Source organism: Dromaius novaehollandiae, chromosome 2, assembly GCF_036370855.1.
Source record: "Dromaius novaehollandiae isolate bDroNov1 chromosome 2, bDroNov1.hap1, whole genome shotgun sequence".
NCBI lineage: Eukaryota > Metazoa > Chordata > Aves > Casuariiformes > Dromaiidae > Dromaius > Dromaius novaehollandiae.
The window spans coordinates 104,367,411-104,473,887 of NC_088099.1; the positions used below are offsets into that span (position 1 = coordinate 104,367,411).

Sequence of the window (106,477 nt, forward strand, 5' to 3'; positions counted from 1 at the left end):
AGAGCTCCCTGCATTCCAGCTGCTCTCTCACATAAAGGGCAACTACTCCTCCTTGCCGTCCTGGCCTGTCCTTCCTAAAGAGCCTGTAGCCATCCATGGCAGCACTCCAGTCGTGCGAGCCGTACCACCACGTCTCTGTGACATGTTAGGAGCAGGATCCAAAATCTTCCAAAATGAGGTGCATGGCAGATTTGTGGTAAGGCAGAGGAGGTCAGCTCCGTTGTAGAAAAAACCAGATATCCCATTCCCATGGATGTTCAAAATACTCTCACTGCCAGGCCACTCCTGGTAAGAGCCATTCGTTAATGCTAGTGTAAAATGTCACGTTAGCCCTTCTGCATTCCTGAAATTACAGCCTCACATATACAGGTTTGACAGCACTATCTAAAATAGTGTTAAAGTGCTTGAAAGTTGGTATCGGCTCTATCATTACAAACACCACCCCCAATTTCTGCTCGTTTTGTCTGGCTGAACTATGGCAAGATGATTCTTGTGCTTAGAAAGTATCAAAACATAATTCAGCAGGTTGAAACTAGAAATACTTGAAGGGCTTGAAGGTGCTAAGAAAACACAGCAGTACATGTTTTATTGCTATGGTGCAGCAGAGGTGGAGAAAGTACACGGCTCCAAAGGGGGCTGTATTTCCAACAGGTGTTTCCAAAACAAAGAAGTGTTAATAACCTTTTTTCTTTTTTTAACATTCCCACCCCAAGACATCCTGCATTTTGTCCTATTTTAGAGTTGTTCTTGCTCAGTAAAAAAAGACTAGGTGGCTGCAAATGAGAGCTATCCGACACCAGTGCCTCAAAGCCCCTGCCCCTGCCCCTGCCCCTGCCCCTGCCCCTGCCTGCCTGCCTGCCTGCCCGCCCGCCCGCCCGCCGCAGGGGGGCCGCCCGTCGGCGGGGTGTCGGGGCGGCCCCGCTGCCCCCGGCGCGGCCCCCCGCTGCGGGAGACAATGCCGCAGCCCCGCCCCCGCCCCCGCCCGCCCATTGGCTCGGCGCGGGCGCCGAGGCCCCGCCCCCGCCGGCTCCCGCATTACGTCACCGGTGGGGGCGGGGCGGCGGCGCCCCATTTAAGGCGCGGCGCGGGGCGCGGCCGCTGCAGCGGCGAGTGCGGGAGCGCGGCGGGAGCGCGTGGAGGCGGCAGCGGGGTTCGTGGCACCGTGAGACACCGGCACCATGCGTGAGATCGTGCATATCCAGGCCGGCCAGTGCGGCAACCAGATCGGCGCCAAGGTAAAGGGCGCGGCGCCCCCGGTGCGGCGGCGGCCCCCGATGTCCGCCGGTGCGCGGGCAGCGGCTGCACCTGCACGGGCTGCCGCCGCCCTCAGTGAAATCCCGGCGGCTGGGGCAGCCTCCGCTCCAGAGGCGGTACCGCGGCTCCTGCTCCAGTGCCCCCTTCCTCTGGGAGCCACCGCGGCGGAAAGGAGGCCAGTTCGTGCTCTCCTGGGGGGCAGTGTCACGGTGAGGCTGTGTGTCCGTGCGTGCCTGTCCGTCCCGCCCTGCAGCCGCCTTTGCTTCCTTCAGGAGATCGTGACAAATCGAACAGCTGCCGACGCCCTGCAGCCCGGAGCTGCCTTGCCCCTCCGCAGCCCTGTAACGGGCTCTGGAGACAGCAAGGGAGAGCATGGAAAACATCTGCCCAGTGCTCAGAGGTGCTGCTGGCTGCTTCCTTGTAATGATGCTGTTTTGCTGGTGAAACAGCACGCCTTGTTTGGGGGTCTTCAGTCACTGCTAGACAATGAAAGGCTGTCAGTTTGACAGATACATGAGAATTGTCATTCTCTTGTACTTACGTGCTCAGGCTACCTTCCTGCCCTTCTTTATTTAACAGCACTCTTGCTAATTCAGCTGCTACTGCTAGGCAAATTCCTCTTCTGTACTGACTCACTGTGGTGCAGCTTTCCCCAGGCAGCTGCCCTTCCATGCTAGGGAGTGGTCAGGGCTGCTGCACAGATAGACTGCACTAGCAGGCATGAGTGGTGCTGGCCAACTGTAGCTAATAATGGCCCTTTTCCAAAAATTTCTTTCAGTTCTGGGAGGTCATCAGTGATGAGCATGGTATCGACCCCACAGGCAGCTACCATGGAGACAGTGACCTGCAGCTGGAAAGGATCAATGTGTACTACAATGAAGCTGCTGGTAAGTGTGTCTGCTTCCTCTGACTTCCTTAAATATATCTGGCAAAAGTGCCAGTTCACTGTAGCTGGAATAATTCCTGAACAAGAGCTGGTCATCTACCAGTGACTCCTCTAAAAGGGCTTTGTTTTCAGAATGGCTCTGATAACACTAATTGTCTGATCTAGACAGTGTGTCTCCGCACTGAATTATGACAAGCCTGCCAGAAGTGCACTAGCTCTCATGACACTGGCTGCCAACTGCAGGGCTGTAATGCTGGTGCTGGTTCCTCCCACAGGTAACAAGTATGTCCCCCGTGCCATCCTGGTCGACCTGGAACCCGGCACTATGGACTCTGTCCGCTCTGGGCCCTTTGGACAGATCTTTCGACCTGACAACTTTGTCTTTGGTAGGTATTGGTCCCCGAGGGGTCCCCAGCTGTGTGCTCTGTGCACGGGAAAGGCTCACAGTCCGCACGCAAGCAGTGCGGGAGCAGTGGGCGTATGCCGTGGGGTAGGGAGAAGTTGAACTGTCCCTGCTGCTGGGGGCACCAACGTGGCATCTGCTTTGTGCTCTGCCTTCCAGGTCAGAGTGGGGCTGGCAACAACTGGGCAAAGGGCCACTACACAGAAGGAGCTGAGCTAGTGGACTCTGTCCTGGATGTGGTGAGGAAGGAATCGGAAAGCTGCGACTGCCTCCAGGGCTTCCAGTTGACCCACTCCTTGGGTGGTGGCACGGGCTCTGGGATGGGCACCCTGCTCATCAGCAAGATCAGGGAGGAGTACCCCGACCGCATCATGAACACCTTCAGCGTCATGCCCTCTCCCAAGGTGTCGGACACGGTGGTGGAGCCCTACAATGCCACCCTTTCTGTGCACCAGCTGGTGGAGAACACGGACGAGACCTACTGCATTGACAATGAGGCCTTGTATGACATTTGCTTCCGCACCCTGAAGCTCACCACTCCCACGTACGGGGACCTCAACCACCTGGTCTCTGCCACCATGAGCGGTGTGACGACCTGCCTTCGCTTCCCCGGCCAGCTGAACGCCGATCTCCGCAAGCTGGCCGTCAACATGGTGCCTTTCCCCCGGCTGCACTTCTTCATGCCGGGCTTCGCCCCTCTCACGAGCCGCGGCAGCCAGCAGTACCGAGCCCTGACGGTGCCCGAGCTCACGCAGCAGATGTTTGATTCTAAGAACATGATGGCAGCCTGCGACCCCCGCCATGGTCGCTACCTGACGGTGGCTGCCATTTTCCGGGGCCGGATGTCCATGAAGGAGGTGGACGAGCAAATGCTCAATGTGCAGAACAAGAACAGCAGCTACTTTGTGGAGTGGATCCCCAACAACGTGAAGACGGCCGTCTGCGACATCCCCCCGCGTGGGCTCAAGATGTCTGCCACCTTCATTGGGAACAGCACGGCTATTCAGGAGCTGTTCAAGAGGATCTCAGAGCAGTTCACGGCCATGTTCCGGCGCAAGGCTTTCTTGCACTGGTACACCGGCGAGGGCATGGATGAAATGGAGTTCACGGAGGCTGAGAGCAACATGAATGACCTGGTCTCAGAATACCAGCAATACCAGGATGCCACTGCTGATGAGCAGGGTGAATTTGAAGAGGAAGGAGAGGAGGATGAGGCTTAAATACCTTGTTAGCAGATGAACTTTTTAAAGCACGCATGTGTACTGAATGACTTCTGATAGTGGTGGTGATGAAGCATGTTCTTTAGTTGCCATGTACCCAGTTGTCCTCTCAGCACTTGTAACTTTGAAAGATTTCTCAATGTAACAGTTCTGAATACAAGTTATTACAATGTCTTTTTGTCCTTTAATGTTAAGATCACATAAAGGCATGTATTCTAGACAGTGTTTGTCTCTCTCTCTCTCTCTCTCTCTCTCTCTCTCTCTCTCTCTCTCTCTCTCTCTCTCTCTCTCTCTCTCTCTCTCTCTCTCTCTCTCTCTCTCTCTCTCTCTCTTTTTTTTTTTTTTTTTTTTTTTTTTTAAATAAACACCTCAATTGGATCAATAATAGCTATTTGGCTAGTGTGACATGAAACAAGCTTAAACACATGTCAGAAGTTCTGCAGCACAGCAGTGCTGTGATCCACTGAGGCTTTTACTGTCTGTTCTTGTGTTCTTAAATTCTGACTTTATGCATGTAAGGACTATGCTCCATCAACAGTGTTCTCAGTGTACACTTATGCAAACCTCATGTCCCTTCCTACAGGACTCAAACCTATCTAACGAGTCAAAATGAAAAAACAAGTACAATGGCTAAGCAGTAAAAGGAAAAAAACTCTTAACTAGTTTTACAGATCAGATCATACTAGGAAGTCTTCTACGTGTCTGTTGAATTCCTCTGCAAAACGTAGATGTAGATTATGCTTTCCTTCTGGCATCAGAAGCAACCTTAAAAGACAAAAATCAGACTCTCAACATGTGCTACGTTCTGAGCATAGGTAATCAAACTGGTTGCACTTTTTTTCCTTGCTTTTGTGTAACCAAGTACAGAACTGAAGGAGCTCAGTAGTATCCCAGCGTACTTGTTGGATGTTCAGAACTTAGGTTGTGAACTAAAGAACAGTTAAGCAGCAAGCGTGCTACTCCACATTGAGGAGGATAAATTAAGTTTAAAACCTAAATTTATGATCTGTTCTAGACTTGGTTTCTAGAACCTGTTCTGTTGGGCTGCAAAGAAGATAATACTCCAAAATTCAGGTGAGTAGAGTTCAGATGTGAAGTACCTGAGCTGTTTTGCCTCTTTCAGAGAACAGTAGTAGGGCTGGGCAGTGAACACACCAAAGCAATCATTACAAAAATATTGGCTTTGTTGTGTCACTACCCAAAGTAAATTACCATTTGAATTTTGTTTCAACTTGCTCCACAAAAAAAAGACAACCTAAAACTAACACCACCCATTCTTCTATTGAAGAAGAAAGGGAAGCAAGAAGTTCTGCAGCTGAATTGTAACTTAAGCTATAACAAATATTTAGAAGGAATATGTATGAAGAAGTTTAAATCTTTAGACTATTAATACTGATAGGAGTGCAATAAGAATAAAATACAATCTGCCATTGCTTTCTATCTGGGAAAAATTTTATGTGTTGGGTATATACTTCTAACACTTTTTCCTACATGAAGTTGGGAAATTCTTAACATGATTTTATTCTATCAATTACTATATATTTTCAATATATTGAATATATATATTTCAATATATATATATATTTCAGACCATTTTGACTGATACTTCCCTCTGTTGCCTCAGTGTCATCTAATTTCTGCTACAGCAAGTGGGATTTTTTTTTTTAAGAAATCTTTTGAAATTTGAATTAGTGATGATAAAAGCTGCTTTGTCTCAGGAAGAGAAGCTCGTCTTTGTCAACACATCTAGTTCTTCTGGGACGTTTCTCTGAAGTTCATTAAGTTTATTTCTACAAAGACACAGCAGAACATAGATGCACAAACCTGCAGTAATGCAGATGATCCTCACTTGGCTGTTAAGCCACTGTGATAATCAATTATATACATACCATGCAAATACAGAATGATGGCATACTCTTTTACCATGAGAGAAACAAGCAATGTATATCTGTGCTCCAATCAGCAAAACCTTCTTCCAGTTTACTATTAGAAAAAAAAATTAAGGAAAGAAAACCCGATGGTAAAAGCACCTAATCTGTTGTTAAATATATGCTAAATTTAAAGTTTTCTTTCTGCTGCAAAAAGGAGCATCTCAGCTCCAGTACAACAAGAAAAGAAGGGGACCATATGGTTAAGTATTGTTACATATAATTTTCTAGAACATCATTGCTAGTCTGATTTCTTTTCTGATAAATACACATAAGGAGGAAGTACTTCAGCATGAAGACATGAGAAGTACAGCCTTTTTTTTTTTTTTTTTTTCTTTTCTTTGGTATGGCAGCTTCTAACACTGCTTCCTCCTTGGCTTGTCTTTCAAAGAAAAGCTCACTGATCCTCATCTATGCAAGCTTTGTGATGACTTGCCTTAGTCAGTAACTGGAGCACTTCAGAGCTCAATGAACACTAACGAGATGCTAGGTGTCATAAGCAGGAGATGTGGGAGTAACTAACTAGCAGTCGTTAAAAAAACAAACAAACAAACAAAAACTGCCTATGACTGTTAGGAAGGCCTCATGCTTATCTTTCTTGTTGCAGAATGTATTCTTATGGGGGGGGGGGCTGACTTCTTTGAGGTAAATATATCATTCGCATTTCACAGAGATGATACCAATGAAGCAATTTCCTGCACTTTGCACTCACAAAAATTGGTTCTGTTCTCCTTTTCTCCAGTGCTATCCAGTGTGAATGCTTGAATTTGTTTGCAAAGCTATGGAGAAAATTCAGCTAGTGAAGTCCCAACTTTTTATAGGAGGCATTTCTGACATTCTCAAATGAAGCAGATGCTGCTACAAGATTTTTTTTCTTGTTTTTAGAGTCGGGAGGAACATCTCTGAGTGTAGTTGTGTATTTTTTTCTCACATTAGTTTTCCTAAATGCATTAGAAATTTATTGGATAGTTGAAAACTCAGTCTTTGCGGTTATTGTTCACATCAACATGTAAAAGAGATCATCAGTATCCTGTGCTTCTCTCCAATAACTGGGAATGCTGCTTCATTTATAGCCTCTACATTCTGTGCGCTACTAGATGGGACAAAAATTAGCTATCATGTAACAAAAGGAGTGCAATGGCCATAACGGAGAATTTGTTTGCTTGGCTAAACATTAAGGAATGTTTCTGTGGCAAGAGAGGACTCTTACTTGGTTTCTCCTGGAGAACTTGAGGAAGGAGCTTATTAAAGTAGTGATGCTTTTTTTTTTTTTAATCAGAAGAAAGGGCCTATTGTTCTCAACGTAACTTACTAAGGAAGTTTATAATAGTTTTATCTGTGGCAGAAAGAGCTTGTCCAAACAGATTTTTTTTTTTCTTTTTTATATTGAGGGTATCCACTTCCCTTCTTTAATGATGATTTGTAGACAAATGATGCTGTAACTCACCAAGAGCCTTTGATGTTTTCATGAATGTATTCTGCATGAGAGCATGGCAGCAAAGGGTCCTTCCCACTATGAATTATAAATGTGGGACATTTAATGAAAGGCAGCAACTGTTGGCAGATATTACCTAGGGAGAAAATAAATGAAGGTCACACTTCGTTTTTTAAATAGTATGAAAGACTGAAACCGATTCTGCAAAGGACTGTGAACTCCACCATGGTTCAAGCCATTAGCTCTCCTTGTGGATAACATACAGTTATTCTAGAGAAATATGTAACCATGACTGTAACTAACATTTCTTTCCTCAAAACATTATGCCAGTACTTCACTGAAATGTGCTTCATTAATGGATACTAACTCAGCTGGACACAGTGAATGAAGTATTTCTGGCCCACATTTTCCCAAGGTTCACACTGAATGTCTTAAGCAAATACATGCATCTCTTTCCTATCTTTATTCTTTCTGCTCTTAGAGGCTTATATGCTTCATGGTTTATGCTCCACTTTGTTACATTGGTTATCAGGCATCAAGTTATAAGATTTGTTACTTTTCAACAAATTAACTTACTATGATACCTGTTCTACCTTCCAAGTTCTTTGTTGCCTGTAATGAATAACCATTTAATATAAATTATCCAAAAACTATTCAAAAGTTATTCTTTCTGTCTGTTCATTTTACAGAACCTTGAGAATAATTTTATGCTTACTCATCTTTAATCTCAATAGAAGTAATTTTAATGCTTTTCCTTAAAAGCTTTTTACCCCCCCCTTCTTTTTTTTTTTCCTCATCACTTAAGACCCCAGTTTCCATACTCTTTAGCCAACTTTCTATGCTCTCATAAGAGCATTTGCAGGCAAAACAGACCCGATGAGTTTTAAGTTCCATTTTTCCTTGAGCTAGCTTTATGTTCTATTTGTAGTCGTCTCCTCACAGTTACCAATACAGTTGATACTTATATATGCACACTTTTCTTAGCTCTTGAGTCATTCACTGTTTTACAGAGCTTTCCAGTCATTTGGCTATGTGTAATATGTACTGTCCTAGTTTGCAGTGCTGCCCATTAATTGTTTTCATTTTGAACACTTCGTCCACAAACTTCAAAAACCTGCACAAATGTTCATTACATTTCAGAACAAATAACAAGTAGATTTTTTTTACCTAAAGCCATAGTGGGCAGTCAAATAGGAAATAAAGCTGTTTTGTACTATAATGACTAGGTCCTGCTTATTCCAGTAACACAGCCTTGCAAGAAAAGTCTTGAATTTTGCAGCTTTAAGCAGTTTGTTCAGTTTCATTAAATGCTGACATCCTCTTAGTGTTTATTTCTTCGAGCACCTCACACTAAAAGATGCTCCACTTAGGCCAAAAAGTCTATTTCTTAAAAACAATTTGATGTTGTTGGTTTTGACCAACAAAGGCTTTGTTATCTTCCTCTTATCTCTGATTTAGTTTTCTCATCTGATGTTTTTTATTAAACCCTTTTCTTGTATTCACAATTCATAACCTTTTCTGTGGTGTGATTTAAATTCAAAGGAGGTCTGGTTGTATTCTAAATTGCCTTCCCCGAGCTAATCCTGCAAAAAAACTACGGACTGATAGTTGCTAATATTTTTTCAGCAAATATTAGGCATCTCTCAATATCTGACCCAGTTACAGCATCTGGGTAATTCAGCTCCTTGTTAAATTTCTCCAGGTGTCTTCTTTTTCACAAAGTCACTTCATCTCAGAGTATCTGAGGCATATGCAGACAGTAAAAGGATGTGACAGAGTTTCATCAGCTTGGCCTTCGAACCTAAGAATAAACTAGTTTTAAGGAGGTGCTTTCTAGAAAGTATAAAATAAAATCGGATCATAATTTGTTACTTCTCTCTACTGGGAGAAATTCTAGTACCCTGTTGCTGATCCTTCGAAATCTATACAGAAAAATACAAAGAGAAAGAATATTTTTCTTGTAGTCCCTGCTGCCATTTATTAAGTGTCATATCTTGTCTTTCATTGTGACAGCTACAGGAAAATGTATTTAAGAGAATTACAGACTCTTTGGTTTATGTACTATGTATTTCTGCTTTAGGTAAATTAAAAGAATTTTTTTCTCTGAATTAAAACAGAACTGTGGGTTATTATTCGTGGTATCCTTAGTTGCTAAAGTCTATGTAGAGTAATTGCAGAAATCTTCAGAGATAAACATTTAATTATGATTATATTATACAGTTTAGCTCTTCTTTTTTTGGATTTAAAATACCTAAGCTATAGCAACAGCATTTTTTAAAATATGTTTTGTAATTTTGAGTTCCCCAAATTTGGACTTCCTTCTTTTTGTACTCATTAAATGCTATTCATTTTGAAATAGTGCTTCGGCTCCTGTTTGCAGAAACTGGAAGGAACACGCCTCACTTTCTGGATACCTTAACAAGTTACAAAGTAGTTATTCTCTGCCACTGAGAGAGGAGAGGGGAAAGTAAGCTTGAGCAGAATCACCCCTGTTCAGGCTGCATAAAAGTGATGATTTAATAACATAGTCTTGTGGTGGAACAAGGGGGAGACTCACCAGCTAATGCTTCCCATAAATGTTTTTCCTCCTGTACCTTGCTGGTTCCATGAAGCATCTACAGATTAATTGCTTTACTCATGAGTATGAGTCAGACACAGCTTTTAATGGTTTTAATGCCATATGAAGAGTCCTTCCTTTTCTGCCTGCTAGGAGTACTGCTGGAGAGATTTTTATCCAGACCTATCCGCTACTGTAATTTTTTCAGGTTAGTGCTGTAAAAGTCTTACCATCTGATTTTTCAGCAAAGCGAGACATTCCATCTACCCAAGCCTCACAGGTTTTTTCAAAGTATTTATGTCCATATATCTCTTCCAGTGGTTTCCTAACTTTTTCACTCCATTTTGAAACATCTCGAATACCTACATAAAATAACATTGAAATATATTTAAGATCATTCCAGCAACAAGATATGCTTACCCAGTACTGTAAACACTTAATACAATATGAGTAAATTTTCAAACCTAGCTGCAGATGTGTATTTCAAAGTTGAAACTGCATTGAATAGTTTTAAATAAATTCTAAGGAAGCAGATGTAAAAAAAAGTAGTTTTAGTATCTCTGCTAGGTCTTTCTGAGCTGCAAAAGACTATCTTGTTATTATGGTCATGAGGAGCTAAAAATATATCAAAGGCCCAATTCTATGACTTCTGATGTTTCTTTATGGAGGCCTTGTAATAAGAACAGCTCAAGGAGGTACCATGCATATAAAAAAGGACTATTTTTATAACAGTGTGCCAGAACTGGCAATCCTTTTTTATATCCTACAGCCTTTTGCTTTGGCTCATGGATGGAAGTTCTCCCATGGTTCTTACCAGTACTCAGAGGAAGGAAGCTTTTACTAAGGCATTCCAACAGGCTGACATCATGGTACCTTTGCCATAGTCTTCGAGGAAAATAAGCAACTGTACTTAGTAGAGCCCTGTGACTCATGGCATGCTGGCTAAAGCTGTTCAAATAATCTGACATTCTGCTTTATTTATCAGCTTATCTAATTTGCCCCCTCAGACTTTCAGTAATGCTCACAATCCAGATATCCATAAGGGCCACTTTCACTAAACTGTATTTCTCTTGTATGGCCTTGAATCAATAAAGCCCAAAACAACTCTGGAATAGCAGAGAAGGTGAAAGAGACTGAAAAGTACTGAATCAGCAAACTACAATGTATACAACTAGCAAAGTTTTTAATTGGTTTCAAATGGAAAGCAAGGGAAGAGAGGAGTGAGGAATTAATTGGCTTGCGGGAAATAGAACCTGTGCAGCCAAATGAGCAAGGTAGTAGTGAATGAAGGAGTTGTTCTACAGCAATATCTGTTCAGTAACCTCGGGTAAATGAGTTTGATCATTCCAGGCTAGCTTGTTACTGTACAGTTCTTTCCCTTACAGAATCCATCGTTCTATCCTTGCAGCTGGTCTTATTCTAAATAGAAGGGAAAAGGAGAGCCTAAGGTTGAAAGGGCACAGATAGCAAATAAACATCTTTCCTCCATCATAAGCTGAGATGCACTGATGGACCAGTTCTAGTAGGCTTGCACTCCTACTTCGTTGACTGTGTCTACCCAAAAAGAGATGTTGAAAGCATCAGTCTGCTAAGCAGCCAAAAGTCACCATTCTTGCAGGCACTAACTACAGTCCTTGTAAAGTAAGACTTTTTTTTAAAAAAAAAAACCACTTTAGCTTGTTAGCAGAAGGTGACTTATACACATTTCGTAATTATTATGTAATAAAACTTCCATACATATAAAAGCATGTAAAGAAATAATGTAGCACATTTATAGACCTAAAAAGCATTTTGCTTACTGAACTAAAAAATGTAATAATAATAATCACCACCATCATCATAAAAAATGCTATAGTACAGGTGAGGGAACTGCACATGTGCAATATTTACACTTGTAATTTAGCTGAAGCCAGACAGATTCCACAGGTGCTACAAATCAAACTCCAGTCACTTAAATGAAACCATGCTAGGTTACATTTGCTGAGAATCTGTATGATTAACTCTTTTAACTTTTAATTTCAAAAGTAAGTAAGGTTGTTTCTGAGCATCTTAGCAGTTTTTGCTGTTTGCCTTCAGAGTGACAAATGGTCAGATTCTGTTTCACATGAGTGGAATAGGAATCAGGAATTTCATGGTTCTTTTGTAACTATAATAATGAACCTCAAAGGAATGCAAATTAGAAAGGGATCCTGGGATGTTTACCTGAATGATTCATTTGCTTCCTGAGCTCAAATGGTAAGTTATGAGCTTGTTTTCTTACACTGCGTATGATATAGCCCCTAGAGGCAAAAGGAGTTATATATTAGCCCAGTAATTTTCTGTGGACCTTCTCTAAACATTTTGCAACATCTGAGAAAGAAAATCAAGCCTGGGGTCAGTGGCTTTATTTGGAATTTATTTGTTGGAATTTATTACAGCAACACAAATTTTACCCACTAAAAACTACTGATAAGCTATTTATAATTTATCCTTTCAACAGCCGTCGGTAAACCGTTGATAATTTTTTTTAACCCCACTACACTATCTCTGGAGTAATTGTTAGGCAGCTTCTCACTAGAACTTTAATCTATCCCTCTTCTTAGCAACACGGTGAATTTTCTGTTCTGTTACTTCTTTGGTTTGTTATGTCCTCAACTCTTTTTCCACTAAGCCTTAAGATGACTAAGATCCTCAGATCAAGATGAAATGAACAGACTTCTTATGATACGATTTTCTTCTACGCTTAAGTTTGTACATACCATTATAAATTCTCACATCCTCTTGAGTAACACTGGCATTTGCTCCCCAAATAACCAACGTGTGGATAAGAGCTGGATACTTTGCAGCTGCAATCAGTGCTGTAATGCCACCATCACTCCATCCCAGCAAAGAGAACTTCTTAAATTTCAGTGCCTTGATTGGTACAAGAAAGTTATATGCAAATCATCAGCTATTTTTTAATCAACAAATATCAAATATTTCCTGAAAACTATCTGTACAGATTTAAATACAACACTAAAAAGTTGAATTCTAGTTAGCTTTCATAACAAGAAAATATAAATTTTCCTGCTATATGAAAAAGGCTCAGAAAAAGGTCAAACATTCAAAAAATAAATTATATCCTCCCTTCCAATTGGCTATTTACTGAAACAGAAAGTAGTCATATTAGTTGCATTTAAAAAGCCCTATTGAAACTAAGACTTGTTTATTTACAATGGAGAATGAAGACTTTTTTAGAGAACATGATGGTGTGAAGAACTTGATTCTTTTGGTATAAAGTTGGCAAAGACTATTATAGTGTGGGATGGTATGTAATATAAGACTAAGAGGAGCTTAAGAAAAAGAGAAGCTTAAGACTTTAAAAACAAAATATAGTAGTCTAAATTACTGATGCTATTTAGTGAAAACATATCTGCATTGTAATAACCACTGTAATAACCAAAAAAATACTTACACGTTTGCTACGGGATTGTTTCAAATTTTGGTGCCTACTTCACATTTGCTGACGCTTGTTCTCTAGCTTATAACTGTACACTTTAAATGTTACTTCATGGTGAACTCCAGTTTAAAATATTGATACTGAAATATTTCCTTCTCCAAAAGGAAGGCTGTGAGCAAAAAATACGGCAACCAAGACCTTAATTCATTCTCGCTTGTACACTGCTTTCCACTAGAATTTGTTTTCTCTTATACCAAAAGCTCTTGTAGAGGGTGCAGTGACAGGTGAGAGGATTTTGCATGTGTCATGTTCAGTGGGCAGAGGGTGAGGAAGGGAAAGAGATTCAGAGGCAAAAACATCTGAAGATTGCACACAGACAACATTCAGTGGTTAAACAGTTTTTACAGGTTTGCATACAGAAGCCTTGGTTTCTGAATTCTCCAACAAACAACCACAATAAAAGGTTTCAATTATTTTTTTAAAGGCAGAGACTATATTCTTTGAGATGAGATTAAGGGAGATATTGTACTTTTGGAGGAGAAAGAGAAACAGTTAATTGAGTTAGTTGAGTTTGGTCCCTGCTGTTTTATTGTTGGAGTCCAGTCCTGATTTCTTCATTCAGAAAAAGGCAAAAAGACACATGAAATGAGAAACAAAAGAACTGCAGAGAGATAAAAAGAGGTTTCTAATCTAGAAGCTGACTCCTGCTTGTGAACTCGATGCTCAAGTGAGGCACAGCCTAATCAGTCAACTAAAAGCCCGGCAAACTTGTACCATTATCAAGCTTCATTCAGGCTCATTATTTGGCTTCTTCCTTGATACTAGGCTTACTTTAGCGTTGCTCAAAATTAGATTTTACCCAGCTAAGCCATAATTAGCAAATAGAAAAAAAAAAGGTAGAAAAAAGAAAAGGACATGCAAGGACAGAGCTGACAGCAAGAAAGAGAGCCTGGAATTTTAGAAGCTGATCACAGGTTGGCCCTGGCCTGCTGAAAAAGTACTCACCTGCAACCACCTTTTGGTATAATGCTATTGAAGGGTTACTGGTATCTCAGTAAGCTGCAGGAGTTGGCAGCCATGCTTGTAAAACTTGTGTGTTTGCTGTTGCTGCTGCTGCTCTCCTACTGCCAATAGCAATTATGGATCTCAAAGCTGGCTGATGGGTAGAATAGCCTATTAAAATTTTTGTCTATTAAAAACCATCGTAGTTTATTTTCCAGCCCTTCAGCTGAGATCCATTTGCTTCCAGTTCTGTTTCTCTTGTTTGCTAGCTATTATCTCGATGCATCCTTTGGGTTGTCTCAGTATGCCTTTTCAGCTGGAGTAATTTAACTTATTCTCTTTGGCCTTCCAAAAAACAATGAGATGTAACAAACACATTGTATGTGGTGTGCACGCTTATTTGTTTGCTTTAATCTTGAACTGTCTGCAGTATAGGTCTGTACCTAACATTGGCAACAACCTGAGAGCTGATTTCAACTCCTTAACTCTGTGGGCAATTTTGTGCTGGCCCTACCCCGTACATGAACAAAACTGCTTTTGAAATCACCTCCTCCATCCAAGCCTCTGTGAAATGCAATCAAATGATCACATAGGCTGTCACAAAAATAATTTACAACTTTGACCTGCAATACAACAGCACTCTGGGCTTTCATTGGCTCAAAGGAAGTACACCACAAATAATGGTTGCAATCGATCTACAAAAACTTGGAGAAGCAGAAGCCCATCCTTTCAGTGGGATAGTAGCTCTGAGCAATAAGAACATCTTTAATGTCAACACTAATTATCTCTGTAATGACCGTTTTAATGCTATTGGTCTTTGTTAATTTTAGACATTGGGATGGAGTGTGGCAAAGCAGACTTAAACATTTACTTTTTCCAGCTGAATTTGTTATTTGCATTATGCTGCTGTTGTTTCAAGTTGACTCTATCACAGAACACATACAGTGATGCAGAGCACTGGCATCTGTATCAACCTGCTAAATACTCTGCAGAATTTCAGCTTTCATTATTTCACAGAAGCTTCCAGTAGTCACAGCTCCAAAAGAGAGGCCAAAATCTAGAAGAGCCTAAATAAAGGTTCTGAAGGCTCACCTATACAGATGGGTTTAGGGGTGTAGGCTGTGTATATGTAAACCAAAATACTATTATAGTGCCCTCTGCATTAGGAGTTATGACAGTTAAGACATAACTTTGCAGGAATTATGACTTTGTCTTATTCTGGAAATCCTAGATGTAATCATTCTTTAAGTTTTTTGCCTTTATATTTCATGCTAAAATAAAAGCAAGTTACCCATGACTGCAAGCTACCCATGCTTGGAAAGATTTAAGTATTTTTTATTATATGTCTATATTAATAAACATCTTTAAAAAAGACCAATTTTGCTGTCAATAAATCTAGTAATTTGTTCTGGCAACTTTTAACATTGACAGGCTGCTAATGTGCATTCATCAGTATTTGAAGAGGCAGAAAAAGGGTTACAAAACTGACTGAAAGTTTGTCGCCTATCCATGGCAACATCTTTATTTTCTGTATTAACATAGCAGAATAAATTGGAGATTCAGGAGATTATTTCCATGGTTAGAGAGCAAAACAATGTCTTTATCCTGATTCTGCTGTCAGACCTATTTTGTTTTACTATAGAGAATACTCCATGAAGGCTGCTTTTTCAATTTCAAATGGTTCTACAAGGTTACTGCTCATTACAGAAATATAGTTGGATTCACTGTCTGAATCTTGTCTCATATTTTTGGAATTTTAATGTTCTGCCAACTTTCTTAACATGGCCAAAGAAACTGCATAGCTTAACATAATAAAGCAAAATATTAGTTAAAACTAAAACCAGAAAATAGTGTTAGCAACTATATGATGGAATCATTATAAAAATCGGAACAAAGGAACACAGATTTGAACTATAGAATTCTGTAAGATGGAGAAATCATGACAACTTTAGGTCATGTACTTCATAATCACAACAGTTGTTTCAGTTATTAAGATCTGGTATGATTACAGGAATTCTTTGATTCCCTATACAAATTATTTCAGCAATAGGCCTTAAAGTGCAAAGTGTCAGCTTAGTTTTCAGGATCAAATGTTTCAGCCGAAATGGGCTGCTCAAGGCAAAATGCCAAGACTCTATTAACTAGAAATTTTTCTAAGAATGTTTCACTACTGTAATCCCTGCAGTTAAGCCACTTAGCATAGGCTTTGTTTTTTCATACATACTTTAGGTAAACTTTACATGGTTCTTCATTGAAAACCTCTTAGGGCAGAGTATCTTGGAGTCAAAAGGTATTGCTTTATAACTAATTCCCACTGCTGAATCCCTGTATACTGTAAAAGAGATGGAAGAAGAAAATATTTTCCAGAACAGTGTGTATCTGCCCAGTTTTAAGCCCTCATTTGTATGTTCTTCTGTGTAACTTGCTGTCTGCTGGGAGCTATTGTGGCGGACAGATGAATGAATTTTTTGCCTTAAACATTTCTTGGTGCATGGGGTGCAGGCAGGCCATAACCCCGAACAAGCCATCTGTCCCTGGCGGAAACAGGACTGGGCTGCTGCGACCCCCGAGATGGTCTCCCTGCGACCACCCAGAACACACTGAGCCTGCACTGAACGAGACCACAGTCGGGCAGAGACTTTGGGATCCGTTTTTAGCACAACTTCTATAAAACTTGCTTGGCATGAGTGGCTAAATTTGCTGAAGCCTTAGGCCGCACTCCCTAGTTTGGTGAGAAAGGGCCCCAGAGCTGGTGCAGGCGGGAACGATAAGGGAGTTACCAGCAATTTGCATTCCTGTGCACTGCTGAAACAGTGCTAATTGCTGGAGTTACCACCTCTTTGTCAAGACCTTGAGAGATGATGGTGGGACCCGAGGAAGGAAGACACACCTATAGGATGGAAGACACACCTGTCGGCAGAAACTGCAACAGAAAAGATAAGGGAGAAAAGAAACAGCCTGCCTAGGAACAACGATGAGATCCAATAAGGAGCAGGAGACCCCAGACTCAAAAATTACTATTGGTCTGAACTACCACGTGGGGGGGTGGGAAACTTAATTTGAAAAAGCTATAATTGCCCAGGGATCTCTTTGTTCAGGGTCCCTCTTTGGAGGTACCCAACTCGAGCTGTAACCACTGCACGCGTGTCATTCCGAGCTAACCTAGGGTCGGACCCAACTCGAGTTGTAATTACTGCACGCGCACCACCAAAACTTACACCCAGGGTGAAGAGGACCCACCTACCACCAGACGGGAGCCCCCCCACTGCCGAGACTCCCAAAGGAAGAGGACCAACAGGACGCCGCTGGATCCACGGGTGGTGATATCTTTCTCTCTCTCTCTCTCTCTTTCCCCCTCTCTTTTGTTGAATGTTGGTAAGATCTGTTTTTGTCTAGCTAGTTGCAGTATTCGCCATTGAATTATCCTATTTGACCACATGCCTTATCTTTGTGTTAATAAATCTTAAAACCGGTTGGCTGGTGTCGTTTCACCTTAATTCAGTCCAAGGGCATCACGAACTTGGTCGTTTGGCCCCAAGGGGAGGGAGGTCGTCCTGAACGACTCCTTTCGGGCCGCGACAGCTATATACTTAACAGTACTTTTCTCTCCTTCTCAAAGTTTAAAGGAAAACAGATTTTAGAAACACATATATTAATAATAAAATCTCAGAATAGATTTACCTGCATAAGGTCTACAGCGTCTTTTGCATCCCTCTCAAAGAAATCTGGAGGAAAGTCTCGAGATGGAGGGATGGATTGTCCATATCCCGGAGGATCCCAAGCAACAATTATGAAAAGCTGCTTGTTCATAGACTTAAGCTGCGGTCCAAAATCAGTTTGACCACTCCCTGAAACATCATCATTTTTCAATTAAAGTAACCACTCTTATACATATATAGCATACATACTATAAATGGGAAAACTTGTATCAATTCTAAAAAAGACGCTATGTATCAACTGAAATATATTTTATCTTTAACCGTAACTGAGTATTGCAACTCTCAGCCAGGAATTACCATAATAAAAAGCTTTAGAATATCTGTAATACCCTTAAAGCAAACTATTTCTAGAAGGTCTGCAAAGCTTATCAACTATTGTGCTCTACACAAATGCTCTAACACAGAATCAATAACTCAGTTACTTGGAATCAGCCAGGGTATGGATTTATTCTCAACAGTGATAAAGCAGTAGGATGGTCATCACTGTTCATCTGGACAGCACAGATGAAACTTAGCTTAATGGAAAGTTACTCTGCTAGAGTAGAATGATGTTCAACTAGGCCATATTAAAAGTTTTGGCTAGGAAAAGTGCTGAAAGACAGATTTAAACTTGAACTTTTGGTTGAACAATCTAGAACAATTGTATCCTTCCCTGTGAAAAGAGAGGAATATCCTGACTTTAGCTAAGAAATCTGCAGTCTATAGATGAAAAGCACTGTGTGATACAGAGTTTCTTATTGATAAAACACTTTTTAACAAGACTATTGGTGCTTAAATTGAGCCTTAAATGCTTTGTTGACTGAGGAGACTGTGGTGACATGAAAAGACAAAATTCTAACGTCTTATTTTTCTAATATGTAAGTTGCCAAATAGAATTCAAATACAGCAATTTTTTATGATGCAGAACTGTTTCCTTTATTAATGGCTCACACTTTTAAAAGATAAAAAAATGAACTACTCCAATCTAGAAAATGCTATTGCACTAAGCTATCTATGAACAGTAGCATGAAGGTAAGAAGACTACAATTTATTTCTCATTTGGATTATGGTCATGTGTTAACAGTATCTACAATCTGCAAATAAAAACTGTTCAGCTCTAATATATCATATTTGAATGATGCAAATCAAATATCAAAATGGCTATCCATAATATTATATTATAAAGGCTGTTTAAGGGCATTTAGGATTTGTACTTGGAGGAATATGTTCTCAAGTATCTCCTCCTATTTTGTCAATTGGTCCAAATGACAGAAAAGGCAGAAAAGCATGCCATGATGAGCTGACTACAGTCTGATATCAGCTCTTCTCCCTTGCAATACCAATTAACAGCTACAGTCAGAAACAAAATATCAGGTTGTCTGAAAAACAGTGAAGCAGCATGATTAATATTAATCATGTATTTTTAAACAGGCTTTATATGAACCCCACTACCCTGCACATGCTTGTTACACTATATTTTTTGGAACTTAAAAAAAATCCACAAAACTGAAAGCACATCCAGATGCTGTGTTTTCTTGGTTTTCTTAGTACTTTTCCATTTAGAAAGAGAAACATCATTTTATTTTACCATACGTTACTGATAGTCTGGAGACAGATTAATTCTATTTACTTAAAAACACTTACCTTGTTGCCAGCACACTTACTAGTCTGTTAACATTGTAAGTAGTATATACTATTATTGAAAATTTAGTATTGGTACAAAGGGAGAACATATTTGATGGTCATAATTTAATGCTCACCCTTATATCTTACCCAAAAATCTGAGACCATGGTTAATGATGGTAAAGATATTAAGTCCTAACTATTAGTGTTTGTAATAATGCTAACTGAGCAATTGCAATGTACAGATAATAATAGTATTACTTCAGAACTGAAGAAGGACAACATTTCTATTTAAGGAGTTAGCATTGGCAACAGGATTATTAGTTTAAAAAGCTGTTAGAATGAATTGGTTAAAACATATTACTCCTAAAGCACCCCTAGCATTAACTTTTTCCACCCTCCCTCTGAGAAGGACTTGAAATAAAGAATTACTTCATGCAAATTCAAAAATTTTGCTGCCAAAAAGAATGAATGTCTGCTACTCTTCAGTTCTTAACGTTCTATCACCTTGATCCAACAATTCAGTTGAGCATGAGCACAACTTTGAGCTCAGTAATAGTCCTATTGACATCCTGGTATGAACGGCTAGTAAGTTTGAGTGACTGTGTAGTACTGAATGTACTGCAAGAACCCAGAAGAAAACCTTGGGTTAATTTTAAAAGGTTGTTATTAAAAGCAGTGGTCTCATCAGCCAGATATCACGTAGCTAGCAGAAACTGTTCTCTATCCCTAAAAGCCATTGAGAATCTTAATGATGTTCCCATGAATGAGTGAAACATGAAAATACATTTTAAATCAAAAAGCCAGTCTCATCTGTGTCTTTTTCATTAAGAGAGTAAACTGCAAGTGCTGCATTATGACTATTAATTCCACTGGAGTGCACCTAGTCTCTAAAAAGGAATGCCTCATTCAGCCTGTGCAACAAATACTGCTGACCTGTTTGTTTTCAATATTTTGCACCTTGTGTAGCTGTTTTCCACCTGTGCTGGACATCCCCTGTGCACAGTCAAATCCAAAAGGTGCGAGTGACTACGTAAGGCAGCAGAAATTCAGAACCAATATTTTTAGGTATGAGGTGCTTGGTGAGACATATAAAATCTTTAAAAACAGCTTTCTGGTTACAATAACTCTGCCTTAACTTATCTTTCACGTGTAGCAATTCCTTTTAATGATAATGCTTCATAATCAGGTGTTAAACATATTACAAAATAGTTTTGTGTAATCTAGTTTGGGAGCAGACAGGACACAAAAGAGGTAGTTGCTCTGTAAAGATAAGACAAAATCTCCAGACCTAGCATTCCAGCAGCAGAAGAACTGCATGGTTTCCTTCTCCTGTTTGCTGATAATGCAGGTGGACTCCATTCACTTGGATTTTGGCAGATGTTATCGAAGTACTGGGGATGGTAGAAGGGGGAGAGAAAGAAAAACATTCAGAGAATAATTCTCATCACTACATGCTCATTCAAGGAATAAAAGATGATTACTTTTTCTAGATATGAAGGACTATACAGTGAAACTTATATGGGTCACTTGCCCTTTCATGAATGCACAGAAGAAGAAATAAAAACGTGACTGGAGCAAAGAAGTATTCAATATGTCACCACTACGTAACATTTGTACCTAGGTTTCACAAATGCAGTTAAATGGCTTAAGTCAAAGGGAGCGTGGGCGTGTGTCAGGACTGTACAATAAGGTGAACATGAAAGCAGCTTTAAATGGCTACAGAAATGTGTTCAAAGAAATATACTACAGGCTAAACCTCATTCTGTCACAGAATAACTTTCAAAATGGCTGGTGTTCACCTTGTTATTACTACACCGAACCTCACCATCTGCCAAAGAAACCACAATCTATTGTTAGGCTTCCTGATGAAGCAGAGGTCCTACAATGAAAACCATCTTGCACTGAGATGAGGCTGGAGAAGAATGTGGCAGTGATCATTATGTCAATGTAACCTCAGCAGTAGGTAATGCTTAATTGGAAAACATCACGTGACAAAAACACCCCAAAGAAGCATTCTAAATGGAAAAATGTAAACTATCAAGATTACAGAAACTGACAACATCCTCCCTTAAACCTGTAAATTGACCTTGCAATACAAAATAAGACATATTTGTAAATGCAAAGAGTTAACCTGTGATACTATTTATAGATACAAACTCCTAGTGAGAATACAGAAGTAGCATATATTGAGGGATTCTTTTTAACAGTATAATGATTGCATCTGGTCTCCCAATTAAGTTTGTGGCCTAATAGTTGCAGGGGATCTTTTTACCATCCTAACTCATTTTGTTTAAAAGTGGTAATATAATATGAAATTTGCCAATTGATTGCCTAACAGCTAAGCTTTGGTCACTGCACTTCAGTTTACCTAGATTAAATATTCTTGCCCCATTGAATTCATTCAAGTACAGTGAAGTATGGAGTAAGCATAGTCTCACCCATGTAGAGTTCAAAATCAAGGATTTAAGAGTTAAAAAAAAAAAGTCTTTCTGATAAGGCAATTGAAAATGAACAACAGCCTCTGAGCTCAGGTTCCCAGTTCATAACAGTGGCAGATAAATGCCAGGACTTGTTCAACATAAAGCCACTCGGATTTTACATAAAATCCTGGTCTACGTAGCACATCTAATAATGCCACATACTAAATCAGGGCTGTGATTTTGCAGAATAGGATCAGCTCTTTCCAGCTGTGCAGATTCAGTTTGAATATTGGAGTATAAATGCAGATCTGTATTTCAACAATACAGGCCAGACATCAAAGAAAGCCATTATGCCATTAAAACTTCAGTGAGTTTTGTTGAATTGTTATAGCAACACGATTCAAGTGATTAGTCTGGCTGTATTTTTTAACTTATTTTAAGTACATACACCACACCTGATACAGCTATGTATTTCACAGCTTAGCAAATTCTCAATATAGCTTTCAGAATGCTTTCTTAGCCCCCTTTTAAATATCTGATCGTTTTGCTTTTTCTCTCTATAAAAGAAAATACTTTTTTCCCAGTATACCATCTTTTAGTTTGCTCTTCATTTCAACAGGTTATTTTATCATAGTTCTCATCATAGCAATTGAGCAGCTCAGTTTTATTATTTATAGAAATACCCAAGGTTTTTTGCTTCTGATTAATAAATACCAAAAGCATGCCCAGTTCTGAACAAAGCAGAAATAATCACCACTCTGCTACCTTTTTCTAAGAGGTAAACGAAGTGCAGTTTTCATAGACAAAAGAAGTAATTTATATTCTTCTTTCCTGATTCAGATAATGCTAGTTTTTTTTTCTTTTCCCATAGTTCACCCTTTTTTTAGGATTAATTATTAACGTCATGGGTTCAAGAATTTGCTGAGTTTGTGATGCCTTTCTGTTCTTGGATCATGTCTGAGTGTAAAGTCTGAAGAAATAACGGATTTTCACATATAGAGTACTTTCAATACTTTCTACATTAAGAACAAATGAGTTGTTGTTTGTTTATACATGCTGAGAAGCTGTACTGATTGCAGATTTGGTTCCAGCCACACCAAATTTCTGAGTGCAAAACTGCTTCAGTATGATTGCTATCATGATGGCTTTACTTCTGTAAAGTTTTTTTAAAGACTGCATTTTTCACTGGTTGGCATAATCATGTTTGCAGAAATCATATTTTAAAACAACCAGTTGTAACTGAGGTAGTAGTGTTAAGGTTTACAGCTCTTTGAGGAGCAGTGGTACATACTGCCTGTATTCACCAAGACAGTACAGGTGCAGAGTATGCAGGTGCAAAGGGCGATTAAACCTTGTGCTGTGCATTGTTGGAGTCCACACTTCACCTCAGAGTCTGTAAGAGTACAGCTTAACCTGTGAACTACATTTCTGTTCCAGCTGTGTTACAAAAACAACCTAATTTTTATCTGTGTAAAGGTCATTATGCTATACTGTCCGCTTTCCTTAACAGGATCTGCATAATAAGCAATATTACTTGGCTATTAATCTCTCTTCTCCGTGCCAGACTTTCTTTCATACCATTTCTCTTTGCAACCCTGACCATCTCCAGGAAACACCTTATCCACAGGTACTAGAGAAGCAGTGGCATTTAGCAGCATGTCGTGCCTTGCAGGGGGTAAAGGGACTTGCAGAGGGGAGGATCAGAGAGCCTGATGAGAAGGAGCTACGGAGCCTTGCAAAAACACCCTGCACCAGAGGGAAAGCAGCTAAGGAAAAAGCTCTTCCCTCCCCCAGCGAAACAAATCTCCCGGTCAAATGCAAACCCGGCGCCTCCGGGTACTACTAGCGTCCCCCTTCCCAAATTTACAGCGTGCACCCCCTTTGCTAAAACACCTTGCCCAACCCCCCCCCAACGCCCCTTCCGTGACGACCCAAACCCTGCGGGCCCCGCCAGCAAAGCTGGTGGGGCGAGGGAGAAGCAACCAGACTGGCGGAAGGAGGCGGCTGTTTTTTACCCGTAGGAGGCGGCCGGTCCCCGGGGCGTGAGCGGCGCAGCCCGGAGCAGCCCCCGCAGCGCCCTGCCTGCGCTCTGCCGAGCCATTTTGCCAGGCCGGCGGTCGGAGCCCGGCTCCGCCTCCCCGTCGCCCGCTCCGGGAGCTGCCGGGCGGGGAGCCCCCGCCGCCTGGTCCCAGGCCATCGAGCGGACCTGGGCACTATGGACAGCCCCGCCGAGGGTGTGCTCTGGGGTTTTGAGGGGAGCCAGTGGGCTGCGAGGCGTTTTGGGCACCCCAAGCACTAAAAGCCACCTGACACGTTTAGCTGCCTGGACACCAGGCACCCACAGCCCCTGAGTTGTCCTGCCAGCCGCCCTGAGGTTATTCCAGCAAAGGTTATTCCAGCCCAGAAGTCGGGCTGGCCCTGTCCTTCCTCAAGCCTCAGGGAGCATGTGTGAGTGAGCCAGGACAGCACGCTTGCTCCACATGCTTGCCCCCACACCTCCCAAGGAGCCCAGGAATTCAGTTCCTGTCTGTGAAGGGAGCAGAGGCCACCTAGATACACTCTTCTCTTCAGCATGCAGTCTAGGAGGGTGCGCAGAGGCAACAGCAACTGCACAATACTCAGAAATGCTACGGGGCGCTAAGAGCCAAAGGGTGTTTTTCCTGTGTGTGCAGCAGCAGTTCACATCCAGATAATCTGACTTTAGGAGCATCCAACCGTCACAAAGGCAAAGCTCCCCCAGCACTTCACTCATTCCCAGCCATCCTTTGCCAAGGCCGGTAGTGAGGACCAGGCATCATGGGCTGACGAAGGAGCTATGTGGGGTATGAGTCAAGGGGGGTCTCTTGCGGACCTCAGGCTCAGAGGCCCTCTTTGAATGGGAAACACATAATCTTTAAGGTGCACAAACAGGGAGGCAGGGTGACTCTCCCATCCCAGCTGGGGAGTTGTGGAGTCCCCCAGCCTCCCTGGGGGACAGAAAAGCCCCGGCAAGGGGGCAGCCTTGCCCTGATCACCCCCACCCTCATGGCCGTTCAGCGCAGCCCCCTTCCCTCAGCCCACCCTTCCCGCATGCGCAAGGCACCTCCGCGCACAGAACCACAACCCCCAACGGCCGCAGCAGCGTGAGGCGGGAAAGCCACTCCGCTGCAGCGCTCTGATTGGCGACTGCGGTTGTCACTCAGGGCAGGATGACGCTCCGGCGCCCGTTGCTGAGGGCGGGGTGTGGCTGTTCTTTCTTTGCGTCCCGCCCCCTCCCCGGCGGGCGTTAACGGTTGCCGTAGCAGGGCGGCGCCTTGGTGCTTGTGCTCAAATGGAGAGCGCTGAGGGTAGTGATGTCAAGGAACACCTATTGCTCCAGGATAGGGAGATTTGAGGGGTAGAAGAGGGATCCCTCCATTCTCCCCTTCCATCTGTTTTCTCCTCACTCAGAGAAGAGGGGTTTCTATGAGGGCCTTTTCTGTCCCCAATTGTCCTGTTCCTCTCCCAAGGCCAGAGAAGACAGGACACTGCCTGTGAGAGGAGATGAATGGTCTAGGCACTTAGGTAGAGGAATGGCCACTTTAAAGGGCTCTTATGATCCAGAGCTGTGATTGAAGGCCTGGAGATAAGAGGTGCAGCACCTTGACTGTAACAAACCTTTTCTGTGAAGGGATCACTTAGCCTTTCTCACAGAGACAGTAGAGTTAACTGCATCTGGAACCACCCCATATTTTTCTATAGTGGTACATGAATCTCCTCTCTTCTCTCTCTCACCTGGTGAGGGCTTCTCATTTCATCAGCTTATCACTTCTCCCCCCCATCCCCCATATTGTGCAGTGAATCCTTTCTACCATATCCCTCAGTTATTCACCACAAGTCAGGAGAATTTGTTACATCTCCTTCAGCCGCATGAGGAGAAGTGATGTACGAATATAAATCCATACACGTCCTACATATGTAAATATGTAGGAAGTGTAGAGATTGAGAAGCAATTTAACAGGAGTGAAACTGGATTAAAAAGTTTTCAGTTTTTCCCTCTGAAGCTATTAGTGAAACACGAGATAGGAGCCCCTCTAGATATGGCCGAATTGCAGAATTCAGGACAGTTTCAGTTTGTGTAGCAGGAGAGCAAGCTACCTCTTTCGATTAGTCAGCTGTGAGCTCCGGTCATTTTCTGCCAGAATGCAATGTGGACAGTGACCTCACAGCACAGGTGAGCCTCTGAAAGTGGGCTAAGGGCCCAGGACACTGTAGGGGCTTGTAGGTGTCTTTGTGCAAGAGAGAAGGCACCTGGTTCTGATGCTGGATTGCTTGCGATTAGCCATACTAAAGACCTTAGACTTGAGCAGCTTGATCTGCTCAGGGGATAAAATGAACCAGCATGCTCACACAGTTGAGTTAATCTCTTTGTGTGCTGGCAGTTGCTATGCCTGTCATTCCCCTCGCAGATTTGTTGGTCCTGTGCAAACAACTGGCAGTGGAATGGAAGGAGGGCAACTTGTTGATTCTTGGGGCAGTTGTGGAGCTCCCAATGGGTTGAAGTGGGTATGTAAAGGCTGGCCTGTCTTGAGGAAAGGCTTCTCATCCAGGCATAAGACAGGAGATCTTTTCCCTTGATCTGTTTCAAGCCTGGCACCAGCTTTAGAGCCTTCTGCGGACTCCCATGCCACCTTCACAGCCAGAGGGCAGGCTGTGACTCTGGCTGGTTGTTCTCCTTCACACTTGGGACACAGACACCACTGGGAAAGAGATCTGTCTCAGTGGTGCTGTAGGAGTAACCTATGAGGTCCAGCAGAACGCGAGGCCAAGTGCTGTGGGGAACGAAGGCAGTCGGGCCGCTCCAGAGGTGCCTGTCGCCGAGTAATATGGGCACCTGCCAGGCCAAAGCCCTTGGCCTGGAGACTGGAGCTCTTTCTATGAGCAGTCCTGACCAAAAACGTTGGCAAGGCTGAGTTTATGACGCCTGCCAAGGGTCTAAGGTCAGCGTGATGAAGGCACTCCTTACGGGAGCTGCAGTCCCCAGTGGTGCTCTCCCTGTCCCAATTGCCCCAACTGTGCTGGGAGCTTTTCTCCCTGCCCTGGTTAAAGGCAGAGCTGTAGTTACAGATGCCCACCATGGCTGCTGTTGTCTCCCAGTGCAGGGAGCTGCTCTCAGTGCTGGCATCATGGGCAGAGCTGGAGGCATGGGTCACAACCTGATCCTCTGCATGCCACCAGGGCAGGGACCTTCATTCCCTGCTGACATCTTGAGCAGGGCTGGAGGTGCAAGTCTTGACATGAGCCTCTGCCTCCCCAGTGGGCACAGAGGTGCTCACATCGTCTACCTCCTGGATGCAGCTGGAGGTGCAGCTCTTGTGCCCGTCCTCTACATCCCCACAGGGCAGGGAGCTTCTCTCATTGCTGACACCCTGAACTGTGCTGGAGGTGCGGCTGATGACCTGCACTTCTCCATCCTCACAAGGTATCCCATCTCCTGGGGTGGCAGGAAGCAGCAGGCTGGAGGCGCTGTGGTGCGTGGAGGGGAGAACTCCCACCTCCTGCCCTGAGCCGGGAGCAGCACTTTCACTTCCTGCGGTCAGAGGTGTAGCAGGCATGATCTTGGCTCTGGGCTTCTGGTGCACCCATCCACAGGGGAAGCAGCCGCAGATTATCTGCCACCAGCCACCAGCCTTGGCCGGGTGCTGCTTCCCCACAGCTACACCTGGGACCATCACCCTGTGGGCCTGGAAGGCATTTGAACTGTCAACCACAAAACATGTATGTTGAAACAGCAAAGATATGCAGGTAGACAGCAAGCTCGCAGTGCTGTGACTGTCGCAGTGCTCTGTTGCTTTGTTCTTCTGAAACACAGAGAAAGGAGATCTCCAAGTTAAGTAGAGTGGATAGGATCATAGTTGCATGTTTTAAAGATGTCACACCAAGCAACATCTATGCAAACAAGACCGTCTAGTGGGGCACAGAAAGTGGAAAGAGCTTCAAAGTTTTTTCAGAGAGCATGGGGTGACTTAAAAATATCTGACAGGCAGTGCTACAGACAGAAGAAGTTTGCAACACAAGATCAGTTCATGGGTCAGCGTGTGTTAATTTGGGAAGAAGGAGGAAGCAGGCAGTAACTACAGAGGCCACGGGAAGTCTCGTTTAAGGACAAACAAACCCCAAAGCCTCAGTACACGTTTCTGTGGAAGTCACCATGCTGCCAGTGATCCAAACTATGATTTAGACCTACCTGGAGTTCTTTGAAGCCCTCAGCATCAAAGGAAAAACCTGCTCTGAGAGTTTAGGTCTTTTTTCAGCTGCACTGTGTCCACTGAGATGCAGCTCCTCTCCTCTCTCAGGCTCTCTTTCTTCTCCAACTTTCTGTGAGGCATGCCAGGCGAGCCAGACTGCACATGCTGTGCTTCTCTCTTCTCTCACCTGCCCCAGGCACAGGACCTGTGAAATGTGGCCTTATAAGCAGCCCTCAAGGCCTTGCCCAGCAAAGCCCTCCCAGACCATGGAGCGAGTCCCCCAGCATGCACAGAGCAAGGCAGGCAGGCACCATGTTGACACCAAGGGGCAACCCCACACATGCCCTCCCACCTGCCTTGGCCTCTTTTCTGCCTTTGCCTTCCTTGAGCACCGTTCGGCTCAGCAACTGCCCATTTGGGGTTGGACCCCACTACTTCCAAACACAAGCCGCAGCCTCCCAGAACCAGCTGCCCAGACTCTACTCCTGCTCGCAGTCTTTGCCACTCCAGCCAACAGCTCTGCCCAAATCAAGGGGCAAGCCAGCCAAAAGAGCCTCCAGAGGGCTGTGCACCATGGGAGGAAAGGACAGTCTCCACCCCCAGGCACGTGGCAGTGGCAGTAGCTGATCACTGCTTGGCACCTACTTGGATGTCACTCCAGGACAGGATCCTCTTCAGCTGCCCACGCTGGTGCCTGCTCCACAAAAGCTATCCTTGGTGGTACCCTGGGTGAGGCTGCTGCAGGAAGAGAGGGGCACAGGGTGACTCCCACCTCTCAGTTGGACAGGGAAGGGGCAGGGAAGGGGCAGGAAGCTTCATGGTCTCCAGCTGCACAAGCAGCCTCTGACAGGAGTGACCTCCCCACCCCCAGGGCCTTTCCATCCTGCTCCCTTGGCAATCCCTCCCTGCCCCACTGCCTTGGCATGTGCCAGTCCCTCGGGGACACCAGGGAATCCCATGGCTGCAGTCCCCTTCTCTGCCTGGTGCTGGGGTCCCACACTGGCGGGCTGGGGTTGAGCAGAGCTGGGATGCTCTCCTCCTCGTGGCCTGGCCCTGGCATATCACCAGGACAGAGACAGTGCTGGGCCTGGCCAGAGCCCCTCATTGCCCTCCCTCCAGCTCAGGGCATCTCCTCACCTGTGGTGGTCTCGGTGTTCCTCAGCTCTGGGATGCTGATGTTACTGAGTAGATCATCGGCAGAGATGGAGAGTAAGCTCTGGTCCTCGATCTCTGCCTCCTCCAGAGAAGAGCTGTCCAGAGAGGGTGTCTTGCTGCCCAAGGTGGCCACACGGCTGCTGCTGTGACTGACATCCCTGCGCTTCCCTCTCCAGGGGAAGCAGCTGCAGAGCTTCTGCCACCAGCCACGGGCCTCTGAGTCTTCCTGCACCCACAGCTCCAAGCTGGACCATCGCACCATGGGCCCAAATGATGTCTCTTCCTCCAGCGCTGGTGCTCTCTCCTGCCTTGGAGCACAGAATTGGCATTGCTCCCCAGCAGCCTCCACGCCGACCGGTCCTTGCCATGGGGACACCTTTGCAGATGTCATCCGCCTCCTCCGCCTCATCCTCTGCATCCTGCAACAGAGGGAAGCGGTCCTGAGCCTATGTTCAGCGCTGCCTCTCCCTAAAAGCCTCTCTCCTCTCTTGCCCTAGGCACACCAAAGCACCACTTCCCTTTTCTGTCAAAAGCCACCAACCAAAGAAGGGGAACACATCTAGTAACCCATGTGCATCTCCACCTCACACAGGGAAAAGAGATTCTTCCCACCCCTTCTCAGCTTGTGGGACCAGTGCGACTTCTCCCCACCTTCCCTCGGGCCTGTCCTCCTGCAGAAGCATTTCTTGCTGCCGGGCTGTGCCTAGGCTCCCAAGTCAGCCTGCTCCCAAGACTGCAGCCCTACCATGGACTCGCTAAGTAGCTGCCCTCCTCCTCCTGGCCTTTCTCTGTCCCTGGCAGAAGCTTCTTAGAAATGCAAACTCTACCACTCCATTCTTTGGAAAGGTAGAGAGAAATGTCCAAGAACAAAATGCAGTTTTCTTAACAATACTTACATTTCAGCTCCCTTGCCTGATGCTTTCCTGACAAAGGCTATCCTTCGTGGCATCCTGGGGGAGGCTGCTGTGGGAAGAGTGGGGCAGAGGGTGACTGCCACATCTCAGTAGGGCAGGGAAGGAGCAGGAGGCTTTCTGGTCCCCAGCTACACAAGCAGCCCCCACCAAGAGGGACCTCTTCATCCCCAGGACCTCTCCATCATGCTCCCTTAGCAACCCCACCCTGCCCCACTGCTCTGGCACGTGCTGGTCCCATGGGGACACCAGAGGCGCTTGTGGCTGTGGCCCCCTTCTAAACCCAGCGCTAGGGCCCCACGCTGGTGGGCTGGGGCTGAGCCGGGCTGGGACACTCCCCTCCCTGCGACCTGGCCCTGCTATGTCGCTGAAACAGGGACAGCCCTGGCCCCGGCCACAGCCCCTCATTGCCCTCCAGCTCAGGGCATCCCCTCACCTGTGGTGGCCTTGCTGTCCTCCAGCTCCGAGATGTCAAGGTTGCTGGCTGGATCTTCAGCAAAGACGGAGACATTGCTCATCTGCTTGATCTCCAGAGAGCATGGCTCACTGCGGCTGACATCCCTGTGCTGCCCACGGCTGGGGAAGCAGCTGCAGAGCGCCTGCCACCAGCCACGGGCCTTGGATCCGTCCTGTGACTGCAGCCCCATGATGGACGATCCCCGCGAGCAGCCAGATGGTGACACTTCCTTGAGGGCTGGTGCTCCCTGCTGCTTCTCAGCAAGCAACCAGGGTTGCCCCCCCAGCAGCCTCCACACCAACCGGCCCTTGCCGTGGGGACACCTTTGCGGACGTCATCCGCCTCTCCTGCCTCATCCTCTGCATCCTGCAATGGAGGGAAGTTATGTGCATAGGTTTCTGAGCCTGGGCTGAGCATCGCCTCTCCCTAAAAGCCCCTCTCTTCTCTTCCCCCAGGCACACCAGGAGTGCCACCTCCCTTTTCCCTCCAAAGGCACCAAAGAAGGGGAATGTGTCAAGTTACCCACACGCATCCCCACCTCCTGCAGGAAAAAGAGACTCTTCCCATTGCTTTTTAGCTTGTGGGACCAGTGCGACTTCTCCCCATCCTCCCTCAGGCCTGTCCACCTGCAGGAGCTCTTCTCGCTGCCTGGCTGTGCCCAGGCTCCCAGGTCAGCCCAGGCCCATGGCTGCAGCCTGTTCACAAACACCCACTTGCAGTTCCCTGTGCCCTTTTCCAAACCCCAAGTGCAGGACTGACTCCTCATCTCCTCCAAAGTCCCTCTGGCCATCCCATGTCCTTTGGAGCATTCAAGCACCCACCACCCCGACCCTGTCTCCCTGCAGCCCTCTTCGTCAGCATGGGGCAGAGGAGGAATGAAGCTGCTCTTACACCCTCAGGCTAACTGCCTGTCGCTCCTCTCCGGACGCTTGCCCAAAGGACACGGCTCCTGCTTGGCCTCACGCCTGGACACAGGGACTCCTGTGCTGAGGCCCCCGGTGCCAAAGGCCCCGCTGGGAATATCCCGTGAGGGCCGGAGCACTCTGGGCTGGGCCCAGGGTGGGTGCTGCCCGCAGTCCCTTCCTGTGCAGGCTGGAGGTGAGAGCCCCAGTCGTGCCTGCCGAAAAGGCCGGCTCGCTCTCGTGCGCCCGCACTCGCCAAGGACCGGCAGCCCAGTGGAGCCCGGCTGCCACTGCCTGGCATACGCCCGGCCCCTCCTGTTGTGTGCAGGGACTCACCCAACAATAGGGGTCGGGGCCACAGCCACGCCCAGGCCCTCCTCCCCCACTGCCCCAGCCACACCTCCAGCCCCCCAGGGCCCTGCGAGGCCCTTGCAGCAGCCGTCCTCCTTCTTCTGGCTTCACGGGGGGTGTCGTGCCTGCTGGGTCAGCTCAGAGGGGACCCACCAGAGAGTCCCCACGCGCCCTCTGACCCTCATCCCTCCGAACTGCTCCCGACAGGGCTGAGAGACAGGGAAGGGGAAGCAGCTGGGCATCGTGGCAGCTCATCCTCCCCTTCCCACTGCCCCAGCACATCCAGCCCCGCACTGACACAGATGCAGAGGGTCTCAGCCCCCGACAGGTCTTCCCCAGGGCAGGGAAGCCCTCCCAGTTCCTCCGGGCTTCAGGCCTGCACTCCCTCCTGGAGCAAGGTCCCTCAGTCCTGTTGCCCGCAGCTGTGCCGGAGCCTCTCCAGATAGAGGGACTCCCAGAGCCTGGGGCTCACGAACACATGGGCACACAGAGCCCACAGAGGTGGCCAGCACTGTCCTGTCACAGGGTGGCTCTGCTGCCATCCCCCTCTGTCAGGAGCACACCTCCATCCCATCCCAGATGGCCCTCCTCCCTCCTCCAAGGGGGCTGTTGCGATGCCATCGAGTTGGCCCAATCCCATCGCACTCTCCTGCTACAGCTTTCACGCAGCCACCCTTTCCAGCATCGGGTCATGGTGAGGGGGAAGAGCACTTGCAGCCTCTCCCTGCCACCTGGCTCTCTCTCCTCTGCCCATGCTCAGGCACCCCAACCCAAGGATGCGACTCCAGCCTGTGACCGCAACCACCTCCTGGGCTTTCCTCTGCACCGGGGCTCTCTGTTAAGGTGCAAAGAGCCCCACAGGGAAAAACTCGTGTTGGCTGGAGTCACAAGCTGGCTCCTGGGCTCAGTCAGGACTTTGGCAGACCCCTCCTATGTACAAAGACTTGGGCCCCCGTTACTATTGGCAGGATTTGGGTTGGGTTTGGTTTTCTGCCTGGTGGGGTTATAAATTAGTGACCAAAAGGGTGTGTGAACTCACAGTGGACACAGTCTTGTGTCTCTACAGAGTTCACAGGAACTCCCGGTCTTGTCTGTAAAGGAGGTTCGGACATGACGATGGGCAGTTGGGAAAATAGCCATTTCAGCTCAGCCATTTCCCCCAAAGGCTCTCCTCAAAAACTGCTGGCTGCAGGGCTCTAGAAGCTTAATGCTTGCTATCAGATGAAAGCTTGGTTCTGCCAGAAGTTAGTGTCAGTACCTGCACCAAAGGGATGAGGAAACTGCTGAAGAGAAAGGAAGTGATCTACTTCTGGTCACAGAGGCGGAGTGAGAGAGGAGAGGGAACCCCAGCAAGAGAAATGAGGAGTCTGGTCTCTCTGTCTTCTCCTGGACAACACTTCCCCCTGTACAAGGATGACTCCCGACTGTCCACGCATACCCAGTGGTGATCATAACATCCCCTTTCACTTCTTCCCAGTGGCTGCAGTAAGGGTAGAGCGTGAGACCGGTACTACTGCCCCAAGGTGCCCTTTTGTGGTGAGGAACAAATGAGCACCACCTGAGTGACTCCTGATATGCCAGGAGGGAAGGCTGCATGCTGCAAGGAGCACTTTCTGCAGAAGCTATTGAGATGAGGCTGAAGAAGGGATGGGAGGAAAAGAAAAGGCCTGGAGGGCACAAGAATCCAGGAAAGAAAGCCCTCCTAAGTGCCAGGGAGCTCTGAAGTAGCCATTTGTACCAGATGCGCTTTCTTTCTATTCCTGTCTTGAAAAACATCATAAAATATTCTTGTTCATGAGTGGACAAATTCAACCACTGTGTATATTCTTCTAGGAGAGGCCATGAGAAACAGATTTGCTGAGTGTTTTGGCCCTGGCTTGTGCGCCACCCATCTTAGGTCAAAACCTCTGTACAGTTGCTGCCTTACCACCATTTAAGTCCACGAGGCTGGTAACTTGCCAGTTTGATGGGAAATCACTATTCTGTCTCCTCTTCGCTTCTTTCTTTTCCCCCCGAAGGATAGCCAATCCGCACCTATAATAAATCTTTCCTCCTTGCCCCATTATTTTCTTGCATTTGTGATCTGCCATGACTGGCCACTTTTCAAAGATCAACTCCACTGCTGATTTCTTGGGGCAAAATGGGGAACCCCATAAGCTAGTATAAGCTGGTCCCTCTGCCATACTAGTTCTGTAGATTTTAAGGCCAGAGGAGGTTGCTGGCTCATTTCAGTGGACCTCCTCTACACCACCAGCTTTTCCAGTTCATCCAGTTAATCTTGTACTGAGGCCTACAGCCTTGCCTTTCACTGTCTCAGTCTTTTGACTGAATCACTCTGCTACCAGAGAATGATGTCTGTTATGTTTCTCTTGTAGTGAGGATCTAACAAGAAAATCGGGACATTTCTAAGTCCAAGCAGTAAGACAACACAATAACTTCTGAGGAACGCAAAAAAGAAATGTCACTGTGGCAAATACTGAGACACCCCAGGTTCAACAGAAAGAGAAGTATGGGTTTAAGCATGCATTAACATGCATAAACACTCCAGTACCTGGGGGGGGACGACACACCCTTCACACTAATTTCTGCTGAAGGCTCCAATTCTGGATGGCCATTTGTATCAGTGACTTACGCTAAGTAGCTTTAAAGCTAACCCAAATTTGCTGGCATTTGTGATGATCCCACTTTCATTCTGCTTTTATTAATATGGCAGCTGCTCTATCAAACAGCAGAAATCCATTCAGACTACACCATTACTAAACCATTAGCTTTTTGACATCAGCCAGAAGTTAAAGAACACTTACTGCTTGTTCTAGAGCCAAAGGAAGAATGGCCCAAAAGATCTGCTGGTAGTATTTATCAGTTTGACTGAAGTAAGAGGTGTTGTCCTTCATAGGCACAGCTTGGCATAATGATTCTTTGGGCATAAAAACTTACAGCACAGGAATTCTTCCTTTGTAGAATTTGCACACTAAAATTATGTCAATACTTGTAAATCAAGCAGTGGAAGGAACACTCTCGGGGCATTGGGACATGACCACCTATGCTACCGTGTTCCCCAGCACAACTTTGGCACTGTGAAATAGCTCTCTGTCAAATGATTCCTGAGCATGCCATAATGTTTTGGAGCTTTAAAGAATTTGTCCTCCTGGAAGCAGGGTGCTGCATCCCAGGTAATTTAGTTCCCAGGAGCATTCCTAGGTTCATTTAATTTACTGGTGTAAATGCAGCTTAAGACATTTAGCAATTTTTAAGTTCCTAGCCCCAGCACGAGTAAGATATGGAATAAAACACTTCCCCTCCTTCCCCAAGGTTATATATTCCCAAGTTTTTACTAGGGATTGCATAGTGATTGAATTTTCTTTTCACCATTTCATAAAACAGACCAGAGATTTATCATGCCAAATCTTCTCCAATAAGCAATGTCAAATCTAACGCAAGATTAATTGAACAGTATCCTGTGAACGAAAAGTATTTTTGTTAATTATGCCCTTGCTTCCTTAGCCAAAAATCGTTTTTGCTTTTGTTCATACTAATGTTCTGCACAGTTCTAGACCTTTCGAGACTTAATAAACACCGTAAAGAGTTTTTAAAATAATATCCTATCCTACAGCAATCTGGGCTAGTATTCTTGTAAGCATTGGCACTTAGACAAAATTAAGAGTTAATTTTGCTTTCCGCCCAAGGCTTTCAAACAGTGAAGCCTGTCTTTGACATATTCTTATGGCTATGTTAGCTTTGCTGAAATGACAGGCTTTTGTTCAGAACTGAACCGAACAAGGGTACCAGCATGTTTCAAGACAGAAGTCTAAAAATGTTGTATAAAAGAAATACACATTCTCCTTGAATCAGTATTATTATGTCACTATGGAATTGTGTTGTTGTTGTCATCTTAGTACAATCATTTTAATCAACATGAAAATGCCTATTTTCTTTTATCCCCTGGAAGACCTAATTATCTTGACATAAATATTTTGAGTTACTGGAGGTCTTCGCTGAAAACTGCTTGGCAGAAAAATCTGTTCCAAAAAGGAAGAGTCCATGCAAAACGGGGAAGCTCCAGAAAGTCTGTTCAGAATTATTACTTCCTATGGAAAGTCTTCAGGAAAAAATACCCTCCTTTTCCACCAGTTCTCAGTCAACCTGCTCCTCATTCATTTGCATCAGACTAGTAAGGAGATCCAGTCTTCGGCAGCCAAAGAGGGCTTTGGCAAGTTTTCCAACTGTGGCGCCTTTGGAGCCTTCCCTCATTACCCACTTAAGCAGCATTTGGTATACTTTTTCTTTCAGTCCGTCTCGTTCATAGTCATGGTCAATTTCATCAATCTCTGGATCACAAAAGCCCAGTTTACGAGCACAGTGTTTCCACTGTTTAGCCAACTTTTCTCTCACTAGATTCAGATGCTTCTCAGAGAGGACAGTATTATTGTCTGCAAAAAGAAAAAAAAGTGTAAGAAAATAGCATTGTTTAAGATTCCTTCTACTCCCCTCACTATCTCCGTGTTTCTTCCCAAACTATGTATTGGTAATAACGGGAGGCAGAATTTTCGGGATACAATCAAAAGTGGGCAGTGTTACCAAATACTTGCAGAACAGGCACTCATTGTCAGGACACATGTATTTGCAAATCAGGTGCTGATCTTGCTTTTTGATCTGAGACTACCACAGTTTGTCATTTAAACATCTGCAAAATTGAGAAGCTCCTTCAGAGTACTTATAAAGCTTGACTGATGTCTCTATGATGCCTTCTGTGCTCTTGGACACTGTTAATCTGTTTACTTAGGAATACACAGGGATAATTTAACCCAGTCCTGATCAATGAAAGTGTATTAAATTTCAAAATCTTCCAATTTTTACCAAACTGAAATATTAAAACTACAGGTCAGGTGAGGGTCACTGATCCAGACCTTGTTTCCATTGATTTTACTGTCGTTATTGCTCTGGTTCTTGATGCCTATACATCCATACATGCATTTGGTCTCACATGACATCATGAAACTACTGGACAAATGAGGTCCCCAGTTAGTATTATAGAACAGTATTAGCACAAACTATTACTTGCTTTATTCAGGGTTGAGTATTATGCTACACAGTAGAAAAGGACCCAAGCAGTTATTTTTCAGGTATTGGAGGGAGAAAGCTGTTCTGCTTTCACACATTCCAAAATAAATGATTCTCAGAGGTACACTATAAGGGGAGAATACTCCAAAAATAGGCAGATGTGCCTCTTACCAAATATACCCATTCCTTCATAATATGAATAAGATGTTTCTGCGACGACAGAAGAAGTGCTAACGTGCTGATTCTGCTCTTCAATCTTCATGTGATTGTAGGATCCGATTTGAATTCCAGTACTGTTACTTATGTTGTATTTGATAGAATCTTCTGTATAAGGGAAATCAACACAAATTTATCAACAACTGCATATGGTTCCAAATGTCAAGTAACATGTGAAGGGTAAGGAGGAAGGTTCTGTTTATCACAGAAGTGATTAAAAGCTTTTATTGCATTTGAAGTAGAAAAGTCCAGGTTTATGCTTATGATTTCAAAGTTCTGTGAGACTAATGAAAATCATTTTTGGTTGCTCCTAAGTTTTCCATACTCCATGTTCTACTATGGTGTCTTGCCGGCATTGCTTTCTTTCACAAAATATCTCATTCCTGCTATATAGAAATATAGTGCTTGGTTTTATCTATTTGCACAGTAAATCAAGTCTTTGTTTCAACAACCTTTTTGAAGATTTTTTTGCCCACTCTGCTTTTTTGGTTCTAAAGACAAGGCTAGAACATTTTCTAAGATTCCTCACAAAATACACCTGCACATTTATTTGAGGGCCTGTAGCCTCGGCACAACAGAAGTCAACATGTACATGCAACAATGGGTTAACAAATGCACAGCTAAATTGTGTGCACCTTCAGGAGCTTGCACCTGTAGTCCACTTGCAGGTGATTACCTAATCTGGTGTCTTTTGCTTGCGGTTGTCCAGTTTGCACACTGAAGGAAATTAAATGTCTAGAATTTGTCCTGTTAGGTGACATTAGTTTTTTATTCTCTTGATAACGTTTGCCAAACTCTACTTGCAATACTTACAATAATTGTCTGTTAAATGTTCTAATGCTAGTCTAAATGGCAAATATCACAAGGTGTATCTATATTTGAAGTACAGGCACTTCAAATGATAGACCCCGTTCCGTATTTAGTCACACAAAAGGATGGGGTTAGATGCACAAAGACCCCTGTTATGCATTTCATTCCTAAGCCTGTACCCCTGGCTTGCCTGTTACATCTGAGTCATCATTACATGACTGTAAGGGGCATATTGTCAAGAGCACAGAAATCTGCTGTTGCAAGTTTTCTTTGCTTACACTCACAACTGTGAGCACAAACTGGACAATGAAGCCTTGAAAGGGTTAACAAAAGAGTTCAGGGTGGCCCAAGCAACGCAGCTTGACAGGAGCATATCTTAACACCTCCCAGAGGACAGGGCAGAACTTCAGGGGTTTCAGGCAGCTGAACTGTAGAGATCTGTGCCTCAAGGAAGGCTGATCAGCATGAAGGCTGCAGGTAGAAGTTTGTATTACAAGTCCAGAGCAAGAGATGGCCCTTAGGAGGGGTGTCCCACATGCAGGTGTGGTTCAGGAGCTGGGTTTAGTCACCGCAGCTTAACAGTTCTAAGAAAGTGAGCGGGTCCAAGTTCCAGGAGATAGGACAATGCCTTCCTTTTTTTAAAAAGCTACCTTATGTCAGAGAGGATAAAGTTCTTGATCCACCAAACACACATTCAGCTGTGAATACAGGTCCTGCTAGAGATAGAAATTAATTCTAGATACTGGTATTGCTAAATTCTGCTATGCTTAGAGATATGAAGCATTCACATCAAGTATTTCAAGGTCCTGAAGATAATTGCTTTCCTGCTCAAGATGCAATGCATGTCCTGTTGGCTACCAGGACAGATAAGGCTACGGCACTTGCCTGTGTTTATTCTGGGTAACTGAGGTGCATTAGGATAATATGTAAAAGTTCCCCTCGTGAAAGAAGTGGAATCCTTGTTACCTAAATAAAGAGAAAAAACAAAAATGCTGACAGCATTACGGAATAAAAAAAAGCAAACATACTTAAAAGTGACTGCAAATATTCTAATAGTATGAGTATACACTTTCTGCTACTATACGCAAAAAGACAGGAAGCTTTTTAATTAACAGAACTTTAGTTAAAGTAACTACCATCACCATGATTTGGTTAGTGACTAACTGTAAGGTAACCACCTGTGGCCCAGGGAGGAAGATGGTGTTCCACATGGGTGCATGAATACCTGGCCAGTAGATGGCTGCACAGGATCAGAGCATAGCTACGGACTGAGGTGCCCCGTATCAGGTATTCATATTTGAGAATTCCAAACCAAGAAGGCTCCCCAAAAAGCTGCTGCTGCTTCCAGCTGACAGTGATTGTGGTTTATACTAGCACATTAGTCGTGACTTGCTGTAGCTAAGAAATGGGAAACCACTGCACCTTCTGTTCGGGACAGTTGTATCTGGCAGAGATATAACTTTCTCCTCAGGGTAGTAATTTCTTAATATGCCCTCAGACGAGCTCTGGCAATTCACGCTGGGGCAATGAAAGTGGGTAGGTTACAGTCACCCAGCAAGTCAACGGAAGAGCCACTGTGCAGGTCTTCTGAATCTCAAACTGACATCTCCTGTACTATTGTGTGCTGCCTCCCTATAATAACTTCCTTCTTTTTTTCTTTTAATCAAAGGATTTTATTTTATTAGTGATGTTCTAATCCTTTCCTTCTGACATGACAGCTCTCAGATTTACATTGGTAAGTAAACTCACGTAAACAACTAATCACAGCCCCTGCATACATAATTTAACAGAATGGCATCTTTGTGGCATTATGCCTGCTAACAAGCCAGGCATTCTTGATCTCCTTGTGAGAAGCTCTGGAAGGAATGGAATGCCACGCTAAAAATATCCAGTATCTAGGAGAAGCAGACTAACATATCTTATACTACATCCAGTTCCTAAAAGGTACATCATAAATGCCTCTGGTTACTGACCATTTATTTTTACTTTTTGCTAAACTCCCAGTATTCTATTCTTGCTGTGCTTCCGTACGTTTCTATTCCATAGTTCACTAACAAATACTGAGAGAAGCTCCCCAATAGCACTGGACAGAGCTCTCTAGAGAAATCAGTTATGAGCCTTAGCTCCCTGTTGGTCCCCTGAACTCAGGAATCTCTTACTTTCTGTGAGTCAAAAGTACTTCTTTGCTTTCCTAGCATGATTGGTAACAGCTCTTGGTTTTGATGCTCTCACCACAGCTGCTGCGGCTGTTGTCTGCTATTATTAAGTTGGTAGCTAAAGAGTTAGGCATCGGATCTGATGCTCCTCTATTACACTGGTGTTTTAGCAATGATTCATTTGAAGTTAATGGCCCAAGATCAGCAAAAGCAAATATAAGGAAATCAGAACCACAGCATTTTAGAGACCTGAAGTGACACTAAAGAAACAAAGAGAACTTGACAAAATAAATAAGCCCTTGCTGTATCACAGATCAATGTCAGCAATAAGCAGGTTTCATTTTTAAGAGAACAAGTGTGTTTTCAGACAGAGGGTTTGGGGGAGGAAGATTCTTACCTGTATCTGTGTCTGCATTCTTTGGATGCCAATTTACAGTGCTCTTTGACTTCAGGTTTGGGCCAGATTCAGGCACAGGAGGTTTATTTAGACTAAATGAACTGGCTGAACATGATCCATAGCGATCCTCTATGTTTCCTGCTAGGAAACTCATAGGGTTTGGCCCATAAAAGTTATCTAAATTTCCCCATGTTGGTGGTGTTGCAGCTGGCTGTGGCTGAAAATAAGAATTAGCGTTTGAGCCTGAGTTATCACCTCTTGGATAGAGTTCACTCCTTTGCGGAGTAGGAGATGGCTTTGCAAATGGATCATAGGAAACTCTTCGTCTCCTTTCCTCCTCTCTCATTTCAGGGGTGTATACTAGAGGTGGAATTTCTGATTTATCCATCCGGTTGCCAAATACATGGTAGTTGTATTCATGTTGAAGTTTTCTTTCCAGACTCTCAGTGGACGCAAATGAGGTCTCACAGCTCTCTACAGGCTGGTTCCCAGAGGAGGCAGCAAACAAGGCTTCGTTCACCTGGCTGGTCATGGGACCCTGAGAGCTGTGTAGAGAATTAGGCTGATCTGAAAGGGAGGAAAATTAAATATTTGAAATGTATCCTAATGCAAATATGTAACTTGTTGCAATGGCACTGGAACCAATTAATCTATTCTTAATATTACGGTAATTTATAAAATGTGAAAATATAACATCACTTCCAGCATAATCTGTGTTTTATTTTATAATGCCTTTATAGGGAAAGATTACAGACTTACATTTACAAAGCACAGGCTTGTTCAAGCTATCACTGTCAAAATTTCATTCACTCTAGTGGTGTCAGAATTCACTCACACTCCAGTTATATTGATGTCAAGTTCTCAACCACTGAAATGGAAAGTTTCTGGAGGCATATGCCTGGTCTGATTTACTATTGAGTCTCTATTGCAATTAACTGGAGTTTAATGAGTGCAAAATTGGAGTGTAACACAATAATGAACAGCACCCACTGTAACAAGTGTTACTTCATACAGCATAAAAAATTTCTCATTGAAGTCATGTTTTCAAATAATTATGCAAAATATCACTTCTGGGCAGTTCATGAGGCTTGATTAATCCTTTTTATTTTGTCTAGTTTATTCTTCAGAGTCTCAAATCATATGTTTTCACAGGTAACATCTACCAGATAAAATGGAGTTTGTGCAACCTAAATCTTTCAAACTAACTCTCACTATCAAAGAAAGCTCCACTTCAGTCCTGAACTGGATTGTTTTGAGTTCTGACCTAGATCATGCTGCAGCATTTCAGGACTAAAAAAGAATGTAGAAATCTGCTTGTTACTACCTGTTTTCATTTTTTTAAGTGCAGGACTGAAGAGGCTTTCTTAAAGAGTTCTGAAAGCTTCAAAGTTGTCTAGAAAATCCTGTGCATTGTTGAAAGCAAGGGATGCTCACAAACCATTGTAAAAGTGGCATAAAGCTTATGTGTTTTTAATTAGCTCAGATAATGCCAGTGAACTGTTCATCTTCAAATTACATTAATTCAATCCAGATTAGGCAGGACCAAAACTATTTCCTTTTGATGGTTGCATATTAGTACACCTTCAGTGTGACTTGCTCTGTTTCTACTGTTACCACTGCTAGAGGGGGAGTGGGAGGAATAAGTTAATACAGAAACAACTTCATCAAAACTGGCAGCTACTAGCAATTTAGCAATATCATAATGGCATCCATTCTCCAGAGTAAGCTTGAGATATATGAGCAGGTCCTCTGGGATATCTTTCACTACTACTATCTGAGTAATGCCCATTGACTGGAGAAAAAATTGACTTTGATTAACAGGCTGACAAGATAGCATCTTTCTGCAGCACAGATTCGCAATAAAACCTTTCAAATTTGAAGCACAAGAGCATCTGTAATCTGCTGCTGTCATATTTGACTAGTTCTGCTAAAGAAATGTAACTATATTGATTTAAAAACATAGCGGTGGGGCTGCCCTACTAATCCATTAGTTCTCCTGAAGAACAGTTATTGGAAGCCTAGTTTTAGAGAAGATTTAACAGTTGCATGTTACAGTTTAACATCATTCTCTTAATACTATCTTTAAAATGGTGTGAGCAAACTTAGCAGCATTTTACTTCTACTGAATTTTCTAATGCTGCCTGTAAATTAAGTGTTGCAAATAAGATCCTATATGCTTTGTCACTAAGAAACTTTGGTGAAAGAATTCCTGATATGCTACCACAAAACTTTAACTACATCATGACATATTAATGAGAGCTCTGTAAAACTGTGAAACATGCAACTCAAGCAAGTCTTGACAGAAAATATGACAAAAGGAGAGAAGTCTCAGTATTCCTCAGGCAGATTCAATAGAGAGCAAGCTCATAAACAAAGCAGTACTTCCGAATCCTGTGTCCTAACTGTATTCAGAACATTTGTATAAGAGGTTGGAGTGGGAAAAAGTAGAGTCTTCATGGAACTGAAGCCTGCAGAAAACACAAAATTTTGTTGGCACAACTAAAAGAAAGGGAAGAAGGATCAGGTATGAAAAGTAATTATCAAAGTGACCACTGAAAAATCAAATGTAAAAGAGAATTTTCTGCATGGGAGATGAAAGCAGAAGAATGTAAAATAAAAGCGCTGGAAATTCTGAAACAGTGAATACGACTTCTGGGAGTCTAGGAACAAATTCAAGCTTTTCAGTGAATACGATTCTCTCTGAAGTCCTGAATAATTGCATCTGTTCATAAAGACTTAATGGTAAAATTCCTCATAAATTCTGAAGTGGAATGTATGGCATAATGATGTGCTAGTAAGTGACCTGGAACACTTACCTGCTTGACCATTACTGGTATCTTCTGCTACAGCATCTATTTGAAGGGACTGCATCCTGCTCAGCAGTTCATTTGACTCAGGCCACATTTTCTGCACATAATCAAAGAACAAATGATCAAGTTATAGGTGAAGGTTTAACCAAAGGGAGTATCTTTGTGGTAGGAAACAGGGTATCTTTTCAGTGAAGTGACCTCAGTGAACTCCATCCTTTCTCAGAGAGCACAGCCTGGCAGAAAAGAGCCACTGCTTTGCTGCAGATGGAAAAAAAAACATTTTTCAATGAAGGGAGGAAGGACCGCAATGCAAATGCAGCATATGATCCTCTGAGTTGGCCAAATGATACCCTTAACCCACATGAACATGAATTAGCTCCAAATGTAGTGTTTTTGGATGGAAAGGATTAGTCCGTCTCACGCTTAATAGCCAGACTCTTCTGCAAGCAATCCTAGTGAGAGAAGGCTGCTGATATAAAGGTAGCAAATATGTATCCTATTTTGTGGATTTGTATATAGTAAGTATATCCATCTAGGGGATGAGGGGAGGGGGCAGTTTTACATTCAGGTATAGTTAAAATGACTTTTACATAGAGTATCAGGAGTCAATTCTTCAGAAAGATGCAGTACAATTTCCCCTTGGTAAACCCTCATCTTCACCTCACTAGAGTGAAGGCAAATTCCATTCTTATCCTACTGTTTTGATGCCCCCATTATTCATCTTAAAAACAACCAACCTCCCCCCGCACCCCCCCCAAATTCATCAATGACCTGGATGAAGGGACAGAGTGCACCTTCAGCAAGTTTGCTGATGATCCAAAACTGGGAGGAGTGGCTGATACACCACAGGGCTGTGCTGCCATTCAGAGGGACCTCGATTGGCTGGAGAGATGGGCAGGGCAAAACCTCATGAAGTTCAATAAAGCAAAGTGCAGAGTACTGCACCTAGGGAGGAACAACCCCGTGCACCACTACAGGCTGGGAGCAGACCTGCTGGACAGCAGATCTGCAGAGAAGGACCTGGGAGTCCTGGTGGGCAACAAGCAGACCACGAGCCAGCAATGTGCCCTTCTGGCCAAGAAGACCAATGGTATCCTGGGCGGCTTTAGGAAGAACATTGCCAGCAGGCTGAGGAAGGTGATCCTGCCCCTCTACTCAGCTCTGGTGAGGCCGCATCTGGAGTGCTGTGTCCAGTTCTGGGCTCCCCAATACAAGAGAGAGAGGGAGCTTCTGCAGCAAGTCCAGCAAAGGGCTGCTCAGATGATTGAGGGACTGCAGCATCTCTCATTTGAGGAAAGGCTGAGAGATCTGGGATTGTTTAGTCTGAAGAAGAGAAGACTGAGGGGGGATCTTATCAATGGGTATGAGTATCTGAAGGGAAGGTGTCAAGAGGATGGGGCCAGACTCTTCGCAGTGGTGCCCAGTGACAGGACGAGAGGCAATGTGCATGAACACAGGAAGTTCCATTTGAACGTGAGGAAAAACTTTTTTACTGTGAGGGTGACTGAGCACTGGCACAGGTTGCCCAGAGAGGTCATGGAGTCTCCATCCTTGGAGATACTCAAAAGCCATCTGGACAGGGTCCTGGGCAACATGCTTCAGGTGACCCTGCTTGAGAAGGGGTTTGGACTAGATGATCTCTAGAGGTCCCTTCAAACCTCAACTGTTCTGTGATTCTGTGATCCTTTACTAGGATAATGCTTACATACACTGGAATAATAATTAATACTGCACTGGAACTCAAACAAATTTTTACTTGCAAAAATGATTTCTCAATTTCTCCTTGTGCTTCTTGCTTGTAAAATAACTTTTTAGAAGTCATTGCTTATTTTTCTTTTTTTATTAAACCCAGGAAGTACTTTCATAGATTAAAAATCAACAACCACTCATCTCTTCCCACAAATTCACTCTCTTCCCAAAGGAAAAGATGAAGTTCTAAAGCTCATTACAACCTCAGGTCCTTAGATTTTCTTTGAGTAACTGAATAGTAATACATTTCATAATTAGTTAGGCGGCTTTCAGTTAGGAGGCTGTGGACTCTGTCTCCATGATTGCAAGCAAAAAAAATAGCTAGGCCCAAACCCTCTAACACATGAACCTAACAAAGGTGAGCTAGTAGTTCACCTCACTGTCTTGCCTGCATGCTGTGTTCACATTCTGTGCCCCTCACCTGTGTGCCCTGATATGAACAGAGGCTCTCCTTACTGACAAAGTAATAGATTTGTAGCCCATTTTCTAAGTAGTCATTTGGTCCCTGTGACTGAGGAGGAGTATTTGCAAAAAGCTAATGCATCCAGTGTAATTGGTCTCAATCCTGGTCCTGATTTGAGGCTGCTATCATAAAACAGACATTCAAACTTCACATCATGTTCGGCCCAATGAGTCCAGTAAATTTATTATTTGTTTCATCACCTTAATTTTGCAAAACTTCACTGTCTTGATAAACAGCCACTGGTGCTTCACAAAGACTACATGTTTTCCAAAACAGAAACTTTCTTTTCCACAGTTGCAGACTTGATGACAGAAGGAAGCACTTTAAGGAAAATTGTAAAAGAATTGTTTCACAAAGGAAGGTGGGTTTTTTTCTTAATTAAAATAAATGGGTGTCTACTCTTTGGAGCCTCACATTACTGCAAAGATTAAGCCCCTAATGTCAGGAGTTCTCACTGCTATCTGTCAGTACTACTTAAGTGAGTAAATTGATAAAATCTGTAATAAAAAGGTTCCATAACCAGCCAAAACCATTATTCAAGAAGTACTCTGATCATTATTTTCTGTCAGGAAATCATTCTTTTTATCATGACTTGTAAACCCACACCCAGAGAAAGCAGAGGGACTAACTTAAACACTCAGGAAAAATAGTTGTCTTCAAATATCCCATTTTTTAATACTGTTGTGCAGCTTCTTAGTGAGTCCCAGCAGGTTGAGACCATGATGCTGTTCAACATAGGACAAACTTACATGTATTTAAAAAAAAAAACCCATGAATTTATAGGATTTTTCACACTTACTCTAAATCAGATGCTGCCAATTCTGAATCTCTGAGAACAAACATTTTATTTCATGAGTGAGACTTATTGGACCTGTTAGGAGGTTTTACGGGGTCTTGTATTATCACAGAATCATTCTGGCTGGAAGGGACCTCAGCAGGTCTCTAGTCCAACCTCCTGCTCAAAGCAGGGTCAGTTATGGGATCAGACCAGGTTGCTCAGGGCTTTGTCCAGTCAGGTCTTGAAAAACTCCAAGGACGGAGACTGCGCAACATCCCTGGGCAACCTGCTCCATTGCATGTCTGTCCTCGTGGGGAAAGAGTTTTTCCCCTTATTTCCAGTCTGAACTTCTCTTATTTCAATTTATGCCCTCTATCTCTCATCCTCCCACTACGCAGGGCTTCCCTCAATAAATTCCTTGCAGGTACTGAGAGGCTGCTGTTAGGTCTCCCTGAAGCCATCTCATCTCTGAGCCCCAGCCTCTCAGTCTCTCCTCATAGGCAAGTGCTCCAGCCACCTGAAAATCTCAGAGGCCTCTGCTGAACTCACTCCAGGTGGTCAATGCCTTTCTTGTATTAGGGGCCCAACATCAAACACAGCATTCAGCTGAGGACTAATGAGTGCTGAGCAGAGGGGGATAATCACTCCCCTTGACCTGCTGGCTGTGCTGCTGTCGCTACAGCCTGGGATGCTGTCGCCCTGCCTGGCTGCCAGGGCGCACTGTGGGCTCGTGCCCAGCTAGCTTGCTGCCCACCACCACCCCAGTGCCTTCCCAGCAGCACTGCTCCCTGGTTGGCAGCCCCCAGCCTGTTTTCCTCTCCAGGTGCACAATGCTGCACTTGTCCTTTCTGAATTTCATAAGGTTCCTATCAGCCCATTCCTCCAGCCTGCAGCTGGCAGCCCTGCCCTTGAGCGTATTGACTGGTTGCCCAATTTAGTGTCATTTGCAAGCATGATGACAGTGCACTCCACCTCCGCCAGGCCACTGATAAAGGTATCAACCAGGGCAGGTTCCAGTATAGACTTCTGCATTACACCAATTATTACTGGCCTCCAGGTAAAGCAGGACCCCTTAACCACTGCCTTTGGAGCCCCATCATCCAACTAGTTTTTAACTCATCCAGACTGTAACATACTAACTTGGATATAAGAATATTGTGAGAGCCAGTGTCAAAAGCCTTGCTAAAGTTTAGGTAAATGATATCCACTACTCACCCTCACCCACAAATCCAGGCACTTTATCCCAGAAGGCAAACAGGTTGGTAGGCATGATTAGTGTCAGAGTGGCAGAATCTGGCCATATACTAGGGGGAGGGGGAGGGGATGTGGGGAAACAGACATCTTGCAGAACTTAGGAAGCTACTCACTTTTATCTTTTTCAGATCATCTTCAACATTTTTTTCTAATTTTTGATAGTAAAAAGGCTTGTATTTTTGACAAATTTCTGCAAAAAGAAGAGAGCTAGGTGAAAATGGTTTTCAATGGAAAATACAAGTAATTACACTGTTTAACAGTTTTGATGGATAAGGATTGACAGAGTTGTATGAAGTCAGAAACAGCAGCACACACACGTATATTACACCTATGTTTGGAACTTGTATTCACATGGCTGGTTTAGCCTTAATACAGTAACAACAGGATGATTTCTAGGGATTTTTTTTTGTTGTTATTGTTCTTGTCACTTGTTACTTTTCAGGGTAAAAGTGTTCAGTTTATGATCTGTGGCTGATAGCCCCTTTCATTGACTTGACTGGACAAAAAGATTGGGTACCACTGTTTCAAAAAACTAGATACATTCAATTGCATTTAGCTGCTTGATAAACAACTAACTATCTTTACTAAAAATTGAATTATTATTGAAAGAATTTAAAAACATGGTAAATATCAGTATTTTGGAGATGGAAAAATCAGACACTGAAACTACTGTGAAGCATAAACATAATCCATTAGCAGTATATTATGCAGATGAAACACGGAAGTAGTAGATAGGTTTCTGCTGGTATAACTTCCTATCAACATTGAAGTATGTGCCAGCTGCATATTAAGTTCTTGGTGCCCTTATCTAAATCAAAAACTCCATTTCCTGTCACATGTAGTTTTTTCTTTTCTGTCACTATGTATTGAGGCAGAGAGAAAGACAGGAAGAAGAGATCAAGAATATTGGCTTATATTGCTGAATGCTCTTTGTCTCCTTTCCAGACCATTCAGTCTAATGTTAAGAATTTTACTGACTTCAAATGCTTTGGGATCTGACCACACAATTAGCTAGTCTAAGGCTGTTGCATTGCTTATGAAAAGCTAAACAGGGATAGCTTTTGAAGCAAGTTCTACTGGACATTTTCTCAGTCAGACCTAAGATGTACTAAGTCGCCTCACATTAGCCTTTCTGTAAAATTGAGAGGGAAGATTATACTACACTGAAGATGTATCATCAGCAGGTGTAGTGTCTCAGCTCTATCCAGGCAACAGAATTTCTCAGATCTTTAAATGCTTGACCAAATACCATTTTTTGGTCAGAGTACAGGGAGTAGACTACACTGGGTATGTAAATGGATGGTTTTCTTTTAAAGAAAAAAAACTGTATTTTAAGAGGAAAACACTCAAGTTTGTTTTGCTATTACCGATGGACACGTAACAAAAATAATCTCTAATGTCTTACCTGCAAAGGTTGGCCGTTTCTCTGGCTCTTGCTCCCAACATTGTTTCATTAAGTCAATAATTTCTTTTGGACATTTTGTAATAACCTCTTTTATGTCAGGTCTGTTTCCATTAATGATGCCAAAGCAAATCTGAGCTTCATTTATACCATCTGAAAAATAAAATTTCATATCAAATCCTGATCATAGGTTTTGTTATCCCAAAGAGTTACCTCTCTGTAAGTAAAAGACATAGTGAATTAGCTTCCCGCGTCTTTGTGGATATGGTAAATGAAGATTTCAAAGAAAGGTGTTAGAGTTGCATCTATAAATCTCTCGCATCAAAACATTCACTCAGTGAATCTGAATCCAGAGTAAAGGTGACAGATCTGGATCTCTAGAACATGAATCTCTGCACTGGGTAACAACACAGAGATGGCCACATGGACAACTACTAGCCATTTAGTTAGTAAAAATCATTCAAAATGACAAGCACACGTTGCTATTCTGGAATTCCAAGCTCTGCTTCTATTGTGCTATGTGATCACATTAGCGTATTTTGAGAAATCAGCACCACACAGCTGAGAAACAATAGCTGAATGTGTGTAGTCCTGGTGAAAACAAAAAGAAATGTGACTAGCCCACATTAGGAAACAGCATACATCAAGGCTGCCACCCTGGCATGCCCAAGTTTTGTCTAACTTCTGCCAGTGAGGGCAAGTTTACTATGTGGATGTGAATAGATTATGTATTCAAACTTGGGCTTGTGTGTCCACTTCAAATACAATGCAGATGTCCTTGTCTACACTTAAAAGTCAGAAAGGATGAAACTATGCAATCAGCTGCTGAACAGGAGCTTTTCTTTGGCATAGGCAAGTTAATATTTATTTTATAACTTTAAATTATAAATGTTAACCATTTAATGTTAATTTTGGGATGCAGCCTTTTTGCAGCTGACTTACGTTCATACGGCTCTTTGTCAGCAAAAATTGCCCACACCACTATGCCAAAGCTGTAAACGTCTGACTTCTCCACAGGTTTTACGTTAAGAGAACTTAAGTGCTCTGGGGCCATATAGAAAAGAGTCCCAGCATTGGTCTGGGAAGTGCTCTTGATTTGCTTCTGTCGGACAGTTTCTTCTTTGGTCAGCCGACTCCAGTTCTTAAAGGAGGCAACACCAAGATCTGCAATCTGAAAAACAACACACATCATATCTAGTAATGCAATGAATAGGAGATAAACAAGTATTTCATACATTTATAATGAATAGCTGATAATAATTTATCTAAAAATGACACCAGGGCAAAAATGCAACCGCAAGAAAGGAAATTAAACAATTTGCCACTGTATCATTTTTTTTTGCCTAACTCAAATAACACTGCCAAATGAGAACCATTAGTCTGAACCTTCATTAGAAACTTATCCCACTTGGAACAACATCACAATGCAAACAAAACCAGAGTTTCTTTTTGCTCATGTTGACAATCATGTTCGAGACCTGCTTGAAGTGCCTTCTGCTGAAGGCAGAACATAAGATCCACATAGGAAGAAGCCATGATTCAAATTCAGAAGTAATCTATAAGATGGTAATGCCCCTCTTCCTTTTCAATTGGATTCCTTTTAACTAGACTTACTTAGACCTTTCTACAGAAGGGGGGCAGAAGAGGATCTAAGCTGGTGTGATGTATGCTGAAGAAATGTGAAAAAGCATAAAATTAATGGAATAAGTTATGGAATGAAGTAAGTTAAAGCAGGGATATCTGGATATCATGGGCTTGACAAGGTGACTTTATTGAATCCTTACAAGGCCAGTTTTACAGCAACTAGACTAATGGCTGATGCTGAAGGAGGTAATCCTTCCCTCCCTTCCCCATGGCATCCTGCCATGTGCTCCCTCTGCTCCTCCTGTTCCAGCACTGACACTTACTGTACACTGAGAAGACCTGGCACAGGGAGCTTGCTGAACCAAGTGCTACCGAACTGAAGGGTAGCATTGCCAAAAAGGTAGGCTGTAATCTGCTTCTTTGGCTTCCTAAATTATACAAGGGTGGGGTGGTGGTCAGATTAGCACCAGTGCTAATGCAAGGGAACAGGAGGTCAACAGGACAGACAAAATGGAAAAAAAAAAAAGAAAAACAGGCCTGCCTCTGTTGGCCACAGGATGCTTTTAAACTGAGTTAGTTGTGTAACCCAGTCTTACCTCAGATACAACTGGGGTGACACCCTGCCTTACTTCTTAGTCATTTTTCTTGTACATCTCTCTTGTTGCCTCTAGTTACCCTATTGTTCCTTTAGAGTTTCTGAAGCTTTGGGCCAAGCTTAGAGGTGATGTGCTCAGTAGAAGAGGAAAACTTAAGTTACAACCTGCTGAGGAAGCAGCAGTCCAAGCTCACGTCTGCAAGCGAGAGGATGCCTGATAGGATAGAGGAAGACTTGACAAAAACCTTTGACAACTTGCAGTTTCCTAGAACAATTGGTTCCCTTTAAAAATGTTAGCAATGTTAGACACATTCAAGCAGGCAGATCATCCAACAGCTATCTTAAATGGTACTTATCAAGCTGCTCAGGGAAGTCTGATTTGTTTCTGAATTTGATCCTGGGTTCCAGCTCAGTCTGTCATACAGTATAATGATAGGCTAGTTTGGTTCTGTGCATGTAAGCAAGCTGAAAATGAAGAAAAAGTCCAGTTTACATTTAAAGTGGATAAAGAGCTTTTCTTCAAAAAGTAATACAGCTTATATCTCTTATCTACAAAGATGCTCATACGGTGCTATGATCAAATCACTTGTCACTAATTTATGCATGAAAAATATCAAATGACAGAGCTCTCTTCAAAGGAATTCATTCAGTAGTTTCATATTGTAACGGGGTGTCTATTTCAGCAACTCACCTTGACCAGAGACAGGACATTTGATGAGGACTGCTGCAAATTCTACTCAGGTTTACTCAGCAGTAGGCTCTACATGTATGAGTCTTGATCCAAAAGCCCACTGAAGTTAATAGAAGGGCTTTGGAACAGGCTTATAAATCATTCTTTGAAGGAGTCTCCTGCTGCTTTTTTTGTAGCTGCTGGCTGTCATTTAATAATGAGGACTAAGGGAAAAAGAGGGAGACAAAAGAAGAAAAGATAATAGGCGAAAGAAAGAAAGAAAATGAAGAAGGTAAAGGCAGGAGGAGAAATTACAGCAATATAGGACAAAAGACATGATCCATAAGACATTTTATTTTGGTTCAATCACTGTGTGTTAAGGTTTGTTTGTTTGTTTTTGCTGTTTTATTATTTGTAGATCATTAATTCTCAACAGTTTTATTCATTTTCATTCTTTTTTAATACCCCTAGTGATTTTTTTTTCCACGGATGGGGAGAAGAAAGGAAGACAGAGAAGATTATGCAAATCACAGGCTCAGAGGCTGTATAGGTTGCCATACTCCAATGGTCCACTGCTAACACTGCCTTAGCAATAGCTCACCGGACTACAGGAGCTCATCTGTGAATCAGGAATACTAACCAACGTAGCTCAACTTGGCTCTTTAACCCAGGCCACCAGCTTTCTTCATTTACATTCTAAAAAGTACCTTAATGTGGAAGTCTGTGTCCACAAGGATGTTTTCTGGTTTTAGGTCTTTATGTACTAAGCCTTGCTCATGTAGATAAAGCATTCCTTCTGTGATCTCCAGCACAAAACGCCCTTTCACTGATAAAGGCATGGAAAGCTAAAATAAAGAACAAAATATACTGTCCATTAAAAAAAGTGCTGCCATAACCACTACAACCATTAAACAACAGTCTTTCTCTCTTAGTCCCAAATAGTACCTCTGCTCGAACCAAGGTAATAAAAAAGAACAAAGGTCCTTCTTGGATGTAAATTCTTACATCAAAATAAATCCAGGGCCACTCCACACTTACGTCAGTGTTCCTATATCGCAAATTCTCCAAATCTCTCCACAAATACACTCTGTAACTCTGAACTATATAACTCTGGTCTGCTTCACTGTGTTGAACATGAGAGCCATAGCCGTTCTTTGCCTTTACAGTGGGCCATCTCTATAGAAAGCAGGGCTGACACTGGCCCTTTAAAGGAGATAAGGGGGCAGAGATTAAAGGCTCCATCCTTTGGAGACTGAAGTAACATGTTGTCTCCTTCAAGCATCTTATCAACCCTAAGTAGCAGAAGTATCCTGTAATTAATGAATCAGTTTACTGCTCACTTTCTGTAGAGCTTTCATCAAGTTTCCACGGTCCACATACTCCATTACAAGTGAGTAGTTTCCATCTTCCAAAATTATACCTAGTAGTTTCACCACACGGTCATGCTGCAGTTTGTGCATGATCCTGCCTTCTTCAAGGAGGGAAGCATTATATCTGCAAAACAGAATTTATACTGAATATAGGTGTCAGGCTAGAAAGAACACAGGAAGGAAATGCTGTTGATTCATAATGAAAATAACGGTCAAAAATGTCAACATCCTTAGGGCCACTGTAAGATGAACCAGACCTTCAGCTGGTTTTGAACTGGTACAGCTTTGTTTATTTCGGGTTGTATTTTCTCAGTTTCTTCCCAGACACCTTGTACAGAGGATCCCTACAGACTGTCTGCACAGTCTGATGTTAGGGCCTGCTTTTCAGAAGCTGCATAAGCACACATTTCATAAGCACGCTGCTGGTTGTGTATGTCCAAATGCCTGAACCGGGGTGGGATAAGGGACAGGGAGGGCTGAAAGTGCCGTTGGAGAAGCAGGATCAAAAAAACCTCTACTTTTAGACATACTAATTCTTGTACAGGAAAGTACAAAGGTCTCTTTTCCGACGGGCTGGTATTCATGTTCACTTTCGAAACGGATTCATTACAGGGGGATCCACCCATTACACTGGATACCGATAGCCTGTGCTAAGGAGTACTGGTTTAAGATGAATTCAAAGCCTAAGTGGTCACCTAGACCTGTTAAAATAGGGCTGTAGCCATTCTTTTAAATGGAAGAAGGGGTGGTATTCTTATTACTACTATTGCTCTAGTCACAGTGCAAGAGGAAGCAGTAAAATCTCGACTATGTTGCTTACTAATGCTTTCCTACCCTGTGACTTAAAAGGAAACTGCTTTCTCCCACTGTGGCACTAGAGAAGACGGTAGTTGTTTTGTTTGCACTAGGCTCAGTCAGGAGTTTGCTGAAGACTTTTGGTTCAAAGCTTTAAGGAATAACAAACTTAAGAGCTGTGGTAGTGAGACAATAAAAAAACAAAAACAGAACCAAAAAAAAAAATCTGGCAGGCTCGAGGACAGAAAGTGTCCATTTTAAATGCTTTTTGCCCCAGGGCATCAGTGCAGTCTGTGGACTACCAGAGTCTCTTAACTCACTTTCTATTGTTCAAATTAAAACTCAATTGATATCATTTGTGTTTCATAATTCAAACTAGAAGAATGTTAGTCTTCCTCTCTCTCTAATGGATGACTCACGGGAGAGTTTTAGGATTGTTATGGCTGTGAGGTAGTAGAGCTAGAACATGACCTGAATCCACTGAAACAAACAGCTAATTCAAACCTTGAGTTACATAAGTGGGCTTGGCTCACACTCCTATTCAAGGCAGAAAGGATCATATTCTCGGTATTACAGATGTGGGGTTTGAGTTCCCCTAATGGCTTATGTATGTTTAGTTCCTACTGGACATCTGCAGTTGTACAATTGTATTGTAAATTAATCTGCAAGCTTAAAAATATCACGTACCCGCTGAGTTCCTGCATTTCCTTAGGCCTTCAAAAGCTCCCTCAATTCTTAACAAGCCACAACAACAGTGCTCACATTACAAAAGCAAACAAAAACTTCACCATAAGAATGAGGTAAAACTCTACAAAAGTTGACTTGTGAGGGAAAAGAAAAAAAAAAAAAGAAAACTTGCAGGACAGTTGCTAATACTGTATCAGAGTATTCTCCCCATATACAGTATTTCCTTGATCCAGAGATTTTAAATGGTAACACTTTATTAAGATTTATCTCCACTGAATTTAAAGGATTCTTTAGTCTGCCTGAAGGATATAAATCAGAACTAAGATTGCTTTTTTAACTTACTCCGTGCGCTGGGGTCCTGTATACACTGTTTTTAATACCACATATCCATGTTTCTTGTGAAAGCATAAAGAAATTGTTCCGAAACCTCCAGCATCTAATTGCTGCTTTTCAAGCAAGTCCTGGGTGTTGATGTGGATATCTTCCAGTGACATGTTTGCAGTCTTCGTGACTTAGTGATTAAAACAAAATAAAATACCCTAGATGTCCTGGATCTGTAATATAAAGGAGGAAAAGAAAGTGTCATTACCCAGCATTTAGCTGTTCCACTAAATGAATATCTATGCAAGGAGTGGGGTACAAGTGTAAATTCTTGTGATCCTTAAAAACTAGATAGGTGACAAAGAGCCTTTGAAACTGAAGATTCTGTGGATCTCATAGGATCAGACCTAAAGATCACAATGAGTGATTTATCTTGTCAATCCATTAGGGTTATATTAAGCCAATACAAAACCATTTATCTGTGGATCTCAAAGTGTTGTTAATAATTAGTTCTTAACCTAATAATATACAGTAGATCAGCACTGTTTTTACACTCTACACATGCAAAAACTGAAAAACAGAAAAGTCAAGGGCCATGTTTCCAGGGATATATAATACCTCATGATTCTGACAGGTATCTTATGATATTTTCTAAAGTGCCTGAGCATGGACCTGCCAGATGCTGAGGTGCTTATAAAACTCTTTAAACTCCATTTTAGGCATCCTTGCAAATACAGCTTTGAAGAGTTTGTTTGAAGCTAAAGAAAGTGTCTCTGGAGGACAAAGCAAAGAGCCCAGTTTTTATGAAAAACATATTTTCCCAGTTGCCTGAATTTAAGGAAAAGAATGCTGTGAAGGACTGTGGTAGGGACATAAGGCAGCTTCCCCCTCAAAAAGAAGAGGAACAAAGAAAAGATGATGGTTTGTAGTAAATATTGCCAAATGCACTGAAAGACTGAGGGCTCGGGGAAGCCTATGAAATGGGTAGCTAGGTACAGACCAGAATAATTTTAAGCTCTTGAAAAAACTGCGGTGCTCTCTTGCCCAATGTGTCTCTCATGAGGTAAAATCTTAAAAGAAGGCTAGGTGGCCTGCACCTTCTGCACACATTAGCAGGCTGAGCTGCTAGTACAGGTACAAACTATGAGCTCTGTCTCATTTTCACTGCTTTCACCTTAAGCATTTTACATCAGGTAAGGAAAATATTTTCTGAGAGAAGAAAGTCCAAGGAACCATAGAAGGGCTGTTCAGTTTCTATTCCTGTTGGGTGACTATGACACAAACATACAGGGCTGGGAAGAAGGCATCATTTCAAAGTGCCACTATTGGCAACGCTAGATTAGCTCGCTCAGGTAACTAAGACTTCTCAATAGTGTAGAAAAGGGATTCTCAAATTTTTCAGACCAGCAAGCCACTGTTAGCTACTGTGTACCTGCATCATCAAATTTCTAACTGAAAAGACTGTTTGGTATGGTTAAGAACATCAGCTGCAGCCCGATTACTACAGTGTCTTTCTGGAGAGTGGGGACCAAGGAGTTAGGGAAAAGAGCCTGTAAAGAAGTAGGTGTTTGAAGGAAGAGAGAAGAAGGGAAAAGGAAGGGCAGAGGGCATGGCAGCATGCAGGTCTAGAAACTGGCTAGTCATTTCAATACTGACAAGCCAAAATGGGAAAGAGTAAGCTTAATTAAAAAAAGGTTTGCGCCCACAGGAAGAAGGCTTCTTCTAAGTATATATGCTCTATGGGTTGTTGATCTATAGACAGGGAATATCCTCTCTACATCCAGAACAGCATGCCCTCTCTGGAGTCTCCTTGCTTGCCTTTCCTTATTTGAAAGGATGAAGTTTTTGTTTTGCTGGAGTGCTGGCCTGCGTTATGAGCACAGCACTGAGGATACGGCAGCATTTATTTGGTAAGCAGGTGGGGCCTGCCACACCTAGCAGCTGTTGGGGGTGGGTTTTTTTTTTTTTTAATTGCTTTACAGTTAATCGAATAGCTATGCAACAAATGACTCATAGCAGTGCCAAGAACACCCAGTGCTGCCTGCTCTCGTAGGCAAGCTCTGGTCTCCCTTGAGGTTGCTGGTAATGTTCTGGCTTCCTTGGGTGTGATGCTAGTGACTGCTGTAGAGATGAGGCCACCACAAGTACAAAGGCCTAAATTCAGTCATGAGACTTAAACATGACATGGGCTAACACCTTACTTCTGTATCTGGGGGTCTCCCCTTCAAGTATTAGTTCAAAGTCACATATCTACAGTAAATTTTGCATAATAATGGTAATTATGCATCTAGCTAGTAATTACTCAGGCAAGAACTGCATATAAACCAGATACATATTTTTGAAAGCTGAATCTCTAAAGTTACATTAATGCTATCGATAGCTTGGGGCTACCTGACAGTCATTACTATGTAACTTAATGAAAAGCAGCCCTGCCTCAAACTACAGCAATATGGGACATTTTTCCTAGATAAATTGCTAATGCACTTTCCCATCAAGCCATAATTAGTCACCATGACCAGAAGGCTTGGAAGTTCAGAAGAAACAATATATTACCGTTTGAAAACATGAGACGGATGCTGAAATGAACTGGGTAACATTCAACAGAGGAGATTTTCTCATACGGTGGGAGAAAACCCTCATCAGGCATGTTCTACTATTAGGATGTTACTACTTCTCTCTCTCTCTCTCTCTTTTTTTTTTTTTTTTTTTTTTTTAAGTAGAAGGTACTCTGATTATAAGAACTTTGAACCAAAGACTTGCTTCAAACCTGAAGTTTTCCTTAGGATGGATATCACAGGGAAGCAATTTCTTGCAAGGTTTTTAAGGAAAAACTGCTTATATTGGTATATTACTTCACTGATATTACCTGGGAATGTCAGATAATAGAGAAATCAAGGAGGAAAGCTCAAAGGCTCAAGTCCAAGCCAAGCTTACTGCTTTCTATTAAGATACATGATGATTCAAATCTGTCCTTAGGAGCTATTACACATCATTATATACATATCTATGATACATAACAAGTATAATGAGTGGACAGGAATTTCGAAGTTCAGTTCAGCCTAACCTCACACAAGCTAAGCATACTTATAGAGGTTAGTTTGTATTCTACAAGGTCCCCCTTCACCTGTTCACTTGGCTGATCATTAAGCAAATTATTTTTAACATGATGTTCTGAATACCTTTATTAAGGCTGTTTTACTTTTAACAAGCGCCAACATGTACTATAAAAATTCTGAATACTGGCTGCTAGAAGAGGTGGGAGGTTTGCCCAGTAATATGTTTGGGTTTTTCTTAGAGAGATATAGGAGTACAATATATTGGTTTGTGTTTTTTCTCTTTTTAACATCATGGGTTATGCTCCCTCCTCTGCCCCCCACAGGACCCATAAACTCCCAAGATTATGACCTGATCATTAGGTCATTTAGGCCTGATCATCATTCAAAAGTAATTTGCTCTGTTTTAACAATTTGTTATTGATCTGATGCATATCTCAGGTAACTTGCACAGTTAAGGGGGACTGCTGAGGGTATTAGCACAGAAAAAAGATATTATAGTAATAATGGCTGCCCTGGTGATCTAGTTACACTAGCAAAGCAAAACTTCTTGAGAGTTAATACAAGATGTTCTAATACAAGATATTATCAGAAAAAGTGGACAAGTTTGCAGGCACAAAAACTCTTGGCCACTTCAAGGTATCAATTAGGAATAGCAGAGAGTAACAAACACGAGGAAACAAAACCTGTAGCACTAATATGGGTGAAATCCTGCATACTTGGTGAAGATGTTTCAAAAGATGTCAGTGCATCACACTTCTTTCCCTTCCCTTTCCCTTCTGCTAGGACCTTCTCTTCAACTGCTGCACTTTTTGGCTGCACTTTTTGGCTCAGGAATGAACTTTTCTTTTGGAAACCGCAAAGAAAATATTTGCGTCAGATCAACAGCAAGTTACAGCTGGGATTCCACAGGCACAGACGGAGGGACCAAGATAAGGGAAACAAAGATGCCAATTAAAAGGTACCAAGATTCTTTGGTAGAACCAGAATATAGCAGAGGAAGACAGAGACAGCAAAACACAGGGATTGTGCAGAGGTTTGCACCAGTGTATTTTGTAATGACTGGTTCCAACCTAGGACAAAAGTGCTCACAAAAATGCGTGTTCTTGTATGAGAATTAGAGTAGGCCATTTCAGTAGAGGCATTTTATGAGGCATTTTACACTGGTATGACTGTGTGTCAGAAGAGGGCACCAGCTGCTACCAAGCAGCAGTCCTACCAGAAACATGCCCTCAAACTAATTTCCCATCACCCAGATCCCATCAGCATTGACTGCAAAGAAACACTTGAGCAAAACGCTGCCTCCGGATCTTGCTTTGAGGGAGACTCTGGTTTTACTTGTATTTCCTAGTTCAAAAACGTGGCTTTAGCAAGTCTCTTCTGAGCTTGAAAAGTCTTAAAGAGCCTGTCTGGAACGAGGTGGCTGTAACCCAGCACAGATGAGGGAACCACCACGAACCAGAGCCAGGTCCCACGAGGTGCCGAGCTGAGGCCGAGGTGTCACCGCACCAACGGGCAGGGGGAAATGAGGTGCCCGGCTGCGGGGCCAGGCCTCCGCCTCAGACTGACCTTCAGTCCAAGTACTCAAAACTGCAACCAAAGCAGAAACACAGAGCAAACATCCTCCGAGGCGAGCACGAAATAAATGAGTGGCTTCAACAGGAGATGAGATTCCGAGAAACCCCCAGCGGGAACCTTCTCGAGCCTAGTTCCTTGTCGGTCAGCTTGACATCTCCTCCTCCTCGCAGCTTCCTGTAAGCCAGCCCGGCTCAGGCCCCCCTTCGCACACTCCGCTCCCCCCACGGGACGCTTCGCCGGGGCTTTCACCGCCGCACGTTTCCCCGCGCTCCGCTCTGCCCCGCGGGCCCCGAGGGCGAAAAGCCTCTGAGCGGCGCGGCCGCTGCGGCTGCAGCGGGTGGGGGCCCCGCGGGGCCCGGGTTGCTTCGCGGCCCGTCTGCCCGCCGGGGGCAGCAGGGGCCCGCGGCCCGCCGGCAGCCGCCCCCGAGGACGACGCGCTCCCGCGCGGCTCCGGGCCCCACCCGGGGCACAGCGGCGACGCCGCCTTTGCAAGATGGAGCCGGCGCGGGACTTCCCGCTTCCGAGGGAGCCTCCGCGGCGCGGGTTCCGCCGGGCCGGGCCGGGCCGGGTCGGTTCGGACCGGGCTCCCTCCCGCCCCCTGCGGCGGCCTTACCTCACCGTGCCCGCGCGGCCGCTCTGCCTGCTGCCGCCTCCCGAGAGGGCCGAGGGCCCGGGGCGCGCCCGGCGGGCTGCGCGTGTGCGCGGAGTGTGCGCGCCTCCCCGCCCCCGGCGGCACCCCTGGCCCGCGGCCGGCCCCGCGCTCCCCGCCGCGGCCGCAGGAGGCTCCGGCCGCCTCCCCGCCCGCTCCCGCCGACTCGGCGCTTGCCCAGCCCGGCCGCTGCCGGCTGCGCCTGCTCGGAAGCGGAGGGCGCGCCTCGGCCCGCGGAAGGCGCCGCGGGTCAGCCGCTGGCGAAGCGGGTGTGTGCCGAGCGGCTGGCGGCCTTGCGGAATCACTCCCGCAGGTGGAAAGGCAGATCCGCCCCTCCGGGAGACCGGCCGCTGCGGGGCCAGCTGCGAGAGGGTGTGCGGGCACCCCCGCGCCTCTCTGCGCCAGCGACACAATCGGCGCCCGCGGAGAAGCGGGTCCTAGCACGGACCCGAAATACTGCGCTGGGTGCGCTCGTACGCACGGTCACCTGCTATGGAGACATCTGTCCCAGTTACCGCGGCTGGCAGCAGTTTAGGGGCGGGGGGTGCATGGTGGAGCTGCCTTTCCTTGGCGTAGTTTTAGTGCCTACGAGGCAGCTTTTTGTTCAGGAAGACGGAGGCAGGAGCTTCTGTTTGCTAACAGAGTAACCATGATAAATAACAGTCCTGGGTACACAGCGGAGGAAAAGGACTTCCATAAACCACCTAGCACCACTTCCTGCTCTGCAGAGGCATCTAGACCATCTCTGACAAATTTTATCTAGTTTGCCATTATTCTGCCAGTAAAGGAGAGTCCATAACTTTTCAACCTCTTCCACTATTTTCGTTAGGAAAAGTGTTCTAATATAGAAATAATGGCTAATTGTAGCTTCTTTACATAAAACTCATTCTTTTCTCGAACTGTCTTTTCTCCAATGAAACAATCACAAATGATGAATGACCATCTGCTTTGTAATGACTATGCTTTGTAACGGGGAACTGTTAGGCACTTCACAAAGTCTTGTGGATGCTGTGTTGTTCACAGAAACAAACAACACCAAAACAACAGCAGTTTCATGTCAGCAAGCCAACAGCAGCCCACAGCTTGCACGTGAAGAAGCCTTTCTAAAACTGAATGACACGCTTGCCCTGGCTCTTGACCTTCAAAAGAGTGATGAGAGAAAGCGGTCCAGAAATCTGTTTCTGTTTCCTGATGGAAACTGAGGCCCCAGACTCTTGTAGATCCAGAAGAAGTGCAATGACAATGAAGGGTTTTAATTTCATGCTAGGCCCCACAGTGGATTTCATGGATAGGGTTCCTCAACTCTGGAGGACATTCAAGGCCTTGTTTGTACCTGGCCTATGCCTACCACATAAAGCAAACAAAACATTAACAAAAAAGAACCATACTCCATTCAGTCCTTATGAGGCCTTTGAGGTTCACAAGGGTGCATTGGTGTGTAATGCTGGCCTTTTCCAAATGCAGAACTAGTCCTTTGTTTCCCCCTGTGTCAGTCATCAATGTAGTATTGGAATTCCCAAACTACCCATTTATCCTTACCTGCCTTTTTTAGATGAAGGCATGGTCTGATTTGTGCCTTCTGCTAGCCAGCACATTCATCTGCAAGGGGCAGCTTCCAATTTTCTGAAAAGCATCTCTTTTGAAAGACAGATGTAAAACACTTGGCGGGGAGGGAGGGTGCAGCTTTGGAGGGGCAGAACAGCCTTGGAGTTAACATAAGCAGTTTCAGGCTGAAGTTTCCTCCCTGAATCTCAAGGCAATTTTCTACACCTGCAGTACAAACCGAAAAAATGGCTTGTTTCCACTGCACAAAATGCTGCGTGCAGTCATTTCCACTCTAAAAAATTTACGGCAGTGGAACTGGCACGTGTCTAGTGTATCCTTTTGTTTTCAACTGATTCTGGATCAACCCGTGTTGAGTCAGACCAGCTGGCCAATGCTCTGATAGCACCCAGTGCAAGGCCTCATCAGGCTTACTGTAATTAAAAGGCTCAGGACAGCTATGCTGAACTGACAGACGAGGTAATTTGAACACAGACATTTCATGCCCATCCATGTTGCAAAGTATCCTGAGGAAAGTGTTACTAAGCTTGTAGTCCATAGAAGCTGGGACGTTTGCGAACTAAATCTAGTGGTCCCAAGGAGACTGAGGAAAGGAAATGTGGTATCTTGTAACTGTGGGGAAGTCATGCAGTTTTTGTCTTCTGTTGCCATTCAAAATATTACAGAAACCTTTTAGTGCTATTTTGCTTCTGTTCTTTGAGCTTTGCATTAGGTATGTGGCTGAAGAGAGGAAGTAAGATGGCCACATTTATACAGAACTGTGTGGTAAAAACATCTCAGTCATTCAGTGATGATTTACCAACAAGTGCTAGGAAAAAAGACAGAAATGAACATTTGGGGGTCTTTTTTTGTGCTTAGTATTCAGTGTTGCCACTTAGAACATTCCTTCTTGAAATGAACAAGGAAAATAAATTGATCCAAAAATGCAATTTGAAGTCACAGAGAAATCTCTTAATTCTGATAAAGAAGAAAGGAAGAATATCCGGAACTGGAAGATAAGGTCATTACAGTTTTAATGCTTTTCACAATAATACATTTCTGTGAGCAGTTTTCAATTTTAGTACCAATGAAAATAAAATAGCCCCATTAGTTCTATTTTTCCCTTTAACTGATACTTTCACTAATTTTGACCAAACTCTTATTTACTTTGTACCAAAAGTTTTAACCATCTTATCACAATAGAAAAAATGTAAATACATAGAGTTCCAATAGCGCTTTTTTTTTTTTGCATGTAGCTGTTTTTATTGTCAGTTGGATAAAAACTGCCATTGCCAACTACACATGTGAAATTTTCAGGTTCTGTTGCATCACCAAAAAAATTGTAGGGGTTCATAAATCAAACACTATTGAAACGCCACAGTGCTAGAATGAGGCTACCTGGAAAGGTTACCTACTTTATTTATCTTAACCAATTAAATCACAAAAAACTTGTGCCCTAATGGCAAAGTGACTTAACACAGAGATGTTTTCCTGGTATTTAAAGACTACATTACAGTAAGTTTTGCTACAGAGCTTTTACGTTCTCCACTCCTTCATTTCCACTCATAAAGTCCTACTCCAGTTAGCTGCTAGATTTTTGTTTACATTTTTGAATGTAAAAAAGTCTGATTTTTGTTTATATTTTGTTTACAATTTTGCCACCTCCTTGTCTGCCGTGAACTGCAAGCTCTGTGAGGACCTACACTGTGGTGGGAAATGGGTGATGGCACTGTGTCCACAGCTAAAGACACAGCTGAGACCGCAAGGGATGAGTGTGTCCTCGCACAGGAAGTTCCCAGCTCCAGAGATGAGTCAATGCTGAAACGTTAATTCTAGGCTTGGCATCCTACCCAGAGCACTGTAGAATGGGAGGATCACTGGACAAAACCCTAAGCAGATATTTGTCCGTAATCTTTCAGTAATCTACGTTTTAACCTTAAAGCTAAAGCACTAGCTGGCCTGCTTGATCCCGCTACTGTCCAACAGCTGTACAGATGATTTTGCAGGAAGAAGCATGGTTTTAGCTAGTTTTGCCCAACAACACAACAAAACAGCAGCAGTGTGCAACAAACACTGCTGCACATGAGCATGTGGAAAAGGGCCTTATGCCCTTGGGGAGCCTGAGGCTGCACAGAGGACTTAGAAACCACTGTTCTGACAGCCACAATTTTTCATTGTAGCTAAGTTCAGAAGATCATCTGAGGTCTTGCCTTGGCATTGGGGTGCGGCTATCACAACGATGGTTATTTTATGGTTATTTTTTGGCTTTAAAATGTTTATTAACATAATAGGATTTTTTTAGAAAAAGCTTTTATATGAATTATGCATGAAATTTATTCCCTGGCTGTTCTTCTCTTCAGCACAACCTTTTGACAATTCGTATGTTGGAAAGTATACTCCTCTGCAAGCAGGTGGCTAACTTCAATTAGATTGTTCCAGGAATCAAATGTTAAACCAGAGAAAGGACTGTCTACATCTGCCTTTAAATGTTTAGTATTTGAAACTGGGATTAAAAATGCCTTAAGGCAAAAAGTTCATCTTGGTTTCTCTAGGCTATGAGGCTTCTTGATAACATAGATCAGATGGGGAGCTATCTGTTTACTGGTGTTTTTCTGAAGCTGCAAGCATATTTTACCTGCCACTTCAGAATATTTCATCAAACAAATAAAGGAAACTCAGTTATGATTTTTGGAACAAATCTTTGGGTGGAAAGACTAGAGTGCTGTGCTGCCTGAAAGCATGTAGGAGAGGAGGACCAGCACCAACAAAAAACAAAAAAGAGAACAGGAAAGCGCCTTGCCCTTGTACCCTTCTCCCCAGCTTAAAACATAGCTACAAGTTACCAAATTCCAGTTTTATTCTGCTGAAGTCAGTGCTGTCTTGGCAGGACTGCATTTGGCTCATAGTATAAAGTGATTTAGCAGAGCCGTCATTCTTTAGATCAAAATGGTTGTAACATTTCCAAAGTTAGTAAAACACTAATATTGCCACTTCCTTTCTCTCTCCTTATTAACCACAGACCACTATTATTTATTTTCTATGCATTAACATTCTCCCTTGTGTTTTTGAAAGGCATGTGCAAGAACATGCATGCACTGCTGCATAGTGTGCCATGCAGCAGGCACTAAAAGCATGTTAGAACAAGGACACTAACTTTTGGCTCAGCCCTGCTAGTCGCTGTACAGTTGACTGGCTTCCAAAGCATTGCAACAGCTCCCTTCAGCCTGTGCAGTTTAATCTGGTATGTGTCCCAACCCTGAATACGGCATGCAGTTCTGATTAGCTCTTCTCAAAATGCATATAGTACAGGTAGATATGAAATAAAGGAGGGTGACAAGAATTATGGGGCATGTGGAACAGCTTCTGCATGAGGAAAGACTACACAGACAAGGACTGAGATGACTGTGGAGGGTTATGGTTGAATATGGGTTCTTGATCCCCCTCCCTGATACACATCCTCATATAGTGACTTTCAAATTGGAATGATATTCCTGAAGAATTTACTTCTGGAGTAGTCAAGGCATGTGCAGAACAGTGATCTGACTCCTATAGTCTACTTGCATTTACAAGTGGCTTTTGACAAAGTTTCATATCAATTTTTTTTAAGGAAACTAAGCAGGCAAAGGATAGGAAGGAAGGTCATGGCACGGATATATGTTTAAGATAGGACAAAGAGGGCAAGTAAATGCTTGGTTCTCAGAACAGAGGGAGGTTACAAGTGGAGTTCTGCAGGGGTCAGTGCTGCTCTGGAAAAGATGAGCAGTGGGGTTGAGAAAGTTTTCTGATGGTACAGATTACTGAGATGAGTGGATGCAAGGAAGACAGACTGTGAAGAGTTCTGGGAAAATGGCTGAGTGACTGGGCAGGTGAAATTCAGGGTATGTAAAGGGGTGCACATGAGGAAAAAATATCCTAAATTCATGTATAAAAATATGTCCTCTGAGCTGGGACAGGACTCTACAGCCTGGAAAAGAGAGTGTTTAGCGGGGGGGGGGGGGGGGGGGGGAGTGATACATGTCTAGAAGACTCTAAGTACCATGAAGAAGGATGGACAGGATTGATTATTCACTGTTGACTGGGAGGCATCAAATGAAACTAGTAGGAACCAGGTCCATTCCTCCCATCCTTCATGCAATGAAACCAAACCTGCAGAACTTCGCCAAAGAAAGTTGGATGATTAAAGTTGGCAGGAATTCAAAAGGAAACGGAACAAAATACAGAGGAGAAATCTATAAGGGGTTGGTAACTACAAATTAAAAATACATAGCTCAGGAAATCTCCCAAACTAACTAGAGTTGGAGACTGGGAGGGAATTCATTAGAAGTGCTTGCCCTATTCTTATACTTTCCTGGCATCAGCTTATAACCACTGTGGGAAACAGAACTTGGGGTTGGAGGATCCTTGCTCTAACCTAGCACAGCCGTTCTTGCATACTTTGGATTACAAATAACCAGTCTAATACCAACATTTAATACTACAGTGTGTGGGGGGGAGTTGGCACACATGTGCCAAATAGTATCGAGAAGTATATTTTCACCTTGTATGTTGATCTAAGATTCTTCATCTAACAGCTAAACCCACTAAGCACTGCAATTGATCTAATACAGTAACATTTTTTTTGACAACTGCAACTTCTGCTTTTATATCTATTTCTTTCTTTCTTAAGCGTGCAGGTTAACTGAACACATTGAACATAAGGATGATTCCTCTCCTATACAATTTTAATATTTGCATTTGCCCTTCAATCCCTCTTCAGGTAACTTGAAGCTGTTTTATTTTTTTTTAAGTCTTTGAGGCAAGAACGTGCTTTCCCCACACTTTATAACATTTTCCATTTTCTTCATCTACACTTTCTTTTTCATATACAAGAGTTACTGAAACAAGGCCAACTGCTTGCTTGCTTGCATAATCTAAGGACCCTGAGTCATATGCACTGAAGCAGAAAGCTGCAACAGCTTAGGACAGCAGTTCTTCCAGCGGTCTGTGTTGTCTCTGCTAGAGGCAGCCATTCACTTAATACAGTGACAAACAGGACTATGTGTATCTCTCTCTCCTGTTGCAATTCCCAGTCTGACATACTAGTTCACATAGCCCCTCCAGAATCAGGGCTCAGCATGTTTATTATCCAAATGGCCCCAATATAAACATAAGGGTGAGGACGTAACAAGGCTGCTACAAAGAACATATGGCAGGTGCATGCTGTGTATGCAGAAGCCTAAGTATCATTTGACAGTGACTCGGAAGACTGGTGTTTCTTGTTCAAGCTACATTTTTTTTAATACCGAAGTGCAAAACCAGCTGTGACATAATTTGATCAAAGTAAGAAACTGTGAAGCTAAGCAAGAAATCTACCCTTTGCCTTATGCACAGAAAGCATTAACTATTCTCAGGTATCCAAATTATTCCACTGAAGTTCAAGCTAAAATTCCCAGGTATTAAGAACCAGACAGTGTTCCACTAGATAACTGGCCTGTAGGTAGAGAGTGCTCCTGCAGTTTTTTGGGAAGGCAGTCTGCCTTGCCAATAGGCAGTGCTGGACGTCTCTGAGGAGGTGCACCTACGCTGAGGAAGTAGGGTATGCACCAGGCCCTCCAAGCCTGAATAGCAGTACTGACTGGTGGGAAGGGGCAGGGATTAGATTTGATTCCCTTCTATCTCTACTCAAAATAACAGAAATAGGAAATTCTTGATTTTAGAAAGCTACATACTTTACAAATGATTTACAAAGATTTACACTCTATAAAGAAAGGCAATGCATGCACGTACTGCTATGGGATATTTTTATTTGTTCTCTTATCTTCCTGGTAACTGTCACAGCTTTAATATTACTTTAATATAGTTATAAATGTGTGGAAAAGCCTAAGGCTTGTCCACAAGTTTCCAGTTGTCTAAGTCACTGTGCAGCTGTACATCCTGTTGCATTATTAACTATCTGGCTTCATAACTCAAAGGCACAAATGTAAATCTCATTTAAAAGAGCAGGTTGCACCACAACCATGTTGAGTCTGGGCAGTATATTTCCAGGCCAATGAAAAAATTGCAGTTAGTGCAAAAAGTTAAAATAAATTTGGCAGTGCACTTTACCATTTCATAATCAAAAATATAATCTGCAAGTATATACTGCTTGTATTACCAGCCACTAGTAGCCAGGATGTCACTGTATGTATGTTTTAGGATAATTTGTCACAAAGAGTTATGCATCCATCATTGAAGATAGATGGTTTATTGTCAGCTAAACTGCTAGCTATAGTACTCAAGAAAGATATCTGTAATACATTCAAGTTATGAGGTTAGTTATTCATTCAGATATCGAGATAAAGCACCAAAAAGAACAGAAAAAATCTAATTCCACAGTATTGTGCCTGAATATTACTCGAAATACCACTCAGGAGAGCAGTTGATGGGTTCCTCCTTCCAAAGACTTTTTAGACGCTGGGCCCAGGCAAGCAGCATCTCCTTCCTTTTCTCCTCAGAGACATATTCTGGAGCAAAGCAGATGTGAGGAGCAAGGACTTTCACACCACAGTAGTGCATGATGCCATGCTAGACTCAAAGAAAAGAAAGAGATGCCTCAGAAAATAGTTAGCTTCTCAGTTTCAGTTCAAGAATGTGGAAGATTCTGATTTGAAACCCAATATAAGGTGTATTTTCTAAACTGTACATTTGTCAGCAAAGGGAATATCGATTGCAGAAGTTCATTACCTATTTTGGGAGTTAGTACTGAAGGCTAGGCATTATGCAGAATGACATACAATACACTGAAAAGTAAGGCTAACTTCATTTATTCTGCTCTACAGAATTTATTTCTAAGTGCTATTAAACCCACGGAATTGTCCTCTTCAGCTGCCATATGCTATTAAATTTGCATGGATCAGAGACAGCCTAATGCTCATTGTACTGTTTGAATCTCCATGGATTGTTCCAGAACTATAGTATATTTCTCATCTACAAAAAATATTTAACCTTTTGCCTCCAGTTTAGCCACACAATTCTGAATGAGCATTAGTGCCTTTCAAATCATCTCAACTCACTATCTTCCCTCTGTGTATTTCTGAACTTGTAGCTGTGTTTGTAGCTGAACCTGTAGCATTCTTCTTTATGTCCACTTGCACGTTATGCAGCTAGATAGCCTCAGTGCTCTTAAGGGCGCAGAGGGCCTTAGATTTCATCAAGAAGAAGCTGGCACAATGTGCCTTACCATCTAAAGTTTCTCAAAACATGTTTGCTACCTCTGACAAAAGGGTAGCAACAAGAAAAGACGTGCTAACTATTGTATGCTGATCCTTAGCACCAGGATACCGAGTGAATGACCCCAAATTCCTACATGAGTTATAGGGAAAATAAATATTTCATGATAGAGCTAAGGGAAACCCTATAACACGAGAGAAACTCAAAAGCAGACAGTATAGGTTTTCTCCAGATCTCAGTCCTGAGGAAGAGGCACTAAGCAGCTTTAAAAACTCTGACCTTTATAGTTGTCTCAAGATTTTAGGGCCCAACTTATATAAAGTATATAGAAATAATTCAGTTGTCAGTTCCAAGCATCCACAGGTTATAAAATAAATAATAATAACATTGTTCCAAATAATTTGCTTAGTAAAAATTAAGGCAAACAAATAACAAGCAAATATTCATACGTTATACCTGCATGGGCCACAGGAGATAGCGAATATCGCCACTGATACTTCCTTTTGTATACATCTCTTTGCTTCCTCCGGTGGTGAAAGAAAACAGGGCTAGTTTATTCTGGAATTAAGAAAACTGTGCTTAGGATAGGCATGTTTAAAGAAGAGTGACTGAATAGTTCAAGAGATATCAGGGGAACCTGGATAGCATGAATCTCTAGAGGAGGTGTTCTGTCCTCTTTCCTTCTGACCTTACATGTAATGGCAGCTGTGAGATAAAGCTGCAAGACATGCAACTAGACAATGGACTGAGTGTCAGGTCTTTAGACAGAGACAGATTAAAAAAGCAAAGAAATTGCATATACTAACACCAGAGCATGAAGTGGGGCTGACCCTTGCTTTCACCTATGAAATGTTTGGAAAACTATGGCTGGAAAGCACTGTTTACTGAGAATATTTCTATTCTTCTCTTTCTTGAATGCAGAAATTGAATGCTACAGTAATCGCCTTTCAAACTTAGGCTTGCTAGTCACTTGTCAAGGAATAATTTGAATACAATTTGTATTCTTTAGACTTTCTTCATCAGGTGTTCTAAAAGCCCCATGTTTCTTCCGATTCTGTATCCCATAGGCTCAGCATCTATCCTCTGAGTTTTAGCTTCTGTAATTAAAAACACAAATTTTTCCTCCTATGACTCATTGCAGTATCCTAATTCCCTTGAGTCTGCAATCAGCATGCAGCTATAAAGGTTGTGGGAATACTGCTATTCATCTCAGTGAGAAAGCCATTTCTGAAATTTAAACAAACTGAAATGTTTGGAATTGTTACAAAGATCAGAAATTAAATAGATTCATATGCAGCTAACATAAATGTGCAGTTAATATTGGTTATTTCTGGATGCAGCAGCTGTTACCAAGTAAGATCCATTAGGCAGTGGGCCCAAATTCTCTAGTTATTGACTAGCTTGGTTATGCCTAATGCCATGGAGAATTACGAAGTTATGAACTGGCATCTAGAGATACTGGTCTTGCCTGACTTAGAAGCTACAGAGAAGAAAAGGCTCAAAGGAGATAGCTGAAATAGAGTCCGAGAACCACATGCACTGAGCATTTCAGGTTTCTACTTAAGTTTTATACTTTAATTCCAACCTTTGACGTTCAATCCCAGAACAGGAATCTTTGTCATCTGTTCTAGTATGCCACCCATGACAGATTCATGCAGTCCTACTGTGGCAGGAAAAATGAGACACTGAGTTTTAAGATATGAATCAATTTAAACTGTTTTCAGATTGTATGCCATCCCAGTGCACTGTGAGACACCTACTAAACTATAAAGCCCATTTTGTAGGCCAGATAAAAATCTCTAGGAGATTGTTTAACTCTTTAGGAACCACTACATTCTCCTCATTGTACTTGCTACCTTTCAGACAGTTTTAATAATCCAGAAGGTTACTTAAAATGATACCAAAGCATTATTATTGACAGCTGCAGAAATGACCACATGATCAAACTAGGATGGTTTTCCAGTTACAGACAGCTGAGTCACCCTGTTTATCTGCATGCATACTCCTGTCCTACCCTAACCATAAACACAACAGCTTAAACATTTACCTCAAAGATTAACATACAGGATTTTGTATAAAAAAGTGCTTTTCTTTTTTCCAGACTTGAGTGGGCACAGAGTTTCTACCTCACATTCAATTATTGTGTCCTGCTGTTTATGTATGCCAGAATATTTTGTCTATTGAAATACTGTTACAAAACAGGAAGTGCTAAGGTTGACCTAAACCTGTGGCACTTCTTAATTTTTATAGAATAAGCATAAAGAAAAGTCTGTCACCAATATATAGGTCAAACTTTTCCCCCATACTTTCCTGAAATATGCTTATTTTAAAGCTGAAGCTTCTGTAGATGCTCAGTTTAATATTTCAGCTACTCTGGAATATCTTAGTGCATGGAAGGCTGTGCACTATCTGCTTGTTTGTAAGAATGAAGTTAAAGATGTTGACCTCCTACAGCCCCACTAGTCTGAATTGGTGTGTTTGGCCACAGATAATTCACCACAGCTGCTTCAGCTGGAATCTCGATCTTGTACTTGGCTGTTGTCTCCTCCTCCCTTTAGCCTACAATGACTCGTTTTATTATTTTTAGCTTTTGGAACATACTGCAGAAGACTGATGTTTGGAAAGTATTTTGGAGAAAGCTAAGGGAATGTGGTCTAGTGATGGACTAGAAAAGAGTTTCTGTATCTGCTTGTCCTACTGCTATAGCAATCGTTGAGTGCTGCTGAAATCTGAGTTACATTTGGATTGCTAAGCAGTCCAACTTCAAAGACTTTAGTTAATGTAAGTCTAAATCCAGAGGACACCTGAATAAGCCAGAGACTTCAGAAAATAAGTCATTCCTCCACAGAAAAAGCTGTGATCTATTTTCAGGACAGCCTAAAGTGAGAGCTTTATGCAAATACAGTGGAAGAGAAAGACCATTACCTAAAGAGCACTGCACAAATCTTGATCTTAATAACACAAACCCCAAAACATACCTTAAGCAAACCAGAACCGTAACAATCTGGAAATTCGTGAGCAAATCCTTCGACCAAGACTCTGTCCATCCAGCCCTTCATGATTGCTGGCATACTGAACCAATACAAGGGAAACTAGGCAAAAAGTAAATTACCTTGTTAATACAGAGAGTCTGAGACATCCTTAAGCCTCTTCAGGCAACATCCTATTCTCTTTATCTGTTCAGATCTTGCACATGTTTTCTTCCAGCCCTCTGTCTGGAGAGGCAGTAACTATGTTTGGCAAAATTAATTCAAGTGATTTTTGTATGTAGTAGTCTCAAGTACTTAGCCCGTGTATCTGTAGTGTTTTAACACCATGGTGAATGTGAGGGCTTTTACACAAATTAAAGTTGGAATATGATGAAGCAGGAAGATACCATTTAATTCAATCTTAAGACTGTACAGAACAGTCACCTATTGCTGAAATGCAAAAAGAACATATTGCCAAATGGAAAATACAGCCAGAATGCACACAGAGCGCCTTACTATCAGGACTGACACCTCGTGATCAGTTCTAATCTGACAGTCTTCCAAAAAGTGCCACGGGATCTTAAAAAAGAGTTAGATTCTCTTGCACCCTACTCACAAGATGATCCAGATTCACTATTGCTTTACTGAGAGGAAAACTTCCTCTCTAACAGTAGGCCTCTCTATTTCTAGAACCTCTATTTAGCCCATGGGACCACAGCCTAAAATTATCATGTCTTATTTGCACTCTAATGAATGCTTTGTGGACTCTTATCCAAGGATGCTATTCCTAAACTTTTGTACACATCACAGTATAAGAGAAGACATTCTATAAGAGCTTAATGTGCATGTGGCTTAATTCAAAGTAGAAACTGGACAATCATGATTATCTGTAGAAGTTGTCAGTTTGGTCTATAGTTTATTTTAAATTACTTCACAGTGTATTTGAGCATTTTTGTTTGTGTGTTTGTTTTCTGTGCCGAGACCCACTCAGCTCCTCATAACATTTTACAGGCAGAAAGTAGGAAGCAACCACTTCCTCCAGAGGACATTTTACTATGCTTATTTTAAACTTGGAAGACTGTTGCAAAAATGATGAAGATTTACAGTGAAATACTTATTCGGAATATGGTTACATCCTAAATTTCATCTAGAATGGAACATTGGAATATATACAGGCTATGCGTAAGGCCAATGGTCACACTGTGAATTTGGATGGAATATTTTCATTTATATCACACATGACCTCCTGGATGTTAACACTCCAGAGGGCAGTATACTGCATACCATATACCGCCTTGCTATTGACTGCACTTGTGCAAATATGGGACATGATTCATCCCCAACACTGCTCATCCCACAGTTCCATTTGGGAAGTACTCTATTCTATGAACATCTGTCTCATAATGTGAAGAGATTGCTTCCACAATTGTGCTTCCTTTGCTTGTGCTCCAAGACAAAGGGAGAGGATCAGGCTGCCTGATAATACAGCACTGTTCTCTTATTGAAAATTATAGTTACTCAATCCAATCATTTTGGAGTGCAGGTATCACAGGTCCTCAAAATAACCATGCAATCAGATTACTTTTGAATGTTAAGTTTTAAGTGAAGTGCGGGTGTGAATTTTACTCAGGTATTTTAAGGATCTAATTTTGGATGCTTTCCTATTCCCAAAAATGTTAGTGTGGAGCCATTATTCGTGTGAAAAGGTCATAATGTGCTACTATGAATAATGCTCACAAATGATCTAGTATTTTTGATATTTTAAAATACACATCATATCAGAAAATCCTGACTCCTAGAAATTGCTACACTGTGTGCAAACCATTTTGTGCTGATGGCAGAACTGCCACATATTTTCAATCTGGCTAGATTCAATGTTCCTACTGAAATCTATAATCTTCTCACTTATTACTGCTTCTCTTCTGTTTAACCCTGTACATTACAACTAAAGTATTTTAATACAATTTAAAATAATGACCTGAAAAATTAGTAAGTCTGCTTCCTGCACCTTCTTTTGCTCTTCAATCAGATCATCAGACAAATCTCCTCTCTTGTAAGCTTCCCGTGCCTCAACTCCATAATTGAACTCTTCTGAGTTGTGTAAGCAGCCTGTGGGTAGAAGTGAATGGTCATTGCTAACCCTGTTTCTAGTGCTGTAGCCAAACAGGAATTAAATATAGGCTGCAAACTGCAAGCTCTAAATTGAGTTACTGCTTTCCATTTTTCCCCATTTACCTTTCCTTTGCATGAATATTCAGTATCATCACAGCTGACAGACTGTGATTTGATTATAACTGGAAAGGCATGTGGTTTCTAAGGGTACTAAAATTTTGACCTCTTTGTAGCAATGTATGAGTGCAGTAAGAGGGCCTAAGCTTGGCTTTACACTCTGGTGATGCAGATAGGTAATTTAAGATGTCACCAACTCTTGGTAATTGCCTCTGCAATAGGGATTACTGAAGCCTCTGCAGAGTCACAAGAATTATATTCTCCAGTCTCTGTAACTGGGAAATTCCACAGGTGCTGGAGAACAAGTATTGGCTGGTTTGGCTGATTCCACTACAGTTGCATAAGCTGATTCCTATATGTCTGAATCGTACATATGCATTTTTTCCTGCTGATTGCACTAGTAGGCCATCAATCTCCAGCAGAAAGACAAGGAAGACAGGTATAAGTAGTAACCTCATGAATTAAGCTCTAGTAAGTCATAGTAGGGTACTGAAGGCATGACAAGCACCCAAGAGAAATGGACTTCAGAGATTGATTCTGAACATGTATGGGCAAATTCATTCTTCTCTCCCAGAAGTGTCACTGTGAGCCAAGGGTCATATTGAGGGGTGGATTCACAGAAATGCTTAAGTCTGGTCATTAGTAAGGTTCTTCTTGTTTTAGCCAGTGTTGGTATAGATGTGTGCGATTTCTTTTTGATTCTTATTTTAAAGAGATAGGCCCACTTGTATCAGGTTATGTTATGGCACTATGTTTCCTGAACTGGAAAAATACGAGATGTAAATGCTATTAAGAGCACAGCAGACTTTCTTAATCATGAAAATATCACATAGCTTAAAAGCAGCATCACTATTTGTCTCAAGCTTAACTGCACCATGTAGTCATTTTTAGTAATCATATACTATCAAGACAGTTGGGAGATGCCAAAATGACTCAAAAGCCCAAGCACCTAAGTGCCTGGTGCCAACTGGCAGAACGCATTTGTAATACTGATCATTAAGAGAAGGTGATTTTTAGAATGCCTGTTCATTTGATTGCATATATTAGAAAAATAATGTTATCCTTCATTCACTTTGTCTAAAGGCAAAATGCTGTTTTACAAATCTGCATAATATACATATTTCATTTTTTTTCATTGAGGAACTATTTCTACTAAGTGGATTTATTTAAATAAGAATGATGCATGCTGGGTTTCTACACTGACATTGCTTAGTCAGTGCTTACAGAAAATAAAAACCTGGGTCTTGTTTGTTAAGGAATATTTGGTATAAAGTAATGACAACTGTTTTTTCAGAGTGTACCTATGGTTCTAAATTGTTAATGCAGCAGGACAAACAAAAAGAAAGTTTGTCTCATCATTATTGTTGAAAAAAATGTATTTTGGCTAGTCTCACCAACTATGTCGTTTCTTGTTGCTCGTGGCTCAAACTGCATTGCATATAAATCTGACACTGTGACACTGCAGCCCTGTTTGCCCAATTCTTCCACCGCAGCATCCTTCAAAGACCCATTCAAAGACTTGGGCTCTTGATGTGCATAGATTATTAGGACTTTTCTCCCTAGAGGCAGAAAGAAAAGCAGAAGATACCTTAGAGATAGGCCAACGTGAAACAGTTTGTGGAGCGAGGGCCTGGTTCTTCATGTTTTTGTGCTGTGTTTTCTATGTGGCACCAAACCAGTGAAAACAAATGACAGTACCAGCATTTGACTCCTGCTTGGTAGAGCAAGTGACTCCTGAAGAACTCATCCCTAAATGCCATACCCACAGAAACGTTGTGCTACGCTAGGGTTTTTAGGTGAAACTCAGTGGACTGTAGGTGTGTTTCCACAGCAGGTTGCACTACCCTGCTTCATGATGCACCACCCAAGCCCTACCCTGCTCCTCCTCTGACACAGTTCCTCTTTTTCAGTCAGCATTTGTGCTCATCTGATTCTACCACCCTCCTCAAAAACCACCCAACAACAGAAGAAAAACTTTTGCTGACTTAGCTCCCTAACCTTGGCTTTCTGCCAGGTAAGTGCAGTGTTAGTGTGAGGGATGTGGTGTGCTCAAAACAGGGCCAATCTGGATTCCTCAAACCATTGTGGAATCAGCTTCTCAGATCCCAGAGAATCCCTCAACTGCCTTGTGGGTTCCCTACATCTTCCATGTAAGTGTTGAGCAAATGATAGCATCAGGGTAAAAGTTTAAAATGCTGCTACCCATTCTACCATCCTCACAGTGGCTTCAATAGATAGCAACATGACTTCTTCTTAGGTGTATCAGTGAGCTGTCTGGTATGTCTTAAACTGCTGATAAAAATGGATTTAAGCTAAAATGAGTGACCAGACAGATAGGTAGGAATGTAGCTTCTTAAACTAATGCAACAAGGTATATCAGAACTTACTTATTCATAATCTTACTGGACATAGACAGAGCACTTAAAACAATGGAATCACCATTCAATTTTAATAATTCTCTAAAAAATTATTCCTCTCTGAACAAAAGAGAAAGTGAAATACTTTGGGGGGGGGTAACAGTAGTTTATACATAAACATTGCAGACACGGAAATTTCCAGAAACTATTTAAACTGGATCTACAAAACATTCAGACCTTGGTTCCTAATAGCCAACACAAAAACTCCCCTGAATTCAGTTTCTCCAGTAGACAAAGAGGCTGTCTGCCCCAGACTACCATCTGGGTGACAGTTACCTTTGAGGTATCAGAGGTAGTTGATAGAATGTGAGCTGAGAGCTTGAAAAAACAATACCTCATTTTCATATGTGAATTATAAGAAGCAGTTATTTCTCCAGTGTGCATTGAGTGTCCTCTATGAAACAACAGCTTTGCCAAAAGACCATTACAATTTGTGGTCAGATGCTACCATAAATTTAACAAGTGACAGTTGCATGCCATAATAGTTTATTTAAAGTATTTAAACAAGAAGTTAAAATAAATTACTGGTCTCTTGCTCAATAATTTTTTTAATGGAATATCAAAAACTGTTGCATCTTTGCAGTTCCTGCTAGCTCTCAGTTAAATAAGTAATTCAGTGCCCAGAGATGGAACCAGCTCAAAGTGAAAAGATTAATTCTGCAAGCTGCTGGTTTGTTTTAATTTCAGTGGAGTTGCAGGCGCTCAGACACTGCGTTCGGAGACACTAGAGTTTTCAAAAGCATTAGTCACTTAAGTAATTCCAGTGCTTTAAAAACAGCACCTTAATATCCCAACTAAACCCTAGGCGCATTCCAGGTACGAGCATGCCTAGGACCTAAGTCAAAAGCATTTTTATTACTGTTTAGTTCTTACCTGCCATCTTCTGGGAGCATGTAGTAGTTTCTGTCCTGAGAATCCAGTATGGCCTGTAAACGGAAATGACATATTCGCTTATCTGAGCAACATCAGGAAAAGGCAGAAGAAAAACTACTGTTTCATTGCCACCTGGCTGCAAGTGCATTTTATAACACAGAATTGAATAGGCTGTAAGGGGAATACATTTTGTAAGCACTTGTGTGCATGCACATGCGCTCCGGCTGTACTAACCACCAGGAGAAGGAAGGTGTATGGGCTTACAAACCTTTCTCTTCAAGAACTTTGCCTGGCTGAAATCACTTACCAGTGGTGAGAGAACTTCTGCACATCACCTCAAATGCAAATTCACCCAATTTTTAGCAGAGAATAAGCACAATATACTTGAGTTTGCTTGCTGCACTAGCACAATGTAGCTATTTGTTCATCCAGTTTAATTAACCGGTTAAAATGGATGCATTGCTTTTTTCTCTCACCTAAAGAAGGTGGAAAGAGCTCCTGTTTTTTTTTTCTGCTACCTTCTAAAACCCGTTTCAAAATAACCCCCAAACCCCAGCTCCGACAGGAGTCAGGAACGTCCCGTGTACCGCGGGGGACGGGCGGGCCGGTGCCGCAGCCTTCCCCGTGGCTGCAGCAAGCTGCGGGGAGCTGCTCGTCGCTCCGGCGCCGGGGGCCGGCGGGCGCGGAGCCCGGCGGGGAGCAGGGGCTGCCGGGCCGCCTGCGAGCGCGGCGCCGGGGGCCGCCGGCGGTGCCCCGCCATATTCCCTCTCCGCGGGCTGCAAAGGCGGCGCGGCGGGGAATCGCTTTTTACCCGCTGCCCACGGCGGTGATGGCGCCGCGCGCCAGGCTGCGGAGAGGCGGCTCCGCAGGGCCCGCGGGCGGAGCTCGCTGCCGGCCGGGCCGGGCCGAGACCCCGGCTGCGAAGCGCGGCCCGCCCCCTGAGTGCGGCTGCGGCCCAAGGCTGTACCCGCACAAAGCCGTGCTTGTGCCTTCAGGGCTGTCAGCTGCTGGTGCTTCGCTGTAAGCTGACTACATTTAATATACCTTATATATTATTATTATTCCATATTTATTATTACATATTACAGACTGTTATTACACATGACATATTATTATATATTATGTATCACACACTTATTGACGTTTCATTATAAAGGGTGTTGTTCATCTTAAAAGTGTCACCTGATGGGAGCTGCGATGGCATGACACTGCTAGCAGCAGCCGCTCATTGCTGTGCACAGCTGTATTGCCTTTGAGCATTCAGTGAGTTCTCACGTGTGTTGCAGGGGGTGAGTGCAGTTATTCCTGGTTTTCAAATGGAGAATCTGAGGTGGAAATCAAGTGATTGGGCCCAAAGCATGGGGCAATGACAGAGCCACCAGTGTCCTCTTGCAACAGAGTCAGCAGAAAACCTCTGTGCAAGCCTTGGAACATTTGCATTTTTCACCTGCTGCCATCTGTGTTGCCTGGATTAGGGGAGACACTAACCCCTCTGCTATCTCCCTTGGCATCTCAGGGAGAAGGTAGCATGCACATGGCCGCAGGGACCAGAGACTGCAAAGCCTGGAAATGGGAAGTGATGGTAGCAGAAATTTTGACTATAACAGTCACTTATCAACAGTCACTGTGCTAAATATAAAACAACGGAGCACATTCTGCTTTGGTTATGCTCGACTGGTTATTTGGGAAGCAGTGCAATAAAGAACCAGACAGGGACGCAGGAAACCCAGGTTCCAGTTTAAGTTTACCTTTCCTCAAGTAGGATGTTCTATTTTTGTCCCTTCTGATAACAGAAATAATGAGATCTTCTGATAAAAAACACTGTTTAAGAACTAAATGTTGTTGGTATTAGTAAACTGATAGCAAGTAAAACTCACTTTTGTGAAGACTGAGTAAAAACTGTGAAAGAAGCTGAGAAAGGTGTAGCCCAAACACCTTGATTTTTATATAGTTTTTTTTAGCTTAATGACCAAGCCCAAAGTATATTTTCCTTTTATTTTTCACAGATAAAGTCTATTTACTGCAAGACAAGGAAAACTAATGGAAAAATGTTCTTTATACATTGCACCTAGACAGTTTTATCTGAAATATTACTTAGTATGGTACCTCAATGAAGTAGTAGAAAGAAATTACACTGTACCTGCTAACTTTTCTCTGTTCAAGGCTCTTTGGGTGTTACAGTATTCCCAAGAGGTCTTTTTTTATTTTTCCTGTTCCTGTTTTCCTCCTCAGCTTTCACCCTGCATTCATAGTTGCTTCTGCCCAGGCATCGCCTGGGTGTTGGTTGTGTCACTGCTGACATGCAGTCTCCTCTGGGAGCGTATTTCCCTTCCCGTGCTTATAGCCCTGGGATCAGGAGCCTGATCAGAGCAATGACGGCTCTCATCCAGCCCCTGCGTCCCAAGCTTTCCCTCGGTCAGGTGGGAGCCAACACATGCTTCGTCTTATCCTGAGATGGATCTCAGAAATGCACCTGGATCTCCCTCACCCCAGGTTTTGATGTAACTCCTGAAGTCGTAATTATTTTGATCATTTGGGGGGGTTTAATGTAAACAGCAAACATAAGATGTATAAAGTAAAGGGCTTATTTTCTCTCAAATCACAAGATGTTTTTCTCCTGTCCAATGCATTCTACACAGTCATTAGCAACATTTTAAAAGGTCCATCTGAATAATAAAACAACAGTAACAAGGCAGTATATTTTTGTGGAGGAAGGACTTCAGAGAACGTATTAGTGATGCATCAGGCAAATAGACACCTATGTTATAATATTTAAGAGCTGCATACAAGGTAAGATGTTTTATTTTACTATCTGCTAAATAATAGGCTTTGTTAACTGGAAGATACTGTAATGCTGTAGGTGTGCATTGTGATTTTCAGACAAATGAAAGCTATGATCTCAGCCTTGAGGAACTTATGAATCTAAAGAGCATGAAGTCATTAAATATTTCTCCAGAGAAGACTGACAGCCAGCGATCTCACTGTAGAGGTGGAAAAAAACCTATATCTGGGTAAGGTAGTAAAAGCTTGCAGGATTAGTTCCCATGTTAATTCCTAATATATCTTGAATCATCTCTGGTTATTTTGGAAAATTTTAGAAAAAATCCTTGCACTTTACTGTTTGTCTTTGGTCAAGACAAAGGATGCATATGAGGATTTCAGCAGCCACCTTCAGCAATTTCTTATTAGTCTTCTTAGTCTGATGAGCAGTCATTGTTTTTTCTCTTAAAAGAGAATTTTTTATGTCACTCAAATTGATCTGTTTCTGTTTAGTTTAGGTGACTCTGTGGGACAGAAAAAGTTTCTTGTTGCCTCCTTCCACCCTTCTCCCCCCCCCCCCATTTTTATAGTTAATTAACACTCAAGAAAGTGCTACAGTAGCTGAATCTGAGTTCCTTCCCTTCAGATACATTCATAGGACAATGCCCCTTCCCTGCACTGAGATTTCATTTTGCAAGTTGGGCATATTTCTAGCCTTTCTTTTTTCCCCCCCACTGCATTTGATACTACTCTCTCCAGTCCCCTCTTGGAGTAAGAAAAGTATTTTCTTTCCATTAATATTTTCTCTAAGGAATTAATTACTAAGTGCTAAAAAGAAGGTGGGACTGAACTAGGAGAAATTTCTCCTGTCATCTGTCAGTCATTCATGAGCACTGACTGAGTCATACTTGATAGGAAGATTGAATATTTACAGTTTCTCTTGCTTTGGATTGGCATAGACTGTTTTTCCATCTAACACAAGACAGAGAGAACATAAGAAAATAAAAATGACAATAGTCATTGTCATTGATTCAGACCAGGCATCCATTCAACACAGAATCCCATTTCCCACACCGCCCCCAAGTAGATGTCTAGGGAAGAGTACGAACAGGGTAAGCATGTATCATATTCCTCCCACTACTGCCTCAGACTGCAGCTATTCTCATCTCAAGCCTGAGCAAGTCATAGTTTGTTAATATAGGAACCTCCAGCTTCTCTCTCTGTCAAGTACTTTACTGGCTCTCCCCTTGAATCCATGACAATTCCTTAAATGCACAATGCCCTTGGCAGAGTTCCACAGATTTATTTCCTGCTGTGTGAAGAACAACCTCCTTCTGTTTGTTTTGAACTTGGTTCCTATCAGCTTCATTTATTACTCCTTAGTCCTTGTACTGGGAGAGACAGAGAGCAATCAATTCTTGCTCATCCTGTTGGTGCCACTTAAGGTTTTGCAGACCTGCATCATATGCTCCCTGAATGACCTCTCTTCCAGAATGAAGAGTGATCTTCAGGTGATCTTTGTACAGAAACTGTTCCATATTTTTAATTGTTCCTTTTGCTCTGCTTTACTCTTTTCCATTTCTGCTGTATCCTTTCTGAGGTGAGGGAACCAGTTCTACATATACTATTCGTAGTGTAAAGCTTTGGATTTACCCAGTGATACAATGATTTTCTCTGTTTTGCTCTCTGGTCCTTTTCTAATAATCCCTAACATAACCTTTGCTTTTCTGACTGCAACTATGTATTGAGCTGATGTTGCCATGGAATTATCTGCCGTAATTCAAAGGTTTTACTCCTGAGTGGTGATAATCAGCTCAGAGCCCATTATTTTAAATGTGAGGCTAGGTTTGAGGGTTTTTCCCCCCCACGAGCATCTCTTAACATTCAAAGAGACTAAAAATAATTTTTAACTGTCTGGCCTCTAGTGTGGCATCCAGAACATCGTGTTAGCCTTAGTTCCTAAGTAGCTCATAAACACATAAAAAACAACCCTCATGCTACATGAATGAGTCACCTATAGGAAAAATTTGGGACAAGTGGGTGGCTTAGATACTGTTCTCTTTCACTTGAATATTTTACTCTAGATATGTAACCTCAAACGCTCTTGTGAAGATAAAAACTTTTTTCCCCTGTGAAAAAATAAGCAAGGATTATTTTTTTGTTGTTGATTTTTTTAGGGCGGGAGGTTAGACACATAGTTGGCGGTGGCAGAGATACCTCTATTTTTATACAGTTGCAATGCTTTCTTATTGGACCACTAACTGTGGACTTGGAAGTCCAAGACCTGGATTCAATTCTGTCAGCAGCCTGGGCGAAACCAAACACCCATTCTTAAACAGTGACCTTCACATCAAAATGAGTACATACTCCATCTGTTCCTTTTGAAGTTGTTTCACTGCAGAAAATATCTTAGATTTCAGTGAAAGGAAAAGAGAATGCAGGCATTATTCTGTAGCTTAGGCACTTGCATAACCTTGGAACATTGAGGCTCCAGTCCTTGTTTCAAGAATTGCTAAAATATTTTGCGTAAAACAGCTGTATAAAAGGAAAGTCAACACTCCCTTTTCCTAAGGTTAGGCATCAACTGGGTGGGAGTTTTGAGGGTAGCAATTCTGAACTCTGGAGGTTTTTTTTTTGCCGAAGTGTGACTTACATGATTTTAACTCTCCTTTAGGTAGGTAGGTAGGTAGATAGATAGATGGATATAGATATAGATAGTATTTATATATATATGTATATATATGGCCTAGAAAGATAATTAGCTATTTTGTCACAGTTTCCTCTGAGGACTATTTCATTCCTACTAAAAGGAAGCACAATCAGCATTAACTGATGGAAAGGAGCAGCTTCTCATAAGTAGGAAACTATGGTTCATGTCAAGGTAAGCCTTCAAGGAGAAAATCAAATCCAGAGGCTCTGCATCTGGAAATATCAAGCAAGTGGCCTTAATTTAGGAATTTCCATTGGATATTAACCCTACCTATTCCTCCTTCCTTTTAAAATATATTTTAGTTCCCTCGTTAGATAATTCTATTGCTATGTGTACATTGGTATCATATTGGAGGTCTTCCATGGGCTTATCCTCTGGGCAGATGAATAACCCGTACGTGAGAAATCAAGACTGAGATATGCAAAATGACAGAAGACAAAACACCCAAGAAAATGGAGAGTGCAAGAAAGGCAGCAAAGTAGCCCTAGTGGGATGATGATCAATTATAGGGAGATTAATACCAAAATATGAATAAAGAGCGTGAGGTGGGCCTAGGTGGTTGTCAGAGGTAAAACTGTAAAACTTGACCCTGTACTGCTCAAGAAAAACAGTAACAAAGCTTATTTGATAGCTTACTTGTATCCTGTACCACAATTAAGTATCTTGCAAAATTGAAAGGCTCACGTGACTAAAAGGGGAAAGAATTGTTCGTATAAACCTTTTAATCAGAAGTAGATTCCTGATTCTTTTGCCGAGGATAGAACCTTACTGAGTTCTTCCTTACCTGTCCTGAGATGTAGATGTAGGATCCTGTGGTCTCCAAACTCTCTTCTTCCTTCAGTAGTTGACAGGTAAGATGTTAGTTTGAATAGCCTTGAGCTGCCAGATGGTATTCTGCAAGAGTCAGACACATTTCTACCTGCAGATTATTTTTTTCCCAAGTACGTTATGCTTCTTTGAAACCAGATGTTGTCCTTAATGAGCCCGTTAATAAATTCTTGAAATGATTCCAGTTAGGTCCCATGAGCAATCATTGATTTTTAAGCTACTCAGATGTATGTTCCACTCAAAGAAAGCTCCGTTTTGTATGAGGTACTTTTCAAATGTTTTGCCAGAAAACTTTTATTCTCTTTTCATAAGTATCTACTCTTAATATTGCACCGAAGAAGCTCTAGTGTTTCTTGAAGAAGTTAGTGGGTTTAGTAATAAAAATGTCCACTATCATAAGCTGTATATAACCCAGCTAGGAATTGGAGAGAACTAGTTCAGTGACCTAATTGTCCAGTGGCTATGCATTCATATAACTAAACATCCTGAGCCCATAACAATTCCCTCTGATCACTGACAGGGCATCAAAATACTGTGGTTGCTTTAGGAAGCCACTTCAAGAATGGTCTAGTAGTGCTAATGTTGTGACATAAAGGATTACAGTGAACCTTTTTCTTCCTCGCTCTGCCCTAGACCCACATAACTGCTCTCCACATAAGTGGCATGCAGGTGGGATTCTTCTCTCCTAATTTTAGCCATGTAAAAGTTAGGAAACCTGGTTGAAACTTCCTCTATAATTGAGAGACAGTTAGTCACCTTCAGATGAAATTCCTTTCATCTACTTTAAATGCTAGTGGAGAGAGACCCACTACTTGGCTTAGATCAGACACCTAGCATCTACACTGCTAAATGGAGATGAAAGAAACCCTCCCTTGTGAGTTTAAGAATATTGGGACTCCCACAGCCTTTTGAGTGATAGCTGTTGTCAGGGACATGTAAAAGATGCAAGTTCTCCAAGTGCAGAATAAACAGCTGTATTGCATCCAAGAGCAAAGAAATAAGAGATATTTTCATATCTTGCTACTATGCTGAGGCCAATTGTTGTTTGGCACTTGGCGCTATAAGAACAGCATTATAAAGTAAGGGAGGTAGAATAGTTTAGTATGAGTCAGAAGTTATAAAATGGAAAGTTCTCTGCTGGGAAATGTTTAGAGTGATCCTAGTGCTTATTGTGGTGATGTCACCAGCAAAATTTAGATATCAAACAAAGAACTGTAAAAGCAGAAGAAAGACTAAAAAGCAGCAGATAGCAAAGTGGCTGCAAAGAGAAAGAACTAGGCAGGACCATAGGCAGTAGTGACACCAGAAGATCACACTTGGAAGTGAAAGGAATTTTCCAGGTCAAGACTGTGACATACTGGCATAGTGATACGGGGAAGTCTGCACTGCTACTTCGTGTGTTGTAGACTTTGTGAACAAATAGAGACCTTTGTTCCCCAGACACATCTGAATAATACTTCCTATACTAGCATCCTGTAAAAAAAAAAAAAGAAAAAAAAAAGGACTTGATTGTCAGTTGGTGGTAAAAAAGTGAAAAGGATCAAAAGAAAAGTATCCAATATCTAAAAGTAATATAAATACTTTTATTCACATTTTCTTCTAATATCTTGCATGTAGTGAAATAAAAGTTGGGAGCTGATTATAAGAGAAAGATAAGCAAATACTGCATTTCAAATCCATTGAAGACAAAAATAACTAACATATTTTATTGCCTCACAGTTATGTCCATTTATGGCCTACTTTTAAAATCTGCGTGGTAAGAATACATTATTGGATACTACAATTAGGCTCTTAATTTGTACAAGTAATTGCTACATTCAAGTTCAAGAACTAAACTACTCTGAAGAAATCAGGTTTGTCACTTCAAGCAAACAATTAATTGAGTCATTAACACAATCAAGAGATTTATAAATACCAGTATAAAATGCAAACACATACAACACTTGCATTGGTTCCTTCAGCTACTGAACTCAATTAGCATCTTGCTTTCTTTTTTCCACTTTATCAGAAGATACAGTGCACAATTTTATGATCTCTAATATCTGTTGTATAAATCCATGTGAAAATGCCAGTAGCACATTTTTGTGTGTCTGAATTTTCTACATACAAATTACAAAATGTTGGCTAGGGTGCAAGGTACAGCCATCTATCTTAGAAAAAAAAATGAATTCATATATAACTGTGAAGGACTTATTTTGGTTTCCTTATGCCTTTCCCTGGGAATAATACCAAGCTTTTTGTAAACGTTGTTCTGCCTCTGGAGTTTTATGTTAAGGTTGCAAAACATCGTATATCCCAAGGACATCTGTTATGCCATCTAGTGGCTAATGCAAGGATTTGTCTTCAGAGCAGAAGCCGATAGGGAGACGTTAAGACTTCACTAAGGATGTTTTTAATCTTTAACACAAGTTCTACTCGGGAGGAAGTATTTTAAAAACTTTCATCATCAGAGAGCATAGGTAATAAAGAAAAATCATGCTAACAAAGTAGTGTATAGAAGAAATTCTATTCAATATTACATTTTTGTGAGTGTTCCAAAGAACAAAGCTGCTGAGAGAGCAGTTCCAAAACAGTGAATACCACGATCCTGGACTAAGAAAGGCTAAAAAGAAATATTGAGAAGTAATATTCTACAGAAAATATTTTTGCATAAGTTGGTACCACAGCAGATGGTACCACTACAATAAAACTAGCTATTCCTAGGCTTTGTTTTGTCAGGTAACAAATTGAGGCAGTCAGCCTCATATTGATCTCTGTCCTTAGAGCAGAAGAGATGACAGCCTTATGCAACAGGAAGGAAGGAAACAGAAACACTGTGTGACTAAAAGTGTCTTATTGTGACCTGTTTTTTCCTCTCCGTCTCTCTGACTGGTATTGAGTAACAGCAGTTGGTTAAAAAGTCTTTAAGGTATCTCTAAATGAAAAACAAACCAACAACAGGGATAGTGTCCTGGAAAACATTTTCTATCAGTTGCTCAGTTTGTTTTTTAATCCTGTGATTCTAAATATTTAATAATATTAAAATATACTAGAACTCATTTAAATTAAATCCATCTTTAAAGATTTTATCAATATGAAACTTAATTGCAGCTTCTGCTAGCAAATCTTAGCTGAGAAGGGAAGTATTTTTCCAAGTACAAATACTGGGACACATAAATTTGCTACCTGTAAATTAGTAATGCTCTCCTGCACTTTTCCAACCTTTGAAAAGCTGTGTGATTCAGAAGTCTGGCCCGAGATATTCCTTTGAACACAGACTGGCCAGAATTTCAAATCTGAGTATAGTGTTAGTCTTCAGTGGTAGAGAATAGAAGATCTAGGATTTGCTTTAGTATCTGAATAATGACAATCTTTGCCAAGTTTGACCAGTCTTTCTTCACCCCATTTGTGGTAATAGGAGGCAGTAGTGTGTATTTGCATTGTTCCTCAGCTTGTGGAATTAATTGTTCATGTAAATACAAGGTGGAATGAATATTAAAGTGGCATCTAAGCAGGTAATAAATGGGCAAGTTGATTTTAGTAGCAGGTACTTTATGGAGTATTCGAACTGAGAGTGGCAATGTGTTAGCTGTGATGTTAAAAAAAAATACCTCTGCACATAGCTTTCTGAGAAGGTACCTCTAGAATCTGCACATATTCTACAGCTCTACCTGTTTCATTTTGAACACTAGCTCCATGGAGAATTTTAAAGATTTTTTTCTTTAGGGGGGTGGGGAAAGAGGGAGAAAGTAAGTTTTCCACACCAATAATTCTTCCTTTAGACAAAACAAAAACTTGGGAGACCTGTTTTTATATTTCTTGCACTTCAAAGTTACTTTCCATCCCCTATGTAAGATTTACATTTGTCTATTATACAGGAAAGATCATATATCAACTTGAAACTCTGTTTTCTTATGGAATTTGATGCTTCTCTAGATTTGAAAGTGAAGCTGGAAATGAGCTTAGCTGCTGGTTGAAATCTATTATGGCGAGAGATGAACTTAATTCCATAGAGTCAATGAACTCTAGTTAGGCATCAGCAGGTGCATAAAGTGCTGTTCCTGGTGAGTCCAGTGAGGTGTGACATAATGCACTTAAGAGGCAACTAATTTTAAATATTTACATATTAATTAATTTTATTCTTTCCAAAGTGCTTTTTTGCAGGTTCCTCTTACACACCAGAGAACTTAGATGTAACAAGAGCTCACCTGGGCAAGGTTCATTATGGGACATGCCCATGACAATGCCCATGGTCACTGTTGAGTCTTCCATTGACTTGGGCTCAATCTATAATCCCGGATCAAGTCCTGTACATGAACATACTATCCCATGAGCTGAATCTTAATTGCCCTCAAATTAAAAAAGGCTTTAACACACAATCTTCTATCAGGCTCAGGATTAATCATCTGGCTTTGGAAACAGTGAACAAATCTGTAATGACAGCTTGAAAACAAGTATATTTTGTTATGTTCAAAAGAATAATTATGCAGAGGATGAAATACTTGGTGGGTGGTCCTCTGAATTTTTGCCATACAGAGAATTGCTAAGGCTTCAGTAGGAACAAATAAACATTTATCTGTCTTTGGTGTTCTGATTTTAATTCAGACAGTGGTATTAAATGAAAAAATCAAGACAGTGTTCCGCTTGCCTACTCAAAACCCAGAGGAGGGTGCTAGAGAGCCACTTTTAAAACAAAATCCCTGAAATAAACTGAACAGCATACACCGATGATTTTTCTCTTAGCGAAGCAGCAAAATAAATAAGAGATTAGTCAAAGTCTTTCTTGTGTTTGCCAGATACTTCATGGATGTGTATGCTCATCCAGTAAGTGCCATCTTTCAAATTTATTTCATGACTAGTTTTCATTGCTTCATTTCTGTGTAACTCCACTGGGCAGCCATTCTGTTACCTCAACCATCCTTTCTTGGGCTATTTTATATGTAAGAAGAATCTAAATAACGGAGTTTCATCTGTACATTTAACAGTTCATTCATAGAAGAGATATTGTTGCTGCAGTATTTGATAGAAACCAGGAGAAATCATTCCTATTTAATGTACAGGGAAACTGATGCTCAGAGATTAAGGGACAGACTCAGCAAAAGATACAGGCACCTCCAATCTGCCTATGTTCAGAATGTCTGGTAAAGTGTTCTACTGGCTAATCTGATATGTTTGAAATCCTTCTGGACCAAACTTTTTGACTTAAAATTTCCCCAGTAATGATTGTATAATGTGAAACCCAGGGACAGTCTTTGGAGCCAGAACTAGCAATCAAATTTCTCCTCTCTGCAATAAAAGCCTAACCACTAGGCTACAGTCTTGCTGTTTCTGAACTACTGATTTCTTAATTATATTCTGCACACTGAAGTCACATCAGTAGGAGGAGGTGCCTTACCTTCCTCCTATTCTCATTTCCTGCTCTTCTATAATAGCATGGGGCTTCATGACTAAGGGGCACTGAAGTGTGAAACTTGCCCTGCCAGGGCGAGTCAAGATTTGAATTTCAGTCTTAATCATTAGGCCATCACAAAAAGGAGGAGAATTAAAAAACGATACCAGCACACTCTGGTATGCCTACTTCCAGGGATGGGGGTTTGTGGCTAGCTGCTCACTGGGCATGTGCCTAAATTCAGAAATTGTAAAAGAAGAGGATGGTGAAAGACACATTCTTGGTATTACCTGTGTTTACTATTGTGTTTACTGTAGGTTATTTGCCTTTCTCTGGCCCTATGCCTCCTACCTTCCAAGCCCATCAGGAAGCATCTTTACCTGGAAGTCTAGATCTTGCCATGAACTGAGCAGAAATTGCCCTGTCTCGTGGAGGAATAAGCTACTGTACACTGGCTGCTCCGTGTTAACTGCCCTCCTGCAGGTTCCAGGCAGACAGTTCCCCAGGAGCAGCTGACATTTGTTTAAGTTACTGGTAGAGAACAGCTGGTTGTATCCCAACCTTTCAGTCCCTACAAGCTCGCGTGCTCAAGCAGTTCCTTGGGCGGCTTACACCTAAGGCAGGCCTGGCCTATAATGCACACTGTTTGGATACATTCAGACTAAAGCTAAGTAAAAGCTTTTATAATACTAAGTATATGTTAACCTTTGCAGGACTGGAACTTTAACATGTCTCTATGAGCCACTCCCCCTCTTTCAGGACGGCAGTCATGAGAGGTGTGAAAGGGTAGTTTTAACAGAAATTTAACCACTGCCCATATTTATCTCCTCCACATGCACAGAAAGGAGAAAGCATTCCCACAAAAGGACATCTTCCCTTTCACTTGTATAATGTATTATTGCAGTATAAGTGCAGAACCTAGCATAATAAAATAAGCTACCTTGTAAGGCAGCTGTTCTACCAGGTAAGGGTAGAAGCTAGGAATACAAGTGATTTTGGCAAATAGCAGAACACCATAGTGATGTAAAATGACATATTCGTATATGTCACTGTTAATTGAATGACTTGCCTATGCTTAGTGTTTAGGGAGAGTTCTAATCTGAGAAATGTATCCTTTAACTGTGAAGTTTGTTGTTATAAAGTGGACTAAAATCACTTCTTCCTCTTCACTTTAGATTGCTTCTGCATTTGCTTCTGCATTTGGTCTGCATGACTTAGTTGGCAAAAATTAAGTGCATGGTTCACAGATGTATGTCCCATATATTAAACGAAATTAATCATATAGCTATACTCATATTTTTGTCTTGATACTTGTGGGGTATCCCCGTTTGTGCCCGGACCTCCCACACAAAAGGCACAAGCGCGACATTACTTCCCTGAAACAGTCTAACCAGTCATGCAAATCCACCACCGCTGCAGCAGCGCTGTCACATTTTAGAATTACTTCCCTACTGTACATCTGCACAACCCTTCTCCCTTCCCCTCCCCCCCTTTTTTCTTTGTTACCTGCAGTATTGCAAACCCCAAGAGTATATGAGCAAAGCTGAGAAATCCCCAAAACTCAGTTATCCGTGCAGCTATTCAGCATAAGTCTCACAGCACTTACATGTGCATTGCTTCCCCCATTGGTTTTTTTGACCTTTTCTGTGGCCTATCGTCATTTAGCATCCTGTGTCACACTACCTCACAAGCGAAAATAATTTATTCCGAGATTAATTGCTGTGGTTCAAGGGCTCAATTTAAAGTGCAGTATAGCAGCTGCTGTACAAGCAAAATAATTGACAAAAAAATCCTAAATGGAAAATTGAAAGTCTCTCCCTTTTTCCCTCTTTTTGCTTTTTCTCCTCTCCCTCTCCCTCTCTCTGCCCCTTCCTCTGCTCTGCTCAGCTCCCCTCTCCCCTTAAAAACTCAAAAGGTCAACCTGAAGAATTCTCTAGACGTTTGTGAATAAAGAGACATCGCAGTCATCTTTTCTTGTAATTGCTCTCTCTCTTAATAGAATCTCTCACTCCTGCAGTTTTATCTTGTGAGAAACTACCATAGCAAGGTATGTTTCATTTTGCTCATTTCTACCTAACTAATTACTGCTATAAGAGCAGAATTTTACCTGACAGTGAAAGTCTGCATTAGTGCTTGTGGTAGTGAATACAAATAGAGAACATCCTATTGGTTTAGAGACAGAGTAGTCAGGGAGACAAGTTCAGGATTGGGAAGCAAGAACACTTCTCTGCCACTAGCAATCTCTTTGGCTAGGGGAAAGTTGCTTAGAGGTGTATTTTGAGGGTTCATTCATATATTAATGTATCTCAATTTTTGGATGTCTATCTTGAAAAAAGATGGGGGGAAGGAGGGGTAGTGTTGCCAAAGGGCCACGCAGCCCCTGTTCCAACAGAGTCCTCAGAGACCTATTGGCACTGGGCAGCTATGGAGAGTGAGCCCAGGCTGGGCACCCAGAAATGAAAGGCTACCTTTGAAAAGAGGCCTTTAAAGCATTAGTGTATGAGAGTGCTGAATACTATGAATGCTCATTAAAAAAGGTGTGCTTGGGCCCCAGACCAGTCTTTCAGTATAGAGAAGGGTAGCCAAGCACACCTCGGCCTCCACAAGACTTTCCCGGTCTCTTTCCAGCTCCTACTGTTTCTTGGCCCCAGCCGGGTGCAGCTCTTTCTCCCTGTCTCCATCCTCCCTTGCCCTCCCCCCTCAGCCCCGACGGGTCCTCCAGGCCCTTCTGCCCCCTCCCCCGCTGCCTCCTAACGGCCGCCCCGCCCCCACCCCAGCGCCACAGCCCCCCGGGGTGCCGGGGCAGGAGAGCTGAGGGCGGTTGTCCCCTTGTGCCAGGCCCCGCGGGCCCTATGGCTAGCGCAGCTAAGGGGGAGATTTCCTTCAGGGCACCGAGTTAATTTTAAAAATTAACAGGATGGGCATAGAAACCTCAGCAGATTACTAGGCATGTGCTTTATTAGAGGCTTTTCTCTTGCTGGTAGGACGGGAGTTGAGCAGGAACCTTCCACCTGGGACTCACAGAAACCAATTTCTTCCTTCCTTTTTTTGCTTGTCTGTTGAAACGTGTCCAAAATGTGTCGACACGGCTGTTCTTCAAACATCTACATTTTATGGCAGGACTTCCTAGCTTATCTGCAGCGGTGCAGACAGCCCTGTATCACATTCAGTACCGAACACAATAGGGTACCGATCTCGCTTGGGTTCCTGTAGGTGTTGCTATAATCATCATCATTGGACAAGTACTGAACTGCTGGTGTAACCTCATAGGTGTCAGTGGTTACGCTGCAGAGGCATTTAGTCAAACCATTCTCATCAGCAATATGCTCAGAAGTAAAGCATTATTTTCAGGCCTGCTGGAAACGTGCCAGGTTTTTACTGAGCCTCGTGTGTGCTGGGGTATGACCTACGAAGGCTGTGTGAATATAATGCACATAGTGTTCACTCATTCTCATGGTTTCATCCCTTACAATGTAGTGACTCATTGCTTTTTGTGCATGCACATGGCAAGCAATAGTCCTAAAATGGTTCTTATGGTTTCTGGTGTGGGTTGGTACTTGACTTGCTCATGCCAGTGTCCTTTCTTCAAGACATTGCTTTTGGAAACTACTGCTCTTAAAAGACAAATTTTGATTTCCGTTTTTATTATTGTATCCTACCTTCTCACTTGACTTGCCATCCTGGAGCAGTATGAAACCTAAAATCATTCTTTCAGTATGTTGAAAGATCTCTGAAGAACTAGGTCTTAATAGTTCTTTGCATATCCCATAGCATTGATTATTTCCATGCTCACTTCCACAATACAATTGTGTTTTGGAAAAATGCCTACTTACGTTTACATGCTAGGATCAATACAAAAGGATTATGAAAATACCATTTATATTGTTTAACTGAAACAGAAATGGTAATGCATGTTTGTACCTCCAAGGTCTGTCTATGGAAGGACATTGCAGACATTCTTTTTCTTCTCCATATTATCATCATCACTCTGCCTCACCCCAATGTTCTCCTTCCTCTGAACTCCACTGAGAGATATTCTTGAGGTGGGGAATCTGTGTAATGAGAAGGAAATGGCAGTGGTCTAGCCAGATATCAAATGTGCATCACTTTTTCCTTGCCCACAACCAAACTCCCAGGAGACTGCTGGGTAGAAGAACAATTTAGCTTGAAACTGTATTACACAATATGCCTAACTCCTCTACAGCAGGGGACAGGTTATCGTTATCATCACGTTATGTAAAGGGGGGGATGGCTCAGAGCCAGCAGGATCTAGCAGAAATCATGACAGTTATAGCTATGCTGCTGTATGTGAGAATGTTTCTCTGGAAGGTTTTCTCTGGCTTTCCCTAGAGTTTGAAAGACACCTGCAGAGCCAAGGGTGGATCCGCAGAACGTGTGAATGGGCTTTAGAGCCTATTTTTGTATGTCCTCAGATCCTACAATATAATGTGGCAAATTGTATTAATAATTCTGGTTCTTAAACAAAGAATTTGAGTGTATGGAGAGAATGATTGTATGTAAGAGATCTAATACATCTGTAAAAGAAAAAAGAAACTGCGCCTTTATGCCCCTGTGTGCCTAATATTCCAAATAGAGCAACCTTCCCTGCCTTCAGAGGTAGTACAGAACTCCTAACAGAAGAACAGCTGTAGGCATCAAAACCAAGAAGAAGTCTTCAGTAAGACCCAGAATCAAAACCAGATAATGTGAATGAAACTAAGACTGTGAGTTTTAGATGTAATTCTTCACTACTGATAATAAATGTAATCACTGTTTTGTCAACAGAGGGACTCACTTGGACAGGGGCATGAATCTTCACTTACTCTTAGCATCGATGAGGTACAAATTTTAAGCTGAGTTACCTAACGGAATGTCAGCCTTCACTATTTAACAGCCTGTGTTTGTTAAGCCAATGTACATAGTTCAGATATCATTTATGTTACAAACATCAAATCTATAACTTTGCTGGTAATTTATTCAACATTGGAAGTCATCACACAGCTTAAGAAATCATAGATTGCCATTAAAATAGCTGTGCAACAGTGTACATAACTACTGTAGGCAGAATCTCAGCACAGCTGCAATCACTGACACTTCCTCTATATTAGTTGTGAGAGAGGCCAAAAGATTTTAGCCTACTTTTTAATGAAGTTACATGCCAGTGTTTGTATTCCAGAACTCTTTCTTGGAGTGAAGGCTTGAAAAACTCTCACATCTGTATCTCATCTTCCTGGTTTGATAGGATGAAGGGATGAGCTGATCTTGTTGGGATTTGAACCTCCACTCCCAGTAAATCTAACAGTAATGTACTGACAGGACAGCAACTTACGTACCTGACCAATATCTGACACTGTAGGAGCTGATCCATGGGACATGCTAGTTCAATATTCCTAATAAAGGATGTTAGGCCTCATGGTAGTATCTGCATTATAAAACAAACAAAACCAATATATTTTGTGTCACCTGTCAGTCACCACTTTCATGGAGGAACTGTTGCAGTGGAGTTGAGCTCAGCTCCATTATGTAGTGTCTCTTCCATGTAGAGACTAGAACAAAATTATAAACCTACTCCAACAACTTTTTCAAGATACCCAAATTGTTACATGAGTATGAACACCACGAGTATGAAAATGGTATGTTGTGAATTGATTACATCAGACTGAAGCCTGTTGCTGTAGTTGCTACCTTTACAATGCTGGCCTACAAGAGCCCTCACAGGAACATTTTGTGAAAAAGAAGAAGTTGGTTTAAAAGTCCTGTGCTTCCTGCCTTCCTCTGTTGGGCTGCTGTAGCAGTATCTAAGTCCTGTTGTGTACTCTGGAGTTTGCTTGACTTTCTTTAGATTTACTGTGCTGAGGGTTATGCTGAAGGACTCAGAAGAGAATATTCCTTGAGCTCACTTAGAAAGTGCAGCAAAAATAGTGGAGTCTGCATAAAGGGATTAGAAAGGAACAGATCCTGAGGAGTCTGACAGCTCTGTGGAGGCTGCTCCCAATGCAATAGTAACATGATATCTTAGCATATGTGTTGCACAAGCTTTTGAAAATGAAGTTATGAGAGAAAGCGAAGGGACCGTATACATAATGAAACTATATTATGAGTAATGAGAGTACCACCCAGCCTGTAGGCCTTCCTTTCTCCAGGAGCTGTTTGAGCCTTAATTTCTTTGTATCAGTATGGTGTAATTGGACATTGTTTCATTTTCATGCCTGTCCAGAAGTCTTCCCTTGTTCCTGGCTCTGAATGACTTGCATGTGAACAGTGTCGCTATCATCATTATGTTGACTTAGCAGGATGTTAGCCAACCAGAACCAGCCCAATGCCTCTTAGTGATGTAGGCAAAATCCAGTTTTGCTTGCCCAAGGACGTCAAGGCAGGGTAGAGGTAGAAGAAAGAAGAATTACGAGATGGAATATGGTGAAGCTAAGGAGATACCTGAGATGCCCTTGGGGCAATGGGAGCATGGTAGAAGCAACTGCTGCTGTTGTCCTGATGATTGCTGGCTCTCTGAGTACATCCATCCCTTTATCAGTAGCCAGCCTGGCTTTCCAGGGCTTTGACAAATAAAAAATGTGGCCATTCGGATATCCTTCCTATGTCTTCTGGTCCTTATGCATACCTCCTTCTCCTTTAATATTCAGAAATTGAGTGAAGCTGTACAGTTCTCATTTTGCCCTTTTATATAACCTAAGGATGCTCCAGGGGGTCAGAACAGACCCAATATTGGGACTATGTCAGCTCCCCTAATGGATGGCCAATTGACCAGAGAGGTACTGTGACTTCATGGTTAATTTTTAAGAATATAGCAAAAGCCATGATTTTACCTGAGAAAAGTGAACCACTGCATTATGCTGTATGCACCAAATTTAAGTTTTGCATGAACAGGAAGGTATTTCCTGGTAAAGGAACATGTGTGAAGTTTATCAATTAGTGTAAAGTTTAGCCTTTTTGAAATGTAACTGGCTACAGTTTAGAATGGAAGTGTTCTGAGAAGAGAAAGGAAAAACTAAAAATCTTACCTATTAAGAAGCTAATTTGTAGGTTGGAGGAATTCTAGAAGTGTGCAGTGAGATAAAGCATGGGATGAACCTTAAAATAAAATTCCAGTAATTTATACTTATACAAAATTTTTAATTTTGTAGTAAAAAACCCACCATATACAATTTTTAAGGGCCAGCCTATCTTTTTGCCACTTTGCTAACTTTTAAAAATTAAACTAATATGATTTCCTCTCCTCAGTTTTTCTTCAGTTACTTGTGACTGAAGACTAACAGTCTACTTGTGACTGTTAGTGGGACAAAGTCTGACAGGGATATTTTGCATGAAGTTATAAAGCATCGCTGATACTTTACAATGTATGCAAGTTGGACTTCCACCAATCACTTTAGTGCTCATCATAAAAACCTGAGTCTTGACCTCAAAGATGCATCAAAAATTGAATAATGGGTATACTGATGAGCTGCTCTTTGTGTGATTTTTTTTATGTACATGCACCGTGCAAGGAAATCTTTTTGCTGAACTTTATGTAGTTGTAAAACTCCATTCAACATAATGTCAAGGGTCTGATTCGTGGCCCTTACTCTAGTCCCTTCTGGAAAGTTGCTGTAACAGAGAAGCTAGGGATTTCCCCATTAAGGGAAGTCCCCACTTGATGGTGAACCAATTCTATACCCTTGAAAACACCCTTTGTTTAGAAGCATCAGAAGAACTTGCCACTCTGGCATATTAACTCCATGAAAATCATTACATGCTGTCATCTCTCTTCCATCACTTCCTGTAATTAGGGTACTGGGAATGTTATAGAAGCCCTCTTTGCTTGCCATCTTGCTTCAGTGGTGTGCCCAACATAGCTTTATCTATACTTTATCTATAGCTTTATCTATTTATCTATCCAAGGCTCCAATGAGCTAGTATGCAAGAGTAAAACCATTACATTTCCAGTCATATGAATTTGCCTTCACTTTCTGTGATGTTCTTTTTGCTTTTTTCCCTTTAATCACACTGTATATGTGTGTATGTATAGATAAACACACACACACATATAAAATAAACATGCATTCACAAAAGTAATAAAAGTAAAGGACAGAATATAAGGCCTGTGCTAAAGCAAGGATTCCTTATTTTTTCCAAAATAGCATTTGTTGCTAAATATTTACACTTAACTAATTCAGCAAAGATGAAGGACTCATTTTCCCCTAAAGTTATATAATAAGTATTTCCTCTAGGAGGGAAAAGTTAAACAACAATAATCTGTTCACTGCTTTAAAATATGAGGTCCAAAAAATACATACATGGATATGAAACACAAAAAACTAAACTGAAACCAATGCATCTTTTCTGGTTCTGTGATCTTGGACCTTCACTGGCTACTTAGAAGAATCCCAAATGGTTTATAGAGAGAAGGTGTCCCTCCTGAACTTCAGTTTTCATTTGTAGGGTACCTTTTCTAAACAATTCCCTTCTTTCCCATTATTAGAAAAAGTAATTGCATGGAAACTATTTGGGAGGCTGAATAACCCAATTTCCACTAGTTCTCAAAATATTGTAAATATGCAGGAGGTTCACTTAGCTATGTAAATTTAGGAGATACCTGGCAAGTTTGAGAGTAATTGTCTCTCATTTATGTAGTTCCATTCATTAGCAGGGATCCAAATGTTTGCCAAGTATATGAAAGGATGACGAATTATACTTACAGTGCTCAACAGTAGCATCCAGCCAGCTAGAGAAGGAAGTTATGAGTGAAATTGCATGGAGTTTATTTTAATTAGAATTTGTATTACTGGGATTCCATACCTGAAGATTTGAATTTGACCAAGGCATAGGGCCTGCAATTATCAAAACTGACAGAAGATGTGTGATATGTTTTCTTTTCTTCACAGGGCAGTAGCAATGTTTTCAGCTCATTATGCCTGAAGGAAGGCTAACTCAGAGAGGAGTGCTCCTGTCCAGGCCTCAAAGTTGTTTTTTCATTTTGGCTTACCTGATATCGACCATCCAGAGACTGATTAGGTCCAGCCTATGGTGTGGAATTACTAGTGAACAGTTTTACTCAAATGTACTTTCAAGCAAGAGGAACATTTTCAGCCAGCGTTTTCTGGTAGCCCACATCACCCACATCCTCTGCAAGTGAGAGGCAATAAGTAAGATGATGATAAAGGGGCCGCGTGTGTTTTCTGCAACTCACAGGTCAAGATGAGGTTATTGATTACAGAAACATGCTAAATGTTACCCCTTGGTCTCCAACCTAAGGGAATCCCCCTCTCCCCCACCCCAGCCCCTTTTATTGAAGAGCACGTAAAAGGCTGTGAACAAAATTTTATACCTGTTGTATAGCATCTGAATGACTTTGCTAACATAGCACTTCCCAGTGTTTGATACAATTATTTTTACTGTACCCTTCTAAGAAAGGAATTGTGCTTACATTTGAGACCAAGCACAGAGATGAGGGAACTTGCCCAGCACTGATCAGAGGGAGTCTGTGGCAGGAGGGAAACTGAATTGCCTTGGGTATTGTTTAAGTACCAAAAATTTGAGATCATCTTTACCATTCTGTGCTTTTCTTCCAGGTTCCTGGAGGAAGGTAATGGAAAAATAGCAAAATGCTGTTGCATGTACAGGTTTTTCAGGGCTCATTCAAAAGTCAAGTATGATACTGACTTGGCAGCAAAGAAAATAGAAATGGCCCTGCTATGGAAGGTTTACTTTGCCTCTCTATGTATAAGGAATTTCCTCGTACTGGTTAGTGTGTAGGAACTGTGTGGTATTCCTTTAAACAGTTGCCTTTGTTTGGTGTGCTTTCCTGTCTGGAATGATTTGAAAATCACTCTACCCCTGCTACAAGTGTCCATATGTAGATGGACTGATGTACATTGATAGTAAATCAGTTGCTTGGACCCTACAGTGCTAATGGGGTTCCTTTAGCATATATTTGCTTTGTGCAGAACAAAAGACACACTTTACAGGTTTTGGAAGATGGAAAGCTGCTAGGTTACTTGGGTGTGTTCCAATAGTTTTGCTTTGAAAAGAATGTGACTTGTCTTCTCCACAGATTTTTGTCATGCTGGTAGTTTCTGGGACTTTCCCTTCCTGGAAAGTTGTTCTCTGTGGTTTGCAACTTAGGGCAATCCTTCTCTCTGATTCCCATCTGGCACTTTCAGGAGCTAAGCCAACTTGCTTGTTTCTCTCAGTCTTCCCACTCAGAAGAGTTTTCAGAGCAGAGAGGAGTTGCAGGTGTAATTGCAAGAGGTCCCTTTTCTTAATCTAGCGTGAAACTGCAGAGATTTCCCATGCTTTGGAAATGGGTAGAAAAGCTTTGCATAGTCCAGTTGACAGGCCCAATGTGGCCAGTCAGGGAAGTTCAAGAGATGGCTCTTTCCTCTACTGATTCCATTTGCAAGATATCAGCCTTTTTCCACTCCATGGAGGTGCTTGGATCTATGATTTTAAATAAATCTGTCCCTATTTTTTCACTTTTGCTCAAGTGGCAAAAATATTGGTTGACTCTTTCTAACTACCACACAGTTATTTGTTTCCCAGAGTAAGTAAGTAACACAGCTAGTCAAAGAATGATTCACCTGTCTAAAGTCTAAAAATAAATCTCTGTCTGTTCCTAACAATTGGCAGATACCTCTTGGAGAAAATCATGAACAATGGAATTGAGGTCTCTGGGAATTTGCCCTTAGAACAAGAACAAATGACCTGCAGCATGAGTTGAAGAGGGGGAAGCAAAGGGGGAAAAGGTAGAGGGGAAAAGTCAGATCTGTCAAGGCTTTTTGCTGTAGTGGTATTAGACATGAAGCAGCTGCTGGTTTCACCTGAAACTATGCCAGGCTAAGCAGAAGTTATTTGAAGTCATGGTGTAATCATAAGCAGCTCTTTGATTAAAATCGTAGGCTCCAGCTGAGGGTTTATTCTTGCTACTGTCTTCAGTAACTGGACTAGCTGGCCAGCAGTTTGTAATAACTTATGTACTAAAGACCAGTGTGTTGTGTCAAGCTAATGAAAAGGGTCATTCTGATGGCTGACTCCTGAAGAGTCTGGCCAGGGTTATACACTGAGGTGAAACAAAGTATGGCCATTTGGCACAGTTTCAACCTAGATATGGGCTATTTTCCTTTGAGATTTTGGATGCATTCAAATCCACAATGGAACAAGACTGTAAGAGAGAGAGTGCACACAGATTGTAGCTGAAAAGGCTTGGCATGAATACCTGTGCAGTGAACTTGAAAAGTGATGTACTACCTAGTATGAATGATAAGGGTCTTGTTGCCTTGCCATGGAGTACTTACTCCTTTGATCTGGATATTTCCTCGTATTGTTTGTTCACTGCTTATTTTTTCAAACAGAAGAGAGAGAGAGAGCATAATATTTTGGGAAAGTTTAAATCTGGATCTAAGTTTTTCCAGGCAACACCAGTGTAAAATCAAGTCCATTCTCTATTGAAATTCACTTTCTGCTTTATTGTCTTTTTTTTTTTTTTTTTGAAATGCTGTATACTGCGATGTAGCAAAATAAAACTAACTTTGAGCAGCATTTTTTTCTTCTATGATTTTTGGTTACATGATTAATTAAAGTTCACCCTTCTCTTTGGTAATGAAACTGCTATAAAATGTCTGCACATGTGAAAAAAGAGAATCTTATTCATTTTTAATTTCCTTCATTTTCATAATCTTTACATAAAAATGGGCTCCTGATTTAGACTATGACAAAATGCATTGACAGACACCCACAGGAAGCTATTAATATAGATTTTTTTTTTTTTTACCTATGGCTCTTTCTCACTCATTCCTTCCTAAAATAGGAATAGAAGGTAGTAACTTACCATGAACTAGTATGTGTGGCCATAAAGACCTAGTAGAAATTTTTATCTCAAGATGCAGTATTGAGATAAGGAAGGAAGTGGGATGTCAAGTGAGAAACTTCAGGATTTGATACAAGTCCAGATATGAATTTCAGTGTTTGTCTGATGCTTCATTTCATGTCTAATACAAAACAAAAGCCAGAACTGGAATTGTGGATGAAAGATTTCATACTACGTAAAGTGTGTCCACTGAATTGCAACTGCAAAATTTCCCCTTAAAAGCAATGATACAAAGAAAAGAATATTAGTTGCACTACTTCAATGTAAACAAAAGATGTCACTATCAGACACAAAAAGAGTTGAGCTTATTAAAGATTTTTCTGAAGCTATTCAGATCATACCATTATGATACAATGATTATTTTTAGTTTCTTTCTTTATATGAAGGGAAACCACTGAAGACACTCTGTGAAACTACTTTATCTGAAAAAAACCCAAATTCTGATTTATGAAGCCCCTTTGTTGATGGGAATGTTTACAGAAATGCTTCCAAGTTCCTGTAAATGCCCCCACATTTCACATTCATCATGTGAGGCTGTTCTTAACCCTAAAGATGTGGTGTGAATCATTATATTGAAATGAAAGGAGAAGAATATGGAGAATAGAAAGTTTGTGAATTGTGAAGAGAGAACATAGTATAGGCTAGAATAAAAGGGGAAGTTTGTAAGCAGTAGATATTGAAGGAAAAATAACACCCGAGGAAGAGATTATCTCCCCACTGCCACCCATATTTCAGTGGGGTTAAACTAAATATAATACAATAATGAACAGTAGAGTATGGGTCTCAATTTTCATGATCCCGTGATCCTACTGAAGTAAAACGCCTGTTGCCTCCTCTGGAAGTAGCATTGGATCCTTCCTTTATAATCAGGCTAAACAATAGGCTAGTGTTGTATCTGCAGACACAGCCAAACTGTTTCCAAGGTCACTGGGGCTGGCCTGTCCTTCCCTTCTGTTCTGAACCACCTCCTCCAGAGCCATCCTCGGCTGGATCTGAAAATCGTTATCTCGGCCAACTTTTGTTCTTCCACCTTTCTCAGAGTTTCAGCTATTCTCTCTGTTTCTTAAATGTGATAGAACAGAATGTGGTCCTCAGATCCTCCTTACACGTTATTGAGATCAGGTTCCCAGAGGCCCAGACTGTTTGCCCCAAACCAGTATTTTGAAGAAATCTCCTATTGGCATGCACAATAACTCTTTTTCCCTGCTTCCACTTCTGCCTAGGTATCCTCTGATAGAATATCATGATTCTTGGACATAGTTTTCAATGATTTGCCTGTTGTTTTTTTTTTTTTTTTGTAGTGTGTGCACAAGGTTCAGAGAGGAGGTAGCTCAAGGGAAAAAATTCATTGTTAGTCCCTTGGGGAATCTGTTCAAAGCTCAGTGTAACTGGAGGCTTGCAATCATTTCTCTGTGACGCCTGTCTACTCTGGGGAACTTCCTCTTTTAGGGGAAATCCAGGTTCAGCTGCAGTTGGGGGAGTCCCAAACAGCTGGACAAAAGGAGAGAGGACTGTAAAGGGCTTAGAAATTGCTTCATAGAAACAAAAGCATGTGTGTAGACAACCTCCATGCCAGCAGACATATTTAGATCTTGGAAGACATGTTGTCTTGAGAGCCAAGCCTACTAGTTGTTTCATTTTGAAACAACCTGACCACCTCGGTTCTTCTCCCTTGAAAAAGTGAGTTTGAAAAGCTATGGAAAGCAAGTTGTGGAAAGCAATAGGACTTTTTCCTAACGAAGTACTAGGGGAAAGCTGAGTAAATATGTCAGGATTTAGCCATAAGGAAAAAGAATAGAGGAGGTCTCTGATGATTGCATAATTAAAAGAAAAAAACCATGCACAATTAACTCAGGTTCACTAGCTGGGATATAGAGGTTTTATCAACCACATTTCATCATGGGATGGTAGCGGGATATGTAGGGAATATATCTATGTGTGTGCATACATGAGCAGGGACATTTCAGTAGGAAGCAGGTTATATAGCTCAGCTGCTTATAAATATATATGTTTAGAAATTAAACTCGTTCTTTCAATATTTATTTTCAGATCCAGTTTTGGTTATTGGCATTATGCCATTGATCATATCAATAGGTCAGGTTAACTGTGGACATCTGTGTTTAGAAAGAGAATTTATTTGCATCAGTTTAGGTAGTCTGTTGTGTAAGAACAACTCAGGAAAAGGAATAACTCCTTTTGAACCTCTATTTTGAACCTGTCCAAACCAATGGGAGGTTTTTCTATTTCTTTCAGAGGGCCTTTAGACCAGATTCTCATTTTCTAGTTGAATGATATTAGAAGTGTTAGAGGTTTGACCTCGCTATGGATAAAGACCTAGAAAGAGTACAGTGCTGTTTTTATCCCATCTTATGACAACTGTAAGACACACAACAATAGAAAATGTATTAAGAGATATTTCAAATCTCAACAAAAATGTGGATCAATTTCCAGTCTCATAACAACTTCCTTGAAAGGTGAAAATCACATGTTTCTGTTATTTTACTTATCTTGGCATCTGCTTAAATAAATCAGCTATGTCACTCAGCTGAGTGTAGTGTTACATTAATTATAGCATGCCACATAACATGTAATGAGAGCTAACTCATTCATTTAAATTCAGAAAAAAATCTAAAAGTCACATTATTTTTGCTTCTTAAGCAGTCTATATAATGTGTAGAATTCATATTTCTTAATCTATTTCCATCATTCCAACCTTTTCCTAAAGTTTTTAAATGTCTTTGTATAGTATGTGGTTACATGATATATTTATAGATGTTCTTTGGTTGCCAAGTCACATTTTTATTTTCTAACAATTTTAGGATGTTCCTCTGTAGCTTTTCCTTCCCTTGATACTGTTGTAAAATGTTATCTATAGCTCAAGAATCTGCACTGATTAAACAAATCTCTATATGTAGAAAGAGTGTTTTTTTCAGTCATGCAACAGCATAATCATCTCACCTGGCACTGATACATATTCCAGTAGTGGCACATGCAGACGTTTCTCTATCTGCATGGCTTGCAATGCACTGGATGTTGATTAAAAAAAGTCTTCTTATAAAATCTCCTCAGATAGAAATGTTAAGGAGCTCAGCAGAGTTCTGTATTTGTACTATATTTGTTTATTTATTGCTCATTGGTTTCCCAGGGTGTCCAGACTGAAAATACATGTTCTATGGTACGTGCCTAGAAATTAGAATGGAACTGATTCTTGTTTGTACTAGGTTTTGCACAACATTTTGCCATTGTATTAGATTCTTTACAGTATACTTATTTTACATGACTGCGGCAGCTCTCTTAGAGCTCTTGATAGATCTAATCTGGTAAATGAAAATGATCACAGTAAATGTGAATGATCAAATTATATAACTTGGCACACAATCATTTGAATTATGTAAGGTTTACAAATCTCAGCCTTCAGAAGAAAAACCTTTAGAAGAAAATCTTTAGAAAACCTTTAGAAGAAACCTTTAGAAGAAATTATTATTTGGAAAATGTTTAATCTATCCAAGTATCATAATGTTTAGGAGCACTGAAGAGTCTCATAGTATTAATACAAGGATAACATAGTTATTACGTATTCATTTGTTTATTCACTTGGAAGTGTTTCTATACAACTTTGAACTCAGATACTGCAAACCCACTGCTGCTAAGGTGGTACTCTCCTCTTAGAGTTTATAATAAGTAAGTCAAAGATCAAAAAAATAACAGAGGAACACAGTCTGGTGATGAAGAGAGTACTTGAAGTGATCTCACTATAGCCTAATTTTTGTAGGACTCACAACAAAGGAGTTTTTTAAGGGGATATGTGAAGGAACACAACAAACTTGTGTTACTGCTGTTTACGAGGCACTCTTCCTAAGTGTGAAAAGTAGCATAGAAGAAAACACAAAGGTGTATTTCTCAAAATGTAACAAGTGTCTGTATCATAGGTTATTTGGAGAGTCCCTCTTACACTCAACATTTTAATAACAAACGAGAGACTAGGACTAGACAGTGACAGTCCTACAGGAGAAGACTAGTCAGGTTATGTTTAGTATGATAGAAAAGCAAGAATAAGAGAAGACATGTCTTAAGAAAGGAGATGAAATCAAAATATCAAGGTTGAAAGGTCATCTTTGCTGAAACATCTGCATGGGACTCGACTGTGTTGCCAAAGCCAGAAGAAAGAAGAAGATTCTTGCGGGTATTGAGATGATACATGATGAGAAAAAAATCAAAATGATAGCCGGATGAACTGAAAAATGTTTTATTTAAGGATGCTATTCAGACAGTATTTGCAAGATCTAGTTGTAGCCTACCATGAGGATCAAGACGGAAATCCAAGTTGAACATGATGCTGTGTTCATGAACCTAAATGATTGGCAGGATGGTGGTGTTTCCATTGTAACAGAAAAAAGGGGTAGGTGGGGAATTACTGGGGGGAGAATGATTAGCACTATTAAGCTTACACTGATGATTGCACATCTACAGTGAGGTGTCAGAAAGACAGGCTGAGTTTTTAGCTTAGCCAAAGTGATTCATGCCTAGAGTGGAAATGTGAATTTGTAAGCCATGAAAATGAAGTTCGTAAGTGAACTGCAGAAGTGATTATTTAGAGAAGAGGGACAGAAGAAGAGATGGAAACCAAAAAAAAGGATTTGGTTTGAAGCATCTCCTCTCCTGCCCAGAGTGCTGGAGTGGAATGAGGATGACCTCCACATTCTTAAATGAGCTGTTAGAGAGGGTGGAGGAGAATTAGGAGAGAATAGAGACCCTGAAGGCAAAGGAGGTCACATACATAGTAGCTGTGTCAAGAACAACTGGAAGACCGAAAGTGGGAAGACTGTAGTGCTAGAATTCTAAGTTTTGATTAAGGAGAAGTCATGAGAGACGACAGTGAAAAATAGTTTAGTTGAATTCAATTGCCAGGAACTGGACTGGAGGAGGCCTATGATATAATAACAAACAAACAAACCTCTAGATAGTGCTTATAGGTGCCACGTTCAACAAACTTAGAGTGTCTGAAATAATGACTTAAGTCTATATGCCAAGCAAACCACATTGCTAGATATTTCTAAAAGAAAAGGAGCTCTTCCGTGTACCAAGTATCAAAGCTGCAGAAGACAGCTGTAGCTAGCTAAGGGAGAGGTAGGAAAGGATGAATTAGTCAAAAGAAGTGAGAATACATGTAAGATTAAAAATGGAGTAGCTGGTTTGATAAAAAACAAAACAAAACAGAAAACCCACCGGTGCAATGTAAACTACCTGATTCGAACCCAGACTAGTAAAGATATATAGTGAGAAAGGAAGAAAGTTAACGTAAGACTTTGGAAAATAACAGCTAGAAATAATTGATAGAATTCAAGAAAATACATTTTAATATGAAAATGAAGAATTGTGTCGACAGTGTACTGATTTTAAAGAGAAAAATTTGCTTCTAATGTTTGTATCAACTTCTTGTGTGTAAATATTGGCCATAATTTTAGGCCTTTTGCCTTATTAATAAAAATTATCTTTACCTGCTTCC

The 106,477-nt window shown here is 42.0% G+C and overlaps 4 protein-coding genes across 6 annotated transcripts; 1 reads left to right on the forward strand and 3 right to left on the reverse strand.

Moving 5' to 3' along the window:
• The first annotated feature begins 1,063 nt into the window (after window positions 1–1,063).
• On the forward strand, window positions 1,064–3,981 carry LOC112992032 (tubulin beta-1 chain). Its single transcript, XM_064507096.1, has 4 exons — window positions 1,064–1,235; window positions 2,033–2,141; window positions 2,416–2,526; window positions 2,703–3,981. The coding sequence occupies exons 1-4, from the start codon at window positions 1,179–1,181 to the stop codon at window positions 3,761–3,763; spliced, it is 1,338 nt and encodes a 445-aa protein (XP_064363166.1). The 5' UTR covers window positions 1,064–1,178; the 3' UTR covers window positions 3,764–3,981.
• A 57-nt stretch (window positions 3,982–4,038) lies between these two features.
• Window positions 4,039–24,000, reverse strand: BPHL (biphenyl hydrolase like). Its single transcript, XM_026114889.2, is given in 8 exon segments — window positions 4,039–4,528; window positions 7,139–7,262; window positions 9,914–10,045; window positions 12,422–12,575; window positions 17,785–17,951; window positions 20,716–20,727; window positions 20,730–20,818; window positions 23,863–24,000. Coding segments are annotated over 8 exon segments (852 nt in total). The 5' UTR covers window positions 23,949–24,000; the 3' UTR covers window positions 4,039–4,440.
• An 11,200-nt stretch (window positions 24,001–35,200) lies between these two features.
• On the reverse strand, window positions 35,201–69,507 carry RIPK1 (receptor interacting serine/threonine kinase 1). Of its 3 annotated transcripts, none has more exons than XM_064507097.1 (12): window positions 69,414–69,507; window positions 54,969–55,180; window positions 53,115–53,268; window positions 52,482–52,619; window positions 49,868–50,096; window positions 48,929–49,078; window positions 47,637–47,713; window positions 43,286–43,376; window positions 40,470–41,036; window positions 38,802–38,882; window positions 37,062–37,214; window positions 35,201–36,259 (listed from the first exon to the last, which is right to left on the reverse strand). In XM_064507097.1, the coding sequence occupies exons 2-12, from the start codon at window positions 55,118–55,120 to the stop codon at window positions 35,964–35,966; spliced, it is 2,088 nt and encodes a 695-aa protein (XP_064363167.1). In that variant the 5' UTR covers window positions 55,121–55,180; window positions 69,414–69,507; the 3' UTR covers window positions 35,201–35,963. The 3 variants fall into 3 exon arrangements, with proteins under 3 accessions (XP_064363167.1, XP_025970663.1, XP_025970664.1); XM_026114878.2 differs by lacking the exon at window positions 69,414–69,507 and adding an exon at window positions 60,192–60,489; XM_026114879.2 differs by lacking the exon at window positions 69,414–69,507 and adding an exon at window positions 59,570–59,748.
• Window positions 69,508–70,542: 1,035 nt separating this feature from the next.
• Window positions 70,543–78,233, reverse strand: NQO2 (N-ribosyldihydronicotinamide:quinone dehydrogenase 2). The gene is made up of 6 exons (XM_064507098.1): window positions 78,033–78,233; window positions 77,446–77,498; window positions 75,550–75,714; window positions 73,905–74,035; window positions 71,936–72,049; window positions 70,543–70,620 (listed from the first exon to the last, which is right to left on the reverse strand). Exons 1-6 carry the CDS (start codon window positions 78,203–78,205, stop codon window positions 70,618–70,620), a joined length of 639 nt encoding a protein of 212 aa, XP_064363168.1. The 5' UTR covers window positions 78,206–78,233; the 3' UTR covers window positions 70,543–70,617.
• Between the last annotated feature and the right edge of the window lie 28,244 nt (window positions 78,234–106,477).

Bases quoted from the DNA above. Each gene is read 5' to 3' on its own strand.
- NQO2 (XM_064507098.1), bottom strand. From the start codon at position 78,205: ATGGCGGGGCACCGCCGGCGGCCCCCGGCGCCGCGCTCGCAGGCGGCC. The intron at 77,499-78,032 runs GTACACGGGACG...TTCCGTTTACAG, and splicing joins CGGCCCGCCCGTCCCCCGCG to GCCATACTGGATTCTCAGGA. The intron at 74,036-75,549 runs GTGAGACTAGCC...TTCTACCCACAG, and splicing joins AACAAGAAACGACATAGTTG to GCTGCTTACACAACTCAGAA.
- LOC112992032 (XM_064507096.1), top strand. From the start codon at position 1,179: ATGCGTGAGATCGTGCATATCCAGGCCGGCCAGTGCGGCAACCAGATC. The intron at 2,142-2,415 runs GTAAGTGTGTCT...TTCCTCCCACAG, and splicing joins GTACTACAATGAAGCTGCTG to GTAACAAGTATGTCCCCCGT. The intron at 2,527-2,702 runs GTAGGTATTGGT...TCTGCCTTCCAG, and splicing joins ACCTGACAACTTTGTCTTTG to GTCAGAGTGGGGCTGGCAAC.
- RIPK1 (XM_064507097.1), bottom strand. From the start codon at position 55,120: ATGTCACTGGAAGATATCCACATCAACACCCAGGACTTGCTTGAAAAG. The intron at 41,037-43,285 runs GTAAGTGTTCCA...CCTCCCTTTCAG, and splicing joins TACCAGTAATGGTCAAGCAG to ATCAGCCTAATTCTCTACAC. The intron at 37,215-38,801 runs GCAAGTGCCGTA...TCCCTTATACAG, and splicing joins GTTACCCAGAATAAACACAG to AAGATTCTATCAAATACAAC.